This window comes from Hemiscyllium ocellatum, chromosome 33, assembly GCF_020745735.1.
Source record: "Hemiscyllium ocellatum isolate sHemOce1 chromosome 33, sHemOce1.pat.X.cur, whole genome shotgun sequence".
Taxonomy (NCBI): Eukaryota; Metazoa; Chordata; class Chondrichthyes; order Orectolobiformes; family Hemiscylliidae; genus Hemiscyllium; species Hemiscyllium ocellatum.
The window spans coordinates 4938814-5082992 of NC_083433.1; the positions used below are offsets into that span (position 1 = coordinate 4938814).

General features: G+C 46.7%; 3 protein-coding genes across 4 annotated transcripts; 2 read left to right on the top strand and 1 right to left on the bottom strand.

Annotated features, from left to right (window-relative positions):
* Positions 1–12762: 12762 nt before the first annotated feature.
* On the top strand, positions 12763–84598 carry LOC132831284 (SH3 domain-binding protein 1-like). 2 transcript variants are annotated; one of them, XM_060849325.1, is made up of 19 exons: positions 12763–12906; positions 38014–38053; positions 43687–43791; positions 47969–48045; positions 48386–48497; positions 50664–50740; positions 52383–52500; positions 54393–54461; positions 57213–57303; positions 58592–58719; positions 61072–61183; positions 62106–62187; positions 64606–64686; positions 66442–66555; positions 68801–68898; positions 74671–74812; positions 75703–75860; positions 76769–77305; positions 82490–84598. In XM_060849325.1, the coding sequence occupies exons 1-19, from the start codon at positions 12851–12853 to the stop codon at positions 82543–82545; spliced, it is 2253 nt and encodes a 750-aa protein (XP_060705308.1). In that variant the 5' UTR covers positions 12763–12850; the 3' UTR covers positions 82546–84598. The 2 variants fall into 2 exon arrangements, with proteins under 2 accessions (XP_060705308.1, XP_060705309.1); XM_060849326.1 differs by having other exon boundaries at positions 76769–77274.
* Positions 84599–89035: 4437 nt separating this feature from the next.
* pdap1a (pdgfa associated protein 1a) lies at positions 89036–106575 on the top strand. The gene is made up of 6 exons (XM_060849435.1): positions 89036–89208; positions 96752–96834; positions 97699–97755; positions 100933–101057; positions 102580–102731; positions 103250–106575. Exons 1-6 carry the CDS (start codon positions 89196–89198, stop codon positions 103267–103269), a joined length of 450 nt encoding a protein of 149 aa, XP_060705418.1. The 5' UTR covers positions 89036–89195; the 3' UTR covers positions 103270–106575.
* Positions 106576–124536: 17961 nt separating this feature from the next.
* On the bottom strand, positions 124537–125595 carry LOC132831178 (probable G-protein coupled receptor 146). Its single transcript, XM_060849190.1, has one exon. The coding sequence runs from the start codon at positions 125593–125595 to the stop codon at positions 124537–124539; it is 1059 nt and encodes a 352-aa protein (XP_060705173.1).
* Between the last annotated feature and the right edge of the window lie 18584 nt (positions 125596–144179).

The window sequence follows — 144179 nt, forward strand, 5'->3', positions numbered from 1 at the left end:
TCAGTGTGAATCTGACGGCAGCGTGGGCTGCTTGTAATATCATCAGAACAAAATTTCAGGAAAACCATATTGAGCAGAGACCAACAGGAAAATCACCGGGCAGACAGGAGTCGAGATCAGAATGGGAGGGGACGCTGCATCAGCAAAAGGAAATACACCTTTTGATGGAACAGTGTAGAGGGAGTTTTACTCTGCATATGTCCCTCTGCAGTCCTTGTTCTGGGAGTGTTTAATGGGGACAGTGTAGAGAGAGCTTTACTCTGTATCTAACCCCGTGCTGTCCCTGTCGTGGGAGTGTTTGATGGGGTACAGTGTAGAGGGAGCTTTACTCCATACCTAACCCTGTGCTGTCCCTGTCTCTGGGAGCGTTTGATTGGGGGACGGTGTAGAGGGAGCTTTATTCTGTATCTAACCCTGTGCTGTCCCTGTCCTGGGGGTTTGACTGGGGCAGTGTAGAGGAAGCTTTACTCTGTATCTAACCCTGTGCTGTCCCTGTCTCTGGGAGCGTTTGATGGGGGGACGGTGTAGAGGGAGCTTTACTCTGTATCTAACCCTGTGCTGTCCCTGTCCTGGGGGTTTGACTGGGGCAGTGTAGAGGAAGCTTTACTCTGTATCTAACCCTGTGCTGTCCCTGTCCTGGGAGTATTTGATGAGGGGACAGTGTAGAGAGAGCTTTACTTTGTACCTAACACTGTGCTGTCCCTGTCCTGGGGTTTGACTGGGGCAGTGCAGAGGGAGCTTTACTCTGTATCTAACATAAGTACATAAGAACTAGGAGCAGGAGTAGGCCATCGAGCCTGTTCCACCATTCAATAAGATCTTTATTATGGACCCAGCTCCACTTACCTGCCCGTTCACCATAACCCTTAATTCCTTTACTATTCAAAAAACTGGGAGAAAGTGAGGATTGCAGATGCGGGAGGTCAGAGTCAAAATGTATGCTGGTGGAAAAGCACAGCAGGTCAGGCAGCATCCGAGGAGCAGGAGAGTTGGCGTTTCGAGCGTAGACTCTTCATGCGCTCACATATCTACCTTCACCTTAAAAGCATTTAACAAGGTAGCTTCAGCTGCTTCACTAGGCAGGGAATCCATAGATTCATGACCCTTTTCTGTGTTATGTCTAATAACTGAAAGGAAGTATGGTCCAGTCAGCAAGAATCATAATCCTCATCAACCACTCGAACTGCAGTGTGTGATCTGAGGGCCATACTGTTGGCTCTGACCACTGCAACCCGATACTGAAAACCTCTGGCTGGGAGTGTATTGACAGCAGGAAGTGAAAAGGGGAAACTGACAATCAGACACAGCAAATAGGGAGCTGGTCATGCACAATCATCCTTGAATCTGCTCCTTATCCACATTTTTAGAGGCAGAGGTTTGACGATTGAAAAGAAACTGACTTTCAATCTGAGTAACCCTCCCCCACCGACCACGTTAATGTTTTGGCGATGCTAAAGCAGTGCCTGACAGATTCCTAAAAAACATTCCACACAGGATATGTTGTGTTTCATAGTTCCCGCTGAAAGTGGGTGGTGGGATTGACAGGGAGGTCCCACAGGCAGGAATTTCTCAATCAGGCTGGACCCAGACAGATATTAACCCCTGGATCTGGATGTAGGTTTGCTCTCTGAGCTGGAAGGTTCATTTTCAGACATTTCGTCACCATTCTAAGTAACATGTTCAGTGAGGCTCACTGAAAATGTTACCTATATGATGACGAAACATCTGAAAATGAACCTTCCAGCTCAGTGAGCAAACTTACATCCAGAGCCTCAACCTGTGCTACAAATCTTCTCAAAACTCACGATTACCCTCTGGAGTTGCGGACAGGGGAGGGTCCCCTCTCTGTGGAAGGCAGCAGTCTGTTAAGCCATATTTCCACCAGCATGACAGAGGGCTGCAGAACTCCAGGGATGCAGGCTGTGTTCAATACCACAGAGAGAGCTCATCCGAAATGCACAGTTCCATTGTCCTGGCATCTCCCCTGCTCTCAGTCCAGAAACAAAAATAGAGATCGCTGGAAGAACTCAGCAGGTCTGGCACCACCTGTGGAGACAGAAGCAGAGTTAACGTTGTGAGTCTGGTGACTCTTCATCAGAAACATTGACTCTGCTTTCTTCCCGCAGATGCTGACAGATCTCTTGAGTTTCTCCAGCAATTTCTGTTTTTGTTTCCTATCTCTAGCCTCTGCAGTTCTTTGTGATTATGGCTCGAAGTTCTGCCTCAGGGCTTTCCTTCGCTCAGGGAGGTAGTTTCTCACTGTCTCTCCTTCAATCAATTTGCAGTCATTTCAGCGCCTTAATCGTCCACACTTTATGGGCTATAAGCCCATTATTACTGTCAAAGAGTCATAGACCCATACAGCATGAAAACAGACCACTCAGTCCAAGCAGTCCATGCCAACCAAAAACACAAATTAAATTTGTCCGTGTTTGGCCCCCAAACATTTCTTATTCATGTACTTGTCCAAAAATCTTTTAAACATTGTAACTACCCGCATCCAACACTTCCTCTGGAAGTTCATTCCACACACGAACCACCCTCTGTGTAAAAGAATTGCCCCTCATATCTTTTTCAAATTTTTCTCCTCTCACTTTAAAAATATGCCCCCCTAATCTTGAAATCCCCCACCCTCAGGGAAAGACACCTGCTGTTCACCTTATCTGTGTCCCTCGTTATTTTACAAACCTCTATAAGGTCACCCCGCAACCTCCTACACTTCAGTGAAATTTGCTATAAATTCTGTATCCTATGATCCTACTCCAATAGCGCTATAAAGCTAGTGCTTCCAAATAGACCTGTTGGACTATAACCTGGTGTTGTGTGATTTTTAACTTTGTGAAAGTGAGGACTGATGAAGGGCTTTTGCCCGAAACATTGATTTTCCTGCTCCTCGGATGCTGCCTGACCTGCTGTGCTTTTCCAGCGCCTGTCTGATTTATAACTTTGTCCAGTGAAAAGAGGTCCCAGCCTATCCATTCTCTCCTTATAATTCAAGCCCTCCATTCTCACCAACATCCTGGTAAATCCCTCCTGAGCCATCTCCAGCTTAATAATATCCTTCCTATAGCTGGGAGGCCAGAACTGGGCACAGTATTTCAGAACAGATCTCACCAACGTCCTTATTATTTAACCCAGTCAACCCAACCTCCATCTCCTGTTGTTCCAGCCTGAGGATCTTTGTTATTATCAAAATCAACCGTTGAATGGAAGAGAAATAGGGAAGGATAAAATTGCAGTAAAAATATATCCATTCTCTAACAGCACTCCTCTCTGCTTTCTCACTTTGAGATTTGCTGAATTTTCTGTTGCTGAATGCAGCCAGGTAAACTGCAGGAGCTTTTGTCTGCAACACAAACTCTGCACATTTTTGCAGAACTGACTTCCTTAACGAGAGAAAGAAAGGCAGCCTAGTTTCACCGAGGTAAGAATTCCCCCGCCCCCCGCGCACCCCCCACAGCCCCCACACCCCCCACACCCCTCCTCTCTGCGTTTCTGAGCTTAGTCATCAATGTCAGTCTAGCCAGCAGACCCTTTATCCAAATGGTCACCCATCAGTGCAGTGACTCTCAGACTGAGTCTCCAACATGGACATCTCATTGTGACCCAATCCATTCCTGTCCTCACTCAGTAGTGGTCTTGGGATTAGATTAGATTACTTACAGTGTGGAAACAGGCCCTTCGGCCCAACAAGTCCACACTGACCCGCCGAAGCGCAACCCACCCATACTCCTACATTTACCCCTTACCTTACACTACGGGCAATTTAGCATGGCCAATTCACCTGACCCGCACATCTTTGGACTGTGGGAGGAAACCGGAGCACCCGGAGGAAACCCACGCAGACACGGGAGAACGTGCAAACTCCACACAGTCAGTCGCCTGAGTCGGGAATTGAACCCGAGTCTCAGGCGCTGTGAGGCAGCAGTGCTAACCACTGTGCCACCGTGCCGCCCACCAGGATCTGGAATTGACCATCCTGGTAGGTCTCCTACGCTGGCTGGTGAAGCAGGACCAAGGAACCCAGCTCCCAAAGATCAAAGGACAATTAAGCACAGGAACAGGCCCTTCAGCCCTCCAAGTCTGCAGAGACACATTTTGCCCTTCTATTCCAAAACTGTCTTCACTTACAGGATCCGTGTCCCTCTACTCCCTTCCTATTCATGTATTCGTCCAGGTGCATCGTGAATGCTGCTATTGTATCTGCTTCCACCACTTCCTCTGGCAGTGCGTTCCTCGCACATCTCTTTCAAAGTTTGCACCTTGAATTGGTGTCCCTTAGTAATTGACCCCTCCACCCTGCGAAAAAGCCTTACACTTCCCACTCTATCCATGCCATTCACAATCTTACAAACTTCTATCAGGTCGTCCCTCAACCTCCTGTGTTCCAGTGAAAACAAACCCGGTCTAGCCATCTTTTCTTCATTGCTAAAATCCCCCACACCAGGCATCATCCTGGTAAACCTTTTCTGCACCATCTTCAAAACATCCACATACTTCTGGTAGCATGGTGTACGCAATATTCCAAGTGTGCCCTCACTAAAGTTCTACAAAGCTGCAGCATAACTGGTCTGTCCTTATACTCAATGCCACAAAATGTGGCGCTGAAAAAGCACAGCAAGGCAGGCAGCATCTGAGAAGCAGGAAAGTCAATATTTTGCGCATAAGCCCTTCGTCAGGAATGATGAAGGGCTTATGCCCAAAATGTCAATTCACCTGCTCCTCGGATGCTGCCTGCCTTGCTGTGCATTTCCACCACTACTCTTTCAACTCTAACTCTCCAGCATCTGTAGTCTTCACTTTCTCCTTATAACTGAACGTCCCTTCCAAAGAAGGCAAGTATGTCATAAGCCTTTTTACTCCCTTATCTACCTGCACTGCCACCTTCAGTGATCTGTGGGCCTGCACACCCAGCTCTCCCTGCATATCAATGCTCCTAGAGGTTCTGCCATTCACTATATAATTTCCTCCTGTACTTGATCCTTCCAAAATGCATCACCTCACATTTGTGTGGACTAAACTCCATCTGCCATTTTTCGGCCCATGCCTCTAACTCCTGCTGTATCCTCTGACAATCCTCCTCACTATCTGCAACTCCCCCAATTTTTGTGTCGTCTGCAAACTTGGTAATTAGACCAGCCACATTTTCCTCCAAATCATTTCTGTAGACACCCCTACCCTACCCCATCCCCACCAGACCGCTGCCATGCTGCTCCTGTCCGGCAGAACCAAACTTTCACTTTTTCCTGATCTGTCTCAGCCATGTCCATTTCTGCAGTGAAAATTTGTTAAATATCTGGGCTTTACATAATTAAATAAACAAATAAAGTCAGGAGTTCTGGCTGGTCAGTTCTGTAGAATATTTGGCCAAACAGTTCCACTAGGAAGAAGGTAGTATAGGCATTATTTATAGACTGCTTGTTTAGTATAGGGGTTATTTACAGATTCTGGGTTATTAAGTATAGATTGCTAATCCAGGAATCTGGTGAGATGTGATCAAATCACACCAAAAGTTTAAACTCAGCAAATTGAATAAATCTGATGTTTACCCGAAATGATGACCACAAAACCACTGGATTGTTATAAAAAACCTATCCCATATCCTTCAGGGAAGGAAATCTACAGTCTTTACCTGGTTTGACCTACATGTGACTCCACGAGTTAACTCTTAACTAACTTGGCAAGCCAGTCCATTCGATTGACAAAGGTGGCTCTCTGTCACCTTCTCAATGGGCAATTAGGGATGGGCATTAGCTACTGGCCTTGCCAGAGATAGTCGTGCCCTGTAAGGGGTACAGCTCACTGTATCATTGAGTCGCAGGACCCTGAAGGAGAATTTAGTTTAAAATCACTGCTCCGAAGCCGATTTACACGGCCTGGCACATCCACACAAAACAGGAACCATGTAACACTGACAATCACCATCAGATCGATGGAGGAATTTCCCTTTTAACTGAACTTGGGATCATGTGGCAGTCCTCATGATCAGACTTCCTCTTTAAGGCACTTACCTCAGTGAATACCCTGTCATGGATCACAGCTAGCTTACTAGCCAAGCGACATTTCCCTTTCCCTGGGCCAGAAAGGAGGAACATCAGATGGGGAGGGGTGAAGTGAACAGTATTGTTTATTTGAGGAGAAGCTGGGCTAACATTTGAGGGAGAAGGAAATACAGGGGCTCCCTGATTTGAAATTGCCAGACTTACAAGTGGGATTCAAAGTTTGTGAGAAGATTTGTAGCTCGGGTGCTCGTTGTTGTGGTTCTGTTCGCCGAGCTGGGAATTTGTGTTGCAAACGTTTCGTCCCCTGTCTAGGTGACATCCTCAGTGCTTGGGAGCCTCCTGTGAAGCGCTTCTGTGATCTTTCCTCCGGCATTTATAGTGGTTTGAATCTGCCACTTCCAAGCGGGATTACTCTTAATTTTAAGGATCCATTGTGCCAGCGATCGCTCAAACTTACAATCAGATATTTTATACTGTGCCAAGTTCCAACTTATGTACAAATCAACTTACAACTCAGGGCCAGAATCCATTCATAGCCCAGGGACTGAAAGGGGAAAGATTTAAAAAGGGCAACTTTTTCACACAGAGGGTGGTGCGTGTATGGAATGAGCTGCCAGAGGAAGTGGTGGAGGCTGGTACAATTACATTTAAAAGGCATCTGGATGGGTATATGAATAGGAAGGGTTTGGAGGGATATGGGCCAAGTGCTGGCAAATGAGACTAGATTGATTTCGGGTATTTGGTCGGCATGGATGAGTTGGACCTGTCTCAGTGCTGTACAGCTCTATGACTCTCTGACTGCCTGCAGATAGTCCCAGTGGTGATTTAGGTAAGGCAAGACAGCAGAAGGATTGAATGAAGGTGCAACAGCAATTTGGACCAGTTGGGCTGAGTGGCCCGTTCCTATTCTAGCTGAGAGCAGTCGGCTTTATTAACCAAGATTACAAGAGCCAGGAGGTATTATTGAACTTGTATCTGAATTAGTCTTTATCGTCACAAATACTCAATGAGTACAATGAAAACTTTATATATCTCCAGTTAGAGCGCCATCTCAGGCACAGAGTTACCAGGTACTGCTTCTTCAGTTACAGGATCATTGAAAATCGAGGAATAAAATGTTCAGCCTTGCAGAAATAAAAGTTCAGAACAACTTCCAACCCATAGCATGCTGGTGCCTGGTCTCCAGTTTCCACCAGGCCCTGGCTCCATATCACGCCAGGCCAAGAGGAGACTGGTCCGAGAGGACACCAGGCCAAGAGGACACCAGGCCAAGAGGAGACTGGTCCGAGAGGAGACTGGTCCGAGAGGACACCAGGTCGAGAGGACACTAGGCCGAGAGGACGCAAGGCCAGAGGACACCGGGGAGAGAGGACACCGGGCTGAGAGGATACCAGGCCGAGAGGCTGCTACAATAGCTGCTACACCACATCAGGAGGCCGCTGTACCAGACCAGGAGATTGTCGTGCCAAGTCCAGAAGCCACTACAGGAGGCCAGGAGGTCACCACGGGAGGTCACTGAGTCAGGCCGGGAGGTGGCCAGCCATCATAGACTTGGAGAGGAGAAGCAAAAAAACACTAAGAGGAAAACAAAGAGAGGAGGAGGAAGAAGGGGCAGAGTGAATGAACTCCGGCTGGAGCATCTACTTCACTGCAATCTTGGACATAGGTCACTCATTTAGCTTCAACTGGAGTATTACACCCAGATCTGCGCACTGCACTGAAGGAAGGATGTGAAGGCATCGGAGAGAGTGCAGAAAAGATTTACAAGAATCCACAGTCGAGAAACCTCGGTTACGAAGGTGGATTGGTGACATTCAGGCCATCTTCGTTTGGGAAAAGAAGGTTGAGGCGGGATTCAATGGAGGTTCTCAAAATCGTGAAGGACCTGGAGAGAGTAGACAGGGAGAAAGTGTTCTCTGTCTGAAAACGGTCAAGGCCGAAAGGGCACAACTTTAACATGATGAGTGACAAAAGCAAAAGTAACAGGAGGAAATCTTGATCACGCAGTGAGTGGTTGAGGCGAGAGGAGCATTCAGAAGGGAGTCTATATGTGGAAAGGAAAAATGTTCAAGATTCAAGGGAGAAGGCAGGAGGATGGCACTAGTTCAGACATGATGGACCGAATGGCTGCTTTCGGTCCCGTAATGATTCTCCAATATCCTACACAACCCTCTGTCAGGTTCTTGCTCCCAATTGGACTCGAGGGAACGGAGTATTGGGTGAAGATTTCATTTGGCCTCGGTTGTGTGCTATCCCACTGTGGAACAGCCAGCCCTGTGTTAAAAAATAAAAATGGCGGACTCACTGTGGAACCATATCCCAGCAGGCAGCATGGCCTTCAAAGAAGCAGAGAAGGGAATTAGAGAGAAACTCCAAGGAATGCAAATGTGGTGACAGCTCAGAAACATAAGGAGCCCGAGCCTGTGCCTCCAGTCAGTCAGCATTGATCATTTCCCCCCTGCTTATCACTGTAATTCCCTCCAAACTCTGAGTCTCCACCTCTCCCCCTCCCCCACTCCCACCCCATCTGTTCATAACTCATTCCTTTCTCTTTCTTTTCCCTTTTTTGGTGTTTTCCCCCTCTTGGCATTTCTTCACCTCCCCCGTGACGGGGTTTCATCCCGGTCTCTCGGTGAGATGTTGACTTGTCTCTCGCCAGCTCGTGATGGTGTCCCGCCTCAGTGTGAGAGTGGGTGAGGTCGGAGAGGGAGGGGCAGTGATGATATCTGAGGTGGTCTCTCTCGCTCGCTCCCTCCCTCCCTGCCCACGCATGTTCGCAAGGCATCAGGGAGATCAGAGAGGGGGGAGTTTTAACAGCAGTGATGATATCTGAGGCAGTGGTATCAAGAATAGACAGCTGAGGTCTCCCAGGGAGCAAGATAAGCAGAGGTCTCATCAAAGACTTGAACTTTTAACTTATCTCTTTATTTTCCTAGTTTACACTATAAACGGCTTTAATGTTAACTATTACCTATTTCTTTACTTTTCTACATATGCCATGAAGGTAATGCTTAACTGTTTAACTCTCATTTCTCTTACTACTTTGTACCTAAGATTTTGTCCCTAGGTATCTTGGGACTAGGATGGTGTCCAATGCTTCTGTACTTGCGTACACGTGACAATAAACTCTAAATCTATATCTTTGAAATGTAGCTATTACCTACTTCTTTAACCAAGCCTGTGGTGACATGTTCAAATGTCATTCTGTTTCAAATTTACATCGCCAGATTTTGATTGACGGTGCATTAATGTCTTGAAGGTGCCACATGAATGCAAATTGCTGTTGTTGCATTTTGCAGCTTGTATGTCTTGCATGTCAACACATCAAAGGGAAACCGGACTTGCATTTCAATAGCGTTTTTCACAGCCCTTCAAGATGTCCCAAAGTTTACAGGAGCCAATTAAGTCATTTGCAATGTAGTTACTTCTGGAACGTAGGAGATATGGCTTCAACTGTGCATAGGATCCCACAACCAGATTTGTTAAAATGGCCAGATCTTCTGTTCTTCCTGATGTTGGTTCATAAGTAAATATCAAGCCAGTACATTCCATGCGTACCATTGAAATAGTGCAATAGAATCTTCTATATCCATAGGAGAGAGGAGACATGGGCCTTATTTAACATCTCACACAATAGACAGCACCTGTAACTGGACTGCACTCAGAGCTGAGATGTCTTCATGCTCCAGATGGTGGAGTGGGATGTGAATCTGCAACCGTTCTGACATCAGAGACAAGGGAAAAATCGACTGAACATAGCTAGTATGAAAATAAGGGTGGTACACCGAACGTACAGCTCAACAAAAGGTTGCAGGAAATGAACAGTGCCCTATATTTGTCCTGTGGAGCAATGTGCAACACCTGTCTGCAGCATAGCAATGCAAATTACCCTGAAAACATCAGCACTGGGTGTTCAGTATGTGCATGCTGCTCATATTAGGCTGAGTGACAAACAGTTTGCAAACCATAGAATCCCAACAGTGTAGAAGCAGGCTATTCAGCCCATTAAGTTCATACCAACCCTCAGAACAACATCCAACCCAGACCCACCTCCCTACACCTTGTATTTTACGTGAATATCGCACCCAGCCTGCACACTATGGGCAATTTCCCAAGGCCAATCCACCCTAACCTGCACATCTTTGTACTGTAGGAGAGAATGGAGGACCCAGAGGAAACCCACGCAGACACTAGGAGAACGTGCAAACTCTACACAGACAGTTACCTCAGGCCAGAATCGAACCCGGGTCCCCAGGACTGTGAGGCAGCAGTGCTAACCACTGAGCCACCGTGGTCCTGTGCCCATGAGATTGATCTCCTTCAATTCAACATTCTTCACATCAAGTCTGAAATCCCTAAAATGCATTATTAAAAACCATCAACAACTTGCGTTTAATGAGAGTAATTTACAAAGCATTGCGTAAGGAGCCATAGGTCACAAAGCACCAGAGGTGTCTCTCTGCATGAGCGCAAGACGGTTGGGGATAACTAGATCCAAGCTGGGGGTAAGTTGAGGGGCCAGGCACTCCACAACCTATCACAAGCAGACGAGGATTGGACCTACACTGTTGGGTTTACTCGCTATGAACTCTAGTCACTGAGCCAACCGATATAACCAACCCAACTATTAACACAGTAAAAAAGTACCATTCTCAATCACAGGAGTGTCGATTTGACGGTGAGCCACATGAGGCGATTAGGAGAGGGTCAAGAAGTAGGGTTTACAGGAGCATATTTAAAGAGAAAAAGGGGACCCAGTTGAGGTCTATAAGATGCTAAAGGGGATTGACACAGTAGCTGTAGGGAGGATGTTCCCTCATGTAGGATAATCTGGAATAGCAGGTCACAGTGTTTAGGATAAGGGGCGGCAGATTTCAAACACAGATCAGGAGGAATTACTTCTCTCAAAGGGGAGTGAATCTGTGGAATTCACTCCCCCAGAGTACGGTGGATGCTGGGACATTGAGTCAATTGAAGGGTTATGAAGAGCAGACAGGAAAGTGGAGCTGAGGCTGTGATGAAATCGGCCACGATAGTGTTGAATGTTGGAGCAGGTTCGAGGGGCTGAATGGCCTCCTCCTGCTCCTAGTTCTTTTGTAAGTGTTTATGGAGGGAATTCTGGAACTTTGCAGGAAGCTGGAGTTACAGTTACCACGATGTAGTGATTCCTTCTATTTTATTCACTCATGGGATGTGGGCATCTTTGGCTGGGCCCAGCATTTACTGCCCCGTCCCTAGTTGCCCCCTTGAGGGGGTGAGCTACCTTCTTGAACCGCTGCAGTCCGTGTGTTGTCGGTAGACCCACAATGCCCCTGAGGGAGGGACTGTTAGTGGGAGTTGAAATAGTGACTAACTCCTGCATCACAAGACCATGACAGCCTGGGCTTGTATTTGTTTAAATCAACCTGTTTAGAGATGTATGACACTCCTCTGTGGCAAACAGGGCTTGGGCCCAAGCCTCCTGGCCCTGAGGTAGGGACACTACCATGGTGCCACAGGAACGTGCTTGAGTCGTAGAGATGCACAGCATGGAAACAGAGCCTTTGAGTTTGTCACATCCATGCCGTGCAGATATCCCCAAATTAATCTCGTCCCATTTGCCAGCACCCGGCCCATATCCCTCCAAACCCTTCCTATTCATATACCCATCCAAATGCCTTTTAAATGTTGTAATTGTACCAGCCTCCACCACTTCCTCTGATAATTTGTATTCTGGTCAATAGGAGGAGAAAGTGAGGTCTGCAGATGCTGGAGATCAGAGCTGAAAATGTGTTGCTGGAAAAGTGCAGCAAGTCAGGCAGCATCCAAGGAACAGGAGATTCGACGTTTCGGGCATAAGCCCTGAAGCTGCCTGACCTGCTGCGCTTTTCCAGCAACATATTTTCTATTCTGGTCAATATACAGGATTAAGGGAGAAAGTGAGGTCTGTAGATCAGAATGGAGAGTGTGGTGCTGGAAAAGCACAGCAGGTCAGGCAGCATCCGAGGAGCAGGAGAAGGGCTTTTGCCAGACACGTCGATTCTCTAGCTTCATGGATGCTGCCTGACCTGCTGTGCTTTCCCAGCGCCACACTCCACAAACTGGGTTAACGGTCAACTGATCTAATTGAAGTTGTGGAACAGGTTTGAGAGGATTTTAACGGGCTAACCCAGTGGGTGAGAGAGCCCTTGGAGACCCAGATCTGAAACTTGAGCAGTCACTCTGTTCACATCAGGAGTCACACCACACCAAGATGTTGCAGTCCAACAGATTTGTTTGAAATCACAAGCTTCTGGAGAGATGCTTGTTCCCCTAATGAAGGAGCAGCGCTCCGAAAGCTTGTGATTTCATAAAAAAACCTGTTGGACTATAACCTGATGTGGGTGATGTCTGACCTTGTCCATCCCAGTCCAACACCAGCACCTCCACATCCAAAATCAGCTGTGCCACTTTACATTTCCCGCATGCCCCCCTCCTCCTTACGTTACCACAAGACTATGATAGCAAGGTGTTTGGATGTGGAGTGTACAGAGAGAAGGATGTGGGAAGGCACAGCCCAGGTGGGAGATACCCGTTAAGAGCAAACCTCAGACAGTGCAGCCAAGGTGGAGGAGCTCCCACCATCAAGGACAGAACGATAGGATATAAAAAGTCACGCCGACTTTAACGTTGCCATCACAAAGTGATTTAGAAACATCAGACTGTGGCTTTAAGAGAAGTTTCATTTTCATCGCTTGTGGGAGGGAACAGAAATGCTGAGCTCACTCCCACTGGATGGACCGTGCAGTAACACAGCAGTAGCTCCAAGTCTAACTGAACTAAAGTACACACGCCCTTACATATTTATAAAAAACAGAACAGATTTGAAAATGATGAAGAAACAGTTTAATCGGATGTTGCAGTTAGCGAATCATACTGTCAACAGGTAAGAACCATAAGTGAGAGTTTTAAAGTGCATTTTGCCTGTTGGTTTTGCAATACTCAAATTAGGAAGTAACTGACTCGTCAATATGTTTAACTCAAGGGGAACTCTCTTGTTATAATTAAATAAAGACATTGACTGCAGTTGGACAGTAAAAACTGCAGAAATACATTGTTTGACTATGTACAGCTGGGGTTGTTGGACAATGGGGTTGATTCCTTTGCTGGTTTTGTTTCTGTCACAGTGCCTTAACTGTACAAATGGGTTAATACTCTGCAGATCCACAAGACTGTCCTCCCGCCCCCCCTTCCCCCTCAGACCCGGCTTTGACATCATCTTAAATTAACACACGCTCCTGATACTGAGATAACAGTGTGGAGTCACTGTGTGGGTTGGAGTGGGTCTGGGGCACAGGGGTGATGATGATGATTAGATTGATGATTAGTCCACCGCAGAACTGGCTGGTGGGTCAGTCTGTCCAATGGACAAGAGTTTAAAAATGCCCAGTTCGATTGGAAAAGTCAATTGGCAGACTCGATTCTTTCAAACTGTGTTCCCAATTCAGGAAGGTTTCGTGGGATCTGTTAGCCAGTATGGACATGATGGGCCTTATGGCCTTACTTTCCCTTCACCCTATTGCTTACATCCCCCCCCCATGTGACTCTAGCTACATTCACAGCCCTGTGTGGAATGGAGATATAGTGAAACCCACTCTTTGAGGTGCCCTGTGAGTGTTTAAGAGCAGCAATGGACTGTGTTCCCAATTCATTCCAACTGAGCTGATCGCCATCTCTTTGGATTCCAGCTTCAAGGAATAGAAAAGCAGATATCTGTCTGGGCATCTTCAATATTTAAAGGAGTATCTCCTACTTGAAACAACTGTGGACTGACACGAATGGGCCTCAGTAAGTGGCCTGGAGGGTTCCTCTCTAAAATGAGACATAAAAACATAGCAAATAGGCCATTCAGCCCTTCGAGTCTGCTCACACCATTCAACATGATCATGGCTAATCAGACCCCTGTTCCCACTCTCTGCCCCTGCCCTTTGATCCCTTTCACCAAGAGAATTTGGGGTGAAGCCATTCACTCATGGGATTTGAGTATCTCTGCCTAGACCAGCATTTATTGCCATCCCTAATCACCCAGAGGGCAGTTAGGAGTCAATCCCATTGCTGTGGGTCTGGAGTCACGTGTAGGGCAGACCATGTAAGGATGGCAGTTTCCTTCCCTAAAGGCCATTAGTGACCCAGATGGGTTTTTCTGATAATCGACGATTGTTTCATGGTCATCATTAGACCCTTAATTCCATATTCTTCACTGAATTCAAACTCCACCATCTGCCATTACCTGAATAGGAACTAATAGTCTAGTGATAATACCATTAGGCCATTGCATCCTGGGGATGCCCAATCCAGTTTCAAAGAAGTATCAAGAGTGTAGGATGTTACCTTAAGTTGAGATCATACCTACCATCTCGCTCAAAGTGACAGCTCCCGCTGTCATCAAAGAAAACGTTTATTTGAAATCACAACCTTTCAGAGCACTGCTCCCTCATCATGTTTACTTTACCCTGAAAACTTGTGATTTCAAACACACATTCCATGCAGTGAACAGTGTGTGTGAGTGTGTGTGTCTGTGTGTGTGTGTGAGAGTGTGTGTGTGTGAGAGTGTGTGTGTGAGTGTGTGTGTGAGAGTATGTGTGTGAGTCTGTGTATGAGAGAGTGTGTGAGAGTGCGTGTGTGAGAGAGAATGTGTGAGTGTGTGTGTGTATGCGTGTGTGTGTATGTGAGTGTGAGTGTGTATGTGTGTATGAGTGTGAGTGTGAGGGTGTGTGTGAGGGTGTGAGTGTGTGTGAGGGTGTGAGTGTGTGCGTATGTATGTGTGTGTGAGTGTGTGTGTGTTTGTATGAGTGTGTGTGTGTATGTGTGTGAGTGAGTGTGTATATATGTGTGTGCGTGGGTGTGTGTGTGTATGTGTGTGTGAGTGTGTGTGTATGTGTGTGAGAATGTGTATGACTGTGTATGTGTGTGTGTGTGTGAGTGTATGTGTGAGTGTATGTCTGAGTGTGTGTGTGAGTGTGTATGTGCGTGTGTGAGTGTGTGTGTATGTGTGAGTGTGTGCGTGCATGTATATGTGAGTGTGTGTGTGAGTGTGTATGTGCGTGTGTGAGTGTGTGTGTATGTGTGACTGTATGTGTGAGTGTGTGTGTGAGTGTGTATGTGCGTGTGTGTGTATGTGTGAGTGTGTGTGTGTATGTGTGAGTGTGTGTGTGTGTGAGTGCGTGTATATGTGAGTGTGTATATGTGTGAGTGTGTGTTTGTATGTGTGAGTGTGTGTGTGTATGTGTGAGTGTGTGTGTGTGTGTGTGTGCGTGTATATGTGAGTGTGTATATGTGTGAGTGTGTGTGTGTGTATGTGTGTGTGTGTGTGTGTGTGTGTGTGTGTGTATATATATGTGTGTGTATACGGGCAGCACGGTGGCACAGTGGTTAGCACTGCTGCCTCACAGCGCCAGGGACCTGGGTTCAATTCCCGCCTCAGGCGACTGACTGTGTGGAGTTTGCACATTCTCCCCGTGTCTGCGTGGGTTTCCTCCGGGTGCTCCGGTTTCCTCCCACAGTCCAAAGATGTGCGGGTCAGGTGAATTGGCCATGCTAAATTGCCCATAGTGTTAGGTAAGGGGTATGGGTGGGTTGCGCTTCGGCGGGTCGGTGTGGACTTGTTGGGCCGAAGGGCCTGTTTCCACACTGTAAGTAATCTAATCTAATCACGTGAGTGTGTGTGTGTGAGTGTGTGAGTGTGTGTGTATACCCATGTCCATGTGTCAGGGAGATGTTTTGGACTATAACCTGGTGTCATGTGACTTCTGACTTTGTCCAACCCACCAGCACCTCCACATCATCGTAGGGAAAGAGAGTGGAGGTTGTCCAGCTATCGCATTTCGTCGGCACGCATTGGCTATAATACGATTGACGAATTGTGGATGTTGTTTGGATAATGCAAACTTTCTACTGAATGGATTTAGTGATTTTCTATAGCGATCTCCAACAGCGTGATTTTCTGTAGCATGAGGTTGCAGATGAACACAACTGTCGTGTTACAGCCGAACGGCCTGTAGATTTCCTTCTGTGTCCTGGTCAATATTTATCTCCCAATCTCAACCATCCCTGAAACAGATCCTATTTTTATCGATCGCATTGCTGTTTGTGAAATCTTGTCATGTGCAGTAATGGGAAATGCTTTGTGGTTGTGTAGAATGCTAAAGAAATGCGAGGTTTGCCTTGCAAGGCCTTGACATTTTTTGCAACACAGGCGCTCTTCTTTCAGTATCAGGAGAGCATCCATGCCTGCTGTGTGGACACCTGGGGAAATGCCCCAATGGTGACCTGGGGTGGGCACTGTCTACTAATGGAACGAAGGTCAGACAGTCAAAATCTTCCATCACATTCTGCTGCGCGAGTGCAATAACTCAGGAAACCCAACTGGAAAGAAGCATCGTATATTGGTGAACATTAAAATAAGGCCATCACTAGCGTCTAAAGACTAGACCCAGCCTGGAACAGACAGTTTTGCAGGCGCATTACGGGCTCTGCTTTGCTTTTCCTATCAATTTAGTGTCTGTATAAGTGTATAGAGTGTCCCAGATTGTATTGTTTGGGTATTTTTTTAATTAACTTGTACCAAGCACCGACCGCCACTAATCAGACCCCACCCCAGGAATCCACAATAAGTGCTTTCCATTCAACCAGTTCAGCGATGTCATGACACATCTCTGGAGTAGGTGGGATTTGAACCTCAGGCACCTAGGCTCATAGGTAGGGACGTTACCATGGTGGCACATGAGCCCACCCCTGACCCCCTGGTCTACTTTATTTTCTTAAACTAATCAGCCTGTTCAGAGATGTTATTACACACCCTCTGGAGCAGGTGGGACTTGAGCCTCCTGGTTCAGAGGTACAAACACTACCACTTCACCGAACAAGCTCTAAGCTGAGTCTGCTTTTAATTTTAATATCCAGAAGTACTATCAAACACAATTGAGCGTCTTTCCCACCACCAAAATCACCATGTTCATTTTTAACTACAAACCCCACCAGTAGAACAGCCTTTTAGCCAAGTCAATATTTCCATTCAGTGCCCATTAAGCAACTCAATCAAAATGGATTTGGGTGGGGAAGATAAAGCTCTGTATTCCCTGTGGTGCCCACTTCTCTCTAAAGGCATTGAGAGCAATGATGGCACTGCGTGCTCCCTCTCCAAGGATGCCCAGGCATGAACATTCCTGCAGAAGAGGGGCCCTGAGTCTGCTTTATAAAGGACTCAGGTGATGAGTTCCAGCTCAGTCAGGGATCTCCTACACAACCAGCTCCACAGGTATATCAATGAGTGATTCCTGTGGGCCTTAAGGGGTTATCCCAGTGAGATTACGGAATCTCTCCATCACTTCCAGGTCTGACACAGTGGACAGCTCATGTAAGGTCATTCCCAAACAGGAAGTGTGCCAGCCACCATCTTTTGTGGAGGAGCAGTCGATATCAGAGCAAGGCATGGCCCTGGGAACTTCCTTTAATAAATCTGGGTGGTGAGTTCAGTGTCACCAAGGTCCTAAGTTCCCCAGCCTCAGAATTTCCTTCACCAAAAGCAAAGTGGGCGGCACGGTGGCACAGTGGTTAGCCCTGCTGCCTCACAGCGCCTGAGACCCGGGTTCAATTCCCGACTCAGGCGACAGACTGTGTGGAGTTTGCACGTTCTCCCCGTGTCTGCGTGCGTTTCCTCCGGGTACTCCGGTTTCCTCCCACAGTCCAAAGATGTGCGGGTCAGGTGAATTGGCCATGCTAAATTGCCCGTAGTGTTAGGTAAGGGGTAAATGTAGGTGTATGGGTGGGTTGCGCTTCGGCGGGTCGGTGTGGACTTGTTGGGCCGAAGGGCCTGTTTCCACACCGTAAGTAATCTAATCTAATCAAAGGCTCCTGTTAATTGGCTCGCCATTGTTTTAAGGGCTGTCCTCCCTCACCTCTCCAAAATGATGTTGAAGATGCCAATATCAGAGTGTGGCTCGAGCAGAAGGTCTTTGTACACACATGGTCAGCCCGAGGTACCTATCCCCCAGTCCCGGGAATGTATCCCGGCTTCAACCACACGCTGCTACAGAGTCAGGCTATTGTGATCTCTGAGTAACCTCTTGTTTCAATTGCAGTTCATCAACTTTCCATTTGTGGTTTGGAGAGCGGTTGAGAAAAATGTTTGTTCTTTTCAGCCTGGGGAATCCTGCAAAATGGTTGTGTAGAATCGATGAATTATTCAAGTTAATTTTGATATATTTCCAGTTGGATACCCCTCTCTCACTCCCTGAATTCAATTGCAACCTTAAATTAGGTCATTCAGCCCAAGCCTCTGTGCTGGAGCTTCCCGCTCTATTCCTATATCTTTGACATTTCAACCGAATTCCTCATGTTCCTCCTTTACAAATGCTTATCCCAAACCCTTCCAAGGAATGTTCCAGTTACAGCACTCCATCAGCTCATAAGACACTGGCTGAAAAGATTCCCTTTCAGTGACTGCCTCTATTCTCTGGATGTGGAGGTGCTGCTGTTGGACTGGGGTGGACAAAATTAAAAATCACACAACACCAGGTTATAGTCCAACAGGTTTATTTGGAAGCATTAGCTTTCAGAACGCTGCTCTTCCGTTGGGTAGCTAGTGACCTGACTTCACGAGCTAACTGACAAAGGAACAGTGCTCCAAAAGCTTATACTTCCAAATCAACCTGTTGGACTATAACCTGGTGTTAGTGTGATTTTAAATTTATTCTCTGGATGGTACCCCTCCATTAGGGTCCCTGAAAATCAAACCTGATGAAATCCTGCATTTCTTTTTGTTATATGCAATGTGTTCACTGTTGAAGCCAGTAATTGGTGAAGATTGTAACATTTCAGGGATTCTACAATTCCAAAGGTTCGCGTCTGACTGACAAAGGGACGGGTCTTGTTGCAAGATTTTCAACAGACCCCACAAAACAGTTCAGATGTCGTTGTAAATTAGTTCATGGGTCAGAGCCAGTGGGAGTTAGAAGACAGGGACAGAGGGAGGTTTCATGCAGAAAATGACTATGGTTCAGAATTCATCTGGTTGGTTGTGGTGTAGATGGTGTTTAATATGTAGTTAAGGGCTGTTGGATAGCTCAGAACCCAGGAAGAACTGTGAGGAATCAGCAAGCCACGACGTGTTAGGGTTCAGAAGAAGCTGTAGGGCGCCAGTAGGAGTGTGCAGCAGTGAGTGGGCGCTGATGCTCCACATTTAGTCATTGCGTACTGCAACTGAGCAAGATTAGAGCAGCTGAGAAAATCCAGGGGCGTTGCTACCTTTTTCTGTAAGAACACTTGAGTTGTGCCTGTGATTACCTGCTGGAGTGTAGTTTCCAGAATATAGGAAATCACAGTCTCAGAAAAGTACAATGAACTACCAGAACATGAAAAGCTTTGAGGTCATCTATAACAAACCATCTCTTTGCTATTTAACGGGCGTTGTGTGAGAGATTGACCATGGTTATGGAGTCCATATTTGCCTCATGTTAATTTTGGAATTTTAGAGTATGTTATTTTTCTTTTGACTACATATACCTAGTTTGTTTCTGAAAGTTTTGTTCATACTGAACCTGTTATTCTAAAGAAATCTAGCTGACTTGATTTTAATATTGAACCAGACACCGTCTTTGAACTGTGTAATAGGTCAGATCATCAAACCGGTTAAATTGAAAATTTGGTTTAGCTAGTGGAGGAGTGGCACTAAAAAGGAATCAGTGCACACACCCCCTACCCCCTCCCCCCCCACCCCCCATCTCAAATATATGGAGGGTTATGCATGACTGAAAAATGTGTTGCTGGAAAAGCACAGCAGGTCAGGCAGCATCCAAGGAGCAGGAGAGTCAATGTTTCGGGCATAAGCCCTTCTTCAACATATGCATGGCACCAAGCCTATAGCTGAACATGAGTATTTGGAAATGAGAGCAATAGTTACCAGAAAGAAAGGACATGCCAATACAAGTTTCTTGTGCACCAGAGTAAAGGTATATATCTGAGATGACAAACTTTGAGGTGAGTGAAGAATGCTTTTAGTATGCTTGCCTTTAGTGGTCGGCGCGTTGAGTACAGGAGTTGGGAGGTCATGTTGCAGCTGTACAGGACATTAGTTGGGCCACCTTTGAGATATTGTGTTCAGTTCTGGGTCTCCCTGCTACAGGAGGGATGTTGTAAAACATGAAAGGGTTCAGAACAGATTTACAAGGATGTTGCCAGGGTTGGAGCTAAAGGGAGTAGCCCATTGGAAGGATTAAAAACTTCATTTTTTTCATTTTATTTTTAAGAAATTATTTCTTTTTTCCAATGAACCCACAACCAAATCACACGTTTGATGATTTTTCTTTATTTGTGTGATGGGGGCCCAGCATTTATTGTCTGTCCCTAGTTGCCCCTTGAGAAGGTGGGGGTGAGCTGCCTTCTTGAACCGGTGCAGTCCATGTGCTGTGGGTCGACCCACAATGCCCTGAGGGAGGGAATTCCAGGATTGTGACTCAGCGAAATGAAGGAACGGCGATATATTTCCATATCAGGATGGTGAGTGGCTCGGAGGGGAATTTGCAGGGGGTGGTGTTCCCATGTATCTGCTGCCTTTGTCCTTCTAGATGGAAGTGGGCGTGGGTTTGGAAGGTGCTGTCTGAGGATCTGTGGTGAGCATCTTGTAGGTAGTACACACTGCTGCTACTGAGTGCCAGTGGTGGAGGGAGGGGATGTGGGGCTAATCAAGCCTGCTTTGTCCTGGATGGTATTAGGTTTCTTGTGTATTGTTGGAGCTGCCCCCATCCAGGCAAGTGAGGAGTATCCCATCACACTCCTGACTTGTGCCTTGTAAATGGTGGACAGGCTTTGGGGGGGTCAGGAGGTGTGCTTCTTTCAGCCATACTCCCAGCCTCTGACTGCTATTGTGGTCATTGTGTTTATGCGGCAAGTTCAGTTCAATTTCTGGCCAGTGGTAGCCCTAAACATGTTGACTGTGGGGAATTGAGTGCTGGTGATGCCATTGAATGTCAAGGGACCATGAATAGATTGTCTGTTATTGGAGATGTTCCTTTCCTGGCAATTGGGAGGTGCCAATGTTACTTGTCACTTGTCTGCCCATGCCCTGGATATTGTCCAGGTTTTGCTGCATTTGGGCATGGAGTGCTTCATTATCTGAGGAGTCATGTATAGTGCTGAACATTGTGCCATCATCAGTGAACATCTCCACCTCTGACCTTATCATGGAGGGAAGGTCATTGATGAAGCAGCTGAAGATGAAGATGGTTGAACCTCGAACACTCCTCTGAGGATCTCCTGCAGCTGAGGTGACTGACCTCCAACAGCCATGACCATCTTCCTATTTAGCAGGTATGGAACACAGAACATAGAACAATACAGCGCAGAACAGACCCTTCGGCCCTTGATGTTATGCCAACCTGTGAACTATTCTCAGCTCGTCCCCCTACACTATCCCAAAATCATCCATGTGCTTATCTAAGGATTGTTTAAATCTCCCTAATGTGACTCCAACCAGCAGAGTGTTTGCCCCCAGTACTCATTGATTCCAGTTTTTCGAGGGCTCTTTGATGCCACATTCAGCCGAATACAGCCTTGATGTCCAGGGCTGTCCCTCTCCCCTCCCCTCTGGTCCATGTTTGAAACAAGGCTGTAATGAGGTCAGGAGCTGAGTGACCCTAAACTGGGCGTCACGAGAAACAAATAAGTTAAAAAACACCGTGTCATTAGAGCAAAAGGAAGACAAAGCCAATTGGATCAAGATCTGATCTGTTTGAACTGTAAAGGGTCCTCTGATGCTAGCGCTGACAGAGGATTCTGCTGAGCTCAGTGAAGACACTGTGGGATGACAGCAGAACTGTTTAAACTTGCACAAGCAATAGCAACATTCCAAGAAAAGGACGTCGAGGCAATTTCCATTTCGTTCATTCTAATTGCAAACAAATGTGGTGGCCTACAGAAAGCTGAAGGCTACTCAGGCAGAGCAGGCAAAACCCACAAAGTTTAGATTCGATTCCCTACAGTGTGGAAACAGGCCCTTCGGCCCAACAAGTCCATTCCGATCCTCCGAAGAGCAACCCACCCAGACCCATTCCCCTACACTGAACACTATGGGCAATTTAGCATGGCCACTTCACCTGACCTGCACATTTTTGGACTGTGGGAGGAAACCGGAGCACCCGATGGAAACCCACACAGACACGGGGAGAATGTGCAAACTCCACACAGACAGTTGCCTGAGGTGGGAATTGAACCCAGGTCCCTGGTGCTGTGAGGCAGCAGTGCTAACCACCGTGCCACCCATGAAATTGCTTTCTGAGGTGCCTTTGTCACATTGTGAAAGAGCCAACAAGATTATCTTCAATGCTTATGAGTTGGTCCCTTGTAGGTAGAAATTTCAAAACCTCCAGCAGTGCTCTGAGTAGATCAGAGAGTGGCAAGGTTAAATGATGTACCTGTGATTGTTGGTGCGTTGGATGGGGACACTTAAAGTAGATTCCATAAGTAAGAATCTCAGGGAAGTAATCCTCGTTGAAGAATTTGGGAGTTTGCTCCCTACTATTGTAAGCATGGACATGGAGAACCGAAAGGTCTCAAAAGCTCAGCAAGTAGCCAGGATGGCTGATGATCGTAAGGTTGCTTTCACACCCTTTGTGTGAGAGAAATCCTTTGTCCATCACCCCATGCAAACCTGAACAAGTTGAAAAGTTCTTTACCCGAAAGTTTGTGATTTCAAATAAACCTGTTGGACAGTGACCTGGTGTGGTGTGACTCCTGACTTTGTCCACCCCAGTCCAACACCGGTACCTCCATGTCGTGTTCCAACCGCAACAAGACAGAGCACGTTCATGCTAATTGTTGCACGCAGCACAGTAAACCAATTATGCATTCTCAGATAACTGACAAGAATGAAGGGGACACAGCTCAATACAGTCAAGGGACCTTTCTTTGAGTAAAGCTAAAATGAGTCAGGTTAATGGAGACTATAGAGGCTTTATCTCGAAGTGAGAAGTAATCCCGTACTCCTCCATCAAAAACAAGTGAACAAATCAAAACCTGTAAAGCGCCGGGAATGTTCAGTCACCGATGATTGCTAATGATATGATTTGTGTTCCAGATAGTTTGATGAATGACTTGTTCCCTTTCACAGAATTAAATTGTGAAGAAACTTAGTAAATGTGGGAATTAGAGTAATAGAATCACAGAGATGTACAGCAGGGAAACAGATCCTTTGGTCCAACCCGTCCATGCTGACCAGACATCCCATCCCAATCTAGTCCCACCTGCCAGGACCCCGCCCCATATCCCTCCAAACCCTTCCTATTCATATCCCCATCCAAATGCCTCTTAAATGTTGCAATTGTACCAGCCTCCACCACTTCCTCTGACAGCTCATTCCATACGCGTACCACCCTCTGTGTGAAAAAGTTGCCCCTTAGGTCCCATTTATTTCTTTCCCCTCTCACCCTAAACCTATGCCCTCTAGTTCTGGACTCCCCCACCCCAGGAAAAGACTTTTGTTGCCAGTTTACCTATTGGTTTGTATTATCAGTCATCTATAGACTTTATATTGGATAATGACATGGCCAGCACAGACAGTAACCTAAGACCGTAAGAAATAGGGCCACTCGGCCCCTCGATCCTGTTTTACCATTCAATAGGATCGTGGCTGATCTGACATTCCTCACATCCACTTCCCTGCATTTTCCCCTTGATTTCCAATGACTAGATTTCAGCAGTTGTTGGATTGTGTTGAAATAGCCACGATTACTGTGGATAAACATGAGAAGCTAATAATGAGTAATTGAAGGGAAGCCTGATGGACGGGGAGTCCCAACTTTCATCCACAAGAGATGAGTTTGTTAATGGAAAGCAAGGCTTGGGGAGAACACTTCAGTATGAGTCAGGTGTCTTCAGCATATACTTGCAGAAGCAAATATGATGGGACAGTTTTCCGCATTAAACTTGATAACATTGAGTGAATAAGTCCATATAAAGTAATATGTAAAGCAACGTGAACAGGAACTGGAATTGCTGATGGATCAGAATAATTAGTTGAGTGCAGAATTAAAAAACAAAACTTACGGTCTGTTGGAGTTTCCTTGCGAAAAGGGCAATGAAAAGTTGAAATTCCGTTGCAATCTGTTGAGTGAAAAAGAGACAGTGTGCAGTGCAGAAGGAAAGATTCAAACCGTAAAAGCTGTTAGAGAGAACAACACTTCCTCAGTGCAGATTTATTCATCTGCTCTTAATCAAAACAATGACAAAAATCTGTTCTGAGGGAGGAAGGGAGATGATTTTGAAACAAGCACAGAGAGAATGCAAGAGAAACTCAATAGATCTGGCAGCATCTGGAGAGAGAAACAGAGAGAGAAGTTGGATAAGGCTCTCCTTTAGGACCGCAGAAGCTTTCGAAGCAGGTTAGCTTTCCATTGCAAATATAAAGGATTTCCATCTCAAAGAACAGAAACCAACACATCCCATTCGAAAAGATGAAAGACTTGATCTAAAATTGCCTAATGTATCATCACAGCTCCACGATACTGTACTCATTTGGCTATAAATTCTGTGTCTTATTCTCCACCACCATGTGGTGAAGGAGCAGCGCTCCAAAAGCTAGTGCTTCCAAATAAATCTGTTGGACTATAACCTGGTGTTGTGGGAGTTTTAACTTAAAGGACCCATTAACAGAATGCAACTATCAACAGAGATGTGTGGGGAAAACACCCGAGGGCTGGGAAAGGATTTGGTTCATTAATTTCCTGAAAGAGTAAACTTCTTAGAAATTAAAATTCCAAAACGAAGAAGTCTTTGACATTGCTCAGAAAGAATGAATCAGACACGTTTGGAATGGAATGAAAAGAAAGTGGAAGATCTTAAAGAGTCGAGCAATCAAAGCCAACAGGCATAGACAAAATAAACCGAGAGAACTGCAGATGCTGGAAATCAGAAACCAAAAACAGAAATTGCTGGAAAACCTCAGTAGGTCTGGCAGCATCCATGGAGAGAAATCAGAGTTAACGTTTTGGTTCAAGTGACCCTTCCCCAGAACTGAAGATCAGTTCCAAGTAAGGATCACTTGACCCGAAACATTAACTTTGATTTCTCTCCACGGATGCTACCAGACCTACTGAGGTTTTCCGGCAATTTTTATCCAGAGGTAGAAAATGCATACGTAGAACATCTCAATAATATTCTCGGAAGTGCCAAAAGGAATCTTGATCAGAAAATAGAGATGAGTACAGCCATTTTGATATTATTGACGCAAATTGCGAGTAGCTATTTAGAAAGTGAACTTAAAGATGGAGTTAGGCCTACTCTAATGAAAAGAGTGACAATTGGACTGTGGATATATTTGGAACAGTCTTTACAGAGTTAAGAGAATAGTATTAAAATGTGATGATGATGGGTTAGGTTTGTGAAACTTAAACCTTGCCAATCTGACTTGTGGCATGTAATTACTTGTATTCAAGTTAAGCTTTCCTAGTTTTGCAAGCACAATATATGCACGTTTATAAATGAAAGGGCTGAGTGTGTAATCTGTAAAATGTTCTTTGTTAGCAGACACTGATGGTCAGGCACTGGGTACTGTAAAGGCTATGGGCCCTGGCAATATTCCAGCAATCCTCCCTGGTCGCGAGGTGACGGCCTAGTGATATTATTGCTGGACTGTTAATCTAGAGACCCAGGAAATGTTCTGTAGACCTGGGTTTAAATCCTGCTGATTGGTGATGGTGGAATTGGAATTCAAGAAAAATCAGGAATTAAGAGTCTGATGATGGCCATGAGTCCATTGGTGATTGTCAGAAAATCTCATTTGGTTCACTAATGCCCTTTAGGGAAGGAAACTGCCATCCTTACCTGGTCTGGCCTACATGTGACTCCAGACCCACAGCAATGGGTATTGACCTTTAACAGTTAGGGTCGGGCATTAATTGCTGATCTAACCAGCACCACCCTCATTCCATAAATGAATAAAATGAAATTGTCCAAGACCTATGCTCCAGAGTTTGCTGCTCCCCAAGCCAAGCTGTTCCATTCCAGTTACAACACTTGCATCTACCGAGTTTGCACATTCTCCCCGTGTCTGCATGGGTTTCCTCCGGGTTCTCTGGTTTCCTCCCACAATCCAAAAATGTGCAGGTTAGATGAACTGGCCACGCTAGTTAGGTGAAGGGGTAAATGTAGGGGAACAGGTGGGTTGCTCTTCAGAGGGTCGGTGTGGACTTGTTGGGCCGAAGGGCCTGTTTCCACACTGTAAGTAATCTAATCTAATTTAATCTACTGAACAATGTGGAAAATTGCCCGGGTAGGTCCTGTACACCACCAACCCGGCCAATTACCACCCCCATCAGTCTGCTCTCATCAGTAAAGTGATGGAAGGGGTCATCAACAGGGCTAGCAAGCAGCACCTACTCAGCAATAACTGCTCAGTGATGCCCAGTTTGGGTTCCCCCAGGGCCATTCAGTTCCTTTACCTTATTACAGCCTTGGTTCAAACATGGACAAAAGAGCTGAATCCCAGAGGGGAGAGGAGAATGACTGCATTTAACATTGCAACAGGAAGCCCTAACAAAACTGGAATCAAATGGTATCAAGAGGCAAACTCTCCAATGATTGGCGCCATACCTGTTAAATAGGAATATAGTTGTGGTTTTTGGAGGTCAATCATTTCATCTCCAGGACACCTCTGCAGGAGTTCCTCAGGGTAGTGTCCTAGGCCCAACCATCTTCAGCTGCTTCATCAATGACCTTCCCTCCATCATAAGCTCAGAAGTGGGGATGTTCACTGATGATTGCACAATGTTCAACAGCATTCACCACTCCTCAGACACTGAAGTAGTCCATGTTCAAATGCAGCAAGATCTGGAAAATGAGAAATCTGTGGAGTTGCATTTGTTATTTGATATGTGCAGTGGAGTGTTCAATAATAGTTTGTAAAGTTAATTTTAAGATGCTCAACTAAAGATTGTAAGTATTTTGACAATGACTAAACGTTTTTAGTCAATAGTCTTTGTAAAGCTGAAAAATGTGTTGTTGGAAAAGCGCAGCAGGTCAGGCAGCATCAAAGGAACAGGAGAATCTATGATTCGGGCATAAGCCCTTCTTCAGGAATGAGGAGGGTGTGCCAAGCAGGCTGAGATAAAAGGTAGGGAGGAGGGACTTGGGGGAGGGGCGTTGGGAATGCGATATGTGGAAGGAGGTTAAAGTGAGGGTGATAGGCCGGAGAGGGGTTGGGGGCGGAGAGGTCGGGAAGAAGATTGCAGGTCAAGAAGGCGGTGCTGAGTCCGAGGTTTGGGACTGAGATAAGGTGGGAGGAGGGGAAATGAGGAATCTGGAGAAATCTGCATTGATCCCGTGTGGTTGGAGGGTTCCTAGGCGGAAGATGAGGCGCTCTTCCTCCAGGCGTCATGTTGCCATGGTCTGGCGATGGAGGAGGCCAAGGACCTGCATGTCCTTGGCGGAGTGGGAGGGGGAGTTAAAGTGTTCAGCCACAGGGCGGTTGGGTTGGTTGGTCTGGGTGTCCCAGAGGTGTTCTCTGAAACATTCCGCAAGTAGGCGGTCTGTCTCCCCAACGTAGAGGAGGCCACATCGGGTGCAGCGGATACAGTAAATGATTTGTGACGGATATAGAAGGATCCCTGGGGGTCTTGGAGGGAAGTGAGGGGGGAGGTGTGGACGCAAGTTTTGCATTTCTTGTGGTTGCAGGGGAAGGTGCCAGGAGTGGAGGTTGGGTTGGTGGGGGGTGTGGACCTGATGAGGGAGTCGCGGAGGGAGTGGTCTTTCTGGAATGCTGATAGGGGAGGGGAGGGAAATATATCCCTGGTGGTGGGGTCTGTTTGGAGGTGGCAGAAATGATGAAGGATGATACAATTTATCTGGAGGTTGGTGGGATGGTAGGTGAGGACCAGTGGGGTTCTGTCCTGGTGGCGATTGGAGGGGTGGGGTTCAAGGGTGGAAGTGCGGGAAGTGGAGGAAATGTGGTAGAGAGCATCGTCAACCACGTTTGGGGGGAAATTGCAGTCTTTGAAGAAGGAGGCCATCGGAGTTGTTCGATATTGGAATTGGTCCTCCTGGGAGCAGATGCAGCCGAGGCAAAGGAATTGGGAATATGGGATGGCGTTTTTACAGGGGGCAGGGTGGAAGGAGGTATAATCTAGGTAGCTGTGGGAGTCGGTCAGTTTATAGTAAATGTCCGTGTTGAGTTGGTCGCCCAAGATAGAAATGAAGGGGTCTAGGAAGGGGAGGGAGGAGTCTGAGATGATCCAGGTAAATTTGAGGTCGAGGTGGAAGGTGTTAGTAAAGTGGATGAACTGTTCAACCTCCTCGTGGGAGCACGAGGCAGCGCCGATACAGTCATCGATGTAGCGGAGGAAAAGGTGGGGGGTGGTGCCAGTGTAGTTGCGGAAGATGGACTGTTCCACATATCCGACAAAGAGGCAGGCATAGCTGGGGCCCATGTGGGTGCCCATGGCTACTCCTTTAGTTTGGAGGAAGTGGGAGGATTGGAAGAAGAAGTTGTTCAGAGTGAGGACCAGTTCAGTCAGTCGAAGGAGGGTGTCAGTGGAAGGGTACTGGTTGGTACGGCGGGAAAGGAAGAAACAGAAGGCTTTGAGGCCTTCGTGATGGTGGATGGAGGTGTATAGGGAGTCCACACCTCCCCCCTCACTTCCCTCCTTCCATATCCATCACAAATTCACCTGCACCTCCACAAACATCATTTACTGCATCCACTGCATCCGATGTGGCCTCCTCTACATTGGGGAGACAGGCCGCCTACTTGCAGAATGTTTCACAGAACACCTCTGGGACACCCGCACCAACCAACCCAACCGTCCTGTAGCTGAACACTTTAACTCCCCCTCCCAATCCGCCAAGGATATGCAGGTCCTTGGCCTCCTTCATCGCCAGACCATGGCAACACGATGCCTGGAGGAAGAGCACCTCATCTTCCACCTAGGAACCCTCCAACCACAAGGGATGAATGCAGATTTCTCCAGCTTCCTCATTCCCCTCCCCCTACCTTATCTCAGTCCCAACCCTCAGACTCAGCACCGCCTTCTTGACCTGCAATCTTCTTCCCGACCTCTCCGCCCTCAAACCGTCTCCGGCCTATCTCTTTCACCTTAACCTCCTTCCACCTATCTCATTCCCAACGCCCCTCCCCCAAGTCCCTCCTCCCTATCTTTTATCTCAGCCTGCTTGGCACACCCTCCTCATTCCTGAAGAAGGGCTTATGCCTGAAACGTCGATTCTCCTGCTCCTTTGATGCTGCCTGACCTGCTGCGCTTTTCCAACAACACATTTTTCATCTCTGATCTCCAGCATCTGCAGTCCTCACTTTCTCCTAATAGTCTTTGCCAGCTTGATTGAGGAAGTTTTCTTTGTAATTAATGCGGTGTTGATGAAAGAAGCTTGGCTGACCTGTTTCTTTACTAAACTAGAAACTGCCTGATATCTTTATAATCGATGAGACCTTGGAGTGCAGGTTCATAACTCCTTGAAAGTGGAGTCACAGGTAGATAGGATTGTGAAGAAGACGTTTGGTATGCTTTCATTTATTGGTTAGAGTATTGAGTACAGGAGTTGGGAGGTCATGCTGCAGCTGTACAGGACATTGGTTAGGCCACTGTTGAAATATTGCGTGCAATTCTGGTCTCCTTCCTATCGGAAAGATGTTGTGAAACTTGAAAGCGTTCAGAAAAGATTTACAAGGACGTTGCCAGGTTTGGAGGATTTCAGCTATAGGGAGAGGCTGGGTCTGTTTTCCCTGGAGTGTCAGAGACTGAGGGGTGACCTTATAGAGGTTTACAAATTATGAGGGGCATGGATAAGATAAATAGGCAAAGTCTTTTCCATGGGGTCGGGGAGTTCAGAACTAGAGGGCATAGGTTTAGGGTGAGAGGGGAAAGATTTAAAAGGGACCTAAGGGGCAACTTTTTCATGCAGAGGGTGGTACGTGTATGGAATGAGCTGCCAGAGGAGGTGGTGGAGGCTGGTACAATTTCAACATTTAAGAAGCATTTGGATGGGTATATGAATAGGAAGGGTTTGGGGGGATATGGGCCAGGTGCTGGCAGGTGGGACTAGATTGGGTTGGGATATCTGGTCGACATGGACGGGTTGGACCAAAGGGGCTATTTCCATGCTGTACATCTCTATGACTCGATGACTCCAAATCATCAATCTGGTTCCATTGAAAATTTCTTGGTGACTCATAAAGGAATGGGAGAGACAGGAATCAGTGCAGCTTCCCACCTCCTGTATAATATAAATCATCAAAGAATCTATTTACACTCTCAAAGACCATCTTTTCAATCAACATTTTGTAAGCAAAAGACCATTCTGGAGATGGCTTTAAGCTTTGAAAACATGTATTACCTACTTCACTCGTTCAATTTCAGAGAAAAATGTTTCAGCTCTTTTTGAGAAGTCTGTAATGAATGTTCCTAGTCTCATTTTATAGAACTCTCACCTCTTCCATTGGCTCCAATGTCCTTCCTTCAAAGAGATGAAGCATCACCAACAAGCACCACATAGATCAGGCTCATGCCTTTAACAAATTCAACCGGAATTCCTAAGATTGAGGTCTAGATATTGCATCATGCCATGCCTGTTGGTCAGGTATCAACACAGAATCATAGAGTCAAACAGCACGGAAACAGGCCCTTCGGCCCAACCAGTCCATGCTGACCATAATCCCAAACTAAACTATCCCACCTGCCTGTTCCTGGCCCATATCCCTCCAAACCCTTTCCTATTCATGTTCTTATCCAAATGTTTTTTAAATGTTGTAATTGTACCCGCACCCACCACTTCCTCAGGAAGTTCATTCCACACATGAATCGCCCTCTGTGTAAAAAAATGTGCCCCTCATGTCTTTTATTAAATCTCTCTCCTCTCACCTTAAAAATGTGTCTCCTGGTCTGGAAATCCCCCACATTAGAAAAAGGAAAACTCCTCGTAACTCCACCTACACCTTTCATCATTTTATAAACTTCTGTAAGGTCACTTCTCAAACTCCTACGCTTCAGGGAAAAAAGTCCCAGTCTATCCAGCACTTCCTTATAACACAAATCTTCCAATTCCGGCACATTCCTGGTAAATCTCTTCTGAACCTTCTCCAGCTTAATAATACCTTTCCTATAAGTGGGCATCCAGACTGGACACAGTACTCCAGAGGAGGCCTCACCAGTGTCCTATACAATCTCAACATGATGTCCCAAATCCCCGACTCAAAACACTGAGCAATGAAGGCAAGAATGCTAAAGGCCTTTTTAATCACCCTGTCTATATATAGGATGCAAACTTCAAAGAATTCTTCTTTAAGAAATGTATCGATTCCCAATTCTCCGTGTTGAATTTCATTTGCTTTCTATCTCTCCACACGGTCTCTTCTTGATTTCTGTCACTATCCTCCTCATTGTACACAACCATTCCTAGTTTTGTGCCATCTATGGACATAGCTTGTACAATTTAACACCTTTTAAATATGTGTGAGCTGCATTTAAATAATCTGACGTTGCTAAATGGTTTTTCCACCCTGGAGCAGCCTGGTAAAGATACCACAGGGCTGCTCCACACTGGGTATAAATAGTACAGCATGGGCAGAGTTAAAAAGGATTGATTGACAGAGAACAGAACGGAATGGATAAGACGGCTAGAGAGAAGCCTGTATAGAGAACAGTTTTAACAATGAGACAATAAGGTTAGAGCCTGATGTACTTCAGATTACTGTATATGAGTGTAATATGCAATGAACAGTTCTCAAACGAAGTTAAAATCTGGAGACAGTTGTCTTTGCCTTCTCTTCAAATCTGTCTTAAATCCAAATGCTTAGATCTGAGATTCTGAGAGCAGAGATTCTGCTTTCCCCAGTCTAGATGGATGGGGCCTCTCCAATATCACTCTCAGACAGGACTGTTAGAATTCTATACAGAAGGGCAGGGAGATAGGCTGCTGCAGTGCACCACACTTATTTTTATAGCTGCCTTTGAGACCCTCATCCATGCTTTTGCGACTCGCTGAGTCCAATCATGTCCAGGCCAGAACCCTCTTGGTCAAATCTAACTCAAGCTCTGCAATAGACAGTGGTCGAACATCACTAGGACCAGTAATCCCCAACTCCATTCAGGCCAGTGGTTTTGACACATAAGTTCATATACTATCAGAAAATCTGGTAGAATTTGAATTACATTATAAGACTCTGGTGCGGCCGCATCTGGAGTATTGTGTGCAGTTTTGGTCGCCATACTATAGGAAGGATGTGGAGGCACTGGAATGGGTGCAGAGGAGGTTTACCAGGATGTTGCCTGGTATGGTAGGAAGATCGTATGAGGAAAGGCTGAGGCACGTGGGGCTGTTTTCATTGGAGAAAAGAAGGTTTAGGGGTGACTTGATAGAGGTGTACAAGATGATTAGGGGTTTAGATAGGGTTGACCATGAGAATCTTTTTCCACGTATGGAGTCAGCTATTACGAGGGGGCATAGCTTTAAATTAAGGGGTGGTAGGTATAGGACAGATGTTAGGGGTAGATTCTTTATTCAGCGAGTTGTGAGTTCATGGAATGCCCTGCCAGTAGCAGTGGTGGACTCTCCCTCTTTATGGGCATTTAAACGGGCATTGGATAGGCATATGGAGGATGGTGGGCTAGTGTAGGTTAGGTGGGCTTGGATCGGCACAACATCGAGGGCCAAAGGGCCTGTACTGCGCTGTATTTTTCTATGTTTCTGTGTAAATTACCGTGATAAAGCCGGTATTGAAAACTAGTTCCAATAATGGCGACTGCAATGAGTGTCACCCATTGTTGTAACCAGAGTCTAGATTAGAGTGGTGCTGGAAAAGCACAGCAGGTCAGGCAGCATCCGAGGAGCAGGAGAATACCTGATGAAGGGCTTTTGCCCGAAACGTCAATTCTCCTGCTCCTCGGATGCTGCCTGACCTGCTGCGCTTTTCCAGCACCACACTAACCTAGACTGTGGTTTCAAGCATCTGCTGTCATTGTTTTTACCTCATCCAGTATCTATGCCATTCCTCAGTGAGGAGGATTGAGGGATAATTGGTTGAAGCTTCTCTAAGGGAAGGCAAAGCCAAGGACTGTCTTTAAGCTTGGGCACCTTGCCATGCAGTATTTGATGGTAATCTCACTTGATATACCACAGGAACACCTGACGAAGGGCTTTTGCCCGAACGTCGATTCTCCTGCTCCTCGGATGCTGCCTGACCTGCTGTGCTTTTCCAGCACCACACTAATCTAGACTCTGGTTTCCAGCAGCTGCAGTCCTTGTTTTAACTCATTGTTGTAACAAGCCATTAGGTTCAGTAATGTCCCTTAGGGAAGGAAATCTGCTGTCCTTTTTGTACAACATGTCAGCCATGATTGAATGGCAGACAGACTCCACGGGCTGAACAGCCTAATCCTACTCCTTTATCTTAGAGTCTTATGATCTAGGAGAAAGTGAGGACAGCAGATGCTGGGGATCAGAGTCGAGAATGTGGTGCTGGAAAAGCACAGCAGGTCAGGCAGCATCCGAAGAGCAGGAGAATCGACATGTTGGGCAGGAAGCCTTCATCAGGAATGAGGCTTGTGGGCTGGGGTGGGGGCGGGCTGAGAGATAAATGGGAGGGGGGTGGGGCTGGGCTGGAACCTTCCATGATGCCGATTACCTGATGTCGTACCAGTGATGGGTCCCTAGGCTCGACAGAATTGGATTCATCGAGTCTGGAAGTCACAAAAGCATTTTAGAGCCAGTTATAAAAACAATTGCAGCAGACACTAGCAGGACCAGTCTCACTTCCCCACCTCACCATCCCCCCCAACCTATCAGGTTTCTGAAGAAGAGTCATACTGAACTCAAAATGTTAACTCTGTTTCTGTCGCCGCAGATGCTCCCAGACATGCTGGGTTTCTGCAGTACATTTTGGTTTTGAGTCAGAGCTCCAGCCTCGGCAGTTCTTTGTTTTAGAAAGGAAACACTCGAAGTCCTGATTTTCCCCGTTCGCCGGGCTGCAGGGAGTCAGCCCCAGGGAGTGACGAAAACTGCTGGCTAACCCCAATGACTCCCATTCATAACATCACACATTCAAAACACTATGGGAAAACCCTTCTGTGGCTTAATCTCCGACTCCGCCCTCTACCTCTTTCACCTCCTGCAGCCTCTAAACCTACACTCTCTCTGTCCTCCTCCGAGTCCGCTCTTTGGCGCATTGCTGGTTTTAATCACCCATTGTTGCCAACTGTATCGTCAAACCACTTGGGCTTTAAGTTCTGAATTCGCTCTCTAAATCTCTCCAAACCTCTACCTTTCACCCTTATTAAGAGGCTTCTTCAAATCTAAACCCGTTCTGTTGGAGTCAGAGAGTTACACCGGATGGAAACAGACCCTTCAGCCCAAATCATCCGTTTCTGACCAGCCCTCCTAATCTGACATATTCCCATTTGTCAGCACCTGGCCCATATCCCTCCAAACCCTTCCTATTCATATACCCATCCAGGTGCCTTTTAAATGTTGCAATTGTACCAGCCTCTATCACTTCCTCTGGCAGCTCATTCCATACACGTACCACCCTCTGCATAAAAAGTGCCCCTTAGTTCCCTTTTAAATCTTTCCCCTCTCATTCTAAACCTATGGCATCTAGTTTTGGACTCCCCCACCACGGGGAAAAGACCTTGTCTATTCACCCTATCCAGGCCCCTCAGGATTAATTACCCCTCAGCCTCCAACACTCCAGAGGAAAAAACCCAGTCTATTCAACCTCTCCCTATACTCAAAGCATCTAGTGCCATCCTATTGTCTCATTGTTTAGCTCAGAATTTAGTTTTGTTTTATAATGTTCTTCTGAAGCCTCTTGAGATGCTTAATGTGTTAAAGGTGCTGCATAAATGCAGGTTGTTGCATTCCTGAGTCCTGAGCGCACGCATGTACTGTACAGTGGCTATTTCCTTGTCTCAATTCTGCTTATAGCATCTGCAGGTCGCACCTCAGGTTATCTCCAGACAGAGCCTCTCAGTTCTTCTCCAAACTGGTCAAAACAAAAGGGTTGCTTCATGATTGTGTGGGAACTGCAGCATCTAAATCAGAAACTGCTGTAATGGTGCAGCTCACTTCAGTCTACAGAAGGCCACTGCTGCAAACCTGATCGTTAAGCTGGAATCCTGGGCAGTATAACATCCACTGGATCCCACTATCCTGTCTGGGATCTCCAGGGCGATTCTGCTCTGGAGTGGCAGAGGAAAGCCACTTGGTGGTCGAATGAGAAGATTCTAATATCTTAAACACTTGAAAGTGGAGTCTCAGTACAGAGGGGAGAAAGTGAGGTCTGCAGATGCTGGAGTATCAGAGCTGAAAATGTGTTGCTAGAAAAGCACAGCAGGTCAGGCAGCATCCAAGGAACAGGAATTTCGACCTTCAGGAATTCCTGAAGAAGGGCTTATGCCCGAAACGTCGAATCTCTTGTTCCTTGGATGCTGCCTGACCTGCTGCATTTTCCAGCAGCACATTTTCAGCTCTCAGTACAGAGGGTAGTGTAGAAGGCATCTGGTATGCTGGCCTTTACTGGTCGGTGCGTTGAGAATAGGAGTTGGGAGGTCATGTTGCAGTTGTATTGGTTAGGGCACTTTGGGAATACTGTATTCAGTTCTGGGTCTCCCTGCTACAGGAGGGATGTTATTAAACATGAAAGGGTTCAGAACAGATTTACAAGGATGTTGCTAGGGTTGGTGCTAAAGAGAGAAGCTGTCCAGTATTTCAAATTCTACCTCGGTTCCATACCTTTAACTGCCTTGCCCAACATAAACCTTTCAAGAGAAAGCAGAGTTAACGTTTCAGGTCCAATAACCCTTCTCCAGAACCATTCTGAGGAAAAGTCACTCAACCTGAAATGTTAGCTCTGATTTCTCTCCACAGTTGCTGCCAGACCTGCTGAGTTTTTCCAGCAATTTCTATCTTTGTTTCTGATTCCCATCATCCACAATTTTTGTAGCTGGATTTACCCCTTTCTTATCCTGACTTGGAAATATGCTGCACCATCAGTGTCGCTTGGTCCCTCCCTAACAACATTGTGGGTCTACCCACAGCACATGGACTGCAGCGGTTCAAGAAGGCAGCTCACCCCCCACCTTCTCAAGGGGCAACTAGGGACAGGCAGTAAATGCTGGACCAAGCCAACAACACCCCCATCCCATGTATGAATTGTTTTTAAAATCAGAGTCTGAGAATTCTGATTGACACAATCTCACACCATTCCAACACCTTTACTGAGAATTTTAAACAAAACCGTTTTTCAATTGAACCAGGTAATTACCCGACAGCTGGTCAATCTAAGATGCCTATAGGTCACTCCTCAGTGATCTTTGCCTGGACTATTCCCACTGATCTATAGCTTTTGGTTACCTCTTGAGTGCTGCCTGTCGGTGCAAACCTTCAGCACGCCTGTGGGTGCTGTCTGAGGCCTTCCCATACAAAAACATCCCTTTTGAGAAAGTGTTTACCCACCATCCTCCTCTGGATACAGTTTGTCGACTTGTGAGTTTCAATGATTTGGATTTATTTTTAGATTTAGATTTTAACTCAGACCCACCCACACTGAGCTCAATCCCACCCACACTGAGCTCAATCCCACCCGCACTGAGCCCATCAAGTCCACCACACCTCTCCAAAGCCCTGATCCCACCCAGACTGAAGCCCCTATCCCTGTAACCCCGCATTTCCCACAGCCGATCCACCCCAACCTGCACATCTTTGGATTGTGGGAGGAAACCGGAGCACCCGGAGGAAACTCACCCAGACACATGGGGAATGTGTAAACTCCACACAGACAGGAAGCCGCGATGTCGTCAGACATGACCAGCTGCCTCTTGGCTGACCGTTAAAGTCCCCCAGCATCTTTCATCACTATCTCCATGCCTCAGCTCGGAAGACTAAAGGACTAAAAAAAAAGGAAAGGAAGAAAGAAAAGTGAGGAGCCCTACTCCGCCACCATCTTGCCCAGAATTTTCCACCCGTGACTCATGTAAGGTTAGAAGTCACATGACACCAGGTTATAGTCAGTAGGTTGTTTTGAAATCACAAGCTTTTGTAGCGCTGACCCTTCATTGGGGGAAGAAGTTGGATATTGATATAGAAAATATTCTCTGTTCCTCACAACATCCTGGCCTCTTTTGTGCCCCACTTTCAATCAATGACCTTTCATTCTTGTTCCTTTTACAAGAAGGATCAGCTTCTCCTTATCTACTCAATTGAAATGACCCATCAATTTCCCATCATGATTATGATCATTATATCTAACTCCTTCTTGATAACATTCAATGCTTTAGTCTCTACTGCTTTCTATGGCAGAGCATACATGATTGGAAGGGAATAGAGGGATAAGGATCCTGTAAATGAAGACAGTTTTAGAACTGAAGAGCAAAATGTGTCAGCGCAGTTTTGGACTGTTTCTATGTTCTATTATTCTTTGTTCTTGCTCTAATTCCACAGGCTCCCACTCTCTGAGTGAAAACATTTCTCCTCATCTCAGTCCTAAATGGCCTACCCATATCCCTTGACTGTGACCCCTGATTCTGGACCCCTGGTCATCAGGAACATCCTTCCAGTGTTTACCCTGCCTGGTCCCATTAGAAGTTTAGAAGTTTCTGTAAGATCCCACTCATTGTTCTAAACTCTGGTGAGTGTAGTGTCAACAAATCAGCCTTTTATTTACCTGTCAGTCCAACCATCCAGGAATCAGTCCAGGGGGATGAATATTCTTCATACCAAGTATACACATTATATACAAGTATTGATATACACCTCTTATATAATAGAGTTGATCTCTCTCTGCACCTTCTCTGTAGCTGTATCACTATATTCTGGATTCTGTTCTATTACCCTGATGTACTTACATAAGGTATGGTCTGCCTGGATAGCTCACAAAGCAATACTGTATCTCTGGACATGCAGCAATGGTAAACCAAATCCAATCAAGCCCCTCATCTCCAATATTGGTTTTTGACTTAATCCTTGGACTAATCTTGTGGTTTCTCTTCTTCCTTTTCAGAAGTGAGAACTCGGAGCTCCTCAGTGAAGATCTCATCCAGGTATGGGCCCTCTCTGCTGAAGATAGCACTGGTCCACACTGTACTGATGATGAGACTCACTGACCACCACTGAGGGACAACTGAGAGTTTGTTCTTTTATTTTCCATCCTTTTCAGTGCCGGACAGGAACAAGATAAACCCATGGGTTATCATTCTCACATTTTCAATCTCATGCTCAAACCAAATTATTTGCTCTGAAATAATTGAAGTTCCACACGTCAGGGCAACTCCATGGTTCAATCAATGGGGAAACAAGACATGACTCTCCCATCCCATGTCATAATTATTCATTAGAACATGAGAACTAAGAGCAGGAGTAGGCCGTCTGGCCCTTCACGCCCACTCCACTGTTCAATAAGATCATGGCTGATCTTTTCACAGCCTCAGCTCCACTTACCCGCCCTCTCACTGTAACCCCTAATTCTTTTACCTTTCCAAAAAATTATCTATCTTAGCTTTAAGAACATTTACTGAGGAAGCCTCGACTACTTCACTGGGCAGGGATTTCCAAAGATTCCCGACCCTCTGGGTGAAGAAGTTCCTTCTCAATTCAGTCCTTAATCTGTTCTCGCTAATTTTGAGGCTATGCCCTCTTGTCCTAGTTTCACCCTCCAGTAGAAATATCCTCCCTACTTCTGTCTTATCTATTCCCTTCATAATTTTATATGTTTCTATAAGACCCCCCTCATTCTTCTCAATTCCAATGAATATATTCCCAGTCTACTCAGTCTCCCCTCATAAGTCAAATCCCTCAACTCCAGAATCAGCCTAGTGAACGTCTTCTGCACCCCCTCTAGTGCCAGTACATCCTTTCTCAGGTAAGGAGACCAAAACTGCACACAGTACTCCAGGTGTGGCCTCGCCAGCACCCTGTACAGCTGCAGCATAACTGCTCTGCTTTTAAACTCCATCCTGCTAGCAATGAAGGACATAGTTCCTCTTGCCTTCTTAGTTGCCTGTTCTTCTGAGAGAGAAATGCTGAGGGGGTGCTAATGTTCCACTGTAGCGCCAAGGGAGTTCTGATATTCCATATAGAACTGCTGAGGGAGTGTTGATATTATAGTGTAGCGCTGAGGAGGAGCTGATATTCCAGTGTAGCGCTGAGGAGGAGCTGATATTCCAGTGTAGCGCTGAGGGAGTGTTGATATTTCAGTGAAGTGCTGAGGGAGTGTTGATATTCCAGTGAAGCGCCGAGGGGTGCTGATATTCCAGTGTAGTGCTGAGGGAGTGTTAATATTCCAGTGAAGTGCTGAGGGAGTATTGATATTCCAGTGTAGCGCAGAGATAGTGTTGATATTCCAGTGTAGCGCTGAGGGAGTGTTGATATTCCAGTGAAGTGATGTGGGAGCGTTGATATTCCAGTGTAGCACTGAGGAAGTTTTGATATTCCAGTGTAGCGCTGAGTGAGTGTTGGTATTCCAGTGAAGCGCTGAGGGAGTGTTGATATTCCAGTGTAGCGCTGAGGGAGCGTTGATATTCCAGTGTAGCACTGAGGAAGTTTTGATATTCCAGTGAAGTGCTGAGGGAGTGTTGATATTCCAGTGAAGCGCTGAGTGAGTGTTGATATTCCAGTGTAGCGCTGAGGGAGTGTTGAAATTCCAGTGTAGCGCTGAGGGAGTGTTGATATTCCAGTGAAGCGCCGAGGGGTGCTGATATTCCAGTGTAGTGCTGAGGGAGTGTTAATATTCCAGTGAAGTGCTGAGGGAGTGTTGATATTCCAGTGGAGCGCAGAGATAGTGTTGATATTCCAGTGTAGCGCTGAGGGAGTGTTGATATTCCAGTGAAGTGCTGCGGGAGTGTTGATATTCCAGTGTAGCGCTGAGGGAGTGTTGATATTCCAGTGAAGTGCTGCGGGAGCGTTGATATTCCAGTGTAGCGCTGAGGGAGTGTTGATATTCCAGTGAAGTGCTGAGGAGATGCTGATTTTCCAGTGAAGCGCTGAGGGAGTGTTGAAATTCCAGTGTAGCGCTGAAGGAGTGTTGATGTTCCAGTAAAGTGCTCAGAGAGTGTTGATATTCCAGTGTAGTGTTGAGGGGGTGTTGATATTCCAGTGAAGCGCTGAGGGAGTGTTGATATTCCAGTGTAGCGCAGAGATAATGTTGATATTCCAGTGTAGCGCTGAGGGAGTGTTGATATTCCAGTGAAGTGCTGAGGGGTGCTGATATTCCAGTGTAGCACTGAGGGAGTGTTGATATTCCAGTGTAGCGCTGAGGGAGTGTTGATATTCCAGTGAAGCGCTGAGTGAGTGTTGATATTCCAGTGTAGCGCTGAGGGGATGCTGATATTCCAGTGAAGTGCTGAGGGAATGCTGATATTCCAGTGAAGCGCTGAGGGAGTGTTGATATTCCAGTGAAGTGCTGAGGGGTGCTGATATTCCAGTGTAGCACTGAGGGGGTGTTGATATTCCAGTGAAGCGCTGAGGGAGTGTTGATATTCCAGTGAAGTGCTGAGGGAGTGTTGATATTCCAGTGAAGCGCTGAGGGAGTGTTGATCTTCCAGTGTAGCGCTGAGGGAGTGTTGATATTCCAGTATAGCGCTGAGGGAGTGTTGATATTCCAGTGAAGTGCTGAGGGGTGCTGATATTCCAGTGTAGCACTGAGGGGGTGTTGATATTCCAGTGAAGCGCTGAGGGAGTGTTGATATTCCAGTGAAGTGCTGAGGGAGTGTTGATATTCCAGTGAAGCGCTGAGGGAGTGTTGATCTTCCAGTGTAGCGCTGAGGGAGTGTTGATATTCCAGTGTAGCACTGAGGGAGTGTTGATATTCCAGTGTAGCGCTGAGGGAGTGTTGATATTCCAGTGAAGCGCTGAAGAAGTGTTGATATTCCAGTGTAGCGCTGAGGGAGTGTTGATATTCCAGTGAAGCGCTGAGTGAGTGTTGATATTCCAGTGTAGCACTGAGGGAGTGTTGATATTCCAGTGAAGTGCTGCGGGAGCGTTGATATTCCAGTGTAGCGCTGAGGGAGTGTTGATATTCCAGTGAAGTGCTGCGGGAGCGTTGATCTTCCAGTGTAGCGCTGAGGGAGTGTTGATATTCCAGTGAAGTGCTGAGGAGATGCTGATTTTCCAGTGAAGCGCTGAGGGAGTGTTGAAATTCCAGTGTAGCGCTGAAGGAGTGTTGATGTTCCAGTAAAGTGCTCAGAGAGTGTTGATATTCCAGTGTAGTGTTGAGGGGGTGTTGATATTCCAGTGAAGCGCTGAGGGAGTGTTGATATTCCAGTGTAGCGCAGAGATAATGTTGATATTCCAGTGTAGCGCTGAGGGAGTGTTGATATTCCAGTGAAGTGCTGAGGGGTGCTGATATTCCAGTGTAGCACTGAGGGAGTGTTGATATTCCAGTGTAGCGCTGAGGGAGTGTTGATATTCCAGTGAAGCGCTGAGTGAGTGTTGATATTCCAGTGTAGCGCTGAGGGGATGCTGATATTCCAGTGAAGTGCTGAGGGAATGCTGATATTCCAGTGAAGCGCTGAGGGAGTGTTGATATTCCAGTGAAGTGCTGAGGGGTGCTGATATTCCAGTGTAGCACTGAGGGGGTGTTGATATTCCAGTGAAGCGCTGAGGGAGTGTTGATATTCCAGTGAAGTGCTGAGGGAGTGTTGATATTCCAGTGAAGCGCTGAGGGAGTGTTGATCTTCCAGTGTAGCGCTGAGGGAGTGTTGATATTCCAGTATAGCGCTGAGGGAGTGTTGATATTCCAGTGAAGTGCTGAGGGAGTGTTGATATTCCAGTGTAGCGCTGAGGGAGTGTTGATATTCCAGTGTAGCACTGAGGGAGTGTTGATATTCCAGTGTAGCGCTGAGGGAGTGTTGATATTCCAGTGAAGCGCTGAAGAAGTGTTGATATTCCAGTGAAGCGCTGAGGGAGTGTTGATCTTCCAGTGTAGCGCTGAGGGAGTGTTGATATTCCAGTGAAGCGCTGAGTGAGTGTTGATATTCCAGTTTAGCGCTGAGGGGATGCTGATATTCCAGTGAAGTGCTGAGGGAATGCTGATATTCCAGTGAAGCGCTGAGGGAGTGTTGATATTCCAGTGAAGTGCTGAGGGGTGCTGATATTCCAGTGTAGCACTGAGGGGGTGTTGATATTCCAGTGAAGCGCTGAGGGAGTGTTGATATTCCAGTGAAGTGCTGAGGGAGTGTTGATATTCCAGTGAAGCGCTGAGGGAGTGTTGATCTTCCAGTGTAGCGCTGAGGGAGTGTTGATATTCCAGTATAGCGCTGAGGGAGTGTTGATATTCCAGTGAAGTGCTGAGGGAGTGTTGATATTCCAGTGTAGCGCTGAGGGAGTGTTGATATTCCAGTGTAGCACTGAGGGAGTGTTGATATTCCAGTGTAGCGCTGAGGGAGTGTTGATATTCCAGTGAAGCGCTGAAGAAGTGTTGATATTCCAGTGAAGCGCTGAGGGAGTGTTGATCTTCCAGTGTAGCGCTGAGGGAGTGTTGATATTCCAGTATAGCGCTGAGGGAGTGTTGATATTCCAGTGAAGTGCTGAGGGAGTGTTGATATTCCAGTGTAGCGCTGAGGGAGTGTTGATATTCCAGTGTAGCACTGAGGGAGTGTTGATATTCCAGTGTAGCGCTGAGGGAGTGTTGATATTCCAGTGAAGCGCTGAAGAAGTGTTGATATTTCAGTGTAGCGCTGAGGGTGTGTTGATATTCCAGTGAAGCGCTGAGGGGTGCTGATATTCCAGTGTAGCACTGAGGGAGCGTTGATATTCCAGTGTAGCACTGAGGGAGTGTTGATATTCCAGTGAAGCGCTGAGGGGTGCTGATATTCCAGTGTAGCACTGAGGGAGCGTTGATATTCCAGTGTAGCACTGAGGGAGTGTTGAGATTCCAGTGTAGCGCTGAGGGAGTGTTGATATTCCAGTGTAGCACTGTGGGAGTGTTGATATTCCAGTGAGGTGCTGAGGGGATGCTGATATTCCAGTGTAGCACTGAGGGAGTGTTGATATTCCAGTGAAGCACTGAAGAAGTGTTGATATTCCAGTGTAGCGCTGAGGGAGTGTTGATTTTCCAGTGTAGCGCTGAGGGATTATTGATATTCCAGCGTAGCACTGAGGGAGCGTTGATATTCCAATGTAGCGCTGAGGGGATGCTGATATTCCAGTGAAGCACTGAGGGAGTGCTGATATTCCAGTGTTGCGCTGAGGGGATGCTGATATTCCAGTGTGGCACTGAGTGAGTGCTGATATTCCAGTGTTGCGCTGAGGGAGTGCTGATATTCCAGTGTAACATTGAGGGAGTGTTGATATTCCAGTTTAGCACTGAGTGTTGATATTCCAGTGTTGCGCTGAGGGAGTGCTGATATTCCAGTGTAACATTGAGGGAGTGTTGATATTCCAGTTTAGCGCTGAGGGAGTGCTGATATTGCAGTGTAGCGCTGAGGGAGTGCTGATATTGCAGTGTAGTGCTGAAGGGGTGCTGTATTGTAGTCGATTGATGCCTTGGGGTGAGTGAAGCTGAAGTCCTGTTCCTCTTCAAGCTTCACCAAGCAGGGTTCTGGTTTTCCAGGGGATACCGATGGGCTAAAGGCTTTTTTGCATTTGAACTTTGAACCTCCCCTGCTCCCATGGTAGATTGCTTTCCCATTCATTAAACACATTGACCTTTCACCTCTTTGTCTCTACTTTTGTTCAGTTTGAAAACAGGATCGAACCCACACGGAAAGCAACTTGTGTCACCTACAAGAGACTACTATCCTGCCTTCATGGCCAACAAGGTTCAGATTTTGATAAACGCCTGGTGAGTGAGCAAACTCCTTCGTCACATTAACATCAGGTTGTCCCAGTATTCTGGCTTCCATCTGCTCACCTTTACAAAGGCGGAATTAAAAAGAGCAGTAATATTGCCAGTCATATTGGTATCTGACTGTATTTTCTTCAGGATCAGAAACAAATTAACCTGATGTCCAGATAACAAATAAAGAAATAGTTTAATGCAAGCAAAACGTACTCAAGTGAAGATGCGACGATTCTTAACAAAAGGTTTAGACTCTCTCCCACGCAATCTCTCTCTCAAATACACACACTCTCTCTTAAACACATACACTCTCTCATACCACACTCTCTTGCACACTTTCTCTCAAAATATCTCACACACTCTCTCTCAAACACCTGCAGTCTCTCACACACACTCTCTCTCAAAGACACATAATCTCTCAAACACACACACACACTCTCATACATATTCTCTCACACATATTCACACATACAGTATGTGAGTTTGAGAGACTGTGTGTGTGTGTGTGTGTGTGTGTGTTGAGAGAGAGAGTGGGTGTGAGTGTGACAGTATGTGTGCATTTGAGAGACACTCACACACACTCTCACACACACACTCTTTCTCACACACGCATACTCTCTCACACAGACAGCCACTAACACGTACACCTGAAACACATACTCACTCACACACATTTGCTTATGAACACACACATTCTCTCCCTCTCACACTCTCATGCACTCACATACACACACATTCCCTCTCTCATATACGTATGCTCTTTCTTACATTCTCCTCTCACATGCACTCACTCATTCTCATGCTTTCTCTCTCACACCCATTCTCTCTCTTTCACATGAACACAGATAAAAAAAGGTACAACTCCGCAGGGTGTTTTCTCAAGCGTTCTTTGATGAGGTAGCAGTTAAACTCAGAAGAAAAGGAATAGTCATTGATTGTTTCAAAAATAGATCTGCAACTGAAGCCACACACAAGCTTTTGGCACTGCATTAACCCCTTGGATCGGTCGGGGCTGGATAAATTCCCTTTTCTGGAGATAGTAAGGTAGATTTCAAAATCTTCTTCATGAACCCTTCACAAGTGGCAATGAGCCCTTCCAGTGGGTTTTTGATTCACAAAACCTCCAAAAGAAGTTTCAGGGAAAGAGAGAGAAAGAGTGAAGGACTATTGCTCATCAGGCAAATTATTTCAGACTTCACGTCCGTCTGAATTAACAATTCAGCTCTTTATTACACTAATAACTGGACCATGTGACCTGTTTCTGACAAGATTGGAGACTTCACATCTCCATCCAAACAGCCTGGTCCTTGCGAATGCAGTGTTGTTGTTGTTGTATTCACGGCCTTTTGCTTTGCAAAGTGTCCTTTTTAGAACTGCGAAAAGATATATATGTTATCCCGACCAATGGTATTTTACATTCATATATCAGATATCACATATTTCTAACAATATTGATATTGATTTATGGGGCTGAATGGCCTGTTTCTGTGCTGAAACGACTGGGTTTTCCTGTATATGTTGGAAATTTGGAACATCAATGTAATAGTCCCTGGGCCAAGTCTTCCTAATTGAAAGAGTTTATCAACATTGACAATCTGATAACTATTGTTTTACACACTTCTGTTAACATACCAGTGGACTACACTTCTCTTGTATATATAGACCAAGTGTTTAAGCTGGATATGGAAGGTTAGAGTTACAATGAAAAGCCTGAATAGGCTGAGACGTTTTTTCACAGGAGCGTAAGAGGTTGAGAAGCAACCTGATAGATGTTCATAAAATCATGAGGGTTATGGATCAAGTTAATAGTCATCGTCTTTTCCCTGGGATGGGGGATTACAAGGCTAAGGGTCAGAGGTGAGAGATTTTAAAAAGACATGAGGGCTAAATGCTTTACACGGAGGGTGGTTTGTGTGTGGAATGAACTTCCTAAGGAAGTGATGGGTGTGGGTACAGTTACAACATTTAAAAGAGATTTGGATAAGTACATGAATCGGAAAGGGTTTGGAGGGATATGGGCCAGGAGCAGGCAGGTGGGATAGTTTAGTTTGGGATTATGTTTGGCATGGTCTGGTTGGACCGAAGGGTCTGTTCTCGTGCTGTGTGACTCTACGGGCGAGGGATTAATCTTCAAGGGAGGCCAAAACAAGACCCGATTTGACTCCAACTGTTGCTCTGCTGTCTGACTCATGCACGCAGTCCCGGGTAAGACCTCTTCTCTCCACTCACACTCTCTTCCTTCCACACTGGGTGAGGACTTTGGAGAGCTCGGGTCTTAATGAATCCCAAAAGGTCGGTCTGCAGTTACAGCAGGTAATTAAGAAATCAAATGGAATATTATCCTTCATTGTTAAAGGGATGGACATTAAAAACAGGGAAGTTATGTTGCAGTTGTACAGAGTGCTGGTGAGGCCACACCTGTGCACAGTTTTGGTCTCCTTACCTGAGAAAGGATGGACTGGCACTGGAGGGGGAGCAGGAGGTTCACTCGGTTGATTCCGGAGTTGACAGCACTGGTTTATGCAGAGAGACTGAGGAAATGGGAATTATATTCCTTGGAATTGAGAATAATAAGGAGGGATCGTATAGAAACATATAAAATTATGAGGGGAATAGATAATATAGAAACAGGGAGGTTGTTTCCACTGGCAGGTGAAACTAGAACCAGGGGATATACCCTCAACAATAAAGGGGACCAGGTTTAGGACTGAGTTGAGGAGGAACCTTTCCACTTAAAGGGTTGTGAATCTGTGGAATTCCCTGCCCAGTGAGGCAGCTGAGGCTACCTCGTTGAATATTCTTGAGGCAAAGATAGATAGATTTTTGAACAATAAAGAAATTAAGGGTTATGGTGAGCGGGCAGGTAAGTGGAGCTGAGTCAACAATAAAGATCAGCCATGATTGTTTTTTTTGGTTACTTACAGTGTGGAAACAAGCCCTTTGACCCACTGAAGCACAACCCACCCAGATCTATTCCCCTACATTTACCCCTTCACCTACCATCTGATTATTTTTTAGAATGATGTTACTGAATGGAAGAGATGGTTCAAAGGACCAGATGGCCCACTCCTGCTCTGTGATCTTGCGATCTTACATTATTTACAGAGTAAAGATCCCTCTGCACTGTCCCTCCCATCCCAGGACAGGGACAGCAGGGTGTTAGATACAGAGTAAAGCTTCCTATACACTGTCACTGTCAAAAACTCCCAGGACAGGCACAACACAGGGTTAGATACAGAATGAAACTCTCTCTACACTGCCCCCCCCATCAAACACACCCAGGACAGGGACAGCACTGGGAAAGATACAGAGTAAAGCTTCCTCTACACTGTCCCCATCAAACATTCCCAGGACAGGGACAGCACTGGGAAAGATACAGAGTAAAGCTTCCTCTACACTGTCCCCATCAAACATTCCCAGGACAGGGACAGCACAGGGTTAGATACAGAGTAAAGCTTCCTCTACACTGTCCCCATCAAACATTCCCAGGACAGGGACAGCACTGGGAAAGATACAGAGTAAAGCTTCCTCTACACTGTCCCCATCAAACATTCCCAGGACAGGGACAGCACAGGGTTAGATACAGAGTAAAGCTTCCTCTACACTGTCCCCATCAAACACTCCCAGGACAGGGACAGCACAGGGTTAGATACAGATTAAAGCTCCCTCTACACTGTCCCCATCAAACGCTCCCAGGACAGGGACAGCACAGGGTTAGATACAGAGTAAAGCTTCCTCTGCACTGTCCCCATCAAACACTCCCAGGACAGGGACAGCACAGGGTTAGATACAGAGTAAAGCTTCCTCTGCACTGTCCCCATCAAACACACCGAGGACAGTCACAGCACAGGGTTAGATACAGTGTAAAGCTTCCTCTACACTGTTTAGGCTACCTTGTTGAATGATTTTTGAACAGTGAATGAATTGAGAGTTATGGTGAGAGGGCGAGTAAGCAGAGCTGAGGCAGTGAAAAGGTCAGCCATGATTTTATTGAATGGTGGAGAAGGCTCGCTCGGGGTGGGGCGTGCCTGGTGGTCTACTCCTGCTCCAAGCTCGTATGCTCTTGCTGCCTCTGAGTTGAGGTGACCCAGGAGCTGCCTGCTCTTTGCAGCCCCCATGCTCCCACTCTCTCACGTCCCAAGGTGCCTTCAAGCCTGATGCCTTCTCCTTTCTTACACAGAAAAAGATGCCGCTGATGTTGCTGTCACAGAGCATAGAGGACAGCTGCAGAGAGTTGGACAACGAGTCCCCCATTAGGTGGGTAAGAAGCCAATGGCTACTGTTGCAGGCTGAGACAAGACTGTGGGATGGTCAATGCTGAGGAAAAGAGGCACCCACATCAATCACTGGGCCCAATCCCTCTGGCTTGTCCCAAATCCCCAATTCAACTGCCAGAGGTGCGTGGGTTTCCTCTGGGTGCTCCGGTTTCCTCCCACAGCCCAGACTCGGGGGATTGGCCATGGGAAAGGCAGGGTTACAGGGATGGGGTAGAGGGGTGGGTCTGGATAGGATGCTCTTCGGAGGGTCAGTGCAGACCCGATGGACGAAATGCTGTAGAGCTGCTATGATTCTTCTTTCTCATGGTTTACTCCGATAGGAAAATGATGGAGCTCTGTTGCTCAGTTGAAAACACCTTAGCAAAGGTCCTCATTGAACACGAACTTCAAGTGGAGAGGGACGTCCTGGACCCACTGTACAAACTCTCGGAGGTGAGCAGATTGATTGTATATACAGGGAGGCTCTATGTACAGTGAGTGTCCATAATAAACCAGGGCATTGAGCATGTAGCAAAAGGCAGCGTTGTGAATGGTTCCTGTATGATTTAGTGTCAGCCACAGAGTTCTATTTATATCAGGCCTGCCAGCAGTCACATTCTGGAACTATTTTAATTCATCTTCCTGTTTTTAAAACTAGAAGTTGTGAAGTCCGAGGCTTCCGTGTGCAATGGGATCATCAGTGACTCATTTAACCACCCCCCCCCCCCCACCCCCCTGACTGTACCAAGACTGCAGGGATAAATCTCAGAGTTCAGTTCCCCGTGATTGTGATGGTTATTATCTGGCATGTGGTGACTTTGTGCCAATAGGAGGGGACTGTGGTCACTCTGTGCCAAGGGGTGGTATGGTGGCTCAGCGATGAGCACGGCTGCCTCACAGCTCCAGGGACCCGGATTCAATTCCAGCCTCAAGCAACTGTCTGTGTGGGGTTTGCACATTCTCCCCACGTCTGCATGGGTTTCCTCCAGGTGCTCCAGTTTCCTCCCATAGTCCAAAGATGTACAGGTCAGGTGAATTGGCCGTGGGAAATTGCCCGCAGTGTTCAGGGATGTGTAGGTTAAGAGTGTTAGTCAGGTGTAAATGTCGAGTATGGGAGTAGGTCTGGGTGGGATACTCTTTGGAGGGTTGGTTGGAACTTGTTGGGCCAAATGCCTGTTTCCACACTGCAGGGATTCTATGAATGGGTGAGGTGTGTGTGGTGACTCTGTACCGAGGGGAGGGAGCTATGGTCACTCTTCATAAAATGAATGGGGATGTGTGGTCACTGTGTGCCAAGGGGAGGGATGAATGGTGAGGGACCTATGGTCTCTCTTTAGCATGAGTGAGCTGTTTGTTCATGGCACAGATCTATGGACATTACCAGATGTACCTTCAGAGGAGGGGATGATGGTGAGGGGGAGACTGTGTGGTGGGTGAATGGGATAGGTTCACAAGCAGAGGTCTGCGTGTGCACAAAGCACTTTCCGATAACTGAGAGTGGAGGCAAGGTGACGTCCTGTTCAATTTGAAACCAAGCCACAGTTCTCAGGCCTCAGCAGCTTGCTGTTGTGTAATGGTGTCCAAAAATAGGCCCGGGAGCAGTTTGAGTTGTTTCTCTGCCTGTGGTTAGACTGTGTAGGTGTTAACACAAAGCCAGGAGTGAGCGCTGCACACATCTGGGGTGGGGGAGTGGAAGTGGGGACTCAACACCAGCTTTATATAGAGCCTTTAGTTTCAGTCAACCTTCCCAGGAAGTGAGTAAACTTGACACTGAGCCATGCCAAAGGATCATTGGAGATCTGAGAAAGAGCCTGGTGCAGGGAATAGATTGAAGGAGGGCCTTTAAGAACTAGGGAGCTGTTCATGAAGAAAATTCCAGAGCTTGAGATCCAAGTTACTGAAGGCATTGGATGTCAACGGTGAACCAGAAATTCCTACGTGGTCAGCAGGAAAGGACAAGATCTCGTTTGACCATCAGCAGTGAATTAAGAGGAGGTGATGACCTAGTGGTATTATCACTGGCCTGTTAATCCTGGGATCTGGGGACTTGTGTACAAATCCTACCATAGCAGAAGGTGGAATTAGAATTTATTAAATATCTGGAATTAAGAATCTAATGATGACCATGAATCTTTGGCTGATTATTGGAGAAAAAGCATTTGGTTCATTAATGATTGTTAGAGAGGGAAATCTGCCATCTTTACCTGGTCTGGCCTATATGTGACTCCAGACCCACAGCAATGTGGTTGACTCTTAACTGCCCTCTGGGTAATTAGGGAAGGCAATAAATTCTGGCCTATCCAACCCTGCCCTTATCCTGTGAATGAATTTTTTTTGTTAAAACTCCCACCCTACCGTTGATTCAATGTGTTTTTTCCCCAATGTTCAGTCTCTAAACTCCCAGCGGATACAATCAGGGGAATCTCTGGGAAATGTCCCCATGCCAACGGATGAAGCCCATGGATGAGGAATGGGGATGCCAGAGATTGGCATGGTGCTGGGGACCAGATCCTGAGTGAGGACCAGAGGAACTAACTCAACACATCTGCAGCACTTCCTGTATAGTTCCCAGCAGACAGCGACCTATTATATTTAAAATAAAACTTTCTTTACAAACAGGAGGAACTTCCAAATGTTCTCAAACACAAGAAGCAGTTGGCCAAACTAACGCTGGACTGGACAGCTGCCAAGAATCGGTAAAATTACAACATTTACCAACTCATCATATCTCATGTGCCCACATATACACAAACAAACACTGCGAGACAGGGGTTAGCGACAGAGATATTCCAGCAGCTCATGAACACATCGAAACACACAGGGACACAGCTGTTTACAAAGCATTGTTCATATTGAGGTACAGTTTAAGTGGGGTGAGTGGGGATAGGTCTGCACAGATTCATTAGAACATAATGAGCAGGAGAAGGCTGTTCGGCCCAGTCTGCCATTCGATAAGATCATGGCTGATCTTTTCATGGTCTCAGCTCCACTTACCCGCCCATTCACCATTACACTTAGTACGTTTACCGTTCAAAAAATTATCTATCTCAGCGTTAAAAACATTTACTGAGGAAACCTCGACTGAATTCCAGAGATTCCCAACCCTCTGAGTGAAGAAGTTCCTTCTCAATTCAATCCTAAACTTGCTCCCTCTAATTTTAAGGCTATGCCCTCTTGTCCTAGTTTCACCCTCCAGTGGGAACATCCTCTCTACTTCTATCTTATCCAATCCCTTCATTATTTTATATGTTTCTATAAGATCTCCTCTCATTTTTCTCAGTTCCAATGAATATAATCCCACTCTACTCAGTCTCTCTGCATAAGCCAACCCTCTCAACTCTGGAATCAATCCAGTGAACCTCCGCTGCACCCACCTCCAGTGTCAGTCCATCCTTTCTCAGGTAAAGAGACCCAAACTGCACACAGTACTCCAGGTGTGGCCTCACCAGCACCCTGTACAGGTGCAACATAACCTCCCTGCTTTTAAACTCAATCCTTTTAGCAATGAAGGACAAAACTCCATTTGTCTTCCTAATTACCTCTTGTACCTGCAGACCAATCTTCTGTGATTCCTGCACAAGGACACCCAGGTCCCTCTGCACAGCAACATGCTGCAACGTTTTAACCATTCAAGTAAGAATCCCTTTTACTGTTACTCTGACCAAAATGGATGACTTCACATTTAATAACATTGTACTCCATCTGCCAGACCTATCCATGTCCCTTTGCAAAGTGTCACAGTCCTCAGCACACTTTGCTCGACCACTCATCTTCGTGTCATTGCAAACTTTCTCACAATTCATGTGGTCCCCAACTCCAAATCATCTACGTAAGTTGCAAATAATTGTGGTCCCAACACTGTTCCCTGAGGCACACCACGAGTCACTGATTGCCAACCAGAATAGCACTCAATTATCCCCATGCTTTGCTTCCTGTTAGCCTAAGGGCTTCTTCTGAGCTTGAACAAGGGACTGTGTACTTTCTTCAACTGACTGAGGTCTAAGACAGAAGATTTAGTCTGATGTAGGAGTCCAGAGCCAGGGGTCACAGTCTAAGGATAGAGGGTAGGCCATTTAGGACTGAGATGAGGAGAAATCTCCTCACCCAGAGAGTGGGGAGTTTGTGGAATTCTCTGCTGCAGTTGAAGCCAAAACATTATTTTCAAGAAGAAGTTAGATACAGTTCTTAGGGCTAAAGGTACTGAAGGGTATGAAGGAGAAAATGGGAACATGGCACTGAGTTGGATGATCATAATGAGTAGTGGAGCAGGTTTGATGGGCTGAATGGCCTACTGCTCTTGCTTTCTGTGTATGTTTCTCACTCCGTCCTCTGTTGTAGGCTGAACCAAGCAACAAAGTCAGGCAACCAGGGAACACCTGTCTCATCGACAACAACTAAACTGGACTTGCTGAAGGACGATGTCGAAGAGATGTGGAGACGGGTCGAACTGAGTAAGGTTCGTGTGGAACTCGTGGGGGTGGGATGGCAGTGGGGTGGATATGGAGAGGGGCTGGGGTGATGGTGGGGTGCGGGTGCGGGTGCGGGTGCGGCTGTGGGTGGGAATGGTGGGGTGGAGTGGGATGTGGGTGGGGGGAGTGTGGTTTGGGTGGAGGTGGAGGGGTGTGGTGGGTGTGGGGGTTGGGGGTGAGGGTGGGGGTGGGGTGTGTGGCGGATGTGAGGTTTGCAGGTGGGGTAAGTGGGTGTTGGAGTTGGGGGTGGAGTGGGTACGGGGATGGAGTGTGGTGGGTGTGGGTTTGGGAGTAGGGTGGGATGGGGTGTGGAGTGAGGTTGGAGTGAGGGTGGGGTTGGAGTGGGCATGCGGGTGGAGTGTGGGTGGGAGTGGAATGGGGTGTGGAATGGGCGTGGTATAAGGATGGGGTTGAAGTGGGAGTGGGTGCGGGTGTGGGTTTGGAATGGCTATGGGGGTGGAGTGGGGATGGGGGTGGAGTGGGAGTGGGTGCGGGGGTGGGTTTGGAGTGGGGGTGGAAGTGGAGTTGGTGTGGAGGTGGAGTGGGATGGGGTGGAGTGGGGGTGGGGGTGGATTGGAGGGTGGGGGTGGAGTGGTGGTAGGGGTAGAATGGAGGTGGAGTGGGGGTGGAGTGAGGGTGGGGGTGGAGTGGGAGTGGGGGTGGAGTGGGGGTGGAGTGGGGGTGGAGTGAGGGTGGGGGTGGAGTGGGAGTGGGGGTGGAGTGGGGGTGGAGTGGGGGTGGAGTGGGGGTGGAGTGGGGGTGGAGTGGGGGTGGAGTGGAGGGTGGGAGTGGAGGGTGTGGGTGGAGTGGGGTGGAGTGGGAGTGGGGGTGGAGTGGGGGTGGGGGTGCAGTGGAGGGTAGGGGTGGAGTACGGGTGGAGTGGGGGTGGAGTGGGGGTGGAGTGGGAGTGGGGGTGGAGTGGGGGTGGGGGTGCAGTGGAGGGTAGGGGTGGAGTGAGGTTGGGGGTTGAGTGGGAGTGGGGGTGGAGTGGTGGGTGGGGGTGGAGTGGGGGTGGAGTGGAGGGTGAGGGTGGAGTGGTGGGTGGGGGTGGAGTGGGGGTGGAGTGGAGGGTGAGGGTGGAGTGGGGGTGGAGTGGAGGGTGAGGGTGGAGTGGGGGTGGAGTGGAGGGTGCTGACATGGAGTCTGTCCATATAGAAACCAACAGATGCTGGATGATCATCACGGGTCAGGCAGCGTCCACGGAGAGAGAGAGCTAACATCTCGAGTCTAAGTGATGTTCCGGTCAGCTCTGATGAAGAGTTGTCTATACTCTAAACGTTAGATCGCTCTCTCTCTGTGGAAGCTGCCTGACCCACTGGGACCATCCAGCATTTATTGTTTTCAGTCCAGATTGCAGCATCAGCAGTAATTTGTTCCTTTTGTCCTTATAGAGTTGGTTCATAGATTCCTACCCAGGCCACACTGTGTACCACCACCAGGTCATTGCTTAAAGTTTCAGCTTAAAGCAATACAAAGCAACTGTAAATCCCATGCTCTCTCAATCCAACTCAGCCCCAGAACTGTAGCAGTGAGCCTATACTGCCAGGCCTGTGCCCCCTTTCCAGGTATATGGTGTAGCCAGAACTGAATATGGTTATTCTAGATGAAGTCTGATTAAGCCTCTATGGTGAATTGCCCTCTGGATTCGGGATTGTCCTTTTGCTCCTTGCTAGCTCCTGGTCACTCACTGTGAAGAAAATATTCTGACCGGCCTTTGTCAGATCCAAAATGGCTGACCACCCATGTCCCCTCGTTGAGCTGAATTTGTTTAAAAGGGAGACTCACCTTCCCTTCCCGCCCCGATACTGACACCTTCCCCTGGGGCATCTCGAAAAGAGATTGAAAGTGAGTAAACTAATGGCCGTTGGTCTGATTCCAGGATGAATATGCAGCTGACCTATATCATTTTGCCAGCAAGGAAGAGGAATACTCCAATTACTTCTACTCAGTAAGTAATGAGACCTCCTGGATATTTGATATGATTTATTTATTATCTGTGGAGAGAAGGGTGTGAGGAAGGGTCCCTCGACCCGAAACGTTAGCCCTGACTCCTCTCCACGGATGCTGCCGCACTTCCTGAGCTTTTCCAGCAATTTCAGTTTGTGTTACAAATTTGTAAAGTTGCTTCAGACTGGATCGCTGGATACAAGAGCTTAGAATCACCAGCTGGACGGTTTGTTCTTAGAGTCGTAGTGTTTTACAGCACAGAGAGAGGCCCTTCAGCCCATCGTTTCAGCATTGGTCATCAAACATCCATCTATTCCAACCCCAGTTCCCAAAACTTGGCCTAAAGCCTTGTACTGAAAATGTGTTGCTGGAAAAGCGCAGCAGGTCAGGTAGCATCCAAGGAACAGGAGATTCGACGTTTCGGGCATAAGCCCTTCTTCCTTAAGAAGGGCTTATGCTTGAAACGTCGAATCTCCTGTTCCTTGGATGCTGCCTGACCTGCTGCGCTTTTCCAGCAATACATTTTCAGCTCTGATCTCCAGCACCTGCAGACCTCACTTTCTCCTAAAGCCTTTGTACGTTGTGTTCAAGCGCCCATCTAAATAGTTCTGAAATGGAATTCATGGGTGGATTTGGATCTGGGTGGTGAAGCCAGGATAAAGTTAACAGCATTAACCTACTGCTAGGAACTTGGTGTTTTTACCCTGAATTAGTTCCATTGGAATCGATCGTGCTTTGTGCATCTGACTGGTGTCACTCACTAACTCATGGTGACGATTTGAGCTCATTCTTGTTGCAAGTCCTCCGCTGAGATAAACTTTGTGGTAAGCCATAGAGTGACAGGCTGTGCTTATTAAATTCTGCGCTGATTATTATTCCAGCCCTGATTATTAAACTTCCAGCAGTTAATTAATGAAGATGATGGCCAGATGTCAGTGGGGATTTGTTCACAGGATGAAACATTACAAGCAAATAACGGCAAAGTATTCCAGTCACATTTGGAGTACTGCATGCCTTTCTGGTCACCATGTTATGGAAAGGATATTACTAAACTAGAAAGGGTGCAGAAAAGATTTACTAGGATACCACCTGGGCTGGAAGGTTTGGGTTATGAGGAAAGGATGGATAGGCTGGGGCCTTTTCTCCTGGAGCATATGAGACTGAGGGGTGACCTTGTAGAGGTGTATAAAATGATTCGAGGCATGCATAAGATAGAGGAGTCTAAAAGTTTGTGGGCGGCATGGTGGCACAGTGATTAGCACTGCTGTCTCACAGCGCCTGAGACCCCGGTTCAATTCCCGACTCAGGCCACTGACTGTGTGGAGTTTGCACATTCTCCCCGTGTCTGCGTGGGTTTCCTCCGGGTGCTCCGGTTTCCTCCCACAGTCCAAAGATGTGCGGGTCAGGTGAATTGGCCATGCTAAATTGCCCGTAGTGTTAGGTAAGGGGTAAATGTAGGGGTATGGATGGGTTGCGCTTCGGCGGGTCGGTGTGGACTTGTTGGGCCGAAGGGCCTGTTTCCACACTGTAAGTAATCTAATCTAATCTAATCCAAAACTAGAGGGCAGAGGTTCAAGGTGAGAGGGCAGAGGTTCAAGGTGAGAGGGCAGAGGTTCAAGGTGAAAGGGCAGAGGTTCAAGGTGAGAGGGGAGAGATACAAAAGGGTCCAGAGGGACAATTTTTTCACACAGACAGTGGTGAATGTCTGGAACTTGCTGCCAGATGTAGTGGTGAAAGCGAGTACAATTTCATCATTTCAGTAATATTTGAGAATGGATGGGATATGTATAGAGGAATATGGACCAAACGCAGGCAAATGGGTCAAGGTTAAATTGTGAATACTGGGCAGCATGGGACAAGTTGGGCCGAAGGGTCTGCTTTTATGCTGTCGATCTCTATGACTCGATGACTAACCATACTAAACACCTCAGTGTCAATAAATGCCTCTTTATTTGTGTTCCAATCATGTGCAATTGATACAATTCACTTGCACTTTGAGTATAATGTTCAGCTCTCGTCACCACAGCACAAGGAGGGTCAGCAAGCCCTGGTTTTATTGCAGGAGGCTGATCTCCTGTATCGGTGCCATTGGTTATAAGGAGAGACATGTACTTTTCAGCTTGAAGAGACAATGTTTGAGAAATGGTCCAATCGAGGGATATGAAACATTGAAACGAAGAGGAAGTTGAGAGGATGGTGTAGAAATGCTTTGCTAGTTTCCTGGTGAAATTCAGAGGCTGGACTGTTTCCATTGATGGCTGTGTCATCAGATGCCTGGGTTTGCTAAGCTCTGACATTCCCTCCCTAAACCTCTCTATATCTCCTCCATTAAGAGACTCTTTAAAACTGATCTCTCTGATCAAGCCTTTGGTTGTGTGTCCTGATATCATGTGACTCAGGCCTATTTCTGTCTGAAAACATTTCCCTGAAAACACCTTGGAGTATTTGAGTTATGCTTAAGAACAGGGAGAAAGTGAGGTCTGCAGATGCTGGAGTATCAGAGCTGAAAATGTGTTGCTGGAAAAGCGCAGCATGTCAGGCAGCATCCAAGGAGCAGGAGATTCGACGTTTTGGGCATAAGCCCTTCATCAGGAATGAGGAAAGTGTGTCCATCAGGCTAAGATAAAAGGTAAAAGGTATGCTTAAGATCATATACATATTATCGAGATTGTGACTATGCTCCGGGGAAATTGTGTGGTGCAATCGGAAGTATAGTATTCTTGGAATGTAATCTCGCTCTCTGTTTTGGAAGTTAATGGAAGCACAGGCTGATTACCACCGGAAGTCTCTCCGAGCCTTAGATGCTGCGATGCCAACAGTGCGGCCTAGCCCCAGCCCCTCGGGTGAGTGTCTGAACCAACAGCAGGATTGTATCTCTCGGAATGGTCTGCTCTCAAACACTGGCATTGTCCTCTCCATCTTCACCTCTCTCAGATTTAGACACAGTCATATACTTACTCACACTCACGCACACATGCTCACACACACTCACACTCATATACTCACACACACTCAGTCACACTCATACGCTCACTCACACTCACTCATTTTCGTATACTCACACACACACTCAAACACACTCACATTCATTCGTACACACATATATGTACACACACTGACTCACTCACACACAGACTCACAGCCACACACTTACGCTCACCCTCCCACACAGACTCACAGTCATTAATACTCACAGACACACACTCACTCACACTCAAACACAATCAAACTTACACTCACTCACACTGACTCACTCACACACAGACTCACAGCCACACACTCACACTCACCTTCCCACACAGACTCACAGTCACTAATACTCACAGACACACACTCACTCAAACACACTCAAACTTACACTCACTCACACACAGACTCACACTCACACAGACTCACAGCCACACACTTACGCTCACCCTCCCACACAGACTCACAGTCATTAATACTCACAGACACACACTCACTCACACTCAAACACACTCAAACTTACACTCACTCACACTGACTCACTCACACACAGACTCACAGCCACACACTCACACTCACCTTCCCACACAGACTCACAGTCACTAATACTCACAGACACACACTCACTCAAACACACTCAAACTTACACTCACTCACACACAGACTCACACTCACACAGACTCACAGTCACAGACCCTCACACATACACTCACTCATACTGACACAGACTCAATCATCACACACACACTCACTCACATGCACACACTCACATGCTCATACTGACACACATACAGACACTCACTCACATGCACACACTCACTTGCACATATTCATACTCACTCACAGATACTCACACACACTCACACGTACACACACTCACTTGCACACACTCACACTCAAATCACAGGCACTCACACACTCAGAACCACACCATACACACACAAATAAACACATTCATTATCAAATCATATGAACTCTCTCACACAAACTCGCACACACAAACACACTCAACATGTCCACTCATACACACTCTCAATTATACTCAATGTTAACACTCACACATTGACTGAGCTGGGGGAGTTACTTGTTCCCCTTTAGTGAGTGTGTTCCCGACCCTCGCAGCCTCCCCTGTTGTTCTCACACTGCCCGCTTTCTCTGTGCAAGGTGGTTGCTCTGGGAAACCAGCCTTTGGACAGCCACTGGAGGAGCATCTGAAAACCTGCGAGCGGGAAATCGCTCTCCCCATTGAGGCGTGTGTCATGATGCTGCTGGAGAAAGGCATGAAAGAAGAGGTAGGTGGAAGAAGGAAGGGGCAGAGAATGAGAGAGAGAGTGTGGGGATGAGAGATGAACGTGACCATTTCACCATGGGGATATGAAGTGTGCTCAGTGTGAGGTTTGATTCTGGTCCTGAGTGGAGTCAGTGTGATATCAGCCTGGACAGAGAGTGGGAGCTGGAATTGTCTTCACTTCTCTGTGTTACTGAGAGGGAGGACTGACTGGGTTCCTGCTCTTACATGTGAAAACGTGACTAATAGTGCAGAGTTCATATCGGACCATCGTAGTACCAACATAACCTAGGTCATCTGAAGCAGGAAACGAAAATATCACTGAGGTTTAGCATCAGGAGTACCATTCCCTAGATAGGATAATCCTGAGGAAGCTTTACTCTGTGTTTAACCCTGTGCTCTCCCTACCCTGGGAGTGTTCGCTGGGGGACAGTGCAGAGGGAGCTTTACTCAGTATCTAACCCCGTGCTGTCCCTGTCCTGGGAATGTTTGATGGGGGACACTGCAGAGGGAGCTTTACTCAGTATCTAACCCCGTGCTGTCCCTGTCCTGGGAATGTTTGATGGGGGACAGTGCAGAGGGAGCTTTACTCAGTATCTAACCCCGTGCTGTCCCTGTCATGGGAATGTTTGATGGGGACAGTGCAGAGGGAGCTTTACTCAGTATCTAACCCCGTGCTGTCGCTGTCCTGGGAATGATTGATGGGGGACAGTGCAGAGGGAGCTTTACTCAGTATCTAACCCCGTGCTGTCGCTGTCCTGGGAATGATTGATGGGGGACAGTGCAGAGGGAGCTTTACTCAGTATCTAACCCCGTGCTATCCCTGTCCTGGGGCTATATTAAGGTAGGTTTAGAGTGGAATGGTGTGACTGACCACCAGAATATTTAGATCTTTCTTCTGCTTCGTGAGCTAGCAATCTAAAACGGTCCACGTTATGATATGACAGAGGCCAGCATCAGTGAGATGTAAAGCAGGGAAAGGGAGCTATCGGAAGGATGTTGTGAAAGTTGAAAGGGTTCAGAAAAGATTCACACAGTTGTTGCCAGGGTTGGAACAGATGTACAGCACGGAAACAGACCCTTCAGTCCAACCCGTCCATGCCGACCAGATATCCCAACCCAATCTAGTCCCACCTGCCAGCACCCGGCCCATATCCCTCCAAACCCTTCCTATTCATATACCCATCCAGATGCCTCTTAAATGTTGTAATTGTACCAGCCTCCACCACTTCCTCTGGCAGCTCATTCCATACACGTACCACTCTCTGTGTGAAAACGTTGCCCCTTAGGTCTTTTTTTATATTTTTTCCCTCTCACACTAGACCTATGCCCTCTAGTTCTGGACTCCCCAACCCCAGGGAAAAGACTTTGTCTATTTATCCTATCCATACCTCTCATAATTTTGAAAACCTCTATAAGGTCACCCCTCAGCCTCCGGCGCTCCAGGGAAAACAGCCCCAGCCTGTTCAACCTCTCCCTATAGCTCAAACCCTCCAACCCTGGCAACATCCTTGTAAATCTTTTCTGAACCCTTTCAAGTTTCATAACATCCTTCCGATAGATCCCTTTCCCTGCTTTACAGGGAAAGGGAGGTCAGAGCAGGTCAGAGGCTAAGAATCGTGCAGCAAGGAACTCACCTCCTGACTGCCTAAAGCCTGTCCACCATCCACAAGGCACAAGTCAGGAGTGTGAGGGAATACTCCCCACTTGCCTGGATGGGGGCAGCTCTAACAACCTTCAGGAAGCTTGACACCATCCAGGACAAAGCAGCCTACTTGATTACAACACCCACTCCCTCCACCACCGTTGCTCAGTTGTGGCAGTGTGTACCATCTACAAGATACACTGCAGCAAGTCACTCAGGACTCCATAGACACACCTTCCAAACCCATGACCTCTACCATCTAGAAGAACAAGAGCAGCAGATACATGGCTACACCACCCCCTACAAGTTCCCCTCCAAGACACTCACCACCCTGACTTAGAAATATATCACCGTTCCTTCACTGTCTTAGGGTCAGAATCCTGGAATTCTCTCCCTAAGGGCATTATGGGTCAGATGTTTAAAATGGTGACTCACCAGCACATTCCCAAACAGGGCTGTGGAGTGAAAGCTGACATTACTGCTGCTGCCCACACCCTACGTGTGACTGAGAGAAATAGCTCCAGTTCATTGAGGGGAGTGTGAGCCAGCTAATGAACTAAAGGGGAATATGTTCCTCACTGTCAAAGCGAAGGCTGCTCTTGCATGTTGAGGTCACTATAAACAAATCATTGGTAACCTAGAAACGTAACCCTGTGAGCCTGACAATATCAGAACTCTTTGCAAAACTAACTGAGTTTCCACCTCTCTCAGGGACTGTTCAGATTAGCAGCTGCAGCTTCAGTCCTGAAACGGTTAAAATCTGCTCTGGACAGTGGCTCCTTTGATCCCAATGAATTCAAATCTGATCCACACGCTGTGGCAGGTAAGGCTCGCCGGTTCAATCTGTACAGGAGAGTAACTGGATAAGACCTCCAACACAATTGTCTTTGTCCTGGGAGTGTTTGATGGGGACAGTGTAGAGGGAGCTTTACTCTGTATCTAAACCCGTTCGTTCTTGTCCTGGGAGTGTTTGATGGGGACAGTGTAGAGGGAGCTTTACTCTGTATCTAACCCTGTGCTGTCCCTGTCCTGGGAGTGTTTGATGGGGACAGTGTAGAGAGAGCTTTACTCTGTATCTAACTCCATGCTGTCCCTGTCTCGGGAGAGTTGGATGCAGATATCTACTCAGTCTGTTAGGTTTACCAAGATGAGTGGTTAAAATCAGACATTTGCCATTAATTCCATTTGCATTCTGAATTTCTTGTTCTGCAAATCATTTTAAAATTAATTGAAAATAAAAATGGGTGATTTTACTTCAGCGGAACGGCCGAAAGAAACTGTTCACTGACACCTCCTTAACACGTGTTATTTTGTGGCATTAATATGTTTGATGTGAACAGTCCTTTCAATTGGTCATGGGAATTAGTTAATACTCTTTATTAGCTAATTCCAGTTATGGCCAGCCACACCTGAAACTGGGTTCTCAGTGTTATGGCTCTATGTTATTGCCCATAAGGGGCTTTTCCTATAAGATATTAGTTGGCTACATGGGTGACTACTGGTGATGGTTAGTCATTTTCAAAACAAATAGAAAAAGTCACGGTGATTTTGATGGTTTTGGGAGTTGCTCAGTTGTGCGTGATAGCCCCTCTGGGTCAAGGCACCATTTCTGGTTGGTTCAATAATATTCTGTATGAGGCTTTTTGCGAACGTACTGACATTTACATTCTGGAATGTATCGGATTTTGTTAGGGGCGAGACAGACAACTGCAGAAATAATGGTCCTCTCTGTCTCTCTGCGGCAGGTGCATTGAAGTCTTACCTGCGTGAATTACCTCAGCCCCTCATGACATTTGACCTTTATGATGAGTGGTTCCAAGCTGCCAGGTATGTTGCCCACTGTGCCATTTTGGCAGTGTGGTGGTTAGCACTACTGCCTCATAGCACCTGGGACCCATCTTCGATTCCAGTCTGTGTGGAGTTTGCCCATTGTCTCCGTCACTGCATGGGCTTCCTCTGGGTGCTCTGATTTCCTCTCACATGCAGGTTAGGGTGGATTGGCCAAGGGAAATTAGAATAATAGAATCCCTATAGTGTGGAAATATTTGGCCCAACACATCCACACTGATCCTCCGAAGAGTAAACTACCCAGACCCATTTCCTTACCCTATCACTCTACTTTTTTTCTGACTAATGCACCTAACCTGCACATCCCTAAATACTATGGACAATTTTCCACGGCTAATCCACCCAAACTGCACATCTTTGGACCATGGGAAGAAACTGGAGCATTCAGGGGAAACCCACAAACTCCACACTGACAGTCACCAAGGATGGAGTCGAACCCGGGTCCCTGCCGCTGTGAGGCAGCAGTGCTAACCACTGAGCCACTGTGCTACCCTGTGTCCCATTGTGTCCAGGGATATGCAGGTTAGTTGGATTAGCCATTGGGAATAGAGGGATACAGGGATGGGGTGGAGACCTGGGTCTGTGTGGGATGCTTTTTGGAGGGTTGGCTCAGGCCCAATGGGCCGAATGGAATCTATCTATAGGCGTTCTATGGTTCAACACGTTTTCATTCCTTTCACCAGTCCTCTCGTGCCACATAAGTGCCTGAGGCATGAAGGTCAGACCTTGCTGCACTGTCCATCACTGTCAGCAGCTTCAGGAGTGGGAGCTGGTGTGGCCTCCACATTCCTCTCTGGCACAGTTGGCACTTGCATGTGTGCAGCTTGTGGGTAATCCCAAGAGGACACAACCTTCACTTTCAGAGCCAACCTGAACCTGAATCCGATACTTCAGTCTCATCAGTGGGCTGGACAGAGTAGTTGGGGAGAAGCTGTTCCTGCTCATCAAACAAAAAAGAGTGAGTGGGCATAGATTTAAAATTACTTGCAAACAAAGCAAATGTGATATGAGATTTAAAAACCACCAATCACACAGTGAGTACTTAGGATATGGCATACAGTGGGAAAGAACTGCGGACATTGTAAATCTGAAACAAAAACTGAAATTGCTGGAAAAGCTCAGCAGGTCTGGCAGCATCTGTGGAAAGAAATCAGAGTTAACATTTGAAACGAGTGACCCTTCCTGGCAGGTGGTGGAGGCAGGTTCAGTTGAGGCATTGGATGGTTATTTGGACAGAACTGGTGGGCAGGCATAGGGGGAAAAGAGATTGGTGCTAGAGGTTAGCAATGGGGCAGGCACAATGGGCAGCATGGCCTTCTTCTGTAACGTGACAGGTCTGTAACTCCGAGGAGAGATGGGAATCCCACTCACTATGGATAATCTCTGGGCATTACGCCCATTTCCAATGCAGAAACAGGCCATTCAGCCACCTGGTCCATGCTGTCATTCATGCAACATTAAGCCCCTCCCAAACAGAGGATTTAGAAATAGAAACATAGATTCTAGGAGCAGGAGGAGGCCATTCAGCCCTTCAAGCCTTCTCCACTGTTCTATACAACAATGGCTGATCATCCAACTCAGTCCCCTGTTCCTGATTTCTCCCCCATTCATTTTGATCCCTTTAGCCCTGAGAACTAAATCTAACTCCTTCTTGCAAGCAGTGTTTTGACCCCATCCATTTAGTGTGGCAGAGAATCCCACAGGCCCCCCACTCTCTGGAATTCTCAAAAACTACACTTTTATGGCCCAATTTAGGGGCAGTTAAGAGCCAACCGCATTGCTGTGGGTCTGGAGCATGCCCGGTGAGGACAGGAGATGTCCTTCCACTACATCACAACAGCCCTGCAAGAGTTTTCTTTAATTATTGACTTAAAAATGTCAGAATGTTGAAGTGTTGGTGTTGGACTGGGGTGGACAAAGTCAGAAGTCACACAGGTTATAGTCCAACAGCTTTATTTGAAATCACAAGCTTTCGGAGCGCTGTTCCTTCATCAGGTGAAGTCACTGAAGCTCTGAAGACTTGTGATTTCAAATAAACCTGTTGGACTATAACCTGGTGTGACACCTGACTTAAATGTGATAGTGTGCAGTGGTTGGATTTGAACCCATGTCCCAGGGTCACTTATCTGGGCCCTAAAACAGAAGACGAGTCAGACCAGACTCGAAGCGTTAACTCTGTTATTCTCTCTCTCTCTCTGCAGAGGCTGCCAGCACTTCCTGCTTTTATTTCAGATTTCCAGTTGGCTGTATTTTGATTTTAGTTGCATGGATATACAGGGTACTCCAAGACAGTGCATTGGTAGTCAGAGGGAGATACCTTGAGATGAATTTAAATTGTTTGGGACAGTTCCAGTCCGGGACCCGAATCTCATTGTTGCTGTTGTTTCTGTTTTGCAGTGAGAAAGATCTTCCCAAGAAGGTTGAGAGACTGAGAGAAGTTTGTACTAAACTACCACCAGAATCCTACAATAACTTACGGTAATGTCAAATACAAGGGTTACAGAGAAGGGGGTGCAGTGAGAGAGAGACAGGAATCCGATGGCTCAGATTAAACCTCCCGCTGGTATAGATCCTGCTAGTTCCCCAAACGAAAACTTGGCATAAAGTGTGTGACAACAACAACTTGCATTTCTGTAGCAGGTTTAATTTTTGAAAGTCTGTTAAGGGAGATGGCGGTCGCTGGATGGGCCCACCGTTAATTGCTCATCTCTAGTTGCCATCACCCCCTCACCCTGAGAAGGTGGTGGTTGTCAGCTGTTTTCGCTAACCACTGCAGTTGTTTTGATGTGATGTCGTGTGATGTGATTTTTGGAATGGTCCAGCGGTATTATCTGGATTGTTAATCCAGGGAGCCAAGGAATATTCTGTGGGCCCAGATTCAAATCCCTCCACAGCAGATGGTAGAATTTTAATTCAACTTTTAAAAATCTGGAATTTCGTGTTTAATGATGACCTTGAATCCAATGTCACCTGTTGAAAAAAATCCAACTGTCCTTCAGGGAAGGAAACTGCCATCCTTACCTGGTCGGGCCTACATGTGACTCCAGACCCACAGCATCGTGGTTGACTCTTAACTGTCCTCTGGGCAATTAGACATGGGCAATAAATGCAGACCCAGCCAGTGACGTCCTCATCCCATGAAGGAATAAGAAAAAAACCAAAAATGTACAGAATATTGTTAGGGAGGGGATTCCAGGATTTTGACCCAGTGACACTGAAGGACGGCGATATATTTCCAACTCAGGATGGTGAGTGGCTTGGAGGGGAACTTGTTGTGGGTGGTGTTCCATGTATCAGCTGCCCTTGTCCTTCACGTTGGGTCAGATATAACTGCCATAGTCTTAACAGACCATAGAGAGGGAAACACACATAACTGATGGTAATTTAACCTGAGGGTCACCATGCCTCAAGTGAGGGGAAGAGATTGGGGAGGAGGGATGGTAACTTCAGCTGGTAAAGGATTTGAACCCATGCTGTTGGCATCACATCACAAACCTGCCATACAGCCAACTGAGCTAACCAAGCCGCAGTTAGATGGTAGAGGCTGTGGGATTGAAAGGAGCTCTTTAAAAGTTCCTTGATAAATTTATTTGACTAAAAATCCCACAGTATTTGATTAGATTAGATGACTTACAGTGTGGAAACAGGCCCTTCAGCCCAACAAGTCCACATCAACTCCCTGGAGAGCAACCCCACATTTACCCCTTACCTAACACTACAGGTAATTTAGCATGGCCAATTCACCTGGCCTGCACATTTTTGGACTGTGGGAGGAAACTGGAGCACACGGAGGAAACCCACGCAGACACTGGGAGAATGTGCAAACTCCACACTGGCAGTTGCCTGAGGCAGGAATTGAACCCGGGTCTCTGGCGCTGTGAGGTAGCAGTGCTAACCACTGAGCCACCGTGCTGCCCACAATTCCTGAGATAACCCCAGAATCCCCTTTGTGTCGGATGTTGTGAACAGGACTATCACCTCTCTCCTCCTACCCCCCACTGGAGTACTCTAAATGGGGGAGAACTATATTCTAATGCTCAGACTCTCTCTCACTTTCCAATAATTTTCTCTAAGTATTTGTCAAAACATTAGCTCTGGGTGGGATGGTGATGCCCAAAGTGGTTAAAATTATTGACAGTGCTCACCACACACATAAAATGGCTGACTGCAGGCCTGATGTGCCGGGAGAACCTCAACCGGACATAAAAGACAATAAATCTTTCTTTAAACCAGGTACCTCATCAAGTTTTTGGCAAAGTTGGCGGAATATCAAGAAGTGAACAAAATGAGTCCAAGTAACATCGCTATCGTGCTAGGTCCAAACCTCCTCTGGCCCAGGGATGAAAGGTAGGTTAAAGGTCAGGTGGAAGGTCACTGAATGTCATGTTATCTGTCTCCACCTTTGGCAGGCAGCTTGACAATGTTACTATAGTGATTGTAATGACGGCCGGGTGCATCTCATTGACTATGAGATCCTTGATTGGGGTTGTTAACCTGGGGTCAATCAGGGAGCCCTCGCTGACAGATATAAACAGGGGATTCAGAGAGTCTCTTCACTGAGCTGACTGGTCAGAGCCCATGTACTGTGCAGGTGTAACTAAAGGGTGACTGGGTGATGGGTTACTAGCCTCTGTGCAGTTATTTTACTTACCTTCAATAGAGAGGCGGCCATTTTGTCCTCCTCGCTCGGGCCTGTGATCAGGACTGGTGATCCTGCTGAAGGTGGACATACATTGACCCAAGCATTTCCACTTCTTTTCAAAATTAATGAAACCTAAATGGAAAGGTGCTGATTGGCAGCACTACTTCCCAGGTTTCGGGGCTATAACAGATCAGGTATATTCTATTGTCTAACCAGATCATAGAGCGGGAAACACACACAACTGATGGTGGTTTAACCTGAGGGTCACTATGCCTCAAGTGAGGGGAAGGGATTGCTGCCCCTGAATAAGGGGCCACCCATTTAGCACAGAGGTGAAGAGAATTTGGTCAAATTAGATCGATCCTTGAGAAGCAAGGGTCTGAAAGGTGATTGGCTTATCTCTTCCGAGGTAACCTGTCAGCATCAAAAGTGGAGGTGAAGTGGCCAGTGATTGGAGGAGCAGTGAACAGTTAGAGGGATCATGGAGGAAGTCAACGGGGGTTGGGTCCAGAAACCGAGAGCTCCAATGTGGGGAGAAGGTCAGAAGTCACATGCCACCAGGTTATTGTCCAACAGGTTTATTTGAAATCACAAGCTCTCGGAGCACTGCTCCTCCATCAGGTGCACCTTTTGTTTCTGATTTCCAGCCACGATAATTCTCTCAGTTTTCCCTTACGGCGTCCTGCATTGTGTTCCAACTTGTGTACAAATCAACCTGCAAATGAAGACTGTTCACAACCCGGAGACCGACTGTATGTGACAGTGTTACCAGCAACTGAGTTAGTGACAATGAGGACAGAAAGCCCCCCCAGAAATAAATAAATAAAATAACCTCAGAAAACCTCAAGAGGGAAAGAAAGGTTATTGTGACCCATGGTAGGCAGGACTGTGATATAGTCAGACCAGCCACGATCTTTCTGAATGGAGTGCCCAGCAGCATATTGGTCCTCCTGATTATTATGCTCGTACCCAGTGCCAAGCTGTGGGGGCTGCCTGATCCCAATGGCTGATCAATAATTCCCCTGAATGTGCCCTCATTTCAGCTTCCCACAACAGTATGCCAGGACCTAGGTGGTGGCCTATTGGTATTATTGCTGAATTGTTAATCTAGAGACCTCAGGTAATGGTCTGTGGAGCTGCGTTCGAATCCTACCATGGTAGTATCTAAATTCAATTTTTAAAAAATTCTGAAATTAAGAGTCGAATGATGACCATTAACCCATTGTCAGGAAATCCCCATCTGGTTCACTAATGTCTTTTGGGGAAGGAAATCTGCCATCCTTACCTGGTCAGGCCTACACGTGACTCCAGGCCTACATGTAACTCCAGACCCACAGCAACGTGGTTGATGCTTAACTGCCCTCTGGGCAATTAGGGATGGACAATAAATGCTTGCCTAGCCAGTGATGCCCACATCCTGTGTATGAATAATTTTTAAAAATATAAACATGTCCCCCACAGCTCAGTAGTTGCTCTCTTGAATTGGATCCAGACTTTCATGGGATTGCCATCCAGCGAGGAGAATTGGGAACAGCATCCTGGATGAAATTCCCACCGGAACACACCGGGAAGGGAGTGAGATACCATCACTCACAGAAGAAGTCAACTCATTGCCCCTCACCCCCTCCTTTGATCCTAAACTGGTAACTTGAGAGAAGTTCCTTGTATCTATTGATCCCTCAACCAGGAACTGCTTTCCAGCAGAAACCAGAGAACCTGGTCATTTTCAGCTAGCTGCCTATGGGATCTTGCTGTGCACAGTCTGGCCCACCACACATTGTACGTTGGGATGGTTGGGCTGTCCTTAGAGGTGGTAATGAGGAAGGTGGCCCCACTTCTGTATTGGAGGAAGGTGCAAGCTGTTCTGCACAGGAGGATGGGACCCCGCGCGCAAGAAATCTTTACTTTCCAAGAAAGAAACCAAGCCTTGGCCTTCTTGTCCTGTTGCAGGAAGGTGTCGCTGATGGACATGGCGTCGGCGTCTTCTGTCCAAGTCGTCACGGTCATGGAGCCCATCATCCAGAACGCGGAGAGGATCTTCCCAGAAGGTAGGCTCTCTCCGCTCAGCTCCATGAGAGTTCCTCAGGATTTACCTCTGCCCATCCCTGTCCCCATCCACCCCCTCCCCCACCACACCCTCCACAGGGGCCTCTCCTCTGCACCAGCCTCCCCCCCCCTCCGAAATGAAATTCACCCCGTTACTTCAAAGGGAACGAGAAGGCTAGGTCGATTAGCCACGTTAATGTGGGGTTACGGGGACAGGGAGGGATGCTCTTCAGAGGGTCAGTGTAGACTCGATGAGGCAAACAGTCTCTCCCTCCACTGTAAGGATTCCATGATTCTGTGGAATAGTGTATACAATAGGGAGGTTTTGCTCAAACTGAACAAGGCACCCAGCTGGAATATCATGAATAGTTTTGGGTCAAATATCTAAGGAACAGTAGATTTATCATAGAATCCCTACAGTGTGGGAACAGACCATTTGGGAGAACAAGTCCACACTGATTCTCCGAAGACCCATTCCCCTACCCTATTCTTCTATATTTTCCCTGACCAATGCACCTAACCTACACATCCCTGAAGGGGCAGTTCAGCATGGCCAATTCACCTAACCTGCACATCTTTGGACTGTGGGAGCACCCCACGCAGACATGGGGAGAACGTGCAAACTCCACACAGACAGTCTCCTGAGGGTGGGATCAAACGCTGTGAGGCAGCTGTGCTAACCTCTGAGCCACCGTGCCACCCAGTACACTGGCATTGGAAGCAGCCCAGGGAAGGTTCGCTCATCTGATCCCAGGTATAGAGAGACTGTCTTGTGAAGAGAGGCTGATTAGATTAGATAGGAATCCTGTATGTTTCATAGAGTCACCTGCCCTCATTGGAGTTTAGAAGAATGAGAGGTGACTTTATGTAACAGAGCTGAAAATGTGTTGCTGGTTAAAGTACAGCAGGTCAGGCAGCATCCAAGGAACAGGAAATTCGACGTTTTGGGCCAGAGCCCTTCATCAGCTTTACTCTTTATCAAACCCTGTACTGTCCCTGTCCCTGGAAGTGATTGATGGGGGACAGCGTAGAGGGAGCTTTACTCTGTATCTAACCCCGTGCTGTCCCTGTCCCTGGAAGAGTTTGATGGGGACAGTGTAGAGGGAGCTTCACTCTGTATCAAACCCTGTGCTGTCTCTGTCCCTGAGAGTGTTTGATGGGGACAGTGCAAAGAGAGCTTCACCCTGTATCTAACCCCGTGCTGTCCCTGTCCTGGGAGTGTTTGATGGGGGTACTCCTTATCAAACCCCATGCTGTTCCTGTCCCTGGGAGTGTTTGATGGGACATTGTAGAGGAAGATTTACTCTGTATTTAACCCTATGTTGTCCCTGTCACTGGGCGTGTTTAATGGGGGGATAGTGTAGAGAGAGCTTCACTCTGTATTTAACCCCGTGCTGTCCCTGTCCTAGGAGTGTTTGATGGGGACAGTGTAGAGGGAGCTTTACTCTGTATCTAACCCCGTGCTGTCCCTATCCTGGGAGAGTTTAACGGCACAGTGTAGAGGGAGCTTCTCTCTGTATCTAACCCCGTGCTGTCTCTATCCTGGGAGTAGGCAAAAGTGAGGACTGCAGATGCTGGAGATCAGAGTCTTGATTAGAGTGGTGCTGGAAAAGCACAGCAGGTCAGGCAGCATCTGAGGTAGCAGGAAAATCGAAGTTTTGGGCAAAAGCTCTCTCTACACTGTCCCCATCAAACACTCCCAGGAAAGTGACAGTACGGGGTTAGATACAGAGTAAAGCTCCCTCTACACTGTCCCCAATCAAACACTCCCAGGACTGGGACAGCACGGGGTTAGAGACAGAGTAAATGTAGCACACTTATAATTCTGTTATTAGTCGATCCTCACAATCTCCATGGCCAATGGGAATGCCAGCTGCTGCTTGAATACTCCATTGTCAATCCTGATGAAGGGCTTTTGCCTGAAACGTCGATTTTTCTGCTACCTCAGATGCTGCCTAACCTGCTGTGTTTTTCCAGCACTATCCCCTATCCTGGGAGTGTTTGATGGGGCAACAGATCTTCACTGTGGGGACAGTGTACAGAGCCCCTCCACAGGGAATCCCCTAGATTATAAAGCTCCATCCTTGGTCTCTCTAGGATTTCGGTTCCTTCACTTCAGTCTGATCCGAGATTCCTATTTAAATGCAGTGATTGAGGATGGTGTGTAATACTGTCAGACAGTGCCACCTACTGACTCCTGCCAAACCAGCCCCACTGACAGTCAGGAGAATTTGCAGTTTGCTCATTACTGATTGGGTGGCAATCCTGTCACATTGCATCACTCAGTTACCGTGAAATCTAAAGGATATCGATCAGAAGTCACACAACGCCAGGCTAGAATCCAACAGGTTTATTTGAAAACATGAGTTTTGAACCCTCCCTCCTTCAGGCACTGGTACCTAAGACAGAGCAGCATTCCAAATGCTTATGATTTCAAATAAACCTGGTGGACTAGGACCTGGTGTTGTGTGATTTTTGACTTTGTCCAACCCAGTCCAACACCTGCACATCCTCAACACAATTTATAAGCAGAGAGATCAAAAGATCATACAGGTCTTTCCTATTTCTGGATTAGTGGTGCTGGAAGAGCACAGCAGGTCAGGCAGCATCCAACAAGCAGCGAAATCGACGTTTCGGGCAAAAGCTCTTCATCAGGAATAAAGGCAGAGAGCCTGAAGCGTGGAGAGATAAGCTAGAGGAGGGTGGGGGTGGGGAGAGAGTAGCATAGAGTTAGAGCTTCAGGGCAAAGGAGATGACCTGGGAGTTGCAGTGAGAGAGGGACTCCCTGAGATTCTTGTAGAGAGAGGAGGAAAACTTCTTCAAGGCAGGCATCCTTGCAAGAGGATTCACAGTAGGGTTAAAATCAGCAAGATAAAAACAACAGGTCTTTCCTAGTGAGCAACTGGTGTCATCAAAAGTAATGGTGTCCTGATAGTGAACACAATGCCAATGTGCCAGGCAAGTACTGTAACCTACACCCCTGATGTTCTCCCATTTCCTGTACCACGCCCGAGTAAATGAGCGTGTCGGTGTTTACTCAAGGTCCTCAGTAGCCTGTCACTAACGTGTGCTACCCCGTGACTGGGTGGATCTGGGAGTGTGTCAGTATTTACACGGGGGGTCCCCGGGAGGAGTGTGTCAGTGTTTACAGGGGGGTCCCTGGGAGGGGGGGGAGTGTGTCAGCGTTTACGGGGGGGGGGTCCCTGGGGGGAGTGTGTCATTGTTTACAGGGGGGTCCCGGGGGGGGGAGTGTGTCACTATTTACGGGGGAATCCCCGGGCGGAGTGTGTCAGTGTTTACAGGGGTGTCCCTGGGGGGAATATGTCAGTGTTTGCAGGGGGGTCCCTGGGGGGAGTGTGTCAGTTTTTACAGGAGGTCCTGGGGGGGATTGTATCAGTATTTACAATGGGACCCCAGGGGAAGTGTGTCAGTGTTTACAGGGGGGACCCCAGGGGAAGTGTGTCAGTGTTTACAGGGGGGGCACCGGGAGTGAATGTGTCAGTGTTTACAGGGAGTCCCCGGGGTGGAGTGTATTAGTGTTTACAGGGGGACACCGTAGGGAATGTGTCAGTGTTTACAGGGGCTGTCCCTGGAGGGGAGTGTGTCAAAGTTTACAGTGGGGGGGGGGGGGAGTGTGTCAGTATTTACAGGGTGGTCCCCGGGGGGGGGTGGATAGTTTGTCAGTGTTTACAGGGGGGGTCCACAGGATGGGAGTGTGTCAGTATTTACATGTGTGTCCCTGGGGGGAGTGGGTCAGTGTTTACAGGGGGGTCCCCAGGGTGAGTGTGTCAGTGTTTACAGGGGGGGTCCCCAGGGGGGAGTGTGTCAGTATTTACATGTGGGTCCCTGGGGGGAGTGGGTCAGTGTTTAAAGGGGGGTCGGCTGGGGGGGTGAGTGTGTCAGTGTTTACAGGGGGTCCTGGGGGGGAGTGTGTCAGTGTTTACAGGGGGGTCCCCGGGGGAGTGTGTCAGTGTTTACAGAGGGGGTCCCCGGGGGGTGAGTGTGTCAGTGTTTACAGAGGGGGTCCCCGGGGGGGGAGTGTGTCAGTGTTTACAGGGGGGTCCCCGGGGGGAGTGTGTCAGTGTTTACAGGGGGGTCCCGGGGGGAGTGTGTCAGTGTTTACAGGGGGGTCCCCGGGGAGGGGAGTGTGTCAGTGTTTACAGGGGAGTCCCCGGGGGGAGTGTGTCTGTGTTTACAGGGGGGTCCCTGGGGGGAGTGTGTCTGTGTTTACAGGGCGGTCCCCAGGGGAGTGTGTGTTTACAAGGGGGGTCCCTAGGGAGAGTGTGTGTTTACAAGGGGGGTCCCTGGGGAGAGTGTGTCTGTGTTTACAGGGGGGTCACCGGGTGGGGAGAATATGTCAGTATTTACAGGGGGTTCCCCGTGGGGAGTGTGTCTCTATTTATGGTGGTCCTGCGGGGGGTGGGGGGAGTGTGTCAGTATTTTTGGGGAGGTCCCTGGGGGGGAATGTGTCAGTATTTAGGTGGGGGGGGTCCCTGGGGAAAGTGTGTCAGCGTTTAGAGGGGGGTCTGTGGGGGGGGGGGAGGGGGTGCGGGAGAGTGTCAGTGTTTACAGGGGGGTCCCTGGGGGGGTTGTGTCAGTGTTTACAGGGGGGTCCCTGGGGGGATTGTGTCAGTGTTTACAGGGGGGTCCCCGAGGGGAGTGTGTCAGTGTTTACGGGGGGTCCCCGGGGGGAGTGCGTCAGTATTTACAGGGGGGTCCCTGGGGGGATTGTGTCAGTGTTTACAGGGGGGTCCCTGGGGGGATTGTGTCAGTGTTTACAGAGGGGTCCCTGGGGGGAGTGTGTCAGTGTTTACAGGGGGGTCCCCGAGGGGAGTGTGTCAGTGTTTACAGGGGGTCCCCAGGGGGAGTGTGTCAGTATTTACAGGGGGGTCCCTGGAGGGGAGTGTGTCAGTATTTACAGGGGGGTCCCCGAGGGGAGTGTGTCAGTGTTTACAGGGGGGTCCCCGGGGGGATTGTGTCATTATTAAAAGGGGGCCCCTGGAGGGGAGTGTGTCAGTATTTACAGGGGGGTCCCTGGAGGGGAGTGTGTCAGTATTTACAGGGGGGTCCCCGAGGGGAGTGTGTCAGTGTTTACAGGGGGGTCCCTGGGGGGAGTGTGTCAGTATTTACAGGGGGGTCCCTGGGGTGAGTGTGTCAGTGTTTACAGGGGGTCCCTGGGGGGATTGTGTCAGTGTTTACAGGGGGGTCCCGGGGGGAGTGTGTCAGTGTTTACACGGGGGTCCCTGGGGGGATTGTGTCAGTGTTTACAGGGGGGTCCCCGGGGGGATTGTGTCATTATTAAAAGGGGGCCCCTGGAGGGGAGTGTGTCAGTGTTTACAGGGGGGTCCCGGGGGGAGTGTGTCAGTGTTTACAGGGGGGTCCCTGGGGAGAGTGTGTCAGTGTTTACAGGGGGGTCCCCGAGGGGATTGTGTCAGTGTTTACAGGGGGGTCCCCGGGGGGAGTGTGTCAGTGTTTACATGGGGGTCCCTGGGCAGGGAGGAGTGTGTCAGTGTTTACAGGGGAGTCCCTGGGCGGGGAGGAGTGTGTCAGTGTTTACAGGGGGGCCCCTAGGGGGAGTGTGTCAGTCTTTACAGGGGGTCCCTGGGGGGTTTTATGATATTTGCAGAGGAGTTCTGAATGTCTTACTTTTTACAAAGGTTTCCGTAATGCGGTAAATTCTGCAAACTGTTGGTGTGTCGTGGACTTGCTTCGTATTGAGTGAGCATTAGCTCCAGTCTCCAGGAATTGTTGACACTGTGATTGTTTTGACACAGATTTAGATTTCAATGTGTCTGGAAAGTTTGGACCGAGTTTCCTGTCCTCCACCTGTGCATCGCTGAGAAAAGACAGCACCTCGACAGAGCCGGCTGAGAGCAATCCTCCTCCTGTTAAAGACATTACCATACAGAGGGAAGAGTATGTTCATCTTTTTCCAAAGTGTTCATTTAACTTGTGCACCTCTGGTTTACATCCCTCCATCCTCAGTGTGTCCATGACTTCCCAGGCCCTGAACTCCAGGATTATCTCCTTCAACTTCTCCACTGCTTCCTGAATTTAAGATATTTCTTCGAATTGGTCTCTTTGATCAAGCTTTCGGTCACCCAGCCTCATTCCTCCTTCTTATTAACTATACAAAGCAGTTTGAGATGTTGACGGCGCTTTATAAATGCAAGTTGTTGATGTGGTTGGCTGTGCAGAGGGCAACAAAGCTTTCTTATCAAAACAGGCACTTCTTGAATGAAACATAGAAAATAGGAACAGGAGGAGGCTATTTGGCCCATTGAGCCTGTTCTGCCATTCAGTACAGTCAGTCATGGCTGATTATCCAACTCAGTCCCCTGTTCCTACTCCCTCCTCCATTCCCTTCAATCCCTTTAGCCCTTAGACTTACATCTAACTCCTTCTTGATAATGTTCCATGTTGCTGGGAAAACTCAGCGGGTCTGTCAGTTGAGAGAAACAGAGTTAACCTTTTCATACAGCACAGAAACAGATCCCTCAGTCCAACTCCAGTCATCCCAACCTCACCTACTCCCATTTGCCAGCATTTGGCCCATATCCCCAGTTGATCGTGTTTGGCCAAATTTAGGCCAGTGAGTTAAGACAAAGTCTGGGAAGGTATAGAAAGAAAGAAGAACTTACATTTATATAGCAGCTTCCTGGCTGTTCCAGATGCTCTTTACAACCACATAACTGTTTTCTGAAGTGACTGTTGTGGCAGCCACCTCAGCACAGAAAGGCTCCACAACCATCCTTTCGATTGGATATTTCCCAACAAAGTCACCTCCAGTCTGCTTCCTTCCCCAGGTGCGTGAATGAGGAGAATCCCACCGTTCCTCCTCCAGCTTTGACTCCCTCCACCTCCAGCAACGAGGCGAACAAGGTGGAGGCAAGTCCAGCCGTGCCTGGATCCAATCTGACTGTGCCTCCCGTCAACCAGTCGCCCAGGCACTCTCCGAGAAAGGGTAGGCCAGCGCGGGTGTGCCTGAGGTGGGAGAGCACAGGGGAACCTGTGCAGGGATGGCGGGAATGCTGGGAGATCCCCTTCTCTCTGGAGAAAGCTCTTGTGCGGCCCTTAAGGAGCACACTATCAAGGGACAGTGAGCTTTACTGAGGCCTGCTCCATGTTTTGTCCAGAGTGAAATCGCCTACATCTTAGAAAGGGAGAGGCCTGCAGGAGGTTGGGACATCTAGAGGGCACAGCAGGGTTATAGAGATGGTTCAAACCCAAGTGGTCCCCAGCCGACCAGTGTGATTCTCTGAGTGTGCACTCAGTCAGGACATGTATGAGTGAGTCTCTGAAAGTGAGTGTGAGAGTGGATGAGTGTGTGTGTTCGGGGGGTGGGGTGGGGCGGAGGTCACAGCGGTAGGTGTTTAGAATGTTAAATCTTTGTGTCTTCAACACATGTTTGTGCATGAAACATTTCATGTGTGTTCCGTACTTGAGCATGTGCATGTGTTCAATGGGACTCTGAATAGAGTGCACGTGTGTGTAAAAACTGTGCAATAAGGGTGTGTGGTGTGAGTGTAAATAGTGATGTGAGTTTTTGAGAAGATTCTGTGTGTGTGAGAGAGAGAGAGAGAAGTATGGTGTGTGTATGAGTGAGTGAGTGTGTGTGTGAGGGTGTGAAGAGTGCTGAGTGTGTATGAGTGAGTGAGAGAGTGTGTGTGTGTATGAGTGAGTGTGTGTGTGTGTGTATGTGTAAAGAGTGCTGAGTGTGTATGAGTGAGTGAGTGTGTGTGTGTGTGTGTGTGTGTGTGTGCATTTACTGTAAGGGTAGATTCTCGTAACCTGAATTTCCAGTGAAGGTGCAGACCTGAGGGAAAGAGGCCACACATTGAAATGAATAATTTTCTTTTTTCTCTTTTTCAGCAAAGAAAACAGCGCCGATACGGCCAACCTTCCCCCCACCACAGCAACCAAAAGCCAGCCTGCCCTGGACGTCGAACCCCGTGTGTGCCCCCTTGACCCTGCCCGTCGATGAGAAAGGAGGCCTCACCCGGAGGGTCAGCACGGATCCTGCATGGGGCCTGTCAGCAAACCCACCTGCTGGGGCTACCTCCTCAGTCCCAGGAGATGACAAGACCATCACCGTGCGGCGTGCCACCACAGGCATGCTGAAAGCACCATGTATGCCCCCTCCTCCTGTCCCGCACACCCACCAGCGAGCTGCCAGCATGGATTCACCCTACTCCAAAGTGGTCACTCAGCAGGCAGTTCCTGATGACCCGGTCAGGGACCTGCAGGGGCCTACCCCTGAAATGGTGACCCCTCCGCCTCGCTGTTACCAAGTTGGATGGAGCAAGCAGCCCCAGCCATTGCCCCGAAGCCGGGTCTATTCTGCCAACCCAACAATGCTTTCGAGAGTGAATGCAAAGGTGAATGACTCTTCCTCTGGAGAGGAATATGGTACGTGTGGAACCACCAGGGGAAGGGGCCGACCCGTGGCAGAGGGTGGGGGCAGGGTTGAGCGATGGCTGGGAGCGGAGTTGAGGAGATGAGTGGGGACGGGGTTGGGGGATGGGTGGGGACGGGGTTGGGGGATGGGTGGGAGTGTGGTTGGGGGAAGGGTGGGTGCATGGTTGGGGAATGGGAGTGGGCAGGGTTGGGGAATGGGTGTGGGCAGGGTTGGGGGATGGGTATGGGCAAGGTTGGATGGGTGGGAGTGAGGTTGGTGCAATGGGTGGGGATGGGCTTGGGGAGTGGGTGGGGGCGGGGTTGGGGCATGGGTGGCAGGGTGGTTGGGGGATGGCTGGCTGCGTGGTTGAAGGATGGATCAGGACAGGGTGGAGGGATGGCTGGGAGTGAGGTTGGGCAGATGGGTGGGGTTAGTGGTTAGCACTGCTGCCTCACAGCACCAGGGACCCGGGTTCAATTCCAACCTCCAGCAACTGTCTGTGTGGGGTTTGCACATTCTCCCCGTGTCTGTGTGGGTTTGCTCCCACAATCCAAAGATGTGCAGGTCAGGTGAATTGGCCATGCTAAATTCCCCCATTGTGTTAGGTGCATTAGTCAGGGGTAAATGTCTGGAAATGAGTCTGGGTGGGTTACTCTTCACAGGATCGGTGTGGACTTGTTGGGCTGAAGGGCCTGTTTCTATGCTGTAGGGAATCTAATCTAATCTAAGAACTGTTAAAAAGCCGGCATCCCACAAGCAATTAGCCTTTGTTTGCACATCTCTGTCGGATCTGGAAGCCATCTAACCTCATCCGTTGCTACCGATGTGGTCTCCTCTGCATCAGGGAGACCAAACACAGACTCAGGGCCCTCCCTGAGCAGGTGGCATCTACGTTCTGCATGCTCTCACCAACCCAACCTTCTGGTGGCCATCCATTTTAATTGCACCCCCACTCCCCTGGTGACATGTCCGTCCTTGGTCTCCTGCACTGTCAGACTGAGGGCAGACGGAAACTGGAGGAACAACATCTGATATTTCACCTGAGGAACTTACAACCCAATGGCCTCAATATTGACTTCACCAGCTTCAAGCTCCCTCCTCCCCAAGCCTTGTCCTATGTCCAACCCTCCCCCCCTCGCCTCCCTGATCTGACCTACCCTGTCCATCTTTCTACTCACTTATCTGTTCCACCCTTCCCATTGACCAATCACAATAACTGCCTGCCTGCATCCACCCATCACCATCTCACCTCCCCTCCCTCAAAGAGTTGTAGACTCATAGAGATGTACAGCATGGAAACAGACCCTTCGGTCCAACCCGTCTATGCCAACCAGATATCCCAACCCAATCTAGTCCCACCTGCCAGCACCCGGCCCACATCCCTCCAAACTCTTCCTGTTCATATACCCATCCAAGTGCCTTTTAAATGTTGCAATTGTACCAGCCTCCACTACTTCATCAAGCAGCTCATTCCATACATGTACCACCCTCAGTGTGAAAAGGTTGCCCCTTACGTCTTCTTTATACCTTTCCCCTCTCACCCTAAACCTATGATCTCTAGTTCTGAACACCCCCACCCTAGGGAAAAGACTTTGCCTATTTATCCTATCTATGCCCCTCATAATTTTGTAAACCTCTATAAGGTCACCCCTCAGCCTCCGACACTCCAGGGAAAACAGCCCCAGCCTGTTCAGCCTCTCCCTGTAGCTCAAACCCTCCAACCCTGACAATATCCTTGTAAATCTTTTCTGAATCCTTTCAAGTTTCACAACATCCTTCCTATAAGGAGGGAGACCAGAACTGCACACAATATTCCAACAGTGGCCAGACCAATGTTGTACAGCCACAACAACATGACCTCCCAACTCATGTACCTAATGCTCTGACCAATAAAGGAAAGCATATCAAACGCCTTCTTCACCATCCTATCTACCTGCAACTCAACTTTCAAGGAGCTATGAACCTGCACTCCAAGGTCTCTTTGTTCAGCAACATTCCCTAGGACCTTACCATTAAGTGTATAAGTCCTGCTAAGATTTGCTTTCCCAAAATGCAGCACCTCATATTTATCTGAATTAAACTCCATCTGCCACTTCTCAGCCCATTGGCCCATCTGGTCAAGATCCTGTTGTAATCTGAGGTAACCCTCTTCGCTGTCCACTACACTTCCAATTTTGGTCTCATCTGCAAACTTACTAACTGTACCTCTTATGCTCACATCCAAATCATTTACATAAATGACAAAACGTAGAGGACCCAACACCAATCCTTATGGCGCTCCACTGGTCACAGGCCTCCAGTCTGAAAAACAACTCTCCACCACCACCCTCTGTCTTCTACCTTTGAGCCTCTATTTACTTCTTGGCTCCTCTCCCCCTCCCCAGTCCTGAGGAAGGGTTTCAGCACAAAACATTGACTCTCCTGCTCCTCGGAAGCTGTCTGATCTGCTGTACTTCCCCAACCTCACACCTATTGACTCTGACCTCCTGTATCTGCAGTCCTTACTTTCTCCTTTGTCTGTCCAACTGTTTTTCTCTCTCTTTGGACCCCATTTCTAGGGCGGCACAGTGGCTCAGTGGTTAGCACTTTTGCCTTACAGTGCCAGGGACCCAGGTTCGATTCCAGCCTCAGGCGACTCTCTGTGTGGAGTTTGCACATTCTCCCCATGTCTGCGTGGGTTTCCTCTGGGTGCTCTAGTTTCCTCCCACCATCAAAGATGTGCAGGTTAGGGTGGATTGGCCATGGGAAATCGCCCGTAGTGTCCAGGGATGTGTAGGTTAGGGGAAATGTAGAATTTGGGTGGGTTACTCTTCGGGAGGGTTCGGTATGGACTTGTTGGGCCAATACCTGTTCCACACTATAGGGAATCTATGAAGTACCTATTGCGAACTCCTTTCCAATCCCCCCATGCCATCTTCAGCATACATATACGACCTTTTTCCCAACAACAATCAGTTCTGAGGAAGGTCACTGGACCTGCAATGTTGACACTGATTTCCCTCCACAGATGCTTCCAGACCTACTGAGATTTTCAGGCAATTTCTGTCTCTATTTCTAATAATCCACATCCACAGTTCTTTGGTGTTTTTGGTTTGTCATATTATCCAGTTATAGCTCATTCTCGCTGGTCACTCAGAGGTTATGAATTCCCTGTTGGGTTTCCTACTCACTGTCACATCCGAGAACAGCACTTCTATTCTCCTGATAGTGAGAAATAGCTTCACATCAGTCAGCCTCTCGAATCACAACATAACTCCAGAGAGTGCTTTTGAATCACCCCATTACCTTCCATTTTCTAGAGAATCTCCCAGTTCTGGAATCAACTTTATGTATCTTTTTGTTATCTTCTCCAGTGGTATATTTTCCTAATTGATCAGAGGTGTTATTACACAACTCTGGGAAGGTGGGACTTGAATGAAGACCTCCTGCCTCAAAGGTAGGGACACTACCAGAAGAAACCTCCAGTACCAATATATTAGATTAGATTAATTACAGTGTGGAAACAGGCCCTTCGGCCCAACAAGTCCACACCGACCCTCCGAAGGGCAACCCATCTAGACCCATTCCTCTACATTTACCCCTTCACCTAACACTATGTGCAATTTCCCATGGCCAATTCACCTAACCTGCACATATTTGGACTGTGGGAGGAAACCGGAACACCTGGAGGAAGTCCACACAGACACAGGGAGAATGTGCAAACTCCACACAGACAGTTGCCCAAGGTGGGAATTGAACCCAGGTCTCTGGCACTGTGAGGCAGCAGTGCTAACCACTGTGCCACCGTATATCCATGGTGAAATATGACTTCTCTAAAGTGCTCTAAGCAAAGTTTAATAGAACTTCTTTGTATGTAGTCTTTAAAAGTGTGCAATCATCATAGAATCCCTACATTGTGGGGACAGGCCATTTGACCCATTGAGTCTACACCAACCCTCCAACCCATACCCCCTCCTGTAACCCTGCATTTCCCATTGCCAACCCATCTATCCTGTGCACTATGCAGGTAACTCAGCATGGCCGATCCATCTAACCTGCACATCTTTGGACTGTGCAAGGAAACCCACACAGACATAAGGAGAATGTGTAAACTCCACACAGATAGTCGCCCAAGGGTGGAATCAAACCTGGGTCCCTGATGCTGTGAGGCAACAGTGCTAACCACCGTGCCACCGTGCCACATCTTGAAGAGGGTGTGCTTGCTGCATTTATTCTGATGCGGTTAAGAAGCTTAAGGGAAGTTCTAAACCAAGACTTTGAGCTGATTGAAGGAGTTAATGAGATGGATAGCAGGAAACTATTTCCACTTGGATAAAGACAAAACCCTGCAGATGCTTGAAATCTGAGACAAACACAGAGAGTGCTGGAGAAACTCAGCAGGTCTGGCAGCATCTGTGGAGAGAGAGAAAAACAGAATTAACATTTCAAATCGGAGTATAACTCCTCTTCAGATCTGACTTGAAACATTACCTCTACTTTTCTCTCACCCCGGATGGTGCCAGACCTGCTGCGTTTTTTTGTGTTTTTGGATAACTATGTCCTTCACGGGGAGGTGTAATGCCCAGAACAATGTGGGTATAATCTGAACACTCAAGCCAAGCCACCCAGACCTGATAATAGGAACCATTTCCTCAACACAGGGGAGGAACGCAAATCTGGAATTCACCCCACCCCAAAAAGATATGGGGGATCATTTAAAAGTCTCAGCAGTGAGATTGTTAGGTTTTTGGCAGGCAAGACTATCAAGTGTTATGAAACCAAGAGTTGATAGGGTTAAGTTGACAGGGTGGCACAGTGGCTCAGTGGTTCGTGTTGCTGTCTTATAGCCCCAGGACCCAGGTTCAATTCCACCCTCAGGTGACTCTCTGTGTAGTCTACCTGTTCTCCCTGTGTCTGTGTGGGTTTCCTCCCACAGTCCAAAGATGTGCAGGTTAGGGTGGATTGGCGATGTTAAATTGCCTGTAGTGATCAGAGATATGCAGGCTACATTAATTAGTCAAGGGGAAATGTTGGGGTGAGATGGTCTTCAGAAGATTGGTGTGGACTTGATGGTCCGAATGGCCTGCTTTCATACAGTAGGGATTCTATGAAGTTGCAGATTAGCCATGATGAAACAGGCTCACCTGGCTGAATGGCCACTGCCTGTTCCTATGTTGCCTGATCAGACGGAAATTATGTATTTGTTTTCCCTCCAGGACCCCAGGAGCAGCCATCACCAGCAACCACAGAGGGCACAAATGAGCAGTGCTGATCCCAAAATCCAAGTGTGAGATTGGCCAGCAGCAGAGGTGAAGACTTGGATGCCTCATTGGTGAGCCCTTTCATTGGCCAGTCAGCAGAGGTCACAATCTGGATATTTCATTGGCTAGCCCTTTGATCAACAACACCCAACAAGCGGATGTCAGCATTTTGGATCTTCCTTTTTGATTGGCCAGTTTGCAGCCCAGAAGCATCCTATCAAGAGAGAAGGATCCCGTTGGTACAGTCAATGGGGTGAAAACCAAACACAAAGACTGAGGATTGGAGATCACGACAGGAGAGGTCGGTGAGACACCACAGGTCCAACAACATCTGTGCGAAAAACAAGCTTGAAAATTTGGTCAAAGTGACGTGGAATGTTCCAAGTCTACCCAGGGGCCCTCTCCAACTGAAAATGATCCCTGTAATGGTATGAAGCGATGCAGAGCAGAGGAGATCCCTGAGATGATCCTGGGATCTGGGACATTAGTTGGTCACACAGGGACACAGAAAAGAGCGAGCTTTTAGTAATATGTCTTTTGCAACTTCAGGACATCCCAAAGCTCTTTACAACCATTAGCGTTATTTTTTCTGAAGTGTAGTGCCTGCTGTAATGTGGGAAATGGAAAAGCCAATTTAGATTTAGATTTTATTATCACGTGTTCAGGGATACAGAAGCAGCAGATCCACCAACGCTGCCTTCGCAAGATCCTGCAAATCTGTTGGGAAGACAGACATGCCCACTCCAGCGTCCTTGACCAGGCCAGCATTCCCAGCATCGAGGCACTGACCCCCACCCCCTCTTCCCCTTGATTGGCTGTGATGGGCTGGACATGTCGTCCCCATGACTAATACAAGACTCCACGAGCAGGTGCTCTCCTCCCAGCTCCGAAACAATAGGCCAGCCCCCAGGGAATGCTTCAGGGATATCCTCCAGGCCTCACTGGAGAAGTGCAGCATTCCCACAAGCACCTGGGAATCACTGGCCCAAGACCACCCAAAGTGAAGGTGGAGGAGCATCCGGGAAGGCATCAAGGCTTGCCGTCGGGAAAAGACAAAAGCCAGGTGAAAACAGCGAAAGGAGCCTCACCAGCATTCCACCCACCCCCTTCCCACAACCACCAGCTGCCCCGAGTATACCAAAGCCTGGGGTAGCCCCATCAGTCTGTATAGCCACCTATGGACTCACCCTGAGAGTGGGAAAGAGTCACCGCCGATAATGGTGATGATGATAAGTACAGTGAAAAGTGTACAAAGTCATCATTTTCCAGCACCATTTCAGTGTACAAAAGAACAGGGTTAAGATCAGAAGCAGAAATAAAAGAAACAGCCAAAAGGAAATGTCTGGATCCTTTCCCAACCTCTGCCATCAGTCCTCACTGTCAGAAAAACAAAGTCACAAACTGCATCCTTCAGTCTATGAACACTCAGGTTCCCCGAGTTCCCTCACACTGCTGCAGCTAGATAACCACCATCAGGTACCCAAGCATATACAGCAAGCTCTCACAAACCAGATTCTGTTTTTGCGATGTCAGTTGAGGGATACTTATTGGCCAGGACCAACTCCCAGGCTCCTCTTTGAAAGAGTGCCCTTGGATCTCTGACACCGGGCTGGATGGTGGGAGGGATCTCAACTTAAGGACTCATCTGAAAGGCAGCAGCTGCGACAGTTGCAGCACTCCCTCACTGGGAATGTCAGTCTGGAGTAGGTGTTCAAATCTCTGGATTGGGGTTGTGAATCATGGTCAGGGGTTCCCCTGACTAAGCACTCTGACACCATAGCAGACACTGCAATTGGCCTCAGCACCCTGGTTGGCAGAGGGGAAAAATAGGGCAATTCCTGCTCCAGACCATGATTGAGATCCTTCACTGGAAGGCAAGTGGATCTCTCAGGAGGACCAGACCAGTCTGCACCTGATGTCTCCAGAATCCAATATAGATTTGTCTTAGCTCTCACTTCAGATAAAGTGATGTATCGTCCTCACTCACTTCTTGGATATTACCTTCCAATCCCAGTCCCCGATTATTTGTACTTTTCTACATTTCACCCAACTCTTAGCCCCCTGTAAATATTGTTTTAAGAATATTTGAGTGTAAATTAAATATTCCTGATGCTTCAATAAAGGGAAATGGTTCTTCCTAACGACACTTTTCTATCTATATTATATGTTTTTGTTTGACATTTAGTATGTTTTATTGTATTGTTCATTCATTTACTAGATCTGGGTTTCACTGGCTGGAACCAGTATTTATTGCCCATCCCTAGTTGCCCCTTGAGAAGGTGGAGGTGAGCTGCTTTCTTGAACTGCTGCAGTCCATGTGCTGTACGTAGATCCACAATGCCCTTAGGGAGGGAATACCAGGAATTTGACCCAGCAACAGTGAAGGAACAGTGATATATTTCCAAGTCACAATGATTTGTGTGGAAATGACTGGATGAAGGGGATCTAAACAGGCTGGGAGTGATAGCAGATTATGTGGGGAGATTATGGTACTGGACAATTTTCATTATTCTTTATTTATTGATGGAATGTGAGCGTTGCTGGTGAGACCCAGTATTTACTGTTCATCTATAATTGCCTAGAGAGTAGTGAAGAGTCAAGAACATTGTTCTGGGTTTGGAGTCACATGTAGGCCAGTCTGTGTAAAACAATACCCTGAGTAAAACAGGGGCAGCATGGTGGCTCAGTGGTTAGCACTGCTGCCTCACAGTGCCAGGGACCTGGGTTTGATTCCCACCTCAGGCGACCGTCTGTGTTGAGTTTGCATGTTCTCCCCGTGTCTGTGTGGGTTTCCTCAGATGCTCCGGTTTCCTCCCCCAATCCAAAGATGTGCAGGTTAGGTAAATTGGCCATGCTAAATTGCCCATAGTGTTCAGGGATGTGTAAGTTAGATGTATTAGTCTGGGGTGGGTGGGTTACTCCTCGGAGGGTCGGTGTGGACTTGTTGGGCCGAAGGGCCTGTTTCCACACTGTAGGGATTCTATATCTTCTATAAATAGATTTTCCTCCCTTCCAAAGGACATTAGTGATCCAGGTGTGTTTTTTTTAATAACAGTTAACAGTAATCATCATTAGGCTTTCTCATTCCTGACTTGTCTTGAATTCAAAGTTTACCATCAACCTCTGACCCCCAAGGGACACAAGGGAACCAGATGCGTTTTTGCTACAATCAATGCTGGGTTTCGTGATCTCCGTGACCGAGATATTCCAGGTTTTTGTTATCAGAATTCAAATCCCACCTCCTGACATAATGGGATTGGAAACCATTGGGGAATAGGGTGGACTTTGCTCTTAGGAAGCTCAGTTGCCTGCCTTGATGTATAAAGAGAGGCTGTATTGTTTATGACTATACTAACTGGAGTTTAGAAGAATGGGGAATCTCATAGAAACCAATACAATTCCAACAGGGTCAGGAAGGGTAAATACAGAGAGATGTTGCAGATGTCTGGGGAATCCAAAACCAGGGGATCATATATAAGGATTATGAGAAGGCCTTAGGTACTGAGATGGGGAGAAATGTCTTTATCCAAAAACTGGAGAGCCTGTGGAAATCTCTGCCATAGAAAGCAGTTCAGGCCAAAACATTGAATGTTTTCAAGAAGGAACTAGAAACATTTCTTAGGGCTAAAGGGATCAAAGAATATAGGGACAAAATAGGGAACAAGGATTGAGTGAGATGATCAACAATGATCATATCGAATGGCGGAGCAGGCTCGAAGGGCCGAATGGCCAACTCCTGCTCCTATTTTAAATGTTTCTGCACAGAAATAAAACTGCAGATGCTCGAAATCTCACACCTAAACAGAAATTACTGGAGCAACTCAGCAGGTCTGACAGCACATGTGCAGAGAAAGGCAGAGTTAATGTTTCAAGTCCAGCGACCTTTAGTTTTTCTCTCCACAGAAATTGACCGACCTGCTGAGTTGCTCCAGTAATTCCTGGTTTTGATTCCATGCTGGAGCTCTGTGTGTCTCCGAATCATACAGAACTGAAGTAGCACTTAGGCCCATCAGGTCTGTACTAATGTGCTCCCAATGTGCTCTGCATGTCTTAGGAAGAAAAGTTGAGGAAGCTAGGGCTTTTCTAAATGGAGCAAAGATGGGTGAGAGGCTACTTGATAGAAGTGTACAAGAAATGAGAGGCATAGATAGAGTGGATAGACAGAGATTTTTACCTAGGGCAGAAATTGTTATCAGGAAGGGGCATAATTTCAAAGCGATTGGAGGAAGATTTAGGGGAGATGTCAGAGGTAGGTTTGTAACAGAGAATGGTGGATGCATGGAATGCACTGCCAGCCTTGATATTCGAGTGAGACACATTAGGACATTTAAGCGACTCTTGGATAGGCACATGGATGATAGTAAAATGAAAAATATGTAGGTTAACTTGATCTTAGACTGATGTGGAAGTATCAGTGTTGGACTGGGGTGGACAAAGTTAAAAATCACACAACACCAGGTTATAGTCCAACAGGTTTATTTGGAAGCACTAGCTTTCAGAGCACTGCTCCTTCATCAGGTAGCTGTGGAGCAGGATAATAAGACCCAGAATTTATAGCAAAAGTTTACAGTGTTATGAAATTGAAACAATATTTTGAACAAACCTAGATTGCTGTTAAGTCTTTCATCTTTCAGAATGGGTTGCAGTTTTCAGTTCATTAATATGTAAATCCCAGAACTTCTTTCAAGTCACATTCTTGAAATACTTAAGATTTTATTAAAAAAAAGTGACTTCTCAGCTCAGACAATGCATTAAAGATGGGAGGTTAGAGTCTGTCTGTAGCCCAATCTTGAGTCAGACTGGTTCTATTTCCAAAGTAGAAATATATAAAATGTTATATGGATTCACTGCCTGTAGATTGTTTGCTTTTTGAGCAAAATACAATATGCCTGCAAATACAATTCTACAAATGCAAATTCACCCTATCAACTTATATTTGTTGTGTGTGCATGCAAAGGCTGATAGCCAAGTTCAGTACCCATGAGGATGGCTTTAACCGGGACCTTGGGTTCATGTCACATTACAGGTGACCCCGCTATGCTATGCACTCTCACACACACACACTTACATACTCACACACTCACGCAGACCTTCTCTCATACACACACTCTCTCATACACACACATATATGCCTCCCCTGAACTCTCACCCTCTCACAGAGTTATACTCCGTCACATTCACGCACACACTCTACCAAGTACGCAAATACACACACTCTCTCTCTCTCTCTCTCCCTCTCATGCACGCACACACACACACACACACAGTCTATGGAGTGAATTTGCATTTGCAGAATTGTAATTGCAGGCATATTCTATTTTGCTCCAAAAGCAAACAATCTTCAAGCAGTCAATGCAGGCAGTGAGTCCACGTAACATTTTATAAATTCCTATTTTGGAAATAGAACCAGTCTGACTCAAGATTGGGATACAGGCAGGCTCTAACTTCACACCTTTAATGCATTGTCTGAGCTGAGCTGTCACTTTTTTTTTGTAAAACCTTAAGTTATCGCGAGAATGTGACTTAAAAGAAGTTCTGGAATTTACATATTAATGAACCGAAACTTGCAACCATTCTAAAAGCTGATAGACTTAAGAGCAATCTAGGTTTTAGATTAGACTACTTACAGTGTGGAAACAAGCCCTTCAGGCCAACAAGTCCACATCGACCCTCTGAAGACCAACCCACCCAGACCCGTTCCCCTACATTTACCCCTACACCTAACACTACAGGCAATTTAGCATGGCAAATTCACCTAACCTGCACATCTTTGGACTGTGGGAGGAAACCAGAGCACCCGCAGAGACGGGGAGAATGTGCAAACTCCACACAGACAGTTGCCCGAGGCGGGAATTGAACCCGGTTCCCTGGCACTGTGAGGCAGCAGTGCTAACCTTGCTGCCCCAGGGTTTGTTCAATATATCGTTCCAGTTGCATAACACTCCAATGTTTTGCTATAAATTCTGTGTCTTATGATCCTGACCCACTATCTACTTGATGAAGGAGCGCCGCTCTGAAAGCTAATACTTCCAAATAAACCTGGTGTTGTGTGATTTTTAAGTTGATCATAGAGTAGGATGTTGGCACAACATTGAGGGCCGAAGGGCCTGTACCGTGCTGTACTGTTCTACGTTAACTGGCCAAAGTTCCCAGCTCAGGGCACCTTCCTTGACCATTAGATGCAGTTAAGGGAGGGTTTGACCCAACAGTTGACCCCAAAATTTAGCCAAGTATTGGGTTTGACCCCCTCCAAAGGTCAAACTCAGCCTTGCCCCATTTGGTCAAGCCCAGCACAACATTCCCGCCCAATAATATTTATCAATGGGACTTGAGTGCACGTGACCCAGGTTCCTCACCGTCGATTGGCTGAACAGCCCGCTAATCGCGTGAGGGCGCATTGAAGAGGGCAGAGCCCCGCCCCGTCCCTCTAATTGGCCGATCCGCGGGATGAGGTCACTCGACGGCTGATTGGTGGAACGGTCTGTCAGTCTCACAGCATTTCCGGTTACGGAGGAGGCCTCAGCTTCCGGTCGGATTGTCCGGGGCGAGCGCCGCTGCCGGAGGCACAGTGAGAGGGAGAGAGTGGGGAGCGCCACAGGAGGAGCCAACACCGACAGCGCCCGGGCCTTCGCCTCATCCGATCCCAGCCCCAGCCGTCGCGATGCCGCGGGGAGGTAAGAGAGAACCCCCTCGGGGCCGGTGCAGAGCTGGCGGCTCCGGATAAACCGCGGGAAGGGGTAGGCCTGAGGCCCGGGGGAGGCCATGGCAACGGCCCCCGCCTCCTCCCCATGGCAACGGCCCCCCTCCCCATGGCAACGGCCCCCGCCTCCTCCCCATGGCAACGGCCCCCCTCCCCATGGCAACGCCCCCCCACCCCACTGACCCCTCCCCATGGCAACGACTCCACCCCCATTCCACCCTACCCCCAACTGATCCCTCTCCAAGGCAACGACCCCCCCCCGCCCCGACCCTTCTCCATGGCAACGACTCCACCCCCACCCCACCCCCCAACTGACCCCTCTCCATGGCAATGACTTCTGCACCCCCCCCCCCATTAATGACAACTGCACTCCCCACACACAAGCTCTACATGACAATGACTTCCCTCTCCCCAATTGCCCCCTCACCATGGCAATGACCCCTACCCCCTAACTGACCCTTACCCCCTAACTGCCCCCTCCCCATGGCAATGACCCCTCCCTCCTAACTGCCCCCTCCCCATGGCATTGAATCCCCCTCTCCCCTCATACTATCCACTTTCTCCTCTCACCCTCAACCCCACTCCCACTCCTTGCATAATAGTGACTCCTGTCCCCATGGGGACTTGATCCCAATCCCCTCCAATATCACCATCTCTGGCAATGGGCTGATACTCATGGCAATGGAATCTCTAGACATGCAAACATTTTTCTCCCCTGCCCCTGCCATGACCCTATAGTTTGAAGTCTGCCAGGTCACAGCCTCTGTCACTGTGACATCCTGGGATGGGGATGAAGCTACACTTGAAGCTTCAGGAGGGGGTAGGGGTAAGGTCTAACTGACCACTTGTGATGTGGGGCTGGTGGGCACTTAGGGGCAAGCCCCATGGCCACCTGGATGACATGCACAGGACTTCTCTGATAATTTGGAGGTGCTGCATACAAGAACTAATGCTGTGGGTTTTGTTGTCCAAGGTGACATGAGAGCTGTGGAGTGGGCAATGTGATTGGGGTTAAGTCAATGCTGCGAACTCTGGTGGCAGTTTGGAGCTCAGTGGAACTGGTGGCAGTTGGGAGGAGGCAGAGTTGTCATGAATTTAAAAAAAACTCAGCTATAATTGAAATTCTATAAGTGAGTATTTAAGATTAAATTCTGGGAAGGAGGAGGAACTGCTGAGTTTTGGAGTAATCTATTTATGGCCATTTTTTCCTTTACCCTCAATCTCTGCACTGACTTGAGTGTAATCACATGTGGCTGCTTCTACTACTGTCCTGGCTGACATGTTACATATGCCTTTATTAACACAAACAAGTTTTATGGTGTCTGACTCATTTCTTACTCTTCCCTCCACCTCACAAAACACACATTTTAAGGAAATGATCTGTCATAGTTAATGTGTGTAATTTCTCCCAGTTGTTGGTTTTTGTTCTTTTGAATTGTTATAGTTAGGTGTCCTTAACATTCTGGTGCTTTCTCTCAAATTTAAAATGAAGTACTTAAGTCTGTGGTATGTATAAATCAGCAGTTGGAAGGGTTGTAGTAAAATGGAACCGCATCATGAGAAACTACTCAGTTTCCACTGGATCAGTTGAGTTTGTTATTGAGTTATCAACTGAGCAACTCAAAATTGTTAAAATCTGAATTTGGAAAATAAGTTCCAAAGTTAAAGTAGAGTATCCAAGTAAATAGACTTATTATTGATTTTTTTTTAAACTTAAAAAAAAACTGATTTGAATTCTGAAATGCCCGTGTACTCAATTGAATAAATAATGCTTGACACCTTGAAAATTCTTCCTATTTATTGTTGTACTGGAGGCTTTATGTTTAACATCAGTTGACTCTAGGGAAAATTTCAAGCAAACATTGAACCTTATCTGCTATAATCCAATTGTGTGACTTCATAACCTTGAGACCTAGGACTGTTTCAATTTGTACCTGATCAAAGCTAGAATTTGTGTCCTGTCAAAACATGCAAATCTGTGCTCCATGTCAACAGTTTTCATGCCAAAGTATTGTCTCTTATTGAGCTAATTTACCTGTGACTTAGACATTGCTGAAGGTTGCATTGATTGCTGTCAGGATCTTGTAAGGTGTCAACAAGAAAGTTTGTTACTTGCTGAGAGAGACAGGAAAGTTCAGTGTTCTAGAAAACTTGGGTTATTTCCTCCTTTTCAGTTTTATGTTATCTGTGCTATCAATAATCAACCTCATTTTTAGACAGTGAAAATTTTACCCATGCAGAGTCTGGCCCAGCACACACACAAACTCAGCTGTGCAGACATGTGCCCACTATAGCCCTCCTTATTTCTGTTGAACCGGTGTCATCTTACCTTGCTTTGAATCTCTGTCGCCCCTGAGCTCGGAGCTAATAGGTTCGGGGATGGCAGATCATGATGTATCCTGACACTATTTAGTGCAGCTTTCCCCTGGCACCATCAAAGTGCAGTTCTTCAGACTAGATGTTAGCTTTAGGCTTGCTTATTCCTTTCAGGTAATCATTAAAGGATCCAATGACATTGGCAGAAAACTAGGGGCAAATTCCTGGTGTTCTAGTCAGTGTTTCTCTAACCAACACTGGGAAAATTTTGATAAGCCACTTATTGGTATCACTTGTTACTTGTGGCATTTTGCTGTTTCGCTGGTTCAGAAGCAATTAAGAATTTCTTTCTCTCTCATGTTGAAGTATGAGTAGGAGAAAGATGTTCCAGAAAACTTGTTGACTAAGAGCAGGAGACCTGTAATTAAGAATGGAACAGGTACCTCGCAATGCTACATGTGACAACTGTTCTTCCATTTGTCTTCGAGTTCTACAGTCTGATCCACATGTACAGTGGTACCCTCTTATTCCCAACATCTCAGTCATTCAGATTTCAATAAAATAGGGAGTTCTGTGAAAGGGAAATCATAAATCAAAACTGGACTTCTGAGTGGCCCACCTTTGTTTAAATTTTGTCTAAGTGTAATGTAACAATTTAACTGCTGCATCTTAAAGGTAAATACAGATACACAAACTTCAAAACTATAGTGCCGCATCTGATTTCTTCTCTGCTGGGAATTGATTTTTTTTCGATTCAGCTCAGTTTATCACTTTTTTCTTTTCTCCCATCAATGCTACCTTTTGAGTCAGTGATCTTATTAAATGCTGGAACAAACTCGAGGGCTGAATGGCTTACAGCTTCTGATTTATGTATTCAGTGTTGAGCATTTGCTGATTTGGCATGCCTTCCTTAGCATTCTCTGGCTCAGATTCTGAGAAGGCACTATACTAGTCCTGCATAGATATCTTTCCATGCCCAGTTCTTGGTTTTATCTTTCAACAGGCAGCTCTTGAGGTAGATTTCCTAAACTCTTCTGTGGTTAACCAGTTTTGCTGGTCTCATTCTTTCCCAGTCCTGGAAGATATTAGATTGTCCCTTTTAGATGTGACTCTTAAGAACTCAGATTCTGAGACAGAGCCATGTTCAAGCCAAAACATGAACTCTGTTTCTCTCTTCACAGATACTGCTGAGTTTTTCTAGCAGATTTGTGTTTTGATGTCCCAATCTTCTTCCTCAAATTACTAAGAAAATTCACTTGCCTGGATGAGAACATTGATTCTTTTGTTGCATCTAGAAATTTAGCTTTCCTTTCTTTCTAACACTGAAATAGGGGGTTAATAACTAGTTGTTAACTAAGAACTCAATTAAATTGAGGAACAAACATTGGCTTCACAGGTGATTAAAGTAAGATCCTCCACATCTCACTTCACATTAGTGGGAAATGCAATAAATTAAGTGCATTCAAATTAGTAAGACTAAATTTTCACAGTCAAAAATGTTTTGGTAATCATGATTATGGGGCTTGAGTGATGTTCTAAGGGGTCACAGTTAGGTGGTTTATAAACAAATGGATATAGCCATAGATAGCTGGTAGCCCAAAATGTACAGAAGGGTTGTTGCATTTATTGAAGAACAGAATTGAGTTATTACAAAAATGACTGGCAATTATTAAATCCTTATGAAGCACTGAAGTTTTGTTGAATTGGAGTTTGTTTTGCACACTTTTTTTTGCTGTCAAGGGGTGATTTTTAAGTTCCATGTTACTTTGTGTCAGTAAGCTAAGATCACCAGATAAATATGGCTTCACTTGCCAAAGTTTGCATAGAAAATATTCTGATTTCCTCCTCTGTACAATATAATGCATTGAATATAAACTGATCGAGATGAAGCACTGTATTCTGTCTTGGGCCCCTTTATAACATGTAGTAATGAGTCTTAATATGTAACAATACATAATATACCAGACTGTAATCATATAGGTGCATTATAGAAAGACTATTTCCTAAACTATACTGCCTGATGTTGGTGAGTCTGTTCCATGTGCTTCTCAACACATGGTTCTAATATTCACATGGCTACACTTTCAGTTTCTGCCTAGCATCTGTATCTCTCAACTCTGCTCTTTAGGCCCAGTGAAGAGCAGCTCTGTGGAATCACAAGATTGTTCCAGGGTCCTGAATCCCATGCACAGCATGGATATGAAGCAACAGCAAAACACAAATTGAGATAAGTGCTTAAGAGATGGAAAATAGGAGGGGTGCTCCTTAAGATTCTATTTTCACTACATAACTGTACTCAGTTTGACTTTAACAAAAGGTATAAAAAAGAAGGCTTTTCTCTATGAAACTGCAACCCTAATGAATCTTTATCACAGCTTTCATCCCTGGTCACAAGATGTAGCCAAACTTGGACAGAGGGTTAATTCTACTCCTGCTTTGACAACACCTTTTTGTTTCTGGTTGGAGCCTTTGGCATTATACATTCCAGAGACAGATTGGCTGGAGCAGAAGGAGGCAGTACCTGACCAGCCTGGCTGGGAGTGTGTATTTGTGCAGTTTTCCATGCTAATCTGTCACCTTTTTTGTCACTTCTAAAGTGCCAGGATAACTATCCAAAACTTGCCAACAAGGTAAACTTTCAAAGATAGTGGTCAGAAAGGCCACGGGGGAGGGGTTTAGAATGAGCCAATGCATTTGACAGCATGGTTGTCAACCCCAGAGTTTGAATTGGTGGGAATACAGGGAAAGAAATAGTTTGGAGAATATCGTAGGTGGAGAGGATATTATAGAGGAACCACTTAATCACAACAGGAGGATTAAGCACTTGTGCTGGGGAGGCAGGAGCTCATGTGGTTAAGCAACGGGTGAAAGTGCATTCTTTAATATCGACATTGGCACTGGAGGGAGTGCAGAGGAGGTTCACTAGACTGATCCCAGAGCAGAGGGAATTGCCCTATGAGAAGAGATTAAATAGTGGTATGAGATTCTTTGGAATTTAGAAAAATGGAGGGAAGATATTATAGAAGCAAAAATCGTGCAGGGAATAGATAAGATAGTAGCAGGGAGGTTGTTTCCACTTGTGGGTGGAACTAGAATGATGGGGCATAGCCTCAAAATAAGAGGGTGGGGGGGTGGGGGGTGGGGAGAGGAGCAAGTTTAGGACTGAGTTGAGGAGGAAATTCTTCACCCAAAGGGTTATGAATCTGTGGAATTCCCTGCTCAGTGAAACAGTTGAGGCTACCTTATTGAATGTTTGGAAGGCAAAGATTTTTGAACAGTAATGGAATTGAGCATTATGGTGAATGGCTGGGTAAGTGGAGCTGAATCCACAAAAAGGTCAGCCATGATCTTATTGACTGGCGAGCAGGATCGATGGGCCAGATGGCCGCCTCCTGCTCCTAGTTCTTTCACTCCTACGTTAAATGTTTCATTTGAGTTAGTGATTGAGACTGAGAGTCTACTTATAGGATGGGATTTCTACTAATGTTAGGAAAAACCACCCTTACTTGCAGTTCTGAATCAAAACCATTACTGTAAGATTGCAAGAAAAGGTTTTTGACATAACCATGGTGACATCACTAATACAGTGATTGCTGTTTCTGGAATTCAGCTCCAAGCGATGGACTTATGGAACCAGTCTTTAAAGATTGTCATCCTGTAACCTCCATGGTGAGCCAAATGATAATTTCACAAAATGGAGATTAAACATAGAATAGAACCATAGAATCGAAACAGACCGTTTGGCTTAACAAGTCCACACTCTTTCTGAAGAGTATCCCACCTAGACCCATTCCCCTGCCCTATAATCCTACGTTTCCCATAACTAATGGACCTAAGTTGTTGGTTTTCTTCTTTCTGTTCATATAAGGGTTGTTAGAGAATGCGGGCTGTATCAAGGCTTCCAACCTGGCAATATTGTTACTGAATCCCTATATCAGTGATACAGCCTTTATATACTTCATGTAGAGTGGTTGTGATAAAATGCTGTGTTTTTTTTCTTTGTAATTTAGAATTTTGTCTTTCAAACTTGTTGCAAATATCCCAATTGGAGAGTGTTTCTGTCAACACTTCTTTGAGATAAAATTGCCCTTGAGTTTTTTATATATTGATTTCTGACATTTACCCAGTTGTTGTTTTAAATTTATGCAGTGGATTATATATCTGGGAAGTCATAAGAAGAAACAACAACTTGCATGCATATCACACCCATTTATATACCACCTTTCAGACTGTAGGATTTGCAGCTGGATAAATGCCTTTTGAAATGACTACAGCATAGGAATTCCAGCCACAGTAGGGCTCCGCAAGTCTTGATTGAGATATACATGTTGACCAGGACTCTAGGCAAACCCCTGTGCTTCTCTTACTGTGGCAACGGCATCTTTTGCATCTATCTGAGAGAAATGAGGCCTCTACACAGTGACTCTTCAGAAAGACAATGCTGCATTTCCTCAATTCTGGCACTGGAAGTCTTCATCTGAATTTTATGCTCATTGTTCCCGAGTGAGAACGTTATTTTTGACTTGCAGATTATTATACTACAGCAGTTGTGAACATAATAATTGAGAAGATCTGATTAGCAGTTTATCTCCGCTTTAAGCTGACACTAAACAGTGATATAAATTGAGGCAGGAAGATGCACTGAAGTTTCTGGAGCTTGTTTGAGCCTGGATGGAGGCCAAAGCTGGCTCGCTCCTTGGATTTACTTTAAATGTTTACAAGGGAGAGGATTATTCCTGCTGTCTGATTTTAGATGTGAAACATTTTGGATACTGTCCTGCACATTCCTGTAAGGGGCTACTTGCACCAGTCTCTAGAACAAAATGATTAAATATATGATTTCAGCAAGTAAATATTTAGAAGACAAAAAGACTTTTCTGTACTTTGATGTAACCTCAGGACATCAAGTACTTTCCAGCTATTGTTGTGGTACAGTTGTAATTTAGGGAGAAAATAAACATGTAATTGTCATTAAAAAAAAGATAAACTTGCAATTATGGCAAGGGTTCAATTTGTGGTAAATCTGGAAAAGCCATTTTATTTAACAACATGACTGAATATTGTGCAATTCTTATACATTCTGAAATTGCTGTTTTAAAACCCAAGCTCTGAATTTGCAGAATTCAAACTTCGACTGCACACTGTCCTATCTGCTTGTTCGCAGCTTCTAATGGGAACATGTTTTACTTCCTGTCCTGCAGGTAAACGAGGACACAAAGGGAGGGCGAAGCAGTTCACAAACCCAGATGAGATTGATGCGCAGATGAAAGCTGAGAAAGAAAAGGCAAGTGTCTGGCACTCCATAAATGAAATGGTAATCTGCAGGGCATTTCTGCCCACTGGGTACTTCGAATGTTGGAAACACTGAAAACTTGCAGCTCTAGCAACTTGCATTTATAAAACCTTTTAATATGGTAGATCATCTCAAAACTTCTGACAACTTCTCACCAAGTAATTTGAGGCCAAGCCTAGTGAAATATTAGGTCAGTGACTGACGCAATGGGGAAGGTTTTCAGGAAAAGAAGGCATGAGTAACAGAGCTTTTCCTGGTTAAAATGTTTTCAGTTAGTGACTTGTGACTCGAGGACCTTTTGCAACGCATCATGAGCATTCCTTTGTTGAGACTCAAACTGAGTTCAAATTTTGCCTTTGGGAACAAAGAGGTAGTGCCCTGTGTTATGGAGATATTGGTCTTTTGCTTCTAGAATGTAAACTCCCCTGTATGGGGATGTTGTGCAGTTGGTTGAGGGACAATTTGCTACAACACCCATCTATTCAACTAGCAAATTACTAGAGGGAGACAAGATGGTTTATTCTGCATCAGAGCTCCATATGACCCAAGTATTTTAGGCAAAGCACACAGTCTTCTGTTCATTAGCTTGAATTAAAGCCAAACAATTTTGCAATGTGTTAATGTGGGCATTGCAAAGCTAGTCATAAGCAGCAACTTAACACAAAAGAGAATGTAAAATTAATACACAAGGTGGTGTGTTGATTGTAGGGTAGTGTACAACTGATGTTTACAGAGGTTGGAGCAAGTAAAGAACTTAATTTTCTCATGCCCTTTACCTCCTTCCTCCCAATTCTGGATGATAGATTTAACCAAGGATTTCTCTCTGTTCCTCTCCCATTTTTTTTAAACCAATAGGCAAGAGACCAGCCTGAAAATGAAAGTGATTCTGACAGCAGTGAAGATGATTTGGAGGTGAGTGCCCTTGATTCTGAAAGAGGCCATTGCTGTTCTTTTTGCTGTAAGTAGCCAGGTTCTTATTACCCTGACAGATGCTAGCCATTTACTCTTAGCAGCATCACCTTTGGTGAGCTGTTAGCACTTATGTAATCCCTTTCTTGCTTCAGAACTGTTGAGTTATGTTTTCTACAGTCAGTTTCTCTACAGCCATTTTCCCCACCCTGTAACTCCAGGACATTTTAGTAGTGCAGAGTTTCCAGCATCCTCCAGCAGGCTGCTGAGTCAGCACTGTTCTTTGTCTCTGAGCCTGAGTGGTTGCTCTTTCTAGATTATCCTCTTGTGCATAACTCCTTTGATTATTGGTCCTTTCCTCAAAGGGCAGTTCCTAGCAGTGGTTATGAGAGCAGGCACTTTAGCCTGCATTATTGCACTGTGCCTCTTGTCCCACTTGTTACTGTACATTGAAACATACTCTAATGTTAAGTTGGTGGCTGACTGACCACATAGAGTACGTGTGTTCGGAGATGGGTCTCTGTAGAAACGCACAATGCGATCTGGCATTAATGGCTGGGCAAACCACATCTCCAGCTAGAACGTTGGTTAGACCCTACATGGCAACGTTTCCCTCCCCAACGATGAAGGATTTCCTCACTCAGTTTCTAGGGGCCCTGGTTCTCCTGTTCCTACTTAAAGCACGTGCTGTTTAATTTTTATGGGGCTCTATTGTTTATTTGGCAATACATGGAAATGGGAGTAGGCTTTTCCATCCCTTTAAGCCTATTCCACCGTTCAATGAGATCTAGGCTAATCTTTGGCCCAACTCCTACCTTTGGCCCATATCGTTTTTTAACCTTGCTTAACAAAAAAAAAAGCAGATTTAAAATTAACACACACAGCTGTTTGTTCCAAACCTCTGCCAATCTTTGTATACAGAAATGCTCCATAACAGCTCTCCTGAACGGTCTGGCCCTAATTCTTACATGACGCCCTGAGTTCTAGAATTCCAACCAGTGGAAATAATTTCTTTACTTATCCTGTCTTTTCTTGTAAATATCTTGAAGACTTTGATCAAATCACCCCTGAACCTTCTACATTCTGCTGAAAATGTGCATGGTTTATACAGTCTGTCCTCAGACTTAACCCTGGAAGTCCAGGTGCCAATCTTGTAAACCCACACTGTACTTCATCCAAGGCCAGTATACCCTTCCTAAGGTGTATTGCCCAGTCTGCTCTCAGTAGTATAAGTGAGACCTAACCAGAACTTTAGATCTCTGCAGCATAACGTCTGTGTCCTTGTAGTACGCCTCCTGCTCCCTTGTGTAATTTCCTTGCCCCAGGAAGCACCAAAGAGGAAAAGGTGTAGTGACCATAGAACATTCCAGCAGGGTACAGGTCCTTCGGCCTGCAATGTTGCCCTGACCTGTGAAACCAATCTGAAACCCCCTTTAACCTACACTATTCCATTTTCATTCACATGCCTATCCAATGATCATTTAAATGCCCTTTAAAGTTGGCAAGTCTAATACTGTTTCAGGCAGTGCATTCCACGTCCCTACTACTGAGTAACTACCTCTGACATTTGACCTATACCTATCAGCCCTCAATTTATAGCTATGCCCCCTCATGCTAGCCATCACCATCAGAGGGAAAGGCTCTCACTGTCCACCCTATCTAACCCTCTGATTATTTTATGTCTCAATTAAGTCACCTCTCAACCACCACCTCGCCAATAAAAGCAGCCTCAACTCCCTCAGTCTTTCCTTTAAGACTATCCCTCCATATCAGGCAACATCACAGTAAGTTTCCTCTGAACCCTTTCGAAAGCTTCCACATCCTTCATATAATGCGGTGACCAGAACTGTAAGCACTATTCCAACTATACGGCCGCACTGGAGTTTTGTAAAGCTGCAGCATGACCTCGTGTTTCCAAAACTCAATCCCTGTACTAATGAAAGCTAACACACCATATGCCTTCTTACTAGCCTTATCAACCTGGGTGGCAACTTTCAGGGATTTGTGTACATGGACACCGTGATCTCTTTGCTCATCTACACCACCAAGAATCTTACTGTTAGCCCAGTACTCTGCATTGCTATTACTCCTTCCAAAGTGAATCCCTCGCACTTTTCCACACTAAACTCATCTGTCATTTCTCAACCCAACTCTACAAATTATCTATGTCCCTCTGTATAACCTACAACATCTATTGTCATTATCCACAACTCTACTGCAAATTTACTAACCCAAACTTCTACATCCTCATCCAGATCATTTATAAAAATAACAAACAGTGGACCCAAAACAGATCCTTGTGGTACCCCACTAGTAACTGAACTCCATGATGAACATTACCTATCAACCACCATCCTCTATCTTCTTTCAGCTGGCCAATTTCTGATTCAAACTGCTCAATTACTCTCAACCCCATGCCACCATATTTTGTACAATGGCCTACAGTGGGAAAACTAGAATGGCTTCTCAATCTAAAATCAATGAAGGCCAGGCGGCCAGTGCAGTACATCTGCAAGAAGCCATTGATGGAGAGATGATTACACTCTGCCTACCTGTAACCTTGAATTACAGGTTCAAGTCCTGTAATTTTCTGTTTTGGTATTGCTGGTACAGCAAGTGATCACTATGTGCAGGTGTTTGTACTCTACATATCTCCTCAACCTAGCAGCTGATGTTACAGTTCCCTTTTTCCCTCCTGTTTCTCTCGTTTCACCCTCAAGGTATGACTACTCCATCTGGTAGTGAGTTTCATGTCCTACCCAATTAGCATGTAAACTTCGTCTTGTTGGTGTGGTATTAGTATTGAGCTGAAACTCTGCAGGCTTGTCTGAGTGCCCTAGTGCTGGGTTTGTGATCATTTCTTTACCATAGGTTAATAAAAGTCATCCTGATTTTGCCTACCATGTAATGTTTGAAGGACCCACTGCGGACATCAGGGAAGCAGAAGAGCTCAAATAGCCACTTGTTACTCACCACTCTGTCACTTGCAGTTAATCAGCATCCAAACAAAAGGCCAGATGAACACTTTGCGTGCAGGCAGTGTTTTATCGTTCCATGTACTGTGGATGTTTCTTGTCAGTTTTTTTGTTTGTTTGGGAGAAAATGTTTGGTTTGTTTGAGATGGGCTTGATGAAGGGATCATTCTTGGTGGGATTGAATCATTGTCTTCTCTTGTTGCAGCCCAAGAAGAAAGGAGTGGAAGGTTTAATAGAAATTCAGAACCCAAACCGTGTGGTGCAGAAGAACAAGAAAATTACTGCTTTGGATCTCAATCCCCCAAACCGTGAGCTCAGCAGGAGAGAAAGGTAGGGAAAAGATTGGGTTCTCCTTTCACATTTGAAACCTGTAATCTTGAAGTCTCTCATAGCCAGCCTACTCTCCATCAGCAAATACATCTGTACAATATGTTCACCAAAAACACATGCTGCTGTCATTTGCTCCATCCTTCTCCTTGTCCACACTATCTTCAGACTGTAGAATTCCTCCAGCGCACGAGGTAGCCATTCGGCCCATCGAATCTTCCGAACAGCATCCCATCCAGACGCTGTCTGTAACCCCTCATCTGCCCTGGCAATCCACCTAGTGTACACATCCCTGGACGCTATGGACAATTTTAGCATGACGAATTCACCTTACCTGCACGTGTTTGGACTGTGGGAGAAACCAGCACACCCAGAGGAAGCCCCCACCAACCTGGGCAGGGCGTGCAAACTCCACATGATCGCCCATGGTTAGAATTGAGCCCATGTCCCTAGCCCTGTGAGGTAGCACTGCTAGCCACCGCACTGCCTGCAATTAATTTTCAGCCTTTAACGTTCTGTTGGCTGGGTTTATCTAGTTTCTGAAAGTGTCGACTGTTTCCCCTCTCCACCTTAGTCTGCCTGCCTTTGCAGCATTTCTTTATACCAATGGAGGAGACAGTAACACAATGGTAATATAACTGTAATCGGGAGCCCAGACCTGGTTCATTTTAAGCTAAGCGGGTGGTGCGTTCGATATTCAGTGAGTAAATCTGGAATCCCTAACAACTGTTATTAATTGTGATTTTTAAAAACACACCTGGTTCACTAATTTTCATTCGATGGAATGAAATTTACTGCTTTTACCTGGTCTTATCTATAAATGACTCTTGTGAGATGCTCATTTCATGGGCAGCAAATGCTAGCCTTGCCAGCGAATCCCATAAAACAATTAAAATCTTAGCAGCAAATCGCATCTAGAAGCGGCAACGCTTTCCTGTCTTTTACTTTCTGTGAACTTCAGCTTGTCCAAAACAGCCCATGTCCCACTGCATGCCCATCCTCCCTTATCCATTGTCAAGTATTTCCTGTCATTGCAACTCAGTCCTCTGCATCTTGAAGCAGAGCTCCCTCTTGTTTTCACTCCATATATATCAGGATAGGCCTTTCTCCAAAGAAAAGGTGCAGGAATGCATCTCCTCTACAGCTTGCTATGATGTGAGCCCAGTATTTGTTTGTTCAGTTCCCAAGCCAGCTGCTTTACAGTCGAGTAATAAAAATTTAAATGCGCTCTCGGGTTAAAACTATTCAAGATATCAGAGCATCGCATATATTTGAGTTTGATCTGCATAGTTTTAACAGAGCTCAAGGGCAGATCGGAAAGTGGAGTTGAGGCTATAATCAGAGCAGCTGTGATTTTCATCAAATGCTAGAACATGCTTGAGGTACCGAATGGCCACTGCTTCTCACTTTTGCATTGTTCTTCAGCAGAGAGCAGTGGAGGATGGATCATTGAATATGTTACTCACTAATATAAATTTTATTTCGCTACTTGTGGTGTTTTCTCAACCTCCTGAACGCATCTCAGGGAAGAGATAGAGAAACAGCAGGCCCGGGAGAGGTATATGAAACTCCACTTGGAGGGGAAGACTGAACAGGCGCGTGCTGACCTGGCACGGCTCGCCATCATCCGGAAACAGCGGGAAGACGCAGCCAAGAAGCGGGAGAGTGAGAAGAAAGGTCAGTGACGAGTTTGATTTTTAACGAGCGCTTGTTAAGAGTGCCAGACTGGAGTTTGATCTGGGTTGCTGGGGCTGGAAATTGGCCAGGTTACAGGGCTGGGATGAGCTGCTTATAAGGAATTGTGGGGTGAGAGAGAGGGCGGGCAGACAGACAGTCATTTGGCGATGATACCTGTTTAATCACTGTAAACAAAAGACGTGATCACTGTTGGAAACACATCTTCGTGTAATATTCCCATCGGGACCTCGATCTCCTTCGGATAATCCAATTTTCGGATAATTGGTATTCGGATAATCGCGTTTCCTCTGTACACGCCGCAGAAGCGGTGCATGTAGATCACAAATCTGTGACTGATGTCTTGGTAGAATTTTCTGGGGGTCAGAGTGAAGAGAGCAAATTTTAAAATGGCATAAAACGAAGATATTCAGTTTGTGAAACAATGAGTATAATTGCATGGCATGCACATGGATAAAGCTTTATTTTGCTTCCTATTTTTCTTGTCTCCCCAACTTCAGGAAAGGAAGCCAAGGCCTAGCACCAGATCTGCCCGACAGATTCATCTGGTAACTTGGAAGGGGCAGGCTGGGGCAGTCAGACTGTCTGCTCCCACACAGCTCATCTCCTCTGCCCATCACAAAACAAAACAAAACAAAAACCCCACAAAAAAAAACTCCCCATCACACCACATGCTGCAGCTGGGCCCAGCCAGAGGGAAGCCTGCATTGTTTGAATTGTTGTTCTTCCAATAACCGTGAATAAACAGGTGTTGTTTCAAAATAAAACAAATCCAGCCATGTGCTTGTAGAAGCACCGTGGGCATTCTGTCAAATGGAAGACTGAAAGACTTGTTCAAAGGAAGTGCCATGGTCTGTCGGGCACTGAAACAGTTACGGTTGTAAAAAGTAGAGTGACTTCGGGTGCTTAGGTCCCACCAGCCACAGGTCTGTAACGAGCTGCAAGTTCACTGCCTTTCCATCTCATTGGTGGCTTTCTTACATTTATCAATCCTGGCACCAGGCTAGCCTGGGTTATATTTCTGGGGCCAGGTGTAGGTGGGATTTTCACCCAAAGATTAACCTCTGCTGTCATTGTCCATCTGTGGCTGATATCTTTGACAAAAGTTGTGTGAGTATATCGTTTCATAGAGGGTTGGGGAGGGGTTTTAAATGATTGGCTTCGCTGTTTAGACTTCGGAATGTTGTTTGGCATAAATAGGCTGCAAAGCTCTTTCAAGGGTGTGGTTTTGTTTTATTTTTGGGGGGGGGGGGGGGTGCTGGTTGGAAGGGTGAATTAATAGCACTGTCCATATGCTGAATTTGCATTCTCTACCTTCATTTTGATCTCCTGTTATCATTATTTTCTAACTTGAGTCTGGGTGTTTCATTTTCTCCTTCTCTGTGAAATTACTGCCATGCCAATATATTTGCAAGCTTCATTGGTTGGTGCTATGAGCCAGGTAAAATAAGGAATCTCTTCTGGTGTGAGATCAGGGACTGTTGTTATGCAGTATAAATCTGACATAGTTGGAAACGACAATTAACTTCTTTATTTTCCCCTTTGGGCAGGTTATGAATTGTATCTAACTGCTATATCTGCATCCCCTGTTTTGTTTATTTCATGCTGTTGCTTTTGGGGTTTGGTTGAATGGATAATTCTCCTGAAAAGGAGATCACAAGTGCTGGAAAACAAAACCATAAACAGCATTCTGAACTAAAAGTCCTAGCTTCCTTCCTGGGCTTGGTTGCTAGTGTGAGCTGGTGGAACTGGGTGGTGTTGCCGGTTGTGAGGAGGTGGAAATGTTAGATTTTTTGAGCTGCTTGTATGCTGTAGGATCCCACTCCTGTTTGCTCTTCAGTGGTTGCTGCTGGCAAATCCACGCACAGTGGTGGGTGGACTGGTTACTCCGCACTGCTCCTGGAGGTCAACTTGCCTGTAACATTTTGAGGTGGTTGATCTGCAGAAGGAAGGTGGGGATCTCTGAGTGAGAAGCTGCTGCCTGTAAGCCCAGTAAGGTGACTGGAGTTTGGGGCAAGTAGACTCATCCAGAGGACAGTGGACTCGAGTTGTCAACAGCTGATGTCTGAGTTTCCAAGGACTGGTATCGAGAAATATTTCTCTTGTTTTGTCTACACTCACTGGCATTTTTGTGCCTAAGAGCTGTCCAGATGATGTCAGAAGGACAAATACCCACCAAAAAGATGGAGTAGCAGAAAGAGAAAGGTTGGTGTTTTGCCCTTTCTCCTTCAGGCAATGATTCAATCTCTAGATTTGCAGCAGTTTTGGGCTTTGGTCTCTGGGCCCCCTTAAAATGTTAACAATCAGCAAATCCCGCAATCGCCTCTGCTTGGTGAAACCCGCTAGCTGAAACCAAACTGTAACACAGGGTGACACTATCACTCATTGTTTTACAAGAAGAATTCTCTCCTGTTTGATGGGATGTTGTTTATTTTGACATGAATGGTTCTGGATCTGTAATTTTGACCAGTCTTTCTGTGAAGCCATGCATTTAAGAAGCAAAGCAGCCCAAGTGAAATTTGCTGTATCTCAGACAATCTCTCATAACCCCACTTCCCTAGTTTGATGGGGCCATTGTCTTGCTAAAGCACTGCTGGTGCCACTCCAGGTCTCTGCAGTACCTCGGACAAGATCACTTTGTGATCCAGCTGTGCTCACAACACAATTTAGGGCCCATAGTTCACTATACCATTTCCTCTCTACCTGTAGTACTTTAGTCAGTGCCTGCTGAATCGTGTGCCTTCTAAACATTTATGCTACAGCCAACTTATCACCTCCACCTTTGGGCTCCCGAGTAAGGGATTTGCAGTGAAAAGATATTAGTCACCATTACCATTTCAGAACACAAAATCCCTCAGACTTATTCTCCATTCTGTACAGTTGCTTTAATCCATGGCTTCCTAGACATGCAGTTACATTCTCCATTATCCGCACGTGGTATGTGTTATCTGTAATGTTTTGCGGATTTATAACAGTACTCCTAAGGCAAGACTTAAATTTGAAACAGCCCTTGCTAAAGTTCAAGTGACAATCCATCACAGTACAACCATCCTCCTGTCGACTTTATTCAGGTGTGGTCAAATTCTCCTGATGTCTGACCTACCATTTTGCCCACTGTGTTCCTCCAGATTTCTAACAAATGCATTGTCAAATTGCAGAAATGCACGTTACACTATGATGATTGTTGGCAGCATTATAGTACAGCAGATGGTTTCTCAAGCACACAATTTAGGCTTGATTAAAATATTCCCATTGGCTCAAGAATGATCAAAGCCATTCTGCTAGACTAATGTTTGTGATTTCAGCTGACTACAGCTGGTGATCTGAAACATTGGTGTAACCAGCTGCAGAGTGTCTCGATCCTACCTGCTTACATCCCACGAAGCATCATGCTGCTTTCTGCCAGACTAAATCAGATGGAAAAACTGTGACTTGTAAACAGGACGGAACTTACCTTGAGCTCCTCTGTTTGGGCCATAACAGGAGATGGGTTTTCTGTCTCGGTTTTATTCAAACTGACATCCCTTTTTTCCACTTTTCTTTTATAAGTGGTCGTTTTGTTAACCAGCTCCATTCTGCAGTTGGGCACCCACTCTTTCGTGCTGTAGTTTGTTTCGTGGGAGCTGTCACCTGTCTGGAGTATTCTCCACAGAAGCTTGGAGATGGAGTTAATGAACTGTCAAGGGCTTTAAGCCTATACTGTGGGCTTCTGTTCAAAAGCATCTGGGCTGAAACCCCTCTGCAATCTAATGTTGCGACATAATCACAGGGTTGAAGAATGCTTTTTTTTAATTTAAATTGAAATTAAACCTCTGAAAGAAACTGACTTCAGCTTGTCTGTGTTTTTTTTTAATTAAAATAAGACAGATCTCATTCATACATCTGTCCTTGACACATCAAGACATGCCTATTCTGATTCCATATTGGCTGGCCTTTCCTTTTCACTCTCTGTAAAACTTTCATCCATGTGGCTCAGTGGTTAGCACTGCTGCCTCACCGCACCAGACACCTGGGTCAATTCCCGCCTCTGGTGACTCTGTGTGGAGTTTGCACGTTCTCCCCGTGTCTCTGCGGGCTTCTTCAGGGTGCTCCGGTTTCCTCCCACAGTCCTAATATGTGCAGGTTAGGTGAATTGGCCATGCTAAATTGCCCGTAGTGTTCGGTGAAGAGGTAAATGTAGAGGAATGAGTCTCAGTGGGTTGCGCTTCAGCGGGTGGTTGTGGACTTGTTGGGCCGAAGGGCCTGTTACCACATTGTAAGTAATTAACAATTTTTCCTAATTCACTTTCTGTCCCACACACCTTGTGCATTTGATGACTAATGGGCTCTGGCCTGGCAATACTTGACTACACTTATGTCCTTTTACATTTATGTTCACCTCCTTCCATGTCTTGGATCTTCCCCGTCCCTGTAGTCTCCTGGAGTGCTACAACCCTCTAGGATGTCTGGAGTCTAGTACATCTCGTTTCCTTGGTTCCCTATTCATGGCTATACCTTTAGCTGCCCGCGCTCTAAGCTGTGTTTACCTCCTGAAATCTTTTTTCTATTTCTAACATTCTTTAAACCTTACTTCTGGCCAAGCTTTCCTATCTCCGCTGATATCTGTCATTCCCTATTGGGTTTTAATGTTCCAAGGATGTTTTACTACGTTCGATTTGCGGTGTAAAGCTAACCTGTGGAATATGTGACTTGTGCTGATACCTGCTGCTGAATGGAGAGGAGGGTGGAACCATTGTGATGGAAGGGGGTACGAAAGTATAATTGGGGCCTGGGAATCGGGTGAAGTGAACAAGAAACAGATTCTGGCTTAATGATAGGAATGAGGGAGGGGATCCAGGTCAATGAATGATGGAGGGAGTCTGAGTGAACAGTGGGGAAGGGGTTCCTGAATGGGTTAGTGACTCAATCTGGGTTGTTGAGTGGATGGGACTGAAGCCTGCATCCACTATTTCTTTGTTGAAAATTATCAAGTGAAAGGAAACACAAAATAGGAGAAAGACTAGTCCATTTGTCTCTCCAAGTCTGTTCAAAGACTGAACAACCCTGCTCAGAAAGAATCTCACTAGCCAAGTGTGGAGCTCAGCAGCTGCAAAAGATGGCTTTTGTTCAACTTCCAGTTGGAGATGTGTTGATTCATCACAATCAGTAGGCAGATTGGCCTGGTCATGATTGTGCATTAAGCCTATTCACTAGCTGTTAGGACGCTTACCCTCAGTTGATTCCTAGTTTTAAAAAAAGCCCCTAAAAGTATGTTTGAGCGCCAGGATGGACTGTCAGCAGATATGGTCTGAGCTTATCTATTCAGATTGTCATGTGAGCTTTAAGACACGCAAAGGAGCTGGTAATGTTGCATCCCATGTAGTTTTGTTTGTGAGCGATATGTATTTACAATTGTAAAATTGTCCTATGTCAACAAAATGAGAACAGGCTAGAACATAGGCAGGCTGTCTCTATATCAGCTGCAAACAAGCCTTTTGATGTTTCCTGAATTGCAAAATTACACAGCATTCTCCACCAGGAATCTAAGGCTAATCTTGTTTTTGTAAAAAATAAACATTCTCACAATAGTCTAGTGCAAAGGTCCACAAAGAATCATGGGCATCTCTCTTTGAGAGATATTGGTTATGTACAGCTTGATAGCAAGCACTCCAGGGGCCACAGTCTTTTCCCTAGGCTGGGGGGGGGGGGGGGGGGGAGTTCCAAACTAGAGGGCATATTTTAAGGTGAGAAGAAAGATTTTAAAAGGGACCCGAGGAGTAATATTTTCACACAGAGGGTGGTTCATTTGTGGGATGAACTGCCAGAGGACCTGGTCGATGTGGGTACAGGTGCTATTTTAAGAAATGTTTGAACAGGTATATGAATAGCGCTGAAAATGTGTTGCTGGAAAAGCGCAGCAGGTCAGGCAGCATCCAAGGAGCAGGAGAGTCGACGTTTCGGGCATGACCATTCCTGAAGAAGGGCTCATGCCCGAAACGTCGACTCTCCTGCTCCTTGGATGCTGCCTGACCTGCTGTGCTTTTCCAGCTCTGATCTCCAGCATCTGCAGTCCTCACTTTCTCCAGGTATATGATTAGTAAAGGTTAGAGTGGAATGGTTTGAATGCAAACAAATGGGACTGGTTTGGGACACTTGGTTGGCATGGACAGGTTGGACCAAAGGCCCTTTTTTTATGCTGTGTGACTCTTGAGAGTAGGGTGAGATGACAATGCATGTCTCCATAACCTACAGCATGGGGATTGGACCTGCACTGATGTGCCTCAACACCCCCTACTCTCATAATACCAAAATGTCAATATTGACTTTAGGTTGACCCTTGAAGTGCTATACTAAGGGAATGTTAAATGTTGGAGGTGCTGTCCCACAAATATATTTAAACCATAAAGCTTTGCCTTGCCTGTTCAACCTAAACCTAAAATATTGCACCGCATTATTTTAAAGGGCAAGAGCATTCCGTCACTGGTATCCTGACCTAAATCCACCTGAAAGCAATTTGTCTGGTTATTCTAAAAAGTAGCAGAGACTCCTATGTGCAAGGAGGTTGCAACTTTTGTTACATGACCGCATTGACAACTATAAAATGTAAAGTGCTTTGGAGTGTCCCAAATTGTGCTTGTGGAGATGCACTTGCTAAAAGCATCTTTCCTGCACACTACCATTCTGCGCCAGGTGTCAGCCCAGGTTAGTATTACTAATGGGTATGACAACTCTCATAATTGGTTAAGGTGTTGCTTTAATCCAGGCATTGAGGTTTCAAAGCTGTTAGTCCAGCTATGTATCCCTGGAACAGTTGGGACTTGAACTCTGGCTTCCAGGATCAGACGTGGGGTTTGAAATGAGTGTAGGCAGTCAAATATTTTTAAAAGTGTGGTGCTGGAAAAACAGCAGGTCAGGTAGCATTCGAGGAGCAGGAGAATCGACGTTTTGAGCAAGGATCCTTCCTGATGAAGGGCTCTTGCCCGAACTGTTGATTCTCCTGCTTCTCTGCTGCCTGACCACCTGTGCTTTTCCAGCACCACACACTCGACTCTGATCTCCAGCATCTGAAGTCCTCACTTTCTCCTTGGCAAAAATATTTGACTATCAGTATGGACTGATGAAACTGCAGTGCAAATACTACACACTAGAGGGTACTCGTGGCTTAGAATTACTGTGATCTGTAGACTCAGAACAATACAACTTGCCAACAACTAGAGAGTCACATAGCACCGAAACAGACCCTTTGATCTAATTTGTCCAGGTCGACTAGCTATCTTAAATAAATCTAGTCCCATTTGCAAGCATTTGGTCCATAACCCTCTAAACCCTTCATATATCCATCCTTTTAAATATAATTGCATCCCATCCTCCACTACTACTGAGACAAAAAGCTACTTCTGGCAGCTCATTCCATGCACACACCACTCTATGTGAAAACGTTGCCCCTTAGGTCCCTTTTAAATGGAAGATTTTATTCATTTAAACCATAATTAGGCATGCAGCTCTGTTGATTAAGTATGACTGTGTTAATTTTCTCATCTTTGGGAGTGATAGTGCAATTATGAGAAGGGAAAAGATTGAGTGAGTAGTTTGGGCTCAGTCATTTATCTGTGCACTGTTTGCGTGTCTCACCCTCCCCTCCAGTTAGTTTGCACTCCTGCGTATACCGTGACTGCGATCCACTGATGTTTCGGGAAATATCTTCACTCTGTTGCGTTTTGGGAAGGTTTACATTTCGCAAAGAAGGCTAGCGTGTAATTTGGAAACAAACGATTAGTTTTAATTATTCGGGAACCACAGGAAACAATGAGTCTCTGATGTCCCCAGCATTGTCCAGCTCCCTTGGGATATTGCTTCTGAAAGAAGGTTTCTTGTGTTAACGGCGGCCATGTGGCACATGAATGGAGCAAAATCGGTCTTGGTTTTATTTGATGGATAATCCGATCAAATTCTAACTAGTATTCCGATGGCTGAGTGCCCATCCTGAAGTGCCCTAGAATATGCACCCTGCTAGGTAAGGTAAGATTGGCAGGTTTCTCTCCATGAAGGACGTCAGGTGGGTGTTTTTTCTTTTATTTATTCATTTTATGGGATGAGGGCATTGCTGACTGAACCCAGCATTTACTGCCTGTCCCTAGTTGCCCCCTTGGGGTGAGCTGCCTTCTTGAACCACTGCATTCAGTGTTTCTGTGGGTTTGACCCACAATACCATTAGGGACAATGAACAACGTTAACCATTAGACCAGTCTTTTGAATATTGAATTGAAGTTGCACCGTCTGCCGTCACAGGGTCCGAGTGCATATCCTCCAGAGCATTAAGCTGGGACTCTGGATTGCCACTGTCCCTGCCATTGCTGTTATGTCTCTACTCACCCGTTCTCAGAGAATGCCAATGTGGAATACCAAGCTTTGTTGAGGGCAATTTAAGAATAAGCAGTTTTCCCAAGCAGCAGCTACATTTTTGTTTTATTTATATAAAAACTGCTGCAGATGATATTGTCTGTAGCAGTTTTTTAAAAAAGAAAAACACATTTTGGGATGAAATGTTAAAATTATTCATCATACTCATGATACATCATCTTAACCATTACCCAGGTCCAAAGAATTAAATCAAATCCATTTTTTTTAAAGATTAAATTCCCTACAGTATGGAAACAGGCCATTCGGCCCAACCAGTCCACACCGACCCTCTCAAGAGTGACCCACCCAAACCCATTTCCCTCTGACTAATGCACCTAGCGCAATGGTCAATTTAGCATGACCAATTCACCCTAACCTGCACATCTTTGGACTGTGGGAGGAAACCAGCATAGACACGGGGAGAACGTGTAAACTCCATACAGACAGTCACCCGAGGCTGGAATCGAACCTGGCTCCCTCGTGCTGTGAGGCAGCAGTGCTAACCACTGACCCACCGTGTCGCCCTTTTCTTTCATTACAACCAGTGGGAAAAAAATAGTTAAATACGTACAAAAAAGAAAGCCCCACCCCCACCACACGCACACGCAAATTCATTCTCTTAGCCTCTGTCAATATTATCTTTTTAGGTCTAAGTGAGTTTATGTACATTCTGCACAAGGTGTCTACAATTGCATGTGATTTCCGACTTTGTTCTGGGGAACTGCACTGTTGCTTCTCCCTTTGCAGCCCTGCGAGCTGTATCATTCCTGACTCCATCCGTGCCTTGCATCGGTCACTGCGGCCTTAGATTGTCCGCTGGGTCAGCTGGGTGTATTTCCCAGTTTGCCTCAGTGGGCATCTCTGTACGCAAGGAGGTCATCTCAATGAGAACACAATTAGCTGGTCCATTAGATTTGGACAGCTTCAGAGCATTTTGGAGTCAATTGGCCAGAGGTACAACCAATGGCTATTTTGTTCATGGAAGGGGATACAGCCAGTTATCCCTTGAGCAAAGCAATTGGTCAGAGGGTCAGTTGGCTCAGTTGACTGGACAGCAGGTTTGTGAAGGCGAGTGACACAACAGCGTGGGTTCAACTCTTGCTCTGGTTGAGGTCACCAGAGCCTTCTCAACCTGCCTGAGGCATGGTGACCCTCAGGTTAAACTCACCGCCTGTCATCTCTTTCTCCACTAGAACAGCCCTATGATCCTCTGGAACTATTGTAACTTCAGATGATGTAAGACCTTTGAGTGTAGGAGTTGGGACATCATGTTGAGGTTGTCCAGGGTGTTGGTGAGGCCTCTTCTGGAGGACTGCATCCAGTTTTGGTCGCCCCGTATCGAAGGGATGTTATTAAGCTGGAGTTCGGAAAGACATTACCAGGATGTTGCTGGGAATGGGGGGTCTGAATTAAATGGATAGCCTGGGACTTTATTCACTGGAAGTGTATGAGGTTGAGAGGTGACCTGATAGATGTTTATGAAATCATGAGGGGTATAGATAAGATGAATGGCTGGTGTCTTTTCACTGGGGTGGGGTATTTTGAGACGAGAGGAGATATTTTTTAGGTGACAAGCAAGATTTAAAAAAGACAAGGGGCAATTTTTTTTACATCATAGTGGTTCACATTTGGAATGAACTTCCAGAGGAAGTGGTGTGTATGGGTACAGTTATAATGTTTAAAAGACATTTGGATAAGTAGATGAACAGGAAAGATTTGGAGGGATATGAACTAAGTGCAGGCAGATGGGACTGGTTTAATTTAGGATTATGGTCGGCACGGACTAGTTGGACTGAAGGGTCTGTTTCCGTGCAGTATGATTAGATTACTTACAGTGTGGAAACAGGCCCTTTGGCCCAACAAGTCCACACCGACCCGCCGAAGCGCAACCCACCCATACCCCTACATTTACCCCTTACCTAACACTATGGGCAATTTAGCATGGCCAATTCACCTGACCCGCACATCTTTGGACTGTGGAAGGAAACTGGAGCATCCAGAGGAAACCCACACAGACACAGGGCGAATGTGCAAACTCCACACAGTCAGTCACCTGAGGCGGGAATTGAACCCGGGTCTCAGGCGCTGTGAGGCAGCAGTGCTAACCACTGTGCCACCGTGCCGCATATGACTGTATAGTGTGTTCACCCACCTTATCTACAAAACCTTCCAGCCCAGGGTATTGGGTTGGTTTTGGTCACTTGAACTTGTTGGTGGTCAATGCAGAGCACTGGGGCCTAACTCAACTAAAAAGCTCCAGTTTCTACTGCTGCTGAATTCCATCAGCTGGTGCTCTAGCAGGTTATTAATCTCCTCCTGATTTACCCAGATTCCTTCTCCATTTCTTCATTGTAATCCCCCAGTCAACAAATGAATCAGCTGGATTTTGTTTTTGAATGAACGCAGGCAGTTTTGTGGAGACAAGGTTGAAGCTGGGATTGCTCTGATGGAGCAGATTGAAGGGGGGGAGATTTGATCGAGGTGTCTGAAGTCATGAAAGGTTTTGATAAGCGACAGTGAGGGCTGCAGCTGCTGGAGATTAGAGTCAAGAGTGTGGTGCTGGAAAAGCACAGCAGGTCAAGCAGCATCTGAGGAGCAGGAAGATGGATGTTTCAGGCAAAAGCCCTTCATCAGGTTTTGATAATGAGTGAAAAGAAATTGTGTCCACAGCAGACCAAAAGGAACACAGTTGGCGAAGGAACCAAGGGCAGTAGAAGCTGATATGATTTTATGCAGTGAATTATTGGAATCTGATCTCATCAAGCATGAGACTTTAAGACATTGGAGCAGAAGTAAGCCTATTGCTCCACCATTCAATGAGATTGTGGCCAATCTGATAATCCTCAACTCCACTTTCCTGCCTTTAGCCAATGACCCTTGATTCCCTTGCTGGTTAAAATGTTTCTTTTGAAGGGCACTGCTTGTCACAGGCCACTCGGGTGTTTTCCTACTTTTCCTGCTGGTGGAAATTGAATAAAGATTTGTACACCTTGTCTCTCACTGTGCCTCACACCTGCACACACACACCATGGGTGCTGTGGATAAAAATAATAAGCACTACCGCAGTTAGGCGGTAGTGTGGGGGTTAAGAAAAAAAAGGAAAAAAAAACAGGGGACCTGGTAAAAGAAGAAAAGAAAAAAAAAGAAGAGGAGTGTCCCCTTTGATGAGAAGGGCACTGCTTGTCACTGGAAAAAAAGTATGAACAGGGGTGTCAGAGGTTCCGTTCAGTCAAAAATAAAAAATAAAAAAATAAAATGTTTCTTTTGAAGGGCACTGCCTGTCACAGGCCACCCGGGTGTTTTCCTATTTTCCTGGTGGTGGAAATTGAATAAAGATTTGTGCACTTTGTGTCACACTGTGTCTCACACCTGCACACACACACACCATGGGTGCTGGGGATAAAAATAATAAGCACTACCGCAGTTAGACGGTAGTGTGGGGGTTAATTAATAAAAGAAAAAAAATAATAAACAGGAAATTTTCGCACTTGCACACACACACCATGGGTGCTGGGGAAACAAATAAGCACTACCGAAAATAAAGCAGAGCATCCCTAAAATAAAAAAAAGAAAGAAAAGAAAAAAAATAAATGTTTCTTTTGAAGGTCACTGCCTGTCACAGGCCACCCGGGTGTTTTCCTATTTTCCTGGTGGTGGAAATTGAATAAAGATTTGTGCACTTTGTGTCTCACACCTGCACACACACACTATAAAAAAAAGAAAAAGAAAAAGACAGAAAAAAAAAGAAAACACTGTTCCCTTCACTGTTTGAAAAAAAAGAAGAAAATAATAAAATGTTTCTTTTGAAGGGCACTGCCTGTCACAGGCCACCCGGGTGTTTTCCTATCTTCTTGGTGGTGGAAATTAAATAAGGATTTGTGCACTTAAAAAAAAAGAAAAAAATTAACAGGGAATAAAGGCACTGCTTGTCACTGGCCACTTGGGTGTTTCTTTTCTTCCTGGTGGTAGAAATTGAATAAAGATTTGTACACCTTGTGTCTCTCACTGTGTCTCACACCTGCACACACACACACTATGGGTGCTGGGGAAAAAATAAGCACTACCGCAGTTAGGCGGGAGTGCGGGGGGGGGAAATGGTTAAAAAAAAAGAAAGATAGAAAAAAAGAAAGAAAAAAGGAAAAGAAAGAAGGTAAAATGTTTCTTTCTCAGCCTTGGATATACTTAATGACTCAGCCTCTGCAGTAACGAATTCCACAGATTCACTCATCTCTGAGAGAAGAGATTCCTCCTCAGGTGAAGTGGGCAATGAAGACGTTTACCTCAGAGTACGATGGGAACTTGATCAGAGGGTCAATGAGCTTCGGAGAGGCAGATGGTGTTTAGATAAGTGTGAGGTGCTGCATTTTGGACAGACAAATCAGGGCAGGACTTCTGCAATTAATGGTGAGGTCCTGGAGAGTGTTGCTGAACAAAGAGACCTTGGAGTGCAGGTTCAGAGTTCCTTGAAAGTAGAATCTCAGGTAGATAGGATAGTGAAGAAGGCATTTGATACACTTCTCTTTCTTGGTCATTGCATTGAGTATAGAAGTTGGGAGATCATGTTGCAGCTGTACAAGACATTGGTTAGGCAACTTTTGGAATATTGCATGCAGTTCTGGTCTCCCTGCTGTAAGAAGGATGTCATGAAACTTGAAAGGGTTCACAAAAGATTTACGAGGATGTTGTCAGGGTTGGAGGAGTGTGAGCTATAGGGAGGGGCTGAACAGGCTGGGGCTGTTTTCCCTGGAGCGCGGAGGCTGAGGGGTGACCTTATAGAGGTTTCTAAAATCATGGGGTGCATGGATAGGGAGTCAAGTTCTTTTCCCCAGGGCGGGGAAGTCCAAAACTAGAGGGCAAAGGTTTAAGCTGAGAAAGGGATCTAAGGGGCAATGTTTTCACACAGAGGGTGGTGTGTGTATGGAAGGAGCTGCCAGAGGAAGTGATGGAGACTGGTACAGTTACAACATTTAAAAGCTAATTGGATGGGTATATGAATAGGAAGGGTTTAAAGGGACATGGGCCAAATGTTGCCAAATGGAAGTAGATTATCTGGTCAGCATGGACGGATTGGACCAAATGGTCTTTATGACTCTATCTCAGTCTTAAATGTGTGACCACTTATTCTGCGGTGATGCCCTCTGGTCCTAGACTGTCCCACAACGGGAAACAATCTCTCTGCCTCTTCCACCCCCTCCACCACCACCCCCACCCCCACCCCCCACAGTGAAGTCATCTAAGAACCTTATATAGTTTAATAAAAGGTCTCCTCTCAGTCTTGTGAACTCCAACGAGTATTGACCCAAACCATTCATGAGGCAGTGCCACTATACCTGGGCATCAGCATAGCGAACCTTCTGTGGACTACCTCCACTAGCAGTCTATCCTGGTTAGAGGGACCAGAACTGTTCACACTGCCTTATGTGGGTGAAAGTGAGGACTGCAGGTGCTGGATATTAGAGTTGAGTTTGTGGTGCTGGAAAAGCACAGGTCAGGCAGCATCCGAGGAGCAGGAGAATAGACGTTTCGGGCAAAAGCCCTTTCTCCTGCTCCTCGGATGCTACCTGACCTACTGTGCTTTTCCAGCAGCACACTCTCCACTGCTCTTGTCTAGTTTTAGTTCTATACTCCATTCCCTTTGACATAAAAGTAAGTTATTGGCATTGTTGAACATTAACAATCCTCTACACATCTGCACATTTCAACCAAGTGAAGATACATCAGAGAATGTGAAATATATGTTTATTGATACACTGCATCAAGCGATAGTTTTTCTCTTGAGAAAATCATTAACAGAAGGAACATTGCAAACCAATGATAGATCATACAGTCTTAAAACATTTTTGTATGGTTCTTCAAGAATCTCGATAGTTATGTGTTACGTGCTCAATGTTAGGATTTTGATTCATCAAACGGGAGTGAAGGGCGATATGAATTCGGGTCGTTTTTCTCTCGTTTCCTGTTGCCCTTCATGTGGCCAACTCACATCTCACACATGGGTCTTAACTCCAGCATTGCACACAGGGAGTGCTGCACTGTCAGAGTTGGATGGGACTTCAAATCGAGACACACTCACGGGCATATGAAGCATTATTTAGGTTGTCCAGGCCAATATTTACCTCTCAAACAACGTCATCGAAAAAGATGACCCAGCCATTGTCACATGGGATCTTGCTGTGCGCAGAATGTCCACCGCGTTTCCCAGTAGGATGGCATGCCAGAGGTTTGTGACTTGTGAAAGGTCATTGTCTAGTTCTGGTGCTGCAGGCAAGGGCACTAGCCTCCCAGTAACCTCCCCATTGAGCCTTTGTACTGTTTTATATTTCATCCTCTCAGTCTATTAAACCCCTTCATAGAATCCCGACAGCATGGAAACAGGCCCTTCGGCCCAACAAGTCCACACCGACCCTCTGAAGAGTAACCCACCCAGACCCATTCCTCTACCCTATTATCCTATATTTACCTCTGACTAATGCACCTAACCTACACATCGCTGAATGCTATGGGCAAGTTGGCCTGGCCAATCCACCCTGACCTGCACATCTTTGTGACTGTGGGAGGAAACCCAGACAGACAGAGGGAGAATGTGCAAACTCCACGCAGACAGTCACCCGAGGCTGGAATCGAACCTGGGTCCCTGGTGCTGTGAGGCAACAGTGCTAACCACTGAGCCACTGTGCTACCTGTAACTAACTCATAACCCCTTGACTCAATTCTACTTAATCTCTCCTTATGGGTCAGGGATCCCATTGCAGGAATCAGCATTCCTTCTGTTGTGGACCATGCCAGACCTCCTCAAAACATTTCCAGACCCGAACTTTTCTAGTTGGTTCAGGCAGATGGAAGGTGGATAACCCTGGAGTGATGCAGTTGGTCAAACCACTTGGCTTCAAGTGAAACAGAATTTAATTACATACCACTGAAGGAAACACAAACAAAAGAAAACGGGATTTAGAGCAACAATTTGAAAACCTGACCGAGACGATATCCCCTGCAACCTAACGCAGAGCCATTCCGATTTCCTGCAACATTCCCGAGAGAGCCCCCTTGGAGTAAAGATAAATCCAAACAAAGTTTCTTTCCAGAGAGAGATGAAGCAGTGAGAGTCTGCCAGGGATCATTGGCTAAAGCATGGCACCTCTTCTCATCCCAGCAGCTTCTCTGGGTCACCAGCTAAAACCTAAACCAAACTGGAACGGTCCCTGAACTGGAAGAAGTGGTCACTCCCCTGTCATTGTATAAGTGCTTTCAAAAACAAAACCTAAAAGCTTTTTCTGATTGTTGCTTTCGGCAGCATCTGTTGGCTATTCCAGGCACATTGGAAACTCTGTCTTTTACAACCCCTCTTGAAGAAAAGCCAAGGACAATGTAACCTTGTTAAAGTTGCAGAATCGTCACACTGCTTTGACATAATCTGGAGCCCTCTCTACATCCTGCCCTGGTTCAAGTAAAAACTTTGCATTTTTAAAGCGTGCTCCGTACATTGTAAATCACTCTGCAACCAGAGTCCCACAAGCAAGCAGGTCATCTGTATTACTAGTGTTAGCTAAAGCAGGAATGTTGGCTGTAACAGCTGGATAATAACCTACTGTCTGCATTGTGAGACCCATCTGACAGCTAGGCAGGGCTGTGGGTCACCCATGTGAGTGAGTTTTTGGAGTATTGTTCACAATATTGATCACTTTATTGAAGGAATGATGGAAGCAGTTCAGAGAAGCTTTGCCAGATTAGTACAGTTGGTTCTGCTATAACACGAATTGGCTATAACGTGATTGAAGAGTTTAGAATTTTGTGTTATTTGTAAGGCAGGAGCTTTCCTTACCTATATTGGCTGTAACGCAATTCCATTCCAATTGGTTTAAATGGTGCTGCTATTATGCGATTTTCTTATAACACAGGATTGCAGGGGAAGGGAACTATCACATTATATCAGAACTGACTGTATCTGGAATGAAACATTGACAATGGGAGCAGGCCATTCAGCCCCTCGAGCTTGTTCCATCGTTCCACATGATCGTGGCTGATCATCTAGCTCACTCGCCCGTTCCTGTTTCTCACCCATGATAAGTGAGTGGGACTAAAAGTTGAAATAAAAACATCATCAAAGTGATGGAGAAGCTCAACAGAAGAAGAGAGAAACAGAGTTCATGACTCGAGTCCAATGACTTCTTCAGAACAGAGTAAACATTGACCGAGTTAGGGCTGTATCCATTGGCGTTTAGAACAGTTAGGAGGTGTCTTGATTGAAATATGTAAGATCCTGAAGGGTCTTGACAGGGTAGGTGTGGAGAGAATGTTCCTTCTTGTGAGAGAGTTGAAGGGTCATTGCTTAAAAATCAGGGGTCACCCATTTAAAATCCCTACAGTGTGGATGCAAGCCATTCAGCCCATCAAGTCCAAACTGACCCTCTGCAGGAGATCCCACTCCCCTACTCCTGCACTTCCCATGGCCAATCCACCTAACCTGCAAGGGGAAAACCCACGCAGACAAGATGTTAACTCCACACAGACAGTCGCCAGAGGCTGGAATTGAACCCGGGTCCCTGGTGCTGTGAGGCAGCAGTGTTAACCACTGGGTCACTCTTTGCTCATGAGTCTTTGGAGCTCCTTCTGAAAGATGGAAGCAGAGTTCTTGACCGGTTTTAAGGCAGAGATGGATAGATTAAGCAAAGGGGGTGAAAGGTTATCAGAGGCTGGAATGTAGATTTCAGGTTCCAATCAGATCAGCCATGATCTTAGTAGATGGTGGAGTAGGATTGAGGAGCAGAGTGGCCTAATCCAGATTATATTTTGTGGGATTGTATACCCCAGAGTGTTAGTCTTGACCTCACGGTTCCTAGCCCAGTGGCAATATTACTGTGTTCCCAGTTCCTCTTGAGCGGCAATGAATGTAAGTCACTACACCAGAGATGGATCCCAACTTATGACAAGCTTTCAAAGCTCAACTGGGCATATTCATGAAGGAGAAGAAATTGAGTGAATGAGGGAAGAGTGGAGGAGTAAGACTAACTGGATTGCTCTTTGAAATTCTAATCCACGCTTGATGGGCTGAATGGCCGTCCTTCTGCACTGTGCTGATGTACAGTACTATGAACCAAAGCACCAATGTAGGAAGTGCTGTATTTCAGTAGCAAAATCAGGAGTTAATCAATATTGCATGCAATTCTGGTCTCCTTCCTATCAGAAAGATGTTGTGAAACTTGAAAGGGTTCAGAAAAGATTTACAAGGATGTTGCCAGGGTTGGAGGATTTGAGCTACAGGGAGAGGCTGAACAGGCTGGGGCTGTTTTCCCTGGAGCGTTGGAGGCTGAGGGGTGACCTTATAGAGGTTTATAAAATCATGAGGGGCATGATAGGGCAAATAGACAAAGTCTTTTTCCTGGGATGGGGGAGTCCAGAATTAGAGGGCATAGGTTTAGGGTGAGAGGGGAATGATATTAGAGGGACCTAAGGGGCAACATTTTCACACAGAGGGTGGTACGTGTATGGAATGAGCTGCCAGAGAAAGTGGTGGAGGCTGGTACAATTAGAACATTTAAAAGGCATTTGGATGGGTATATGATTAGGAAGGGTTTAGACGGATATGGGCCGGGTGCTGGCAAATGGGACTAGATTGGGTTGGGATATCTGGTTGGCCGAAGGGTCTGTTTCCATGCTGTACATCTCTGTGACTCTATGACAAGGTACAAGACCAGACTTGTGTGCTCTTCAGCCTAGAAACGTAAAGAATAATTTCAACATGGTGTTTAAAATGATTATAAAAGTAGATGAATGGACTGTTTCTTCAGATGGGGGGCCAGAACAAGGTGGGATCATCTTAAATGAAGGCCAGACTGGCTTTTGGCAGGGGTGGGTTGGGGTGGGGGGGAAGGTGGTGAAAGTTCATCCAAGGGGAGTAGAGACTGGAGCACTATTCCAGGGGAGCTGGGCATTATCTGGAAAGTGGATGAACTTGATAGATTTTGACGGTATTGGGTGGTGTGGAATCGAGGTGGGTGAATGGTGTGGGAAGCAGATCAACTGGAATCTAATCGTGATGTGGAGAGGTGCCGGTGCTGGACAAAGTCAGAAGTCACACAACACCAGGTTATAGTCCGACAGGTTTATCTGAAATCACAAGCTTTTGGAGCTGGTTTACCTGATGAAGGAAGGAGCAGCGCTATGAAAGCTTGTGATTCCAAATAAACCTGTTGGACTTTAACCTGGTGTCTTGTGGCTGCTGACCTAATCTAAACGAATAATGGATTTAGGCTCAAGTTGCTAAATTAGTCACCTCCTGTTCCAAAACGACACCAACCTGTTCAGGAGCAAAGGAAAGAAGATGGCATTTTTTTGAGAGAGGTTTGATGGAACTCTCCAGTGCACAAGGTAATGTCCACTCCCCATCCAGTGCCCCCCAAAACTCATCAAACAGAACTTGCTGCTTGTGTACACCATATTCACCACGGTTTCTTGCAGAAACATCAATCACTATAGTACAGGGCAGCAGCTTTGCTGCAGTGTCATCGAGATTGGAAATGTCTGGAAATTCTAACTCAGTATGTAGATTGTCCGACCAGAGGGGAGGCCATATTGGATTTGGTACTTGGTAACGAACCGGGACAAGTGATGGGCTTCTTAGTGGGTGAGCATTTTGGTGATGGTGACCACAATTCTGTGACTTTCACCTTGGTTATGGAGAGAGATAGGTGCGTGCAACAGGGTAGATTTTACAATTGGGGGAAGGGTAAATACGATGTTGCAAGATAGGTTCTGAGGAGCATAGGTTGGGAGCATAGGCTGTCAGGGAAGGATGTCATTGAAATGTGGAACTTTGTCAAGGAACAGATACAACGTGTCCTTGATATGTATGTACCTGTCAGGCAGGAAAGAGATGGTCGTGTGAGGGAACCTTGGTTGACGAGGGAGGTTGAATGTCTAGTAAAGAGGAAGAAGGAGGCTTACATAAGGTTGAGGAAACAAGGTTCAGACAGAGCAGTGGAGGGATACAGGATAGCCAGAAGGGAGCTGAAGAAAGGGATTAGGAGAGCTAAGAGAGGGCATGAAAAATCTTTGGCAGGTAGGATCAAGGATAACCCCAAGGCCTTTTATGTGTATGTGAGAAACATGGGAATGACGAGAACGAGGGTAGGTCTGATCAAGGACAGTAGTGGGAGACTGCGTATTGAGTCAGAAGAGATAGGAGAGGTCTTGAATGAGTACTTTTCTTCAGTATTTACAAATGAGAGGGACCGTATTGTTGAAGAGGAGAGCACGAAACGGACTGGTAAGCTAGAGGAGATACTTGTTAGGAAGGAAGATGTGTTGGGTATTTTGAAAAACTTGAGGATAGACAAGTCCCCCGGGCCTGACGGGATATATCCTAGGATTATGTGGGAAGCAAGCGAGGAAATTGCAGAGCCGTTGGCAATGATCTTTTCATCTTCACTGTCAACGGGGGTGGTACTAGGGGACTGGAGAGTAGCGAATGTTGTGCCCCTGTTCACAAAAGGGAATAGGGATAACCCCGGGAATTACAGGCCAGTTAGTCTTACTTTGGTGGTAGGCAAAGTAATGGAAAGGGTACTGAGGGATAGGATTTATGAGTATCTGGAAAGACACTGCTTGAGTAGAGACAGCCAGCACAGATTTGTGAGGGGTAGGTCTTGCCTTACAAGTCTTATTGAATTCTTTGAGGAAGTGACCAAGCATGTGAGGGTAGGGTAGAGGGTGAGGGTACAGCAGTGGATGTAGTGTACATGGATTTTAGTAAGGCATTTGATAAGGTTCCCCATGGTAGGCTAATGCGGAAAGTCAGGAGACAAGGGATAGTGGGAAATTTGGCCAATTGGATAGAGAATTGGCTAACCAGTCCAAGTCAGAGAGTGGTGGTAGATGGTAAATATTCAGCCTGGAGCCCAGTTACAAGTGGAGTTCCGCAGGGATCAGTTCTGGGTCCTCTGCTGTTTGTAATTTTTATTAATGACTTGGATGAGGGAGTTGAAGGGTGGGTCAGTAAATTTGCAGATGATACGAAGATTGGTGGAGTTGTGGACAGTGAGGAGGGCTGTTGTCAGCTGCAAAGGGACTTAGATATGATGCAGAGCTGGGCTGAGGAGTGGCAGATGGAGTTCAACCCTGTCAAGTGGGAGGTTGTCCATTTTGGAAGGACAAATAAGAATGCGGAATACAGGGTTAACGGTAGGGTTCTTAGTCAGGTGGAGGAACAGAGGGATCTTGGGGTCTATGTTTATAGATCTTTGAAAGTGGATAGAGCTTGTAAGAAGGCCTATGGTGTATTAGCGTTTATTAGCAGAGGGATTGAATTCAAGAGTCGTGAGGTGCTGTTGCAGTTACAGGATCTTGGTAAGACCACAAGTACTGTGTGCAGTTCTGGTCGCCTCACTTTAGGAAAGATGTGGAAGCTTTGGAGAGGGTGCAGAGGAGGTTTACCAGGCTGTTGCCTGGAATGGAGAATAGGTTGTACGAGGATAGATTGAGAGTGCTAGGCCTATTCTCATTGGAATGGCGAAGGATGAGGGGTGACTTGATAGAGGTTTATAAGATGATCAGGGGAATAGATAGAGTAGACAGTCAGAGACTTTTTTCCCCGGGTACAACAGAGTGTTACAAGGGGACATAAATTTAAGGTGAAGGGTGGAAGGTATAGGGGAGATGTCAGGGGTAGGTTCGTTACCCAGAGAGTGGTGGGGGCATGGAATGCACTGCCTGTGGGAGTGGCAGAGTCAGAATCATTGGTGACCTTTAAGCGGCAATTGGATAGGTACATGGATAGGTGCTTAAGCTAGGACAAATGTTCGGCACAACATCGTGGGCCGAAGGGCCTGTTCTGTGCTGTATTGTTCTATGTTCTATGTTCTATGTTCTATGTTCTATGTTCTGTGTTAGCTTGCTCTCTCTCCACAGATGTTGCCTTAGCCACTGTGATTTTTTTTTTGTTTCTGTACAGATTTGGGCAGCTGCAGTAATTTGCTCCTTTACTTCAATACTTATTGGCTTCATGGCGTCCTGAGCTCATGAAAGGTGCTATGTAAATGCATGTCTTTTTGCAGCCGGTGGGTTTGATCATAGACAATGTGTATGGGCAAAGTTAGACTCGATCCTGTTCAACAGTGTCTGACTGTTGGCATAGACTGGGGACTCAGAGCCATAGAGATGTAAAGCCCGGAAACAGACCCTTAAGTCTAATTTGTCCATGCCAACCAGATATCCCAACCTCATCCAGTCCCATTTGCCAGCACTTGGCCCATATCCCTCTAACCCTTTCCTATCCATATAACTATCCAGATGCCTTTTAAGTGCTGTAACTGTACCAGCCTCCACCATTTCTTGGCAACTCATTGTATACACGCACCACCCTCTGTGTGAAAAAGTTGCCCCTTAGGTCCTTTTGGGCTTAATTCTATGCCAGTTACCGGGCAGAGATGCTGATGTGCTCTGGGGCCAGATCTGCCCTTGAGATTGTGGCAACGTGTTGCTGCTGCTGCTGCCCCTCGCAATGACGGCCCAGATGCCCACAACGCAGGCCTTGGATCACCAGCCTCAGCCTGGAGTCGAAGCTCTTCTGCAGGTGTTTGTAGATGACAGGCAGCGTGCAGGAGCTGAGGTAGGCTAGCAACTCACTGGCCCCTCTCAGGAAGTGAAGCAGCTTGGGAAAATGGCGATCGCCCTCACTTCTGGTGACAAAATGGGCAGTGCTGACCAGCAGGGTCAGGTAGTACGGCAACCAGAGGGCAAAGTGCGCCGAGACAGTGGCCAGGAGAAGTCCCCGGATGCAAGGGTCAAGCCACGAGGATTCGGCAAGCCCATAGGGACCTCCCTTACGGGGGCAGAGGATTAGCCAGAGGGCGTAGCTCACACCAGCGGTGGGGGCCAACAGGCCAGTGAAGACCATAATGGCGTCGCCCAGCTCCTTGGTCTGCAGCTGTGAGCAGTCGTCGAGCTCCTCAGAGATCTTGCTGCAGACGTAGAACAGGAGGGAGGAGAAGCTGGCCAGTGCAGCCCCACCCCACACGAAGCTGCAGACGTGCCTAGTGTTGTACGCGCTCAACATGTAGGTGTGCGGCAGCACCCGCTCGATGGAGCAGTCCAGGCTCAGCAATGTGACGGAGTAGGTGCTAACCAGGGCCGCCGTGTTGAACAGGATAAAGGAGGCCATGCACAGCTCCCGGCCGAAGGTCCACACCGGCCACAGGAGGTGATCTGGTCCCAGGAGCTGCAGAAAAGCCACCAGGTTCAGGATGAATCCCGCCAGTGCCATATTGGTGAAGTAGACATCTGGCATGAGGATGGACAACTTGTGACGTAGATTGACAACGAGAATCAAGCCATTGAGGATAAGGCCCAGGGGGAAGCCAACAACGAGGTAGGCTGTCGAGGCAATGGATAGGACCAGGCCTACTCTCTGGCAGGGGTCATCTTGACAGAACGTGCTGTTCAGCCCAAAGTTGCCTTGGATACAACTCCACATTGCAATGAGGTTGTAGCCTGGAGACCAACAGAGGCTGGGACGGTGAGCAAGGCAAGGTTTATCCCTTCACAAGGAAATGTCTGTATTGTTGACAGATGTGACGAGAGCTGCCATCTTTCTCTCAATTTCTGTAAATAAGATTTTATAAACAAATTAGAACTGTAATTTGTTGATCATTAAGATGTTGCCCTCTCATTACCAAAGAATTTAGATAAATGTGAGGTGCTGCATTTTGGAAAGGCAAATCAGAGCAGGACTTATACACTTGCTGGTAAGGTCCTAGGAGCGTTGCTGAACATAGAGACCTTGGAGTGCAGGTTCATAGCTCCTTGAAAGTGGAGTTGCAGGTAGCTAGGATAGTGAAGAAGGCGTTTGGTATGCTTTCCTTTATTGGTCAGAGTATTGAGTACAGGAGTTGGGAGATCATGTTGTGGTTGTATAGGACATTGGTTAGGCCACTGTTGGAATATTGTGTGCAATTCTGGTCTCCTTCCTATTGGAAAAATGTTGTGAAACTTGAAAGGGATCAGAAAAGATTTACAAGGATTTGCCAGGGTTGGAGGATCTGAGCTACAGGGAGAGGCTGAACAGGCTAGGGCTGTTTTCTCTGGAATGTCAGAGGCTGAGGGGTGACCTGATAGAGGTTTACAAAATTATGAGGGACATGGATAGGTTGAATAGTCAAGGTCATTTTCCCAGGGTGGGGGAATCCAAAACAAGAGGGCAAAGGTTAAAGGTGAGAGGGGGAAAATTCAAAAGGGACTTAAGGGGTAACTTTTTCACGCAGAGGGTGGTGCATGTATGGAAGGGGCTGCCGGAGGAAGTGGTGGAGGCTGGTACAATTGCTACATTTTTAAGGCATCTGGATGGGTATATGAATAGGAAGGGTTTGAAGGGATATGGGCCAAATGCTGGCAAATGGGACTAGATTGGGTTGAGCTATCTGGTCAGCATGGATGGGTTGGACTGAAGAGTCTGTTTCTGTCTCCATGTCTCTATGACTGCTCCTCTGAGGGGTCTCATAGATACGAGTCCTCATTGATTCCTTCTCCCTCCAGGCTGCTCACCTGTATAGACACCTCCCGCAAACCCCCAAAACCTTGTCTGACAACCTAAGCTGGAGCTTTAACTAAAAAAAAAAGTATTGACTACATAGAAACATCCTATTCAGCCCTACTTGTCCTTGCCGGTGTTTATAGAGTTATACAGCATGGAAACAGACCCTTCGGTCCAACTAATCCGTGCCGACCATATTCCCAAATTAAACTAGTCCCATTTGCCTGTGTTTGGCCCATATCTCTGTGAACCTTTCCAGTTCACGTACCTGTCCAAAAGTCTTTGTAACTGGACCTACATTCCACCACTTCCTCTGGCAGCTCATTCCACCTGCCAGCCCCTCTCTGGGTAAAAAGGTTTCCCCTTGTGTCCTTGATAAATCTTTCTGCTCTCACTTTGCAAATATGCCCCCTAGTTTCGAACTTCTCCCACCCTAGTGATAAGACCTTACCTATTTACCTTAGCTAAGCCCCTCATGAATTTATAAACCTCCATAGGGTCACCCCTCAGCCTCCTACGCTCTAGTGAAAAAAGTCCCAACCTATCCAGCCTCTCTTTATAACTCAAACCCTCTGTTCCCACCAACATCCTGATAAATATGTTCCGAACCTTCTCCAGCTTAATAAAGTTCTGATTAAAGTGTTGGAACAGTTCAAGGGAATAGCTTAAATGAATTTATTCAATTTCCACTCCATCCTCCACCGATGCTGGGTAGCAGCAATCTACAAGATGCACTTCAGGAATTCACCAAAGTTCGTTATGCTCCATGTGAGCATTTTTCCTTCATCAAACCAGCCTCCTATTCCCCACTTCCTCATTTATTTACTCTTTTTGTTATCTACTAATGGGATGTGGCTGTCACGAGCAGGACCAGCGTTTATTCCCTGTCCCTAGTTGCCCCTTGAGAAGGTGAGGGTGAGCTGCCTTCTTGAACCGCTGCAGTCCATGTGCTCTGGGTAGACCCACAATGCCCTTGGGGGGAATTCCAGGATTTTGACCCAGTGACACTGAAGGAACGGCGACACATTTCCAAGTCAGGATGGTGAGTGTAGAATAACATGTTTCAGGGAAGGAGTTCTAAACAGCTCAGGAGTCATAGCAGCTGACTGAGGTGCTGTGAGGCGGCATCTGGCGATAATGTCATTGAACCAATGACCTACAGACACAGATGGATGACCTGTTGGTGTGGTTTACATGTGACTCCATGTCTTTCCAAGTCAGAATGGTGAGTGTCTTGGAGGGGAACTTGCAGGGGGTGGTGTTCCCCTTGTCCTTCTGGATGGAAGTAATGGTGGGTTTGGAAGGAGCTGCCTGAAGATCTTTGGTGAATTTCTGCAGTGCATCTTGTAGATGGTACACACTGCTGCTACTGAGCGTCGGTGATGGAGGGAGTGGATATTGAATAAATTCATTTAAGCTATTCCCCTGAATTGTTCAAACACTTTAATCAGATCACCCCTGATTATCATACAGTTCCAGTATGTTCTTGTGACCTACTCTCAGCATTTAGCCGTTTAATGAGAACTAGGAGCAGGAGGAGGCCATTCAGCCCCTCGAGCCTGCTCCCCCATTCAATACGATCACGGCTGATCTCATCTTAGTCTCAACTCCAGTCTGCCCACTCTCCATAACCCTTTAATATGTTTGGAATGAGCTGCCAGAGGAAGTGGTGGAGGCTGGTATAATTACAACATTTAAAAAGTATCTGGATGGGTCTGTGAATAGGAAGGGTTTAGAGGGGTATGGGCCAAGGACTGGCAGTTGGGACTAGGTTAGATCGGGATATCTGGTGGACCGAAAGGTCTGTTTCTGTGCTGTATGGCTCTATTACCAATTAAAAATCTGTCTCCTCCTTAAATTCACTGATCCACCGTACCCTTTGAGAGAAGCCATTCCTCCTGATCTCTGTTTTGAATCTGTCAGCTCTTATCCTGAAACTGTGACTTTTCGTTCCAGATCACCCCACCCGAGGGAGTCATTCTCTCTACATCTGTTTTGTTAGACCCCTCTTCGCACGTGATTTGACAGGTTGTTCTGTTATAACGCACGTTTTGTCAATGCAAATTCGCTGTAACGCGATTGCTGAAACGGGGACACTGTTTCTAAGCGTAACCTTGTAAAACCTGTGTTGGCTGTAACACGATTACATCGCCAACACTCTAAGCGCTGTTTCTAAAGTGTGATTTTTCTTTAATGCAGAGTTTTACAAGAACACAGCCATCACGGTATAAAAGAACTACCTGGTAACTTCAGTAGATCATCTCATTCTTCTGAACTGCAGAGAGTATAGACTTTTACTGTTCAATCCTTCCTTATAAGACAAACCCCTCACCTCTGGCATTATTCTAGTGAATCTCTTTGAACCTCATTTGTATTGGTTTGGTGACCCACACCCCCATCCAGTTCTCCAGTAACTCCCTCCTGGGATGCAATGCTCAATGTTGAACACAGAATGCTGGATTTTTAATGGGGTAAACTCTGTGACAGGGCAGGTTGTGGTTGTTCAGGACATGTAGACAGAATGAAGCTTATAGAGTTTAATCTTACTGTGTTTTGAAATTGGCAACAAGTGAGCCATCATTAATTCCCAACGCCTTGTATCGCATGGTTTGTAAAGGCAGAGTGACCCCTCAGTTATTGTGGACTCTTCCTACAACATTGCCATCAACAAATTTAAGAACCGAAAGAGCTGCGGATGCTGTAAATCAGAAGTAAAAACAGAAGTTGCTGGAGAAGCTCAGCAGGTCTGGCAACATCTGTGGAGAGAAATCCAAGCTCACGTTTCCGGTCTGGTGACCCTTCCTCAGAGCCCTCCATTCCTCCGTTCTGAGGAAGGGTCACCGGACCCGAAACATTAACTTTGGTTTCTCTCCACAGAGGTGCTGAGCTTTTTCAGCAATTTCTGTTTTTGGTCCATTTGGATTGTCAGCTCTGCATTCCTGGTGGGTTCATCACACAACCTCCCCCCTCTCCACCAATGGTCTATGCAACATCCCCATCATTGCCATAGCCTGCCTTCCCATGGCCAATGAGAAAATGACCAGATTATGAACCAATCCAATGTGTCTTTACTGTCAGTCAAATAACATTTCACATCAATTCTATTGTTAGCTGTTTCCACACATTGCAAGCACTTGCTGAATAATCCCAGGTGCGCTCATAGCTACACTGACAACCAATGGCTCATTGTTGGAACTGACACGTGTTCACCCATTCTCTGCAAACAAAAAGAATATATTTTTACCTTGTCTCTGGTTGGAAGCAACCAGGAGCTTGGGAACTCATTCGTCGTGGCAACGCATCAGCTAATTACTCCCAATTTGTCAACTAATCAGCATCCTTTAATGCTGTTGAATAAATCGTTGTCCTCATTTGAAATTCCGCCTTGACGTGTTTGTCCTAATAAGTGAAAGACGAAACAATTTAGTGCCAAGCATCTCTGTTCAATAAGATTCAAATAGCATTTCCCCCATACTTGGTTAATCTCACAACGATGGCAACCCGTTGCCACAATTTAAATCACACACGCTACTCACCACAGTTTAAATAATCATGTGGCTGTAACTCCTGAGCACACAAACCCGAGGGGGGGGTGGGGGGGTGGAGCTGGTGATGCACATCCCCTGAATGTACAGCAAGTACTGCGGCTGGAAATTAGATACACAGTTCTCCCGAGGCCTCTTCAATCTACAGGGAAAATAGCTCATCATCACTGCAACTAGTGTCACCTTTTCCTGTTTTTTTTTGGCAGTTACACATTTAGTACTGTGAAAACAAACACCAAATCAGGAGATTACAACATTGCCATCAACAATTAACACTTTCCCGGTCAGGGTTTGAACGTAAGAGATGCGACGTAACCAAACTGATGGATGGGATGGCCGTGGATGGGGGGAATGGGTGTGGGGTAGAGGGATGGGTGTGGGGAGGAGGGGTGGGGAGGGGTGGGAGCAGGTGTAGATGATTTACTAGTGTCCTGTGTACAATACGGTGGCTCAGTGGTTAACATTGCTGCCTCACAGCTCCAGGGACCTGGGTTCGATTCCCAACTTTGAGTGACTGTCCGTGTGGAGTTTGCACATTCTCCCCGTGTCTGAGCGAGTTTCCTCTGGGTGCTCCAGTTTCCTCCCACAGTCCAAAGATGGGTGGGTTGGCTGTGCTAAGTTGTCCATAGTGTGCAGGCTAGGTGCATCAGTCATGGGGAATTGCAGGAGCAGGATACTCTTCAGAAGTTTGGTGTTGACTTGATGGGCTGAATGGGCTACTTCCATACTTTAGGGATTCCATGAATAATTTTGATCGCCTCATTTGAAAAAGGATGTAATTGTATTTGATGCCATTCAGAAAATGTTCACTTGACTCATTTCTGGGATAAGGGTTTTTTTTAATCTTATGAAGAACTTTTCCCCACTGGAATTTAGAAGGAAGAGCTGAGCATATTGGAATTTAAGGTCTTGGCCAGACTGGATAGGGTGTATCTCAGCTGGACAGGCTAGAACAAGGGTTCAAAGTGCTCCTTTTGAAGTCTGAGAGGGTCACTAACCTGTGGTCTCTTGCCCAGCCAGCAGTGGAAGCCTGGCCAATAAACATTTACACGAACAGGTCTACTCAGCAGGGAGGGGGGCGTTAGGGCCGACTGCCTGCCCCTCTTCCACAGCTACATCTGAGCCTGGGTATCCATGGAGAAGGAGCACGCTGTGTCCACCAACACCCTGGAGTTGTTCAGGGAGAGGTGGGCGCCGCAGGGAGTGGAGTGCATCATTTCCCCTTCCAACTCTATTTTGATTTAGTCCCTGCCCTCCCCTTCATTGTTTGATCACACAGCATTGCCCTTTGATGTGAAGGGCACTGCTTGTCACTGGCCACTCGGGTGTTTTCCTATCTTCCTGGTGGTGGAGATTTAAATAAAGATTCGTGCACCTTGTGTCTTTCACTGTGTCTCACACCTGCACACACACAACATGGGGGCTGGGGGAAAAATAAGCACTACCGCAGCTGGGAGTTAGTGTGGGGGTAAGGAAAAGAAAAAAGGAATATATATATATATATAAAACCCAAAAAGAGAAACTAAAACAAGAAAAAAAGAGATATAACCAGGAGATTTAGAGTCTCCTCAGTTTAGGGGACTAAAATAAAATAAACATTAACACGGACGGGACAGAGAGATTCTTGAATAGCAAGGGAGCCGAGGGGATGGACCAAGCAGGAAAGTAGAGGTGAGGCCACAATCGAATCAGCCACAATCTTTTTAAAAAACAGAGCATCGCCACATGGCCTACTCCTAAGCCCCACGTTGCTAGCTACAGGAACGGGAGTTGGCCATTCAGCCCCTCGGGCTTCTTCTGCCCATTCCTTGTGGTTGCCCAATCTGCAACCTCTGGCCTAAGTTAAGTGTTGTGCCATTAACACCAAACCTTATAGTCGCAAGGGTCTAGGTTGTCTCCAGGAGGAATTGTGAATTCTAAACCGCCCTAACCGGCACATCTTTGGACTGTGGGAAGAATTCAGAGAACCTGGAGGAAAGCCACACAGACACGGGGAGAATGTGCAAACTCCACACACAGTCAGCAGAGGTTGGAATCGAACCCGGGTCCTTGGCGCTGTGAGGCAACAGTGCTAACCACTGTGCTGCCCCTTTATTTATGTTAATCAGTTTCTCCAGCTTGTTCCTACATTATACATTCCATATATCATTTGTTCTTTTTTTTAGAAAGAAGCTATATCCTTGAAATATTAACGCCAATTTCATTGCACTGTCCCTTTACCTCATTCACTGAGAATCTCATTGTGTTTCCAGCAAAGAAATAGACCTTCCACCTCAATCAATCCCAGTGTTCATACTGCAGACAATTTCCAACCATTAACCACTGCTGCCTCCCAGCCTGCTCTCTCCAGATTCCATTATCGACGTGTTCAAGAGGAGACAATGGTGTCTTGATTGATGTCAGTGTCCTTGTGATCTCAAACTCCCAGACAGATTATCTGAGGACTTGGGTTTGAACCTATGGCCCATGGTGACATTTCAATTCAGTAAAAAGCTGGAATAAAAAAAAACCAACCTAAGGGTGGGCCTGATGCCTCAGTGGTTAGCACTGCTGCCTCCCAGTGCCAGGGACTCGGGTTCGATCCCAGCCTCCAGTGACTGTCTGTTAGAGTTTGCATGTTCTCTGTGTGGGTGTCCTCCAACAGCCTAAGTATATTCAGGTTAGATGGAATGGCCATGCTAAATAGCCCATAGTGTGCAGGCTAGGTGGGTTAGCCATGGGAAATGCAGGGTTACAGGGATGGGCAGGTTGCTCTTTGGACAGTCAGTGTGGACTTCATGGGCCGAAAGGCCTGTTTCCACACTGTAGGGATTCTTATTTTGTCCTTTTCCTTACCCTCACACTACTGCCTAACTGCGGGAGTGCTTATATTTCCCCTGCACTCATGTTGACTGTAGCGATTCTCATGGTGACCATTGTCAATTGCTAAAAGCCCTACTGTTTCCCTAATGCCTTAGCGAAGGAAATCTGCTGTCCTTACCTGGTCTGGCCTACATGTGACTCCAGACCCTCTGATTTGGCCAAGCTCTGTTTAAGGGCAGATGGGTAACAGGTGTAGACTTTGCCGCTGATGGCTCATGCCACGAAAGGATTCTTTTTAAAACGAAGGTCAGGGATGAGGAAGAGTTCTTTGGGAGCACAGAGACAGGATAAGGAATAGGGCTGGAGAACATCCTGGAATTGGGCAGAGTCCATTATCGGTGACTGTAGTGATTGGAATGGAGTCAGCCAGATGGACCTCATAGAATATGAGTTCCCTAATTGGGGTTGTTAATCTGGTCCAAATCAGGGAGTCCTGGCTGACGGATATAAACAGGGGTTCTGTTCACTCTGAGAGCTGGCTCTGAGAGAGATGGAGCAATGTCATGTACTACACACGTGTAAATGAAGGGTGACTCACTGACAGCATACTGGCTTTCATGGAGTTATTCCAGTGACTGTGTCCTAGGCCTCTGGGATTCCCTCGCGAAAGCTCACCAGCGAACTCTGCCCCTTCAAATTGTTCACTTAAACCAATCCTTTGATGGCCTGTCCTAAAACATGCTCACCATTAAATTTTACCCTCTCCATGTGGAGCAGCCTAGGGATGTTTTACACTGTTGAAAGGGTTATATAAATGCAAATTGTTGTTGTACCCATCCAAGCATACCTGACCAAATTATGAAGATGCTGGTGCCACATTTTCCAGGGTAGTTACATTTCAGATTTCTTATCAAGGTCAGATTTTGACCGTACACTGACAATGAGGGTAGTATGGTGGCTCAGTGGTTAGCAATGCTGCCTCATAGCACCAGGGACCCGGGTTTGATCCTAGTCTTGAGCAACTGTCTGTGTGGAATTTGCTCGTTCTCCCCGTGTCTGCGTGCGTTTGCTCTGGTTTCCTCCCACAGTCCAAAGATGTGCAGGTTAGGATGGATTGGCCATGCTAAATTACCCCATAGTGTTCAGGGATGTGTAGACTAGGAGGGATAGCCATCATAAATGTGGAGTAATAGGGTCTGGATGGGATACATTCTGGAGGGTTGGTGTGGACTTGTTGGGCTGAATGGCCTGTTTCCACACTTGCAGGGATTCTATGATATTCTATGAGTGCAAAATAAAATGTCACATTAAGCTGTGCAGAAACATCTCAGTACTGAAGCCTGGAAATTGGGAACAGATTTTAGGGGTCCAGTTCATCCCACCTCATACTAGATTCATTCTCACTGTTTGTGAGCATTTTGACAAGGCCAGGCCAACTCGAGTCGAGGGAAAAACACAAAAGAATGAATTGATCCATTACATAACTGGCACATAGACACATTACAAGGGAACAGTAGCTGTGTTTTTTAACGTGCTTGTTGGCAAGGGAGGTATTGTTCCAAACCCTTGCCTCTTTCATGGCTACATTTTCAATTTCTACTCACATCCTTAATCAGCAAAAGACCTCCCCACCAGCCACCCATTGACATGTTCCTGGACAAAAGCAGCTCTCGACATTCTGTTTCTGTTCTAACAACACTGCCAGTCCCTGGCCTCAGTCAGCGTGAAACTAGGTCACAGCAGTGGACCAGGAACAATAAATGGAAGCTTCCTCACACACACAACAGGTTTCAGGAAGACCCATTTCACTGTCACCAGGCAAGGCCCTGCTTTGTACTTTCTTCAGGAAGACCACAAGAAAACTGATCGAAAATGGGACAGCTGTGAGATTTCTCTACTGATGCGCGTTAACCATGATTCGGAGCCTGCATTTTCACTACGACGCAGTCAGAACGCCAATAACACAGCACCCCTCTAATGACCAACTGCATCGAACGGTCTCCAACTCTCATACAAGACCTCAAAATCTTCTTCTGCTGAAATAGGGGGGAGCTGTTTGACCCACAGCACCATGCCCCAAGTAGGGCAAGGAAGCAAGCCCCAAATCTACCCTATCCAAAACCAGCCTCAAACCCCCCCTTTCTCCTACCCCTACCCCAGCCATCTGAATTGCTATGGCACCTTTCACCTGCTTGTTGTAGTTTGGTAGCTCAGGAGAGTGATGGTACAGGCTTCAGTGTTCATTCCATCCCGGGTATCACTCCCCTCTTAGGCTCTCACTGGCATCACTCAAACCCCATCATTGGCATCACTCAAACCCCATCATTGGCATCACTCAAACCCCATCATTGGCCAGTCTCATATCCCCCGTCATTGGCATCACTCAAACCCCTATCATTGGCATCACACATACCCCTATCATTGGCATCACTCAAACCCCATCATTGGCATCACACATACCCCTGTCATTGGCCAGTCTCATATCCCCCGTCATTGGCATCACACATACCCCTGTCATTGGCCAGTCTCATATCCCCCGTCATTGGCATCACACATACCCCTGTCATTGGCCAGTCTCATATCCCCCGTCATTGGCATCACACATACCCCTGTCATTGGCCAGTCTCATATCCCCCGTCATTGGCATCACACATATCCCTGTCATTGGCCAGTCTCATATCCCCCGTCATTGGCATCACACATACCCCTGTCATTGGCCAGTCTCATATCCCCCGTCATTGGCATCACACATACCCCTATCATTGGCCAGTCTCATATCCCCCGTCATTGGCATCACACATACCCCTGTCATTGGCCAGTCTCATATCCCCCGTCATTGGCATCACACATACCCCTGTCATTGGCCAGTCTCATATCCCCCGTCATTGGCATCACACATACCCCTATCATTGGCCAGTCTCATATCCCCTGTCATTGGTTTGTTTTGGAAGGACTTACAGGTTGATACCTTTTTTTAATTCAGTCATGGGACATAAACATCTCTAGCTGGGCCAGTATTTATTGCCTGTCCCTAGTTGCCCCTTGAGAAGGTGGGGGGTCAGCTGCCTTCTTGAACTGCTGCAGTCCATGTGCTGTGGGTAGACCCACAATGTCCTTAGGGAGGGAATTCCAGGATTCTGACCCAGTGACAGTGAAGGAACAGTGATATATTTCCAAGTCAGGACAGTGAGGGACTCGGAGGGGAACTTGCGGGGTGGGGTGGGGGGGATGTGTTCCCATGTATCTGCTGCCCTTGTCCTTCTAGATGGAAGTGGTCGTGGGTTTAGAACGTGCTAAGGAACCTTGGTGGATTTCTGCAGTGCATCTTGTAGATGGTACACACTGCTGCTTAATTCTGTAACTCATCCCAAGCTCGAACTGTATTGGGCATGTTTGATGGGGACATGTTGAGGGATAAAAATAGAAATTGTGGGAAATGCTCAGCAGGTTGGCAGTATCTGTGAGGGGAAATCAAAGTTAATGATCTGGGTCCAGTGACTCTTCCTCAAAACACCAGATCCAAAACATTAAATCTGATTTCTCTTCACAGATGCTGCCAGACTTGCTGAGCTTTTCCAGCAATTTCTGTTTTTGTTTCTGATTTCCAGCATCCGCAGTTCTTTGGGTTTTATTACAGTGTGGAAGGAGCTTTTTTGTATCCAAGGCCATGCTGCTCATGTCCTGGGAGCATTTGATCAAGTAGTGTGGAGGAAGGTTTGTGTTTGTGTAAATGAGTAGGGAGAGCTTTACTCTGTATCACAATTACTCAGATCTTGTAGTGAAAGAATTAACATTGTTCTATTTTCTAGAAATAGCATATTTCACCTTGCTGAGCTGGTTAAAAATGAGTTGAAAATGTGTTGCTGGTTAAAGCACAGCAGTAAAAAATGAGGTCTGCAGATGCTGGAGATCACAGCTGAAAATGTGTTGCTGGTTAAAGCACAGCAGGCCAGGCAGCATCTCAGGAATAGGGAATTCGACGTTTCGAGCATGAGCCCTTCATCAGGAATGAGGGAGAGTAGCCAAGCAGGCTAAGATAAAAGGTAGGGAGGAGGGACTTGGGGGAGGGGCGATGGAGGTGGGATAGGTGGAAGGAGGTCAAGGTGAGGGTGATAAGCCAGAGTGGGGTGGGGGCGGAGAGGTCAGGAAGGAGATTGCAGGTTAGGAGGGCGGTGCTGAGTTGAGGGAACCGACTGAGACAAGGTGGGGGGAGGGGAGATGAGGAAACTGGAGAAATCTGAATTCGTACCTTGTGGTTGGAGGGTTCCCAGGCGGAAGATGAGGCGCTCCTCCTCCAGCCGTCGTGTTGTTATGTTCTGCCGGTGGAGGAGTCCAAGGACCTGCATGTCCTCGGTGGAGTGGGAGGGAGAGTTAAAGTGTTGAGCCACGGGGCGGTTGGGTTGGTTGGTCCGGGCGGCCCAGAGGTGTTCTCTGAAGCGTTCCGCAAGTAAGCGGCCTGTCTCCCCAATATAGAGGAGGCCACATCGGGTGCAGCGGATGCAATAGATGATGTGTGTGGAGGTACAGGTGAACTTGTGGCGGATATGGAAGGATCCCTTGGGGCCTTGGAGGGAAGTGAGTGTGGAGGTGTGGGCGCAAAGTTTTACATTTCCTGCGGTTGCAGGGGAAGGTGCCGGGGGTGGAGGTTGGGTTGGTGGGGGTGTGGATCTGACGGGGGAGTCACGAAGGGAGTGGTCCTTGCGGAACGCTGATAGGGGAGCGGAGGGAAATATATCCTTGGTGGTGGGGTCCGTTTGGAGGTGGCGGAAATGACGGCGGATGATACGTTGTATGCGGAGGTTGGTGGGGTGCCGGTGGAGGAGTCCAAGGACCTGCATGTCCTCGGTGGAGTGGGAGGGAGAGTTAAAGTGTTGAGCCACGGGGTGGTTGGGTTGGTTGGTCCGGGCGGCCCAGAGGTGTTCATTGAAGGAACAATGAAGGAACGGCGATATATTTCCAAGTCAGGATGGTGAGTGGTATCCCTTGGCTAGCCCACACACCTTTGGACTGTGCGAAGAAACTCCACACAGACAGTCACCCAAGGCCGGGATTGAACCTAGGTCCCTGGCATAGTGAGGCAGCAGTGTTCACCACTGAGCCAATGTGCTGGCTTCTCACCGAGCCCCTCTGCCCCAGAGAGAACATTGGTGCTGAGAGTGTAGTGGCGCCTTCCTCATCCACAGAAACATAACTGTGTAGCATGATCAGTCCCACACTCAGTAAATTAACACCAGAACAGATGACAATCATCAACGTAGGACACTTGCAGTTTCTAAAGAACTGAAGAGGCCGTGACTCATACTAAACACAGCTACACAAAACTACGCTGATCAACATACATTCACAGCTGTATCAGAAAGATCCAAGGAAAACACATGCTTGACACAGACATGTTGCGGGGAAGGGGAGTGAGGTGGTTTCACCCTCCAAGAGGCAGTGCCAACAGAGGCGTACAAGGAAGTTTAAATGACCCATTCTGCCCCTCATCTGACAACGGCTGAGGAAAGTTAAAGCCAAAATAAAGATGCAAAAATGTCCATACTGGGAGTAACTGTCTCCGCCAACTTTGTAGCCAAGTTACAATACCTTATGGTTATCTGATTGTGTGATCTAGTCATGGCTTTGTGAACTTGTTCTCAGGGTGACAAGAATTCGGGTGGATGAAGGAGTTAAGGGCAGCTACAGATACTTCCCATTGGTCCCTGGCCTGTGAATTTCCGAGTTAACTGGAACCTGGCGAATGCAGGCCCTGCCCTCCGGAAGTGAGGCAATTTTTCTTTGAGACTCGATTCTCCATTAACATCATCTACACAATCTGTCAATGTGCGGACATCCAGTAATTCATCACAGGAAGTTCTTAGAGAAGATATAATACCCACTTTTAACCTCAACAATGTAGGAGGAATTCCTGATTTGAATGAAAATACAATTCCAGGCAGAAACATTGCCAACTGTTTTTCAGTTTGTGTGTATATATGTGTGTGTGTGTGTGTGTGTGTGTGTGTGTGTGTGTGTGTGTGTGTGTGTGTGTGTCTGAGTGTATCTGTGTGTCTGAATGTGTGTGTGTTTATCATTGTATTTGTCAGTGTGAACATATGTCTGAGCGTGTCTGTGCATGTCTAAGTATCTGTGTTATTATCTTTCTGTACGTTTGTGTGCATAAGTGTATTTGAATTTATGTGTGTATCTTAGTGATTGTGCATGTGTGTGTGTGTGTCAATTTGTTGGTATGTATGTGTGTCTTTTTTTGTGTGTATCTGTATGTATGTGTGAGTTTGTGTTTGTGCATGAGTACGTGTTTATGTATGTGTGCCCCGTGTGTGTGCATCTGTGTGTGTCTGTGTGTGTGTGCGTCTGTGTGCGTATGTGTGTCTGTGTGTGTGCATGTCTGTGTGCGTATGTGTGTCTGTATGTGTGTGCCTGTGTGTGATTGCGTATGAATGTGTGTCTGTGTTGAATGTGTGTCTGTGTGTGTATGTCTGTGTGTGTGAGTGTGTGGTATGTTGGTCTGTGTGTGTGAGTGTGTGGTGTGTGTGTGTTTCTGTGTTTGCACGTGTGTGTCTTCGTGTGTGGGTGTGTGATTGCATGTGAACGTGTGTCTGTGCATGTCTGTGTTTGTATGTGCGTGTGAGTGTGCGTGTGTATGTGTGTGATTGTATGTGTGTGTGTGTCTGTGTGTATTTGCATGTGTGTGTGTGATTGTGTGTGTCTGTGTGCGCGTGCGTGTGCGCGATTGTGTGTGTGTCTGTGTGCGCATGTGTGTGATTGTGTGTGTGTGTCTGTCTGTGTGAGTGTGTGCGTGTATGTGTGTGATTGTGTGTGTGTCTGTGTGTATTGCATGTGTGTGTGCTTCTATTTCAAAAGAAGTGGGTTTTATTCCCTCTCCATTCAGACTGCTTGCTAGGCCAAACCTCTGAATGTTGGCGATTGTGGATAGGATTCCGGGACCGACTTGCAGCCCAGGGACCATTGATCCCATTTGCCAAGTCACACAGAGACAAATGGATCTCCAGTTTGTCAACCTCACTTCCCCACTCTCTTGGCCACCCCCCTCCTCAACCCCAACACGCTCCACTTACGCCACCCCTCCCCCCTGCCAGCTCCTTGTCTCCCAAGGGGTGTTGGGGCAGTGAGCCTTCCTGGAGAATGAGAGTGATTAGTAAAGAATTGCTTTGACAAAGGCAGCTTTAAACTGGACTGAGTAATACGTCCCTGCTGTCCCAGCAATAATTGTGTGGTGACACATCTCTCATTCACACAAGCATTACTGGGTACTGGCGCCTTATCTGCTTGGTATCAATGTTGTTATAGCGTCATGTAACACGGAATCAGGCCCTTTGGCCCAACACATTCATGCAGACCAGGTTTCCTAAACTGAACTAGTCCCATTTGCCTGCGTTTGGCCCATATCCCTCTAAACCCTTCCTATCCATGTCCCCATCCAAATGCCTTTTAAATGTTGAAATTGTACCAACCTCTACCACATCCTCTGGCAGCTCATTCCATACACACACCACCCTCTGTGTGAAAAGGTTGATCCTCAGGCCCCTTTTAAATCTTTCCCCTCTCAGCTTATGAGGGCTCTCTAGTTTTGGACTCCCTACCCTTGGGAAAAGACATTGGCTGTTCACCTGATCAAGAGTCATAGAGTCATATGGCACAGAAACACACCCTTCAGTCCAACCAGTCCATGCTGAATATAATCCCAAACTAAACTATCCCACCTGTCTGCTCCTGGCCCATATCCCTCCAAACCCTTTCCTATCCATGTACTTAATCAAATGCCTTTTAAATGTTGTAACTTGTACTTGGATCCACCATTTCCTCAGGAAGTTCATTCCACACACGAACCACCCTGTGTCAAAAGAATTGCCCCTCATGTCTTTTTTAAATCTCCCTCCTCTCACCTTAAAAAATGTGGCATTCCTGATGAAGGGCTTTTGCCCGAAATGTCAATTCTTCTGCTCCTCGGATGCTGCCTGACCTGCTGCGTTTTTCCAGTATCACACTCCCGACTCTGATCTCCAGCATCTGCGGTCCTCGCTTTCTCTTTAAAAGTGTGACCTCTCATCTTGAAATTCCCCCACTCTAGGGAAAAGGCAACTACCATTAACTGTATCTGTGCCCCTCATTGTTTTAGAAACCTCTATCAGGTCACCTCCCAACCGCCTACACTCCAGTGAAAAATGTCCCAGCCTATTCAGCCTTTTAATGCTCTTCATGATTTTAGACACTTCAGCCTCCTACATTCCAGACCCTCCCTATAACTCAACCTTTCTCTTTAATTTTTTCTGCACCTTTTCCTGTTTAATAACGTCCTTCCGACATCAGGGTGACTAGAACAGCACACAGGACTCCATAAGATAGATTAACAGTAAACAAAGTTCACTAGGCTCTTGCTCCTACATGGGAGGCTTTGGAATAGTGCTACAGTCACTGGCATAGCAACCAGGTTCATCCTCCATTCCATCAGTCAATCCTGATGAAGGGCTTATGCCCGAAATGTCGAATTTCCTGTTCCTTGGATGCTGCCTGACCTACTGTGCTTTAACCAGCAACACATTTTCAGCTCATCCTCCATTTCACAGGTTCAAGTCCCACCATGGCCAGTAGTGACTGAATTGAGAAATAGCTAGAATGCAACACAACTGTATAAATATTTACCAATCTTCCTTTCAGACATGTTATGACTCACCCCGGAGCAGGTGGGACCTGATCTCAGGCTCCTAGCTCAGAGGTGGGAGAACTGTCACAAGATGAAGGGCTTATGCCCGAAATTATCACTTTCCTGATGAAGGGCTCCAGCCCAAAATGTCGATTCTCCTGCTCCTCAGATGCTGCCTGACCTGCTGCGCTTTTCCAGCACCACACTCTCGACTCTGATCCCCAGTATCTGCAGACCTCGCAAGTTGATTTCAACCTCACTGCGAAGTCTCTTCCAAGGAAGCCTACTTTGAAGAAGTTCTCCTCCTCTCTCTACATTCCTGATGAAGGGCTTATGCCCGAAACGTCGACTCTCTTGCTCCTCGGATGCTGCCTGACCGGCTGTGCTTTTCCAGCACCACTCTCTTGAAACTATCACAAGAGCCCAGACAGTCGCTATGGACCGGTGTAAAACTCCACCTGGATCACTGCTGCCATTTCAGGAAGGAAATCTGCCATCCTCACCTAGTCTGGCCTACACGTGACTCCAGACCCACCATAATGCTGACTCTCAACTGCCCTCTGAAAGAGCTCGGCAAATTAGTTCCAGGGCAATTAGGAATGGCCCAACCGGTGATGCCCTCAACCTGTGAACGAATCAAAAGATGTTGCCTTTGTCGTAAAAAACCTGCCCGATGTCGATACGAATTAAATTGATATGTTTCAAGAAAAGGTGGATAAACACACAAAGGGGGAAGGAGGGCAGTAGATGTTATTAAAGTGGCAGGATTAAGAACAGCACAGACTGGATGGGCCAAGTTTCTGAGCTGTGGGCCTCAGTATACTCCATCTTCCATGCTCCTTTTCCAAAATGGCGGCAGGTTCTGCACCTCTTTTGTCTCAATTTTTATTCCTTCCTGTTTTCACAGCCTCTCTCCTCTGATATCAATCTCTTGCTTCACCCACAGTGCAATTTATCGCATCTTCCTCCCTCACCCTCTCTCTCATGATCTCACAAGGTTTCTCCTGAATTTAGTCTCTCATCTTATTTTCACCTCATTCAATCTTCCCCCTTTATCTCCACTCCATCTCTTTTACACCTCCTCCTTTCCCCCTCCTTATTCTTCCTTCCCTCATATGTTTCGTCCCCTCATCCCTCCCCTTCTCTTTCCTCCAATTTCCACTCCCTCCTCCCTCTCCCCTCCACCAGCCCTACCCTACATCCTCCACTCCCTCCTCCCCTTCCTTGTTCCTCCCTCTCCCCTCCACCAGCCCTTCCCTGTCCTCCACATCTCCTCCCCGCCTCCTCCAACCCCCCTGGACCAGCCATACCCCATTCTCCACTCTTTCCTTCTCCTCCTCACCTCATTCTCCACCCACCATTCCCCGCCTACTTCCCTCACCTTCAGTTCTCCTCCAACTATGCCCTCTGTTTTACCTATCCCTCTATCCCTCTCATCCCTTTAACCCCCCTCTCCCCCTTTAACCCCTATCCCCCCTTAATCCCCTCTCCTCCCTTTATCCCCTCTCCCCCTTAACCCCTCTCCCCCCTTTAACCCCTCTCCCCCCTTTAACCCCTCTCCCCCCTTTAACCCCTCCCCATCCTTTAACCCCACTCCCCCCTTTGAACACCTCTCCCCCTTAAATCCCCACTCCCCCTTTAACCCCTCTCCTCCCTTTTACCCCTCTACCCCCTTTAATCCCCTCTCCCCCTCTAACACCCTTTCCCCCTTTAACCACTCTCCTCCCTTTATCCCCTCTCCCCCTTTAATCCCCTCTCTCCCTTTAACCCCTTCTCCTCCCTTTAACCTCTCTCTCCCAACCCCCTCTCGCCTTTACCCCTCTTCCCCTTTAAACCCCTCTCCCCTCCCTTTAACCCCTCTCACACTTTATTCCCTCTCCTCCCTTTAACCCCCTCTCCCATTTAATACCTCTCCATCCTTTAACCCCCTCTTCCCCTTTAACCCCCTCTTCCCCTTTAACCCCCTCTCCCCCTTTAATCTCCTCTCCTCCTCTAACCCCCCTACCCCTTTACCTCCCTCTCCCCCCAACTCCTTCTCCCCCTTTAACTCCCCTCCCCCTTTAATCCCCTCTCCCCCTTTAGCCCCCTCTCCTCCCTTTAACCACCTCTCCCCCCTTTAACCTCCCCTCCCCCTTTAACCCCCTCTCCTCCCTTTAACCCCTCTCCCCTTTAACCCCTCTCCCCCTTTAACCCCTCTCCCCCTTTAACCCTTCTCCTCTCTTTAACCCCTCTTCCCCATTTAATCCCCTCTTCCCTTTTAACCCCCTCCTCCCTTTAACTCCTCTCCTCCCTTTAACCCCCTCTCCTCCCTTTAACCCCTCTCCCCCTTTAAACCCCTCTCCCCCTTTAACCCCCTCTCCTCCCTTAAACCCCTCTCGTCCATTTAACCCCTCTCCCCCTTTAACCCCTCTCCCCCTTTAACCCCTCTCCCTTTTCCTGCTCAGATCTCTCTCATCTCCGTCTCCCTGGTCCTGAGCAGCAGCATGCTCTCCCCGCACAGCTCTGCCACAACGTTG

Bases quoted from the DNA above. Each gene is read 5' to 3' on its own strand.
- pdap1a (XM_060849435.1), top strand. The intron at 96,835-97,698 runs GCAAGTGTCTGG...TTAAACCAATAG, and splicing joins TGAAAGCTGAGAAAGAAAAG to GCAAGAGACCAGCCTGAAAA. The intron at 97,756-100,932 runs GTGAGTGCCCTT...CTCTTGTTGCAG, and splicing joins GCAGTGAAGATGATTTGGAG to CCCAAGAAGAAAGGAGTGGA.
- LOC132831178 (XM_060849190.1), bottom strand. From the start codon at position 125,595: ATGTGGAGTTGTATCCAAGGCAACTTTGGGCTGAACAGCACGTTCTGT.
- LOC132831284 (XM_060849325.1), top strand. From the start codon at position 12,851: ATGATGAAGAAACAGTTTAATCGGATGTTGCAGTTAGCGAATCATACT. The intron at 50,741-52,382 runs GTAAAATTACAA...CCTCTGTTGTAG, and splicing joins TGGACAGCTGCCAAGAATCG to GCTGAACCAAGCAACAAAGT. The intron at 64,687-66,441 runs GTAATGTCAAAT...TCTTTAAACCAG, and splicing joins GAATCCTACAATAACTTACG to GTACCTCATCAAGTTTTTGG.